This window comes from Chanodichthys erythropterus, chromosome 24 (assembly GCF_024489055.1).
Source record: "Chanodichthys erythropterus isolate Z2021 chromosome 24, ASM2448905v1, whole genome shotgun sequence".
NCBI lineage: Eukaryota > Metazoa > Chordata > Actinopteri > Cypriniformes > Xenocyprididae > Chanodichthys > Chanodichthys erythropterus.
Window position 1 is genome coordinate 11594001 of NC_090244.1, and position 136389 is coordinate 11730389.

Below are 136389 nucleotides of genomic sequence, written 5' to 3' on the forward strand. Positions count from 1 at the left end.
GTGGCTGCATGCTAGCATACGCATAAAAAAACGAAGTATACCCAGGGCTTTAGAATATAGCACACAAGACATATGGACCACTTTTATTACGGTTTTCTCCTTGGAGCTTGACAGCAGTCCCCTTTCACTTTTATTATACGAATATCTCTTTTTGTGTTTCACAGATTAAAGTCATATTGGTTTGGTGCAGCATGAGTGTGAGTAAATGATGACAGAATTCGAATATGTTGCTCTCTCATTTGTAAATTAATTTATAAAAATACGAATTTATAAAAAGGATAATAAATTGAATTTAAATTTTAAAATGAATTTAGATGCATACATTTTATATCAATTTCTAAAACGTATAAATATTTTACATTAATGAGCATATTTCTGCTTGTTTGGTTTATGTTCTGTGGAAAACCCTTAAACAAAGGCTTTTTTCACCAGCTCTTGCTGCTCACTTCAGATTCTCCGTGACTTCAGTCAAGTGAAGTTACTACCTCCGTTTTTTTTTTTTTTTTTTAATATACTGCACTTCTTGCCCTCATGAACCTGTTGAGAGCCTCTGAAAGGGACCTGAGGAGTGCTACTGGTCCCTGAAAATAGTGCTGACTGTCGGGCCAAAAGGGGGGGAGTCTGCTTTTATTCAGTGCCTAAGATAACAGCATACAGAATGATAGACTTCTCTGAATTGTTTGTTCCTCTCGCCCATTGTTCTTCCCTCCATTCAGTGAGTCTCTTAGCCGCACTTGAGGGGGGCCATCACAGGTAGGAAGGCAACTGAGCTTATTCCCAGCACATGCTTGATTGCCTCCTTATAGACTCTCACTCTCAAGGCTCTGAAAGGCCTTGGCGGCCTGGTGAATAAACTACTGCTCGCTTCCATAAACTTTTTCTCCTCCCGAATTTTCCGAGGATGTGAGCAGAGGAGCTCAGAGCCAGGCTCGGGGGAAGCGTCTGAAAAGGGAGTCTGTTTGAGAATCAAAGCCCACCGGGTCCACCCTCTCTGCACACGCACAAAGGATGAGGGTGCAACAGACCCTGCCCACCAAAGAGCAAACTTCTTGTTTGCACCACTGCAGGTACGGCCTGTTAAACTACGTAGCGGAACTACTTTTTCTTTGACATAGTCATGAACAAAATATCTAAACGTGCTTGATTTCTTGTGACATTGGTTCTAAGCCTTGTGCTTCTTTTGGGAATCTGATAGTGAATGGAGATCTCATTTTAAATTCATTTGGCTCAGACTAGACTTATACATATAAGAAGCTGTACAGTGAGTGATTGTTTGTCGAAATCAGTCTGTCTTGACTGTTTTGTCTCCTTCCTGTGGATTGTTCTTCTCTTGTTAATGAGGAGAGACTGACAGTGGAACATGCTGGGCTTTGGTAGAAGATCTTAAACAACTTTAAAGACATGTTAACTATTACCACCAACGTCAAAGGGTTTTAAGCTAACAAGACAATGCGGATGCCGACCGACGCGCTTTTACAGATCGCATGAAAGGGATTGAGTCATGTCATGCCAAAGAGTTAGACAAAGAAATCACATCAAATCTTATGTAAAAAGAACAACACGTGCATAATAGCAGTTTTGGACCCTAAACTGATTGATTTGATCAGAGATCAAACCATTTTTTGACTAAGAACATTGAAATCGAAAAATATTGTTGCCCTTCAGACTTGGCGCCTTTGACACTATCTGGACTTAACTGAACTTTGATGCCGGCCACATTTTTAAAGTGACCTGACTTAATCTACTTGGTCACATAATGAATGAAAGACTGAAAGCAGTAGCTTGGTCACTTTTAAAAATCGATAAGCTGACTAATAACGTTTGAGGACATTTTTAATGTCTCCACATATATTGCTTTGTGACACTTGCATGTTATCCACCTGTTTAAGGAATGTTGTAAAGATGTCCATCAGAAAATTTTAAGTGGGTTTGATTGACATTGTCTTTATGAGGGAATAGACTCTGCTTAAACATTGTCTTTATGTGCTCTGTGTTTAGCTGTTGGACTGTGACCCCTCCATCTGTTCAGGCTAATCTGGCCATTATTTGGACACTAGCTTCTTTCTCATGCAGGATACACTCAGTGTGTCCTCCATCAGTGAAGAATTTGATCTGAGCCCTAGTTTAACACTGTATGCATTTTGTAAGCAGATTTGTAAATCAATTGAACTGACTTTGTATATACTTATTACTAGCTTGATATTTATTAAATGTAGAGAACTTGTACTTGTTTCTGATTTGTCAATGACATTGTGCGTTCAAGTCACTTAGAATAATCACCACTGTACTGTAGGGGTGTAATGGTACATGTATTCACTCCAAACTGTCACGGATGTCATGGTTCGGTGCATACAGTTAGACGACGTATACAGCCAGTCACAGGCGATCCACACTCCAATCCAGAAGGGGGCGCACGGTAATGCAATGCTGTTTGCTAACTGCCACAACAGGAAGAAGAGCAGAAGAAGACAATCTATGCACCAACCCAAAACAAGTGTTCAGATGGCACGCAAGAGCTTGCTAGTAGCCTATACGCTGAGTTTCTATTATTTTTTTATGACATGCTTTACAAGCTTCACGGAAAGGAAAGCGAGACGGCAGAAACGGTATCCTGTTTGTTTGCTTTATTTTACAATGTTTTGTTTTTTATTGTGAGTTTACAAAAATAAAAATAGACTCTTTACAGTGCTGAATGATGTATTACTCTTATCTGTATGACCATAAATGACGGAGTATTTTAGGTTGTTTCCACTGTTATAATGTGACAAAATCCTTTGGCATTGTGCCGATTTGTGGCGTGGAAGTCTCACTGCTACAGTCCAGTGATGAAATATGAATGTCTTAGAAATGGGAAGCATCAGGTGAAGTAGGCTCTTTTTCTCTTTCTTTCTCATCTTTCCGCGATTTCTTGAAAAAGAGTAGTACTGAACTTTGTGCATCCACCATTGTTACCGCATGTTAATGAACTCTCACGTGCAAAGAAAATGACACACAACACGTTAAAGGGTTAGTTCACCCAAAAATGAAAATTATCCCATGATTTACTCACCCTTAAGGCTTCCTAGGTGTATATGACGAACACAACCAGAGATATATTTAAAAATATCCTTAGTCCTCCAAGGTTTATAATGGTTGTGAATGGTAGCCCCAGTAAAAATGCATCCATCCATAAAAAAAAGTATCCATACAACTCCACTGGGTTAATAAAGGCCTTCTGAAGCGAATCGATGCTTTGTGTATGACAAGTATCCTTATTGAAAGTAAAATAATAAGCTTCCGGTGCGACAGACATACACATTTGCCGTACGTCCAAAAAGCGTGAACTTCCGTGACGTAGTACACAATGCCATGACGTTCTACACTGCGCCATGATGTACAATGCGTAGTACGTCATGTCATTGTGCAGAACGTCATAAGAAGATATATCACCACCAGCTACTGTAATTCCTTAAAGGTCCCATTTTTCGTGGTTTTTTGAAGCTTTGATTGTGTTCATAGTTTGCAATATAACGTGTTCATGTTTCACGTGTAAAAAAACACAGTATTTTTCACATAATTTACATATCTGTATACCGCTGTTTCCACTGTCATAAAAACGGGCTGATGACTTCCTTGTTCTATGAAGTCCCTCCTTCAGAAATACGCAACGAGTTCTGATTGTGCCAGCAGTTCCTGTGTTGTGATTCGACAGCAGCTTAGCTTACAGGTTATGGTCCATAAACAACGCCTTCTCCAGACAAAGAGGGAACTGCTCCATCTTTCAAGAATAATCTTTGTACGAATCCGGCATTAAACTGATTGAGATTGAGGAAGCTGTCCTCAGCAAAATGTGCTGCACATAGTTTTACGTGTGGATTATAATTTTCGGGAACCGAGTTAAACATAAATTGTAACCATTGATCTCTAAGTACAGCGTCCCTGGGAAGGCCAAACAAAGGTGATTGGACTGCGGGATGAAAATAACAGCGTTTCGATGACATGGCGACAAACACACTCTACAAACGCAACTCTTGCTCTTCTCCGTGGGAGCGCAACAAGACCACGCCCCCTTTTTTGTGTATTCCTGTGGGCGGAGGTTAGTCAAAAAACTGTTTTAGTGACGTCATTAAAGAAGGAAGTAGAGGGATGTAGTCCAAACTGGCTGTTCGATGTAGGTAACTTCTGTTAAATAAAATATCTCGCTTGGCATTGAACTTTGAGCTTTAAAATTTTACAGATTTTATTTATACTCTAACAACAACATTACACACTAACTAACGTTTGAAACATGGGATCATGAAGAACGGGACCTTTAATTTTATAATTAAATTCAGATAATATAATTGGTAGTCCCAACTCTAAATCTGAAAGAGCCATGATCTAAGAAAAATAACCAGTAATTGCACACGTCAGTTCTATATGAGGCCATTTTTTTTGTGTTGCTTGGCATACAATAACAGCAAGATATACAGTATCTCTCAAAAGTGAGTACACCCCTCACATTTTTGTAAAAATTTTATATCTTTTCATGTGAAAACACTGAAGAAATGACACGTTGCTACAATGTAAAGTAGTAAGTGTACCGCTGGCCACAAAAGTGATTACCCAATTAGCCATTTTCTCTCCTTGGTGTCATGTGACTCGTTAGTGTTACAAGGTCTCAGGTGTTAATGGGGAGCAGTTGTGTTAAATTTGGTGTTATCGCTCTCACTCCCTCATACTGGTCACTGAAAGTTCAACATGGCACCTCATGGCAAAGAACTCTCTGATGATCTGAAAAAAAATTGTTGCTCTACATAAAGATGGCGTAGGCTATAAGAAGATTGCCAAGACCCTGAAACTGAGCTTGTGTCTCAAATGTACTCACTTCTGTGAGATGTATAATATATATATATATATATATATATATATATATATATATATATATATATATATATATATAATATAATTTAATGGCCTCAAGTGGTTTATTGCTTTAATTGGACACAAGCACTCACACTTTAATGAAATATCTCCTTGTGAAGGCACTTCCAACATGATTCATCGCTAAATGACACCGAAGGCCACACCGGCCATGGTGTACAATGACTGACAGCCTGAAGAGTGACATCATGAACCTGGACACCCCAAGCAGTGGCCAAATCCCCTCAAGATCACAGGTTCTCTCTGCTTTAAAGCCACTGTTTATAATCTGACTTATCACTGAGTCACTCAGGGCTGATGCAGAAGATTAGAAAAAATCTCAAAGAAATATGAGAGAGCAGCTTTTTGTGCCTTTTGTTGTCGGCCTTGACCCCATGTGTCTTCCCAGCCGAGAGAAACTATAAGCTTAGATCAAGGAGAACATTAAAGGGAGAGAGAGAGAGAGAGAATAAGAAGTAAATGTATTCATAAAATCAGTAGGCTTCTGGGAATGGGATTTATGTAGCGCAAGCTGTTACCTTTCATATGGGAACCTGTTTAAGTTGTCTAAGTGAGAGAGACACTGATGACATTTTGACAGAAATGTTTTTGTGTAGTTGCTGAATGTAAGCATAATGCAAAAAGAGAAGTTTCTTAAGGAATTCTTTTCTGTCCCATCTAGAGCGACGCTTAATGGATAGCGGATCCCTCCACATGCACTCCCCCGAGCCCCATCTCATTCAAGTGAAGTTGTCCATTAATTAATCTCTGTTTTTCTCTCCAAACACTTCTTCTGTGATTTCTCTCTCCTTTCATGGTCGTTTTACACACACACTCGTGAGCAGCACTATGGGAAAGAAAGCCCTATAGTCAGCCACAAGTATCTTAATTAAGGCAGAGAATCGCAAGCAGGCTCAGCTTATTTGGGATTCCTTTCTTGCATGCCGAAAGAAGCCAGGGAGAAGTGTGAAGTTGCACTTTAAGTTCAGCTTGTTTGCCGCTGCCAGTATAAGGTCTTAATAGATACAATGACTTGGAGAGGTTTTCAAATTAAAACTGGCAAGACCCCTCCACTGCCCATGCCATTCACTCTCATTATTTCCAATATGAGGAGCTGAAAGGGAGAAGAATACAGCATCTTCAAAGTCCCCCCTTCAAATAACCCTTGTTGGTAATTAACAGTGTGGATAGGTATCGTCTTAGTTTGTCATGGAGAGCCGAGGTGAGTGAAGGTTCTGGGTGTCTGAGTCTCTCAATTCAATCTCTGTGAATTAAATACTGTTTCATTTCTCAAAGAAGCTTTAATTCCAGCCTTTCTAGAAATGTGATGATTGTTGCGGAATTAATGAGCAGGAAGACGGACAACACTGCCTCTGAATATGCTCAGAGGAGAATCGTATTGCTCTTGAAAGAGGTTGCTCTTTCATAGCTGATGAGATCTGAAATCATCGGTTATGTTTTATTTTGGTATATTTTCAAGTATTTTCTCTGAAAATTACAACAGATACAGAGTTATAAAATTATTGAATGTCATGGATTATATCATTTGGAAATCTTGGAAGAGTTTGACGAGAAATGTATGAGTTCATACTGAATTTTTAATTCCTATTTATTTTAATATATTATTTTTTAAATTTTATTTACTCATTTAATCGCATTGTTGTGTCTGAGAAATAATTAAGATATTAAAGACATTTCTGTTTTTTTCTTCTTTCTTCTATGTTGAAACCGTTTGTATTCATACTATGCTGGTCAAAAAATTGAAATAATTAAAATTGTTTAATGTTTTTAAAAGAAGTCGCTTATGCTGCATTTATTTGATCAAAATACGCCAAAAACAGGCAAAAAAAATTGCAATAACTAAAAAAAAAAAAAATTTATATACTTTAAAATGTAATTTATTCCTGTGATGGAAAGCTGAATTTTCAGCTTCACTACTTCAATCTTCAGTGTCACATGATCCTTCAGACATCCTTCTAATATGTTGATTTCTTTTTAAAAAAACATTAAAAAAATGTATTTATTCCAAACTTTTGACTAGTAGTGTATATAATTAATTTTTATAATTATTTGGGTAACGCTTTATTTTAGGATCTTTTAACTAGTTGCTTAATAGCATGCATATTACTAGAATATTGACTGCTTATTAGTACGTATTAAGCACATATTAATGCCTTATTCTGCATGACTATGTTCTACATTCTTAACCCTATCCAATATAGCTTAACAACTAATTACTAACTATTAATAAGCAGTAAAATAGGAGTTTTTTTGAGGGAAAAGTCTTAGTTAATAGTGAATATGTGTTCTCTGTACTAAAGTGTTACCATTATTTGTAATATATAATTATTTTTCTTATATATTTATTATATATATATTTCTCACTTGTTTCAATCCTGTTTAATTTTGCGTGCACTTTCTATATTTTACTGTTTCTCTCAAAACAGTCCAATAGTCTTGTGGCCAAGTCTTGGCTCAATGTCTATTAAGAATACTGTTCTCTTTGAGAAAAGATCCTCATTTTCACTCATCTTTTCAAACTGGCCCTTTTGTTCAAATCAAGAGATGGGAGAAACCATCAGTATGTAAATTGCATGCTCATATGAGACTTGCTTATGTCGCTCTATCTATTGAGCCACTCTATCCATTCCCAGATTTATCCCTAAAAAAAGAGAAACAATTATTTGGATGACAAAAGAGTGGGGGGTAACGACTCGTAACGCACGCAAGAGAAATCACATTTGTGGGGGAATTACAGAATAATTACACATATGCCCGGATTGCCAGCATTCATGGGCTCTGACAATATTTTAAGGATTAGAGATGTTAGTGGCGCGGCCCTCTGCCAGAGAAGGAGCTTGCGGATGCATTCAAATGCAAAAGCATACCGTTAGGAGGGGGTAATGCCGTCTGTCTGTACCGCTCGGTACACTTTTGTGAAGGGCGTCCCATCCAACAGATTCAGCCACTTGATGCCCAGATCTGCTCTCAGAGAAGAAGTAGTTAACAAAGACAGACAGCCTCTTTAGGATAAAAGTAATTATCTTGAAGCTGATAAAAGTACTGCTTGACTGAAGCCTCCTGAAAACTATAACAGATAGCATATTTTTGTCTTGAACGTAATCCGAAAAGTTGAATGCATGACATGGAACAGTTTGATTTGGAGTGGGGGGAAAAAAAATGTTGAAAAGATGGCGTGGATTTCCAAGATCAATGGAAAGTCCGAAAAAGTAGATTCTTTTAAAAGGAATATTCCAGGTTCAACACAAGTTAAAGGGTTAGTTCACCCAAAAATGAAAATTCTGTCATTTATTACTCACCCACACAACCTTCGTTCATCTTCAGAACACAAATTAAGATCTTTTTCATAAAATCCAATGGCTCAGTGAGGAATGCATTGACAGCAAGATAATTAACACTTTCAGATGCCCAGAAATCTACTAAAGACATATTTAAAACAGTTCATGTCAGTGGTTCAACCTTAATGTTATGAAGCGTCAAGAATACTTTTTGTGCGCCAAAAATAAAATAAAAAAACGACTTTATTCAACAATATCTAGTGATGGGCGATTTCAAAACACTGCTTCATGAAGCTTCGAAGCTTTACAAATCTTTTGTTACGAATCAGTGGTTCTGAGCGCGTATCAAACTGACAAAGTCATGTGAACTATTGAAATTTCAAAACACCTATGACATAACAAAGCCTTGTTTACTGAAATCATGTGACTTTTATGCTCCGAAGCTATTTCAGCTTATTTGACTGCATTTGTGGCATAATATTAATCACCACAGAAAAATAATCTTGATTTGATGCTCAGTGATGCACTCACAATGGAAGTGAATGAGGCCAATTTATGGGGGATTTAAAAGCAGAAATGTGCTTATTTTATAAAAGCACCTAAATTATTATTTTCTGTTAACATGTATGCATTATTTGAGCTGTAAAGCGGTTTAAATAATTTTTTAATTGATTTTAAGAGTTTTAGTGTTGGTGGCGTTAAAGGTGCCCTAGAATCAAAAATTGAATTTACCTTGGCATAGTTAAATAACAAGACTGTTACGTAACAGTCGGGATCATTAATATGTACGCCCCCAATATTTGCATATGCCAGCCCATGATCAAGGCATTACACAAGGGCAGCCAGTATTAACGTCTGGATGTGCACAGCTGAATCATCAGACTAGGTAAGCAAGCAAGAACAACAGCGAAAAATGGCAGATGGAGCAATAATAACTGACATGATCCATGATAACATGATATTTTTAGTGATATTTGTAAATTGTCTTTATAAATGTTTCGTTAGCATGTTGCTAATGTACTGTTAAATGTGGTTAAAGTTACCATCGTTTCTTACTGTATTCACGGAGACAAGAGCCGTCGCTATTTTCATTTTTAAACACTTGCAGTCTGTATAATTCATAAACACAACTTCATTTTTCGCTCGGGGGCGGGGGAGCACGAGAATTTAAAGGGGTCGCACGCTGAATCTGCACATATTTAATGATGCCCCAAAATAGGCAGTTAAAAAAAAAATAATTAAAAAAATCTATGGGATATTTTGAGCTGAAACTTCACAGACACATTCAGGGGACACCTTAGACTTATATTACATCTTTTGAAAACACGTTCTACGGTACCTTTAAGTTACAGTTTAAGCTACAGAGTTATACAAATATGGATATAAATTTAAACAGAAAAGGTTAGTAAGTGATTTTATCACACTAACATTATGTTAAGTAGCATATTGTGTAGGTCTTGTGGCTATACGATTGAAATGATGAGTATTTTAATGTTTATGGACTGGCTCCATACACTTTCATTGTAAGTGCTTCATTGTAACCCAGATTTTTGCTCTTCTTTTTTTTAAAGAAAAGGAGTTCACAAATGCTTAACTTGTATTAACACCTCAAGGCTGATAATAATAACTATTTGTACACCAAAAAATAGTTTATTTTTAAACAAGATATGAGTTTTTAAAGCTGTAAGCAGCAGTATCTTGTCTGTACGGTCCATGAAATTTCCTCATTGTTGATGTTTAGACATGGAAATGTAAGTCATTCATGGGAACTAAAACCATGAAAAATGGATGAAATTACAGTCTGTTCGGGTGAAAGGGCCAGAGCAGGCGAAGCACAAAGGCAGATATTCTGGTGTTAAAAGTCTGCTGGCTCTCTAACAGGTGAAGGCCTCCAGTGTGTGGCGACGGCACGTGAATGTGACCGGACAACAGGCGTCCTGCTGGGGAACCACAAAGAGGGAGCAAACACCATAACCACCAAGACACTGAGCGCATCAAGTGCCGGCTTTCACTCTCGCCTAACCTTTGGACTTCTTCAAGTGTTACAGATATGGCACATTTTGGCAAACCAGTAGCAGCCAATGGGAGATGAATGACCAGTGAACGCTTTCATTTGCAGAGACCCCTTTTCAACCGGGGCTAATATGCGGAGAGCAGGCGTTGCTTGGGAATAGTCGCAAGTTCCTCTTTGCTTTTTATCTCTCTGTGTGTGCATGTGTGTGTGACGGCAACCCTTGAGAAATCTGATTTGGGGCCCTGACTGAAAGGAAGGCAGGTTGAGCGTGTGTTTTAATCTTAGAGAAGGTATGGTGAACATGACACGGCTCTCAAACTGAGAGCAAAACACACAAGTGATTTCTTTCTGAAGAGGACTGTATTTTTTTTGTCTTATTTGTTGTCTGTACTTTCGTCTCGGATCTGTACTTGGACAATGAGCTTGTGGTTTAAACAGTCTAAATGACGTTTTGTTTTGTTTTGTTTTGTTCAGATCTAACTACTTTTTAAAAGAATTTCAGCCTCCTTTTACATTTATTAATTCAAAACCCATATAAAATATTTAAATAAATTATAATTCAGCAATTGAAAACATGTTCATTACAGGACATGTATTCAAGAAGTTAAAAAAACATGACATTAGGAATGAAATTGCAAAAGGTATGTCAGTATATCTACAGTAATGCTATTTAAAAAACATAACTTGACTGTACCATTAAACTTCATGTTACTTTTTCTCTGAAGTTGCAAATAACACGCTCTTGTCTGCTAACAGAGTGTCTAACATAGACATGTCTCTGCTGGCGGCCTGAGCTTGGCATCACAGACAGCTGCACAAAAAGTCTTTCCACACCAACTCAAAACATCAGTGGGGAGGGGAAGAGACTTTCTGGCCTCTTAGAGGCAGCCTCTTGAAGTCGGGTCCGACAGTCAACTTGGGGTGTTGATTAGTAACCCCCTGCCAGAGGACGAGCTCGCGTGCCTGCACCATTCGCCACCTCCGGTCGAGGTCTCCAGCATACCACCCTTTTGAGACCAAGTCAAACTGCGGCCTAAAATGCTGTGGAGAATAATAGTCCCCTGTGCAGCGGTAGACATCCAGCAGACTCCCATTCAGGCCCTCGACCTCCATGAAAACGGCAAAATCAGAAACGAACCGTTCGATCTCTGCATCCCCTTCGACTGCAGGAGAATGGTGGGCTTCCATTTTCACAACTCCCCCCACAGATTCTTTTGTTCTCACTGTGGCCCTAATAGTCTTTAGATTTCGCTTTGACCCAGCGAGGGTTATAGACTGCTGAAAGAGTCCCTTTTGTCCCTAGTCTTGAGAATAAGGAAAAAGGGAGAAATAGTCTATAAAATTCCAAAATAAAATCCAAAAAAGAACAAAATTCATTAATATGAAGGCACCAAAAAGGTTCTGTATGATTATTAGCATCCTTGAGTTTGCTAATGAATACGCATTTCCTACAAGTTATCGGCTTAATGGCTGTCCTCGGCATATAAAAATATACAGGAGGAACTATGTTTTATTCAAAATCAGATTTATTATCTGGATAAGAAAGGGTCCCATAAAAATGTTAGGATGGCCATTGAGAGTCCCCTGGCCCTTTGTGAGAGGAACCCCTCCTCATCTGAAGAAGGAATGATTTCATGACTGACTGAGAATGAAGAACAGCCTCAGTTCTCAAGTGACTATTTTCCTGACTCTCTCTCACTCTCTCTCTAAGCAGTAACACCTACATTGTATGCAGAGAGACAGAAAGCATTGAATGGCCTCAAAAAGAAACCCCATTCACTTCAAGGCAGCTGGGCAGGCCAAGTGTTCAGCCGGCCTCTTTACTCATGGATGGGTTTTTGTGCAAATCTTGAGGAGAGGCCTCCAGTGCTCCTTCTTTAAGGAAAAGAAAGACAATAAATTTGTCTTGTGAGCATTACTACTGCTCAGTTATTCCACATAGCATTACACTGTAGCCAATATACAGTTTTATACTTTTCCTGAACAGTTTTGCGCCCTTTTTGATTGATTTGATCTGCATTTTCAGCAATGCATTGCCAGGGGCTTGAATAAGTGCCAGTCTTGAAAGAGGGTCTTTAGAATGTATAGGGGGTCAAAGGTCTCGCAGGAATGTATAGATCCTTACAGCCATCAGTCTTGACCATCAGTGGACAGCAGAAAATAACACTGAGTCTAGAGTGGCTGTTCACTTTATGAAGTCCCCTCAGAAAAGAAGAATTGAAGTTCCTCTTTGGCCTTTTTTCCTGTTCTTTTCTTTCTCTACCTCCACTTTTAAAGCATTGTGCTTCTCTTGGCTTCTGTCTTCTTTCACCTATGGAATCTTTTTTCCGCTTCAATTACAAAAGGTAATTGTGAGATAAAGTTTATAATAAGAAATATATATTAAATAAGTCATACATTGAGATATAAAGTCAATGTTCGGGATTTAAAAAGCAAAACTGCAAAATATAACGTCACAATATGAGATATAAAGATGCAATTATTAGAAACTAAGTTATTGGGAACTATAAAGTCAAAATTGGAAGATTTATGCCTGGTTTCACAGACTGGGCTAAGATTAAGCCAGGATTAGGCTTTAGTTCAATTAGAGCATTAAAGTAGCTTTTCTAAATGTGCCTTAGAAAAAAAACAACAACGCCGTAACCACCATAGACACTGACCAATAATTAGAAATGCACGGTAAAAAAAAATCCCAGTAAAATTTACGGTAAAAAAATGTCAGCTGTGGTTGCCAGAACTTTACCATAATAAATACAGTAGCAACATAAAAAAAAATCTGTTAAATTTACGGTAAAATAACGTATTTCATTAACTGATATAATGTTAATTTACCAACCTAATGAAGTACTAATATCTGTTTTGTACCTTTATAATACACTGACAGTCACCAAACACAGTGGTGATAAGAGTCACATGATGAATCAAAGTTCATCACAAGCAGATTTTCCACAAGCTGAGAAGGACAACACTGACATATAGAAGGTGCACACAGTGTCATTCACACACACACTAAACAACATCATGGTAACATGCATGAAATTTTAAAAATGCAATAATCATTAATTTAACAACATTAGATGTAACATAAAACCCTAATGTACATAACTGATTAGAAAAAAATGAGAAAAACTAAGAAGAAACAGAGTTATTTCAACGAAAATATATCAAATGTGAAGTGTCACGCAGGGAATTGTGGGAATGTCAATTTATGTTTTTTCACTGTAAATTTTTACAATGAATTGTTATTTTTCACTTCCAAAAACTGTGAATTTAACAGTATTTTACCGTACATTAAATGTACCGTTAAATCTATTACAGTTATTCACCGTATATAGTACGGAAACTTTCTGTAAACCAATTGACAGTTTTTCACCGCAGCATTTTTACAGTCTTTTACTGTTAAAATCACGGTCATTTTTTACAGTGTGGCATTACAATATTTGACATTCTTGCACTGCTGTACTCCATTACACAGTGCTCTGTGTGTTGTTAGGATGATAAAAAGTTTTAAAGTTCAATTTTTAGTCTGGTCTGCCTCAGCGGTCTAACTTAAAATGATTGAGATGGCCAATCAAAAGTAGGCGGGGTTTAGTGTTTACAGAAGCAGAGCGTGAATTCCAGTGCGAAGCGTCAGTTTAACATTAAAAAAAGAGATAAATAGCGAAACATTTGGTACATGTCAGCTGTTTTATGATTTTTAAACGACCGACAGCAACATCCAGTGATTCAAACTACTCTTTTTTTTAACTGAAACATATGCATTTACATGATTTAATTCCTAACTGAGTGTGAAGAAATGTTTTGCATTTTCAACATATTAGGCATACAAAAAAGTACATGTGTGCACATTTTAATGCAAATGAATGTGAATATTATTTGCAAATAGTTCAAATGATTATTTCATAACTAGAATTAGACCTAGAATTTCCTTCACTGTTCCTTCACTGCTTCTTTATGTTTTATAAAAAAATGGGTCCCCCTCAATGTTCAAGACATGGTTTATGGCCTTGGAAAAAAAATCATTAGTGGTGTGCACCTTGAGACAAAACAATGGCAATAACTTTCAGTTCAAACATGCATTTTAGTATCGAATAGGCTTAAAGGGTTAGTTCACCCAAAAATGAAAACAATGTTATTAATTACTCACCTTCATGTCGTTCTACACCCGTAAGACCTTCGTTCATCTTCGGAACACAAATTAAGATATATTTTATTAAATCCAATGGCTCAGCGAGGCCTGCGTAGAGAGCAATGGTACTTCCTCTCTCAAGATCCATACTAAAAACATATTTAAATCAGTTCATGTGAATTCAGTGGTTCTATCTTAATATTATAAAGCGACAAGAATATTTTTGTGCACCAAAAAAACCAAGAACGACTTTTTAACAGTATCTAGTGATGGCCGATTTCAAAACACTGCTTCAGAGCGTTATGAATCTTTTGAGTCGAATCAGTGATTCAGATCGCGTATCACACCGCCAAACTGCTGAAATCTCATGCCTTTGGCGCTCCAATCCAATTATTTGAATGTAAAGCTCAGAAGCTTCAAGAAGCAGTGTTATGCATTCAGCCATCACTAGATATTGTTAAAAAGTCATTATGTTTTTTTTTTTTTTTTGGCACACAAAAAATATTTTCATCACTTTATAATATTAAGGTAGAACCACTGTACTCACATGAAGTTTTTAGTACCTTTATGGATCTTGAGAGAGGAGGAACCATTGCTGTCTAGCAGGCCTTGCTGAGCCATCGGATTCAATCCAAAATATCTTAATTTTTGTTCTGAAGATGAACGAAGATCTTAGGGGTGTAGAATGACATGAGGGTGATTAATTAATGAGATTATTTTCATTTTTGGGTGAACTAACCCTTTAAGCCTTGACTGTGAAACTGAAAGATAAAGTCCCAATTACAAGAAATAAAATTGCAATTGCTAGATATACAGTCAGAATTGGAAGATAAAAAATATACACTTTGAGATAATATTGCAAGTCGCAATTGTGAGTTATAAAGATTGCAATAGGTAGATAAAAAGTCAAATTGTGATGTAAATTGCAATTACGAGAAAAAAAGTCATAATTATAAGACATAAAGTTATATTTAAAGACTGGTATTAAATGATCAACTCAGATTAGTGTCATTTTATAGTGACTGTTGATTGTACAAACCAGTTCCTGTTTCCTCTTGTACACTCAACCAGGATGCCAGCAACAGGAGTGATTTGAGTCAAGTATGCACCTGTTGCTGCCACATTCTCTCTCCATAAAGAATTATTTCTTGCCCTGCCCTGCACACATCTCCACACTTTCTAAAGAAGTGGCTTTAACTTTGATGTGTGCCAAAAACACGGCTTTTAGGGTACAGAAACAGCTTGTTAGCCTGAGCTTTCTTTGGGCCCAAGAGGTGGGAGGCCAATATCACGCACCTCTTCAGGAAGTGTGCACTGAAAGCATAGAGCAGTGGGGATTCCGGCTGGATTCCATGGGACCAGCAGGCTCCGCCGCTGGCATTATCTTCTCTGGGCAGGAGATCCCAGGCCAGTGCACCCCCACTGGTACTTCCCCATGCCTTTCAACCCCACGGCCTGCAGCACACAGAGAGGAGATTAGGATTAATCTCAGGTCCGACATGCTGATATTAACACCACCTCTCCCACCCTTCGCACTCCGCTGGAAGAAGGAATACCGTTGCATCTGTTTTTGGAAGTTGAGGGTGGTGAACACATGAAAGTCTGGGACATGGATTATGCCATGTTCTAGAAAATGGAGAGAGGTTCAAAGGTCTGGATTTTTCCAGGAATGCGGATGGGGAATCATTCTTACACCAGCCAAAGTGGTGCCTAGTTCTGAACACTTAAAGGGTTAGTTCACCCAAAAATGAAAATTCTGTCATTAATTACTCACCCTCATGTCATTCCAATCTCAGAAGACTTTAGTTTATCTTTGGAACACAAATGAAGATCTTTTTGATGAAATCTGAGAGATGTCTGTCTCTCAATTGACTGCCTTTGCAACAAACACTTTGACGCTTTAAAAAGTTCATAAAGAGATCGGAAAACTAATCCATATGAATCAAGGTGTTTAGTCTAAATTTTCTAAAGAGACTTGATCGCTTTTATGATGAACAGATGAGTAAAAGCCTAAATTAAATCTTTTCATTATAAAAAGCGATCTAGTCTCTTGAGAACATTTGGCTAAACCGCTCAAACTCTTTTGCAAAAGCAGGCAAAGGAGAGATAGACATCTCTCAGATTTCATCAAAAAGATCTTCATTTGTGTTACGAAGATGAACAAAAGTCTTCTGAGTTTGGAATGACATGATGGTGAGTAATTAATGACATCATTTTCATTTTGGGTGAACTAACCCTTTAAATTTGGGGTTGGTTTTTAAAGCACTATGATCCAGTAACTTGCATGTGTTCTTCAAGACTTCTTTGTCCCACCTGTTAAATCTATATGAAGTTTTAAGTATTCTTACTCTCAAAGTGACCAAACCTCTTCTTTCTCTCTGTATTTAGATCTTAGAAGCCTGTATCATTTTACTTGCCACTTGCTTGAGGATTGAAATATCAATGCATTTACTTTGTCGTCATCCATTATTTATAATATGTCTTTACCTTTTTGTGATACCTGCAGGTACTACACAAAATAAAGCTTCTTCAGTGGTTCTTCGGAGCAACTTAAGATGGGGACACACTTAACGATTGTAAGGCCGATTTATGAATGTAATTTGATACTTACGACTGATCAGTCGGTGTTCACAGTTGGTGTTTAAATTCCCTAAACAGTCTTTGAATGTTTTAGCTAGTCTTTCCCTGGCCATTTGAATTTTGAGTTCCTAAATTTGGCCGTATTCTTTGGAGATTATAATTGTTAAATTATAGTTTGTTATGTTGGTTTTTGGGTTATTTAAAGAGGACAACAATTTTTTTTTAGTGGAACCAAAAATGGTTCTACTTTGGCAATAGATTCCATTTTGTTTCTTGGTTTTGGTTCTATTTCTAGGAGTGTTTTTGTTCATAAAAAGATGGGGATTATTTAAAATGATTCTTACATTTTCATGTCTTAGAAAAGTAAATTCAAATGTAATCCAGGGAATATAATTACAGTTCAAATGAGGGCTCAACAAAAGAGAGATTAAAAAACCTGAAACCTACAACGAAATTCCATTCAAAATCGCCACCGTGTGAGAGTGCACGTCATTTAATGCGAATTACACCACTGTAGCACATATGCTTTGTTGTCCGATTCGACATATTGCTCCAGCAGTGGGAAAAAAGCTAAATGTCATAGTCTTAGTTCTTCTCACCCATACCCCTGTTTGCTTATCCCTGTGAGAAAACCCACTCCTTCACAATATACACGTTTATTTCGCACATTTGAGTACATTTTCCCCCTTTTAAGGCCTGGCCAGGGAGAAGCGCAGGAAAAGGACCCACACACACACAGCCAGGCATTGAAAAGGCAAAAGTTCTTTGCTGTTATGCAAATATAGCAATCTGTAAATGGTTGAGTGAGAGTTATATTTGAATTAAATGAGGCTTTGCCTTTTCATAACACTGAATTGCAAGCCAAAGTCTCAATACAGAATCCCCACGCCAAGGCCATGCATATTATGCATTTGACGAAATGTGAACTGACACAAATACCGTGGCTCACTTTCAATCCGATTACTCGGCTAAACCACATCAATACCAGCCAGCCAACGGGCGCTGGCGTCCCCCATTCAAGTGGCCAGCGAACAACCCCGCGCTCCTCCTCAGTACACAAGCGCCTCGGCTACGTCTGCTTTGCCCCATGTTCAACTTATCAGGCGTACTCAATAGGACCCTTTCGACAAGGTTCTCTCTGAGTTCAGGTCTAAAACAAAGCTAAAGATTGTGCTGATGGGCTCAAACTCTCAACACCACCCTATACAAGCGTTTAGCGTTAAATAGGGAGTCCTCCCTCCAAGCACTGAATTTTTTTTGTCCCATTTTAAGCTCATTTAGTGGCTTTTACTATTATGAGCATGCATCAGCAAGAAAATGGCACAGGTTAGCATGACCAAGGGTCATTTTATTTGCAGCATTGATTGCTTGTTAGCAACAAGCCCTTAATTCAAAGTGGTCTTGACAACCACGAGGATTGTTCCTTTTTTCAGCCTGCATAGCAACGCTTGGGCTTCACCAGAAACACAATTTAACTAGGGCCATTTACAAGCTTTATTTCAAAACAACCTGCCAGGTGCTGAGGACTCTGAAGAGATTTGCCGTAACTGTGAAACTTTATGAGATTAAAATGAGAAGAAAATACATTTGCTACACTGATGTAGCCTGAGCTCCCATGACCAATTTAAATCTAATGAACAGATTCTGTGAGATTTTTTTTCATCTCAAAAGCTTGTTGTTTTCTTTTAAATGCACATGGTGAATTATATTGATATATGTTATTGTAATGCATTTAAACAAAGTCTTATATTTAAGAGAACAGAGGAAGACGATAAATATGTTATCCATAGGAAATTGATTTTTTAATTTTGTTTCAAAATTATCTAAGCGAATCAACATGACAAAACCACCCATTATTTTAAACATTTTCATCATGCTTGTGTCAAAGCATTTAATGCCAACAATTTGCAATATGTTCTAAAATTAAAAATATTTTCCTTTCCCTTAAACAAAGTTTGAAAATAATTTTCTATCAGTTTTTTATATCAAGTTGTGTGTGTATGTGTGTGTGTGTATTAGTAATTTTGATGTGGTTCAGCATTGCAAGTTTTCTTACAATGTCTATCAAAGAAAGATCATTTATACACCCCAAGTATTTGAGATGGTAATATCTTTAAGAGCATTTGGATGAAGAGATAAAGTTTCCTAGTGCTCACATTCAAATTGTTAATAGAAAGTCAAACTTTTGATTGCAATTTCATTTTCATGTCATGTAAAGCTTTTATATAGCCAACCCACTCAAAACTCAGGTTATAAGTTAAAGTAATTGACGACAACAAGGCAGTTTAACAGCGACTTAACTTTAACTTTTTTTCCACATTGCAATCGTCAACATCTCTCATGCATCAGCATCAGATATACATGTAGCCTATGCAGAGCACTTACAGGCAGGGTGCGAATTACACAGTGTTTTAGGGGGTCAGAGCACTCTTAATGACGCTGTAGCGTCCCAGTAAACATTTAGATGTTTAATGACAGTTGAAAAGACGTCCTTCCGACACGTTCCGTCATGGCTAAAAAAATAGCTCCAAAATTAAATTTGAACGGACATCTCATACATAAATTAGCCTAATTTATTAATTAAGTAATTATTCAAAATGGAACTACACGTATAGCTAAAAGTCAAGGTAACAATTATACATGCAACCCCAGAGAATTGTACAAACGTATCTGAATGCATTTTCAGGAAATATTTTTACCGATTTACCGCGACTGTTTTTGGCCAGGGACACGACGTTGCCGTCGGACCAGTGTTTGCTGGGGTACATCACTTTATTTTATTAGGGATACCAGAAATGGATCAAACCAAAGAAAACTCTACTGGGAGTCTATGTTGCTACAGTAACGAACATGAGCTTTCGTGCGCATCTGATTGACATAAATTGCACGTTCTTATTTCAGTGTTGTTTTTAACGTTATGTATATTTGAGCTAACAATTTGCTTCGTACGTTCAGTTTAACAACATTAAGTTAAAGAGGATAAACCTCAACTGAACGTATGTATGGTTTATAATATTAATAATTATTTAACCCAAAACACGCTTCAAAACCAAATCAAGCCCAATACCTAATGACCTTCAAGTGAATGGACAAAAGTTATTCCTGTTGCTGATTTGTGAGGCTGCAAAGACATGTTGCGCTAAAGCCGTCTAACCGACAGAACAGGTGTCTGAGACTTGTGTTTTGCTCCGGCGTTATGTTTAATGCAGAGTTAATATCAATTTAATGCTTGTCAATGCTTTTCTGTATTTTGGCTCTTGGTTAATCTCCTCAGTGTTCTGCCGTTCTCGGGTCTACAGAAACAGATGCTGGGCCAGTCTTAAAGGGGTTTGCATGAAGCGAAGGGACGGATTAAGGTGTTAAAACCAGACGCAAGCAGTGTTAAAATGTAACGTAAAGATAATAAATTAAATAAAAATGTAATCATATTTTTCATTAGGTTATTATTACTCAGTAAAAAAATACATTTACGATAATGAAAATGGCAGATTGGGTTTGGGGTCCAGAAATACAATGACAATTATATAGGCAAAACTGGATGAGATTTTTGTGACTTATACTGTTCCTAACTGTCCTATATTTCATTTAATTATAATATTAATATACTAAACTATTTTAGTAATTATATTTTCGTTTATTTCCACCAACAAATAATTTCAACAATACAGTACTGCTAACAGAAAGTAGAAACATGTTTTTAGTTTTATAAGTTTAGTTTTGTTAAAATTACAGTTTTTTTAAGTCTTGCAATCATTGCATTGCCATTTCATTTAAGTTGCTAAGAATCCAATAATGAAAGATTCTGATTGTAAAATGAAACCAAATCATTTTTGATTTATACTGTTGTGCTCACCAAATGTAAGGAGAAATGTATGATCTCAGCACAATCTATTATCCAAAAGCGCGCGCGTTAATGTGTGTCTGGAGGAGGGAAGGCACATTTATGTGGATATAATATCTTAGAAATGTGTCTTTAATGGGTTTAATTCAGCGCCCGACCAGCTGCACTCCCTTTATTTGGTAAAGAGAAAACAATCGTGCCATGGCTTGGAAAGCAAGCAGAAATTAGTTTCGGTCACCGAGGCTAAGCTATATTTCCTGCAAACCATCTGCTTGATAGGTACAATAGAGGGATTTTCAAGTGCAAGCAAAAGAATAAAGTGCTTTGAACGTGCAGAAGTCCTCTTGGGTTTTCTGAAGGTGATGAGGTGTCTTAATACGACTGCCCCGGGCGGTGCTAAAAACAACTGATGCAAATCTAACGGTCGTAGGCCATTATTTGGTAAAAATAGGAATAATTACATGCTAATGACTTATGGTCCTGTTATTTGCGTGTTGATAGATTTTAATAGGCTAGGCCTACTTGTTTAAGCAGCAGAAAAGGCTGTCAACAAAATAGCATTTAGTTAAGAAAATGTCACTAATGTGATTCAAGACAGTGATTGATAGATTAAAATTTTAATAATTAATATAATAAAGCTACAACTATTATAAGTCCAACATAAAAACATAAATAGAAAACTTGCAAAGCCAGGGATACGGGGCCGTAATGGGGGAATTACAGTTGTCCCAAAATTACTTGCGCTATGCCACTCGATGCTCCCCCACAAAGACTTATCTTCTTTTACTAAGATGGTTGCTAAGACTTCTTAAGATGGACTAAGAAGGCTGTCGAGCTGATCCCGTTTGAAAAAGTTCTGAAATATTGTCTAAAGACCCAGTATTACAATCCATTTGTGCGAAAGAGCAACGCCTGGCGCATAATTTCATGGAGATTTACTCGCCGTGTCATCGCTCAGGGCTCACGCGGACTATATCTTCCCCTCGTCTTTTTTCCCTGTCCAAATCAAAGCGCACGAGTTGACTCCACGGAGATAAATGTGAAGGTAGCTGCAAGAAAATGAATGGTTAGTGGGACAAATCCTGACAGAGAAGCGGTCAAACGCCATTAGTCACAGGTCTTAGCCCACAGGCCTCGGGATTCACCTCTTTTGGTGCATCTGACAGAAGAGAGCGTCTGTCCCAATAAAAGACTCCTAGAAGAAATCCTTTTGTTCGCACTTTTTTTCGTTTTATAATATATTTTATCGGTAGGCGTTGGCCATTTCCCCCCCGCGGTTCAGCAGCAAAACTTGAAAGGTTGTGCTTTTCCATAGCACATTAAACCTTATCCACGTGTGGCGCAGCATGTTCTCTGACCCAACTCCTCACACAATGAAATTCATCTTTTTTTACTCTCTGTATCTCAATGGAAGAAAATGTCAGTGAGTGTGACCTATATGAAGCCTAATTCAGTCAACTATGGGTGAAAGTAATGTTATCTATCTATCTATCTATGAGCAGAAAAGAGGGATTGTACGTTGACCTTTTTGTAGGCCTATTTCATTATTATTATTATTTACAAACATTGGACAGTATAAATTAGGTCCAAAACTAGGCTACATTTTAAAATGTTTTTATCATTTTTTTTATATAACATATTTTTTTATCATTCCTATTTGAGTTTTCAGGGTTTTATTTGAAGAAGACAATCAATTAAAGTGGTTGAATAAAACTAATAGGGTGAATTCAGGTTGGATGGGACACTTTTCCCCAGTCATCTCAATGACAAAAAGTGTCCCAATTGAATTCACCCTACATGTACCAAGTTATAACTTAGGTACTATTTTACTTCTAAGTTTTCAATTAAACTGATTAAAAAAGTTTTTTTATTATACATTTTTTCCCAGAGCTTGGGTTTCCTTTATTGTTTGTCTCAAGATATAATGCCAAATAATAATTTCATTGCGTTTCGAATGGGCAAAGCTGTTTATTTATTTATTTATTTATTTTTTATTATTGCAATCTTTGTAACAGCATGACTATGAAAATGACTATGACTAACTATAGTCTTTTTACTCGTAAAGGGCCGTTGTCTGCGGTTTGCTAATAGTGTCTAATCCAATCCGAATTTCCTCTGTCCAATCAGGGCGCGACGCCCTTAGAGTAAACGGAACTCACGTGGAGAATTTGGCTGAACTTCATTGTTAGAGCTGTCAACCATGAAAAGGCTTCTCCAGCGGTCCACTATAAAACCCCTGGAAGAGAGAGAGACGGACAAGAGCTCCTTCATTCTGCCCTCTTGGACTCTAATCAACGCAAGCCTCTGCATTGAGAGTAGTAGCACGTGAATTCTTCGCTGTCATTTTCTTAAAAAACGGTGCAATGATGTTGCCAAGTGTTATTGCGCCACCTGCTATGTATCCGAACTTTCTGCGGCCCTCGGCGGCTCTTTCCTTGCCTCCCTCTTTACATTCGGCGTTCACCACGCACTCGAGTTTCCTGGTGGACGACCTGTTGCGGATCAGCAGACCTGCCAACTTCATGCACAGGAGCATCCCGTCCCCAAGTGCATCTCCTCCGGCCACAGGAGCCACAACTCTGAACAACTCCTCCGCAGTCCACATCGCCATGTCTACGTCTTTGCCAAAAAGATCAAGCTCTCCACAAACATCAATTTCCAACGATCCAAATTACTTGAAGTTTGGAGTGAATGCGATTCTCGCGTCAACAACACGAAACGGTAGGTTTCTCTTATGTTTATAAATTATGTAATTGATAAAACGTCTTAAATATTTGTTTAAAATACGCAAATTAAGAAATTAGCGATGACATTCATGTTATAAACGCACTCAACTTGTACAAGTACACTTCATTAATTGATGTCCACTTTATTTTGTGTCATAGCTTCACCACCACCTTCAGTGCAAGGGATGAATGTGAAAACATTTCCGTTCCCATGTTTTGACGGCTCATTCCACCCATTCATCAGAGCATCATATTTCCCAGGTGGGTCAACTAGCCTATACACTATTCCTAAAAATCGCTGCGTCACTTCTTAATTCGGTCAAACTGATGGGCTTTCAGAATCTGCTTCCAATGCTGGAATTTGTAGGACATTGTGGAATCAGTCTCGCTAATTTGATGCCCTATTTAGCAAACGCAGTGACTGCTGACATTTTGCACCGCTTCCCCTAATCCACAAATTAGCCGGAATTGTCATGGTCCCAATTTAAGGCGGGTCCACTCTCACAAGCAAACTGTTGGCTTCTCTTCATCGCTGCCTTTTCCCACCGAGCCAGTGTACTTAGTTACTGATTGGCAACAATGCTTTCAGCACCATGACCAATTGGTCAGCTCCCTCTGGGCAGCCACACACAGACCCGTCGTTGACTTAAGCATGCTGCTGATAGGCATTTACCAGTCATGGACTAATTCCCCTATTAGCTTCTATTCAGTGTTTCAATATTCTCACAAGACCACATAGCGTGTGGGGAGTCTTCACGGGACGTCCAAGCAAAAGTTTTGGTCTCATGTAGCAGCATGAAAATTGCTTAACAGGGTGTAGTAGTCTTAATTAGGCTACTGTGTTTTCAAGTAGTAGCAAACTTGATTGTAGGCTAGTTACTCAAAATGTACTCTAAACAATTTAATGATCACAACTATTGTATTTGTATGTTGGTTAACGCTAAATCTTTTACGTATACCTCAGAGAAAATCAATAAAAGTGGGTCTATTTTGCGTTAAGCTTCATGTCCATCACTCCAGTGAATGCGGGCTACAAATAGCCTTGTGGATCGTGCACTCATTCAGACCGACGATAATAGACTGATTCTTTTCACCGCGGTGTGAATACGTCAACAAAACAACTTGAGCAGTATGAATGGCTTTTCGTGTCCATTTAATGAAAATATTTGGGGGCAAACATAGTCCCCCGCCATCAGTATTCTCAAAATGTCCCTGGCATGCCGTTGTGTTTAGTTTTTAAGTGTAAATCTCTTTTGTGGCCGTAATATATGGCTTTAGTGGCCTGTCCTAAGCCTTTTTCAGTCAGTTCATTACTACACAATTACCGTCCACGCTTCATTAGCACCTCTATCTTTCACTGGAGCGCTCTGAATGACTGCTCGCCCTTGTTACCATACCAATGCTTTTGGGAACCAAGCAATGTGCTAATTAGCTTCCTCGTTGCGTATCACTCATACGGACTGGTTTAAAAAAACATTAAAGCCCAACTTTCATTCCAAGCCCAATGACTACTTCCTGTTCTTTGAAAAGACCAATATTTGCTCATTTTAAGGGAAACGTTGATAAGGTAGACTTTTAAAATAATCTGTTTGGTTTCTTCTTACAGCATCTTCCTCAGCAGTGCCCATTCCCGGGACTTTCGCATGGCCACTCACGGCTCGAGGGAAGCCAAGAAGAGGAATGCTTCGACGGGCAGTCTTCTCTGACGTGCAGCGCAAAGCATTGGAAAAGATGTTTCAGAAACAGAAATACATCAGCAAACCAGACAGAAAGAAATTGGCGACGAAACTTGGCCTCAAAGACTCTCAGGTAAGCTGAAGTTGTCCACAAACATAGTTTTGTATCGCACCTTATGTCTGAGGTAAACTGTTGTGCTAATGTTTTGCTAACTCTTTGTTGTCAGGTAAAAATTTGGTTCCAAAACCGAAGAATGAAATGGCGCAATTCCAAAGAAAGAGAGCTTCTGTCGTCAGGAGGTTGCAGGGAACAAACATTGCCGACGAAATTGAACCCCAATCCTGACCTTAGTGACGTTGGGAAAAAGTTTGAAAATGACGCGGCTCTGAGAGAAAGCCCGCGCGCGCCTATATTTCAGGCGGGCAGAGATCACGAGCTCAACGCAGATTTCCATTTCAATTCGCCTTCCATTTCCAGCAAGCACTCAGACTTCTCAGAATCAGAGGACGAGGAAATAACCGTTTCATAATCATTAAACAGACTATGTAATTTCCAATGAGTTATGTTCATGCACAAAACTGGAGAAAAACTTTGTCTTGTTTGACACAGTAGCTGTGTGAACTTTATTGATAGCAAAGCTTTCAGTCGAAGAGAGAATGTTGTAACCGCTGCGTTTTTGGCAGCTTGTATAGCGTTTTGTATGAATATTTTGTATGGAATTTTTATACTAAGATTATTATAATCTTTCTTAATGATTTGGGATACTTTGTCTATAATCTTAAAAATACGTAGATGGCACATTTCTAACTTAAAAATCTTATATTATTTTGTATACTGATGTTTTTTTGTAAAAATGTATATATATGTGAAAAAAAGTATTTTTACAAATTAAAAATCCAAAGCAAAATACCATAATTTTCATTTTTGTCTCCCTTGAAATTAAAATTGTATGTTCTTTACATGGCCATACATACAATAATTGTATTTGATTGTTTGCCTAATTGATTTTGCCTCTTAATTTACAAGCAATATTTGTAATTGAGTGTCTGTTTTAACAAACTCCTTAAGTTTAAAAAAAAAGGGAAAAAAAGTGATGACAAAATTAATTTCCCAGTAGTTATGGTTTATTATCAGACCTGCCAGTAATATCAATTAAACAATTTGATGACTTGTGTTTTTTTTAAGTTGGGGAAGGAGTAAACAAGTGTTGACTGTTTGCAACTGAATAAATGACAGAAACTGATATTTGGACAGGAAAATGATCACATTTATTCCAAAAAGGGCAACATGAGATCACTACACTGAAAAACATCATTAAACATTAACAACTTTAAAACTCTTAAAAACTACGAGGAAAATATTTACAAAAATACAGTACAACAGAAAATATACACAAATAAAATCAAAACTCACTTACTTCTAAAATTACCTGCAATTTATGGAAAATTAGATGCTATTTGCCTCTTATTATTTTAATTTAACTCATTTCAATAGGCTATATTCACACAAATGTTTTCACATATAGATGTGTTTAAAGTGAAAAAAAAAATCTTGGCAGTACTTGAAACAAAGCAAGATTATTTGGCGGTATATAACACAGAAAAACACAAACAAGAAAAGAAATACTGTATAAGGTCTATTAAAACATTCTGAAAACAACACCAACATTTTCTAGGTAAACAAAATTAAATCTTTTAAATAAAGCAACTCCCAGTAATCCATTTGGACCTCATGCTAATGTTTGCCACATTAATACTGCTGAGGGGGCCACTAGACACGCTAACCCCCAATTCAAACTAAAGCACATCCCACGGATCCATGTGCCAGACCTTTTCTAATGTATGTATAACTACCCCCAAGATCTTCAGTACATACAGACCTCAATGATACACACAATAGAGTTTCTTTCTCCCTTCAACAAGTAATTTAGGAAAACATACTCACTGAACAAAGAGGACTCACATTTTATTCAGTTTTCCTCACAGAATTATTTGGGAAGAGTTTGGGAATAAGAAGTTATAAAATTGAGGTCGGTTTTGGCTTTATTGTAAGTCTTCCTAATATCAACAAACAGGGTTGCATTGTATAATGCCACTACATTGTCACTTGATGGATGTCTGTGATGGGGTTTTTTTTAATTCAGAATTTTTATCATCAGAACTTGACTAAAGTTTTACCAGAAAGTTAAATATTCTTTGAATGTTACAATATTGCATAGAGATTATTGTACTAAGAGGCACAAATTATTCTCCTGGCACAAAATGATAAAACTTACAGCATTCACTTTGATATTTTCAATACTTTTTCAAAAAAATCTCTTTATGATAAGAACAAGTTACCAAAACACTCTTTTGTTGCCAAAAAGCAACCACAATATAGTTCACATTACACTATATTTCTCTGTTAGGTCCCACAGATAGTGCACCATTTGAAGGCTATAATGTCCTTGCATTATTTGTGTAGAAATCTAAGACATAAGCAAACCCATCTCAACCCTTTACACAAAAGTCGTAAGGCAATTTTATCAAGTTGAGCACCAAAGAAGTTCAATAGTCAAGCAACATGAGATCCTTTTAGTATAATATGAATGAAAATAAACGTGACTTGGCTGAACAGCCTTATACCGCCATCTACAGTCCATTTGTAGAAATGATGCTCTCTGAAGCGCTTGAGCATGTTTTTCTCCTATTTCAGGTGATGATCAGTGTGTCTTACTGAGCAATTATGATTTTTTAGGGTTTCCAGCACCCTGTTTTGAAGGTTACCAGCACCCTGTAGTTTCATAGAAAAGCCGGATCTGATATTCAAAAGTCTCCGTTTCGTAATTTAACATTTTAAAGTATTTTCACAGTGTAGATTCTAACGAAGAGTCCAGCATATCATCTTGGTGACTGTTGCTGGTGGAATCACTATCGTAGCTCTCCGTTCCTGTGCAGTGGGCCGTCTCCTTCAACCTCATTAACATATTCATCTGTGGTGATAGGAACAGCTTAGTAGTATAGTATATATGCATACATACATCAGAGATATTTGAGTTCTATAATGAATAAATACAGATAACACTTACCAGTGGGTCTTCTTCTGATTTTCCCTGAGCAGGTTGCTTGCCTGGGCTGCCCTGCTGAGATATATTGTACCCGTCGAACCCCACATCCTCCGGCCGAAGTCGCAGCAGGGAATGCCATTCATGTTGCTGTGGACTTGCCACCCAAGGGAAGCTCTCCATCACCCACTTCGCCGGGTCCTCCCATGCTGCCTTACGGCCATACATCTGCATAACACATGGGCAGGTGTTCGTTTACTTGCTTTAGCATCCTAGTACTGCAACAGATACAACACTTGATGGAAGATGCCCTTACCTGTAGCCCCTCTCTCACAGCCTCTAGCATGTAAGGGATGATGGAGTAGTTCCACAGATCAGTGAACCACACTCTTGAGCCTTCTACATCCATTGGGCAGGACAGAAAGAGCCGGGGTCCTGTGGTGATTTTATTTATATAAACCATCGTTAGAACCCAGCTATCAGAATTTTGTTATAAGAACGTTCTCTAAATATTCAGTGTTGGTTCTGGGAGCGTAAAAAACGTCCAGTTTTCTTGATATTCCAGGACAGTTTTTATAAGGTATAATGTTCCTCAAACGTTCTTTCAACCTAATTTTGATCTAAAATTCAACATTCTAGGAACGTTGATCTGTAACATTCCAAGAACATGAAAATGTCCAGTTTTCTTAATGTTAGTAGAATGTTATTTAAAGGTTAGTATGATGTTCCATAGACGTTCTTTCAACTTAATTTTAATGTAAAATTCAACGTTGATTTGTAACATTCCAAGAACACAAATTTTCCAGTTTCCTTAATGTTAGTATAATGTTATTTAAAGGTTAGTATGATGTTCCTGAAATGTTCTTTCAATCATTCAATCAACTGCTGTGAACAAACACTGAAAGAAAGAGAAATAAAAACACAAACTACAACTTTCTTCATCCACAGCCTTAGATGAACTGAAGATAAAAGACATTAAATCTCTGAAGATCTGATTAAACAACTCCACAAACAGCATTAGCAGCTTCACTTATTACTAACCAGACTGACTTTATTTCTGTCACACATCTACAGAAGTTCTTATTGAGAATTAACAGAAGTTTAGATGTTTCGTTTGAGGTCTCCATCATGGAGGTTGGTGGTTGCTTTAGTTGAGCTCTTGACCCCTGAGTATTGTAAAGTTGCTTCCTTATCAGCAATCGCATGTGTTTTCAGAAAACATTTCTGCGTTGGTAAAGACGTTCAACATGTCTGTTTTAATAACAGACAAATGACTGCAATAAAGTGGTTTAAACAACTGCTTTTTTTCTGTAATTGCTAATTTAAAAAATTGAAATACTGTATCAAAATCAACCAATGTGAAAAATATAAATTGCAACACTGTCATTGTTAACGTTTTAAAACATTGTTTTGTCTCATTCATACATTGAGACATAAACATTCGGCATATGAAACACAACAATGGTGATGTATGCTTCATGCCAGCATACAAAACACATTCATGGTTCCCAGCATGCATTGCGACATGAATAAATTATGCAGCAATTTTTTTTTTTAAATTGTCACCATTGTTGAGGTTTGTATGATGAGTTCTGATATCTAAGTGTGTCAGTTTTAACTTCTAAATTTTGGACAATCCAATATAAATCAGTTTAGTGTTAAAACTTGTTTATATCACATATGAGTATTATTACCTTTTCACAAAAACACTACAATACCACAATTAAAGAAATCTACAATAAAGCAATTGATTAAACCACTTTATTGCAGTCATTTGTCTGTTATTAAAACAAACATGTTGATCTACTTTATCAACGCAGAAATGTTTTCTGAAAACACATGCGATTGCTGCTAAGGAAGCAACTTTACAATATTCAGGGGTCAAGAGCTCAACTAAAGCAACCACCAACCTCCATGATGGAGACCTCAAACGAAACATCTAAACTTCTGTTAATTCTCAATAAGAACTTCTGTAGATGTGTGACAGAAATAAAGTCAGTCTGGTTAGTAATAAGTGAAGCTGCTAATGCTGTTTGTGGAGTTGTTTAATCAGATCTTCAGAGATTTAATGTCTTTTATCTTCAGTTCGTCTAAGGCTGCAGATGAAGAAAGTTGTAATTTGTGTTCTTATTTCTCTTTCTTTCAGTGTTTGTTCACAGCAGGTGATTGAATGATTGAAAGAATGTTTCAGGAACATCATACTAACCTTTAAATAACATTCTACTAACATTAAGAAAACTGGACAATTTATGTTCTTGGAATGTTACAAATCAACGTTCCTACAATGTTGAATTTTACATTAAAATTAAGTTGAAAGAACGTTTGAGGAACATTATACCTTATAAAAACGTTCCTGGAATGTCAAGAAAACTGGACGAGAACCAACACTGAATATTTAGAGAACGTTCTTATAACAAAATTCTGTTAGCTGGGAAGGAGTTGAGAATTTCTCAGGTAGGCATCTGGGTGATTGTGACTGTGATTGGCTGTGGCCTCACTCACCAATTGTGACATCAGAAGAACTATGTGTTTCCAGAAAGCGGTTGAGATGATGCCAAACACACGGGATCCACTCAATAATCTTAACTAGCTCGCCGTTCCTCACACGACTGCTGATCTCGGTTTCTAGAAGCTTCCGCCGCAGGAATCGACCCAGAAAACCTTTTACTGGTTCAGTATGATTGGCACATAAAACCCATCTGAAATAAGAGACCAAGTACAAGACCAGTTCCACCTTTATCCATGCATAATAAGCTCAAGCTTAATAAGCTTTGAGAAATGCTTGCGGGCCCTCTTGTGGTCACTTGAGATATATACAGCTAACTCCAGTTGTATATGCCAGTGAATATCAACCTTTTTTGAGTAATGGACAACCTCAGGGATGACCAAACCATCTTTGTGATGACCAAATGCAATAAATTAAATATAGGACAAGTCAACTAACGTAGTATTAATTTATAATCATATCGGCAGTTATATTATACATATATTATCTTCTTTTATGGGAACATTTCAAATGTCAAAATATACAAAAATTCATATTCAGATAAGTGATATAAGGACCCCTGGCATTATGTCAAGGACCACTAGGGGTCCATGGACCCCTGGTTGAGAAACACTGGTATATGCTATACAATATAATAAAAAAGTTTAATTCTATTTAATTCTAAATCTATGAAAAAAAAGAAGGTTATTTTCATGATTTTACTATGTGTTTATATAATTGTATGTATATATGTAGCTAATAAAGAAAAATAATAGCAAATTATTAAATAATGCTAATAATGCTAATAGAGCATCACACTGTAATCTGAATGGGATGATACCTGAAATTATGATGAAGCTGCAGATTTGCGGTGGGTGATGGGGCTTGATTCATGGTTCCAATGATGTACGGACTGTGAGAAAATAATGCAATTAAATATAAATGAAATATATCGTGAAACATGAAAATATCTGCATTTTCACAGTTAGAATCATTTATTGATATAAACTGTTGTGTGAGTTGCTCACCACTGGTGGTTCTTGCAGCTGAGCAGGCCGTTGAAAATCTCGGCCAGTGAACCGACATGGTGAAGGTTATCTAGTATGAGCACTGCAGGCAGGTCCACAGCCGGTTCACTGTTCTTACACTGGTCTGCCAGGTTGGACAAGTACTGCTTCAGCTCCTGTATAATACACATTGTGCCTTTTTACAAGAACCTTCAAATTTACCACACGCTGAAAGCAAAACCATGTTTTTTTTCAATTTTCAATTCAATCAAATTACTTAAAGGAATAGTTCACCTTAAAATGAAAATTACCCAAAGCTTTACTCACCCTCAAGCCATGCTACGTGTATATGACTTTCTTCTTTCTGATGAACACAGTCTGAGTTATATTAATAAATATCCTGACGCATTCAAGCTTTATTATGGCAGTGAGCGATACCAACGAGCATGTCAGAAAGAAGAAAGTCCTATACACCTAGGATTGCTTGAGGGTGAGTAAATATTGGGGTAACTTTCATTTAAAAGTGAACTAATCCTTTAAAACAGCTTCCCACAATCACCCACTGTTGACAATAAACATTGAGTAGCATATAAACCTGACTGCATTCCATATTTTTTATTAAAGCAGCTTCACTGACCTTAGTAGTTTTGTTATCAACATTGAAGGTGGCGATTGCTTGATGCTCCAGATGTTTTCCCTCTTTTCGGACCATGTACTCAGCCAGTCTGCTGGCTAGAAAACTCTTCCCTGTTCCAGAAGGCCCTGAAAAGATGATTCGTCTGTGCTCCTCAAGCTGAGAGATGTATCGCTGCAGAACCGGCTTTGGAATGAGCGTCTCGAACGCCAAACTGTCCTGACTGTTGTCAGACAAGTCTGTAGAGGGAGAGAGAAGGTTTGGATCATGAGGAACTCTTTTGTCAATGTATGCAGTGGTGTAGTTTCTTACAAAAGGGCAATAATTGTACCTTTCAGCTTGACTGAGATGGTATCGCTTTCTCCCACAAGATAACCGCAGGGCAGGAGTTCTGGTATATCTGCATCGCTGGCGCGATGGATGTCTCCAATGCTGTACTCCATCACACAGTCAGTGTTCAAACCCAACTGTGTGACAGGATCCACGTAGATGATATATTCCTGTTGGAGTGACAGAAATGTGATTGTGTTGTAAAGAAGTTTTTTCAGCTCAAATGTCACTAAATTCTAAAATAAGGAGTTTTTGTACCTTAAAAAGGCGCCTGACTACCCCATCTAGTACGTCCCATTTGGTTTTTCCACTGACACCAATGCAGCCCAGCAAGAACTGAGAAGGTCTACACTCCTGCCAAAAGCAACACAAAGAACTGCTTGAAGCGACACTGATGAGATCACTGGGTTATTTTTGCTGAAATGTCTTGACTTGTACCTCTTTCCACTCTGGATCTTTCTCCAGACTGACCACAACCTTCACATGTTGTCCCTCTTTCCAGGAACTTCCATCTCCACTGTCTTCTAGCAACATATCTAAAAGCCAACAGAGAATTTCAACAGCTTATAATGCCAGGTTTCTTTGAAAAATACCATACTTTTTGAAGTTGAAAAGTCTTTAATACCTAAGCTTGTGGATTCTGTGAGGCTAAGTTGAGAGGAAAGGCCTACAGATGAAGGGGAGATGGACATCTGAGAAGGAGCTCTGCTACCGCTTCCCCTGCTCTCCATCTTTAATCGGTCATTTTCCACTTTCAGCCTTTCTATCTCAATCTATTAGCATAAAATTACATTTGTGACACCTTCACAAAATTAAGTAACATTATATCAAAACATATTGAATGTATAATCAAGAATATGTATGTATGAGCGCATTAAAAAAATTAGTTTAAGCAGATGCTCACTTGCATGCGGTTCATGGATTCTCGCAGCTGGTCCAGTTGGTGGGCAGAGCTTAAAGCCTCCAATCTGATGTCTGTAAGTTTCATTTCTTTATCGCGCAGTTCACTGCGCAGCTGCATGACTGTTTCAGCGTCGCTGTCCGTACACTCAGAGATCCTGCGACAAACACGTACGTAATATCAAACACAAAAAAGAAAATAAACAAGACTACTTTGAAATGCATTAGTAAAAAACAAAAACAAACAAAAAAATAGTAAAAGCAAAACATAAACAAAAATCAAAGCAAAATATAAAACAAAAATACAAACAAATAAAAACAAAACAAATGAAGACCAAGCAATATATAAACAAAATACAAACAAAACAAAACAAAACAAAACATAATAATTTAAGATTAGTTTATTGTTTTGTTTTGGAAAAATCACAAATCATCAGAAAATGATTAACTGTGAAAGTGAATTTTCCATTAATGAACTGTGGAAGTAGTGAATGAATACGTCCATTCAGTAATAGCAGCAATACTTAATTATTTATGAATCAGGGCACACAGTGTTTTAAAACTGTTAATTGCTCAGGACGAACAAGTCCTGAAAGGCTAATCTAGGAGTCATTGGTTGAACATCTGTTCTTGGCATTGTGTTCTTGGAACTGATCATCAGAGATTGAGAAATATTGGTATGATTTGTGCCATTCTCTTTTACCGTGCCAGTGAGGCAGACCTCATGGTCTTGCGGCTACAGCCCCAGACAGGCCCGTGTGCAGGCAGGGAGGACAGTTGAGGACTATGAACATACACATATATCAACCATGAGAGAAACTCTGAGGGTTTTCCATTTATAAAGTGTTATATCCGACAGTGCCATCACATTAAGAGTTACTCAGTAGCGACATAAATTCTGGTTGTGTGTAACTTTTTAGTTTATAAAATGGGTGGTATTTTCCAAAAACACCACCTAGTCCTAGACTAAATCACATTGTAAATGGTGCTTGACTATTATAAATCCTTCCTCCGTCCAAAACGAGGCTTAAGAAACTTCCAGAAATGTGCTACCATAATTATTATGGAAAAATAAGAAATAATAATACATTGATTATTTATTACAAATACTTTATATAATAATAAAATATAACAAACAACATAAATATTATTATTTATAATAATAATATAGTAATAAATTATTAATATAAAAATAAGAAATAATTAAGTAATTTAAAAAATAAATATTATTTATAACAATACTAAATACTAATAATACTAATAATAATAAGCAGTAATAAATAATAATAATTAATAATTGTATTAATGTAGAATTAATATTAAAATATTTAATTTTATTTTAATGTACACTCACTCTGAGATTAAATAAAAAATAGAATACAGAATTATGGGTTTAGTTTGGGTTTATTGTAAAACTATTCTTATTAACATATTTTATTATTAATGGTGCTTGCCAAAGGCAAAGCTCCATTCTTATTCTTCTGCATACTTATTATTCTTCTTCTTCTTCTTCTGGACACAATTTCTGCGCGCTACTCCTCCCGCAGTTTTTGTCATAGACCCATGAATGAGGTGTCAAATCGACCGGCTCATTGAGGACAGGTGTGCTATGACTTTTATAAGCGATCGGGTGTACGATGTTCGTCCGGCGGGCGAAAAAGTAGCGAAAAAAATCCCATAGACTTTGCATTGGGACAAACTTTGATGAGTAATAGCTCCTAACGAGAATTTCATAGAAACATGTGGGTTACCACGTTTGAAGAGCCTGATAGGCTCTCTCAGACCATACCTCCAAATGGGGTGTAAGTTGTACCCCTGGGGCGCAAGAGCTGCCCAAAGTTGCCCCATAGACATACTATGGTGAAGCCGTGCCCATGAACCAGGAAGTACTGTGTTTTTCCTACTATGGGAAATTACATAGGGATTTTGTATTGAACATAACTCTGGATCACAATGTCATAGAGACAAGGGGGTGGGCCCATTTTACTCAGGCAACCAATCAGTCTCTCAGGATCATTGTGAAGCTATCAAGCCACGCCCTAGCAACCATATAGAGCACCATAGCAACAAGTTCCATTGACTTCCATTGAAAAAGATCAAATGAATATCTTTGGATAGAAGTGTCGTACAAACAAGAGGGTGGGCTCATTTGACTGGAGGCAGCAAACCGCCAATCACAAATCACCTTAAAAGACATCAGAGCCACGCCTTAGCAACCATTTAAAGCACCCTAGCAACCCAAAGCATAGGCAGATATCTTCAAATCTGAATATCATAGAGGCATGGGGATTGGTTTATATCATTTATACTGGCAAGCAGCCTTTGGTTTATCATTACCAGCAGCTGCCAAGCCACTCCCTAGCAACCAAACAGAGTACCCTAGCAACCGTTTTGCAAGATCTATATCTCTGCATCAGAACATCATAAAGACATGGGGGTTGGTTTATATTGTCAAGCAGCCTTTGGAGTATCATCATTGGTAGCTGCCAAGCCACTCCTTAGCAACCAAACAGAGTACCCTAGCAACCGTTTAGCAAGATCTATATCTCTGCATCAGAGCATCATAGAGACATGGCGGTTGGCTCTTTTGACTCATGCTAGCAAACTGAACTTCCAACATGCTACACATGCTAGCAGTGAATAGCTACATGCTAATAGTGATTAGCTTAGGGTTTAAACATGACACAAACTAGTAAAAATGTGTTACATCATGCTGGTAACATGCTAATTGTGTTAGCAAGATCATGCTAGTAGCATGTTAATCATGTTAGCATCATGCTTAGCAAACATGCTAATTATGTTAAGCATTTGTTAAAAACATGCTAAGCAACATGGTAATCATGCTAAGATCATGCCTAGATTATGCTAATCATGTTAGCATGTTGCTGCATTATGCTAACATGATTAGCATCTTTCTAAAAACATGCTAGCAGCATGCTAAGGGTGTTAAGCATTATGCTAGAACAAATGCTAATCATGTTAAGATGTTGCTAGCATAATGCTAACATGATTAGCATCTTTCTAAAAACATGCTAAGCAGCATGCTAAGGGTGTTAAGCATAATGCTAAGAACATGCTAATCATGTTAGCATCTTGATAAAAACATCCTAGCAGGACGGTAATTATGTTAGCATCATGCTAATCAAGAGTGCCGAGTTTTGCCACTGCAAGCACCATTCACATTTTCTTCAGGAAATGTACATTCTAGTATTGTAATTACTATTCACCTGAACAAAACTTTGGCGCGTAACTCGTCCCGCAGTTTTTGTCGTAGACCCACGAATGAGGTGTCAAATCGACCGGCTTATTGAGGAGAGGTGTGCTATGACTTTTCTAAGCGATTAGGTGTACGATGTTCGCACAGCGTACGAAAAAACGGCTGAAAAAACTTCCATAGACTTAACATGGGGGCCAAATCTGAGAGATCATATCTTTGGTTTAGATGGTCATAGAGACTTGGGGCTGGGCTCTTTTGACTCGGCCTATCAAGCCGCCAATAAGTAGTGACTTTATGGCCACGCCCTAGCAACCAATTACAGCACCCTAGCAACCGGTGCCGAATTTTGCCACTGCAAGCACCATTCACATTTTCTTCAGGAAATGTACATTCTAGTATTGTAATTACTATTCACCTGAACAAAACTTTGGCGCGTAACTCGTCCCGCACCGTTTGTAGTAGACCCACGAATGAGGTGTCAAATCGACCGGCTTATTGAGGAGAGGTGTGCTATGACTTTTCTAAGCGATCGGGTGTACGATGTTCGCACAGCGTACAAAAAAAACGGCTGAAAAAACTCCCATAGACTTAACATGGGGTCCAAATCTGTGAGATCATATCTTTGGATCAGAAGTTCGTAGAGACTTGGGGCTGGGCTCTTTTGATTCGGCCAGCCAATAAGTAGTGACACAGCAACTTCATAGCCACGCCCTAGCAACCAATTACAGCACCCTAGCAACCGAGTCCGGTGGTTTGCCACTGCAAGCACCATTCACATTTTCTTCAGGAAATGTACATTCTAGTATTGTAATTACTATTCACCTAGACAAAACTTTGGCGCGTAACTCGTCCCGCATCGTTTGTCACAGACCCACGAATGAGGGGTCAAATCGACCGGCTTATTGAGGAGAGGTGTGCTATGACTTTTCTAAGCGATCGAGTGTACGATGTTCGCACAGCGTGCGAAAAAACGGCTGAAAAAACTCCCATAGGCTTAACATGGGGGCCAAATCTGTGAGATCATATCTTTGGTTTAGAAGGTCATAGAGACTTGGGGCTGGGCTCTTTTGACTCTGCCTATCAAGCAGCCAATAACTATTGACTTCATAGCCTCGCCCTAGCAACCAATTACAGCACCCTAGCAACCGGGTGCCGAATTTTGCCACTGCAAGCACCATTCACATTTTCTTCAGGAAATGTACATTCTAGTATTGTAATTACTATTCACCTGAACAAAACTTTGGCGCGTAACTCGTCCCGCACCGTTTGACGTAGACCCACAAATGAGGTGTCAAATCGACCGGCTTATTGAGGAGAGGTGTGCTATGACTTTTCTAAGTGATCGGGTGTACGCTGTTCGCACAGCATACGAAAAATCGTCTGAAAAATGTCCCATAGACTTAACATGGGGACCAAATCTGTGAGATCATATCTTTGGATCAGAAGGTCGTAGAGACTTGGGGCTGGGCTCTTTTGATTCGGCCAGCCAATAAGTAGTGACACAGCAACTTCATAGCCACGCCCTAGCAACCAATTACAGCACCCTAGCAACCGAGTCCGGTGTTTTGCCACTGCAAGCACCATTCACATTTTCTTCAGGAAATGTACATTCTAGTTATTTTTATTATTTAAAAAAAATAATAAAATAAAATAAATGTATAATAATGCGGAGCCCCGCACATGACATGCAAGAAAAAAAATGTGATCATGCACACGATTTACTAATTCATTCTCTTGATTTACGATTTAGCCTACTATTTTTTCCCTCCATGTCATGTCCGGGGCTACATATAATAATAATAATAAATAATCATTATTATTATTGTGAGGATCTTACAGGGAGTTGGAGTGGGAGTTGCGTATCATGGGAGAAGAGGCAGTCGAGCCGCTATAGGGAAGTTTGGGTGAAGATGGCAGAGAAGAGTCCGTCATTTCTTCAATGTCCGAGTGAGAGGACGCCGATTTGGGAGACTTTTTCTTTCCGAACGCTTGTTTAAAGGAGCTCCGCAGCTGTGGAAGAAACAAATCTGTTACTATGATACTTTCATCACAAAGTCTATTAGCAGTTACAATCCTTTTTTTATTGTAAGTTTATCTTTATGAACTATCCCTTTAAAATGTTTAATTAATATAAAAAGTTATATTAAAGATATTCTGATGGAGATATTTATCCCATCTTACCTCATACACCTGTACCATGACATGAAAGCACAGGGGAAATCGGACAAAAAGCATATTTAAACACCTTATCAAAAATGTTAATCACTCTAACAGCTGCTAGAGTTTAATATAATCTAAAAATGTGTTTTGGATCCAGTCTACAACACATTCTGAAGGAGGGGAGATCACCTACACGACAAAAAATCAAATAAATCCAGTGGTAAAAACACTGGTACCATCTCTAAAACCACACAACATCATCATCAATACTACAACAACAAGGTTAGAATCACATACATAGTTATCAGGTGCTTTTCCTCCACCAGATGATACAGCCTGAATACAAGAGGACAAATGAATTTATGACACTGATGACTTATATTTATTCTAAACTTCCAACAAAAGCAAACACCTAAGTAATATCAACCCACAATTCTACGCCCATTCACACCAAGAATGATCTAGCATTGATCTAACGCTAAATAGCCTGTTTAGTCTTGGAAAGAAGCATCTATTAGATACTTTAGAAGTAATGTATGCATTGGATGGACAGGCTGGAACACTTACCCAGTTATTCTTCTTCTTCTTCTTGTTCTTAGCGTCGAGTTCCAGGTTGCTGCCGATGCTGGAGTGGCTGGTGGCGCTGGTCATGCTGGAGACGCTGTCTGAGGAAGGCTGTCTGTGGATCCGCAACTCCCGCTGGGACTGAGGCGACCCGCTGACAGAGTCTAGAGAAACTGTGCGAGAGAAAGAATAATAAAAATGAGGCATACAGGCAATAAATATGATACTGTTTATTTGATTGCACTAAAGACATTGAGAGCTCACCCTTGCGGTTTGTTAATGTTGGGTCTGGTGTGTTAATGACTCCATTGATGGTGGCTTGAGTCGCCGAGTTCTGCTTCTGAAGGAGCTCAATGGTCTTCCTCAAGTCATTCAGCTCTGTGTCCTGCAGATAAAACGATATTAAATGATAAAGTAATTTTTAGACACCAAATAAGAAGCCATTTAGACCCTTTATGATGCTGTTTTCCTCATGAGACATTCACACATTGTAAATTTTTCAGGTTAGAGTATCTTCGTGAGGACTTCAGATATTCTTATGCTCACATAAAAAACACCACACACCTTCTGTTCCGCTGTCGTCGTCAGGCTCTGCAGCCGGATGGTCATGTTTCCTAAACTCTGCTCAAAAGCTGCCACAAGGTGAGCCTGGGGACACACACAATTTCATTTATAAAGTAAATCAGTTTTATTTTAATAAGCAAAATGCCATAAATGGACAAAGACTCAAAGCAGCTGTAGAGTTAAACCAGATGTTGAGCAGTCAACTAAAGTACGATCACATTTCTAGAAAAATGTGGGTTGCAGCTTGTCAGTAATGCATCTAAAAGTGCCAAATATGTCTGTGAGACTAGGTTTTGTGATAAAGACACGCTGTGGCATGAACTCGGGTTGTTAAGCTGTGGAAAGCTACATTCATCTCTATTGCCAATTTAAAGACCCTAACCTAATGTAAACAAACCAGGAATATAAACACAGAAATATCTTTTAAAAATGTATTGATAATATATTTTCAATAACAAATAAATACAATTTAATAATAATTAAATATAATATATATATTTGTCATTTTATTATTTTCGATATATATGTGTGTGTGTGTGGGTCAATGAGGTGATGTGTAATTTTTTTTGTCCAAAGGCCTTAATAACAATAAAAAACTAAAATATGACATCCAAAGTATGTAAGGTAGTACAACTAGATCTCTTTTATTGAATCCAAAAGGTTTGAATTATATTTTTCTACATATAAATGTATTTTAAAGATTTTGAAGCGTCAAAAGGTCATTCGGTTTAACCGTCCAAAGGCCAATACAGCCATTTCATTTGTGATTAAAATATCTTAAAATGTAATAAATGTATATATTTTTTATTCTGGCATGATTTTATAACATCATATATCAACATAGTGCAACATGGTATTAAAATTATGTGTAGAAATCGTTGCTTTGTTATGAGAAAGAATGTCTGGAAAAATGAATTTCATTGATGTCATTCGGAGTAACCAATAGAAATTGACCATTTTGGATCAAGTCATGCAGTCAATATCATGTGACAGGATGTGACATCATTCAGATACCTGCAAAGGCTATATATCAGCCTGTTAGCATTGTTTGAAAATATCGTCATTCGGTATAACCAAAAGTGTAATTCAGTAAAACCGAAATCTTGGTTAAACAATGACTTTTTTGTAAATCTTGTAATAAATGAAAAAAGCAGTGTAAATTGATTATAAAAACCACATAATCTCATTGATAACACTTAATAAAACTTCAAAATTAATTATATCTCAATTATGTTTTTTACACTTTTATAAACCTTATTCGTCAATGACCCGTGTACACGGAATATTAAATACTACTACTAATAATAATATTTACATTTACTTATTTTTAAACCCTTTATATTAATAATACTTATTTACTATTACTATTTAATATTTTTAATAATATAATTACAATAATTAAATTATTTATATATTATATTTAAAAATAATATAATATAATATATTCAAGATAATACTACGTAGTGAGATAAGACTGTGATATTAAACAATATACAAAACACACCCACAACTGCTATTTAATTAAACGTTTGTGGTATGTATATGGAAAGCACATACACAACAGTCATCAATATGAGTCATACAACCTGTTACACAACAACAAAAGATCTCAAGAGCCAAAATCATCAATCAAAACTTTCGAAATAAACCGCCTCAAGGTAACATTATACAAAACAAACAGCTCAAAAAAATACAAACAGAGCAGTCAAACCACGGTCTTCAGCCCACCTCACTGAATTCTCGTTTCCTCCATTTACTCCTGCTACTGTGGCTCTTGCTGTGTCTTAGGCGCTTTGGTTTAGTCCTCTCACAGACCCTCCTCAAAGATGGGTAATGATTCAGAGGCTGCCAAATGACTGCTCGAGTGGGGTTAGCTTTGCCTTTCAACATCTCTGGGGTGATACACTGCGTGTGAACTGAGACACAGAGGACGACGTGTACCTTAGATTTCTGCTCAGTTGTAGCCGCCGAAAATGAGCAAACATTGCTCGTACACAAGACAACAAGCGTATCAACATGCAACATGAGCTGATAATCAAGGGACTGGTGATTTGGATGACTTCCATCGGAGGGAGTCACAGGTTTGTGTTTGGGCATGTGCTGTTTCAAACATCAGATAACCTTCAATAAATCTTCCTCAAAGGGAATTTTTTTCATCCAAGCAGAGTAGCAGTTGGTTCATTTCTCTGTGTAAAACTTTACCAAACAGCCAGAAGTGCAAAAGCCTCCAGTTTTGTTTGCGAAGCCTGTATGAGATCTGACAGATGGATAGGGGTTGTAGGATGTGACGATTCATTAGGTTGTGTAGGCCAAATGTGGGCTGTCATATTTGATGTTATTAAGCAGATAATTCCACTTAAAGGCATATGACACACATCCGATTGCACACAATCTTACTCAATACACTGCAAAACACTAGAACAAAGGTTAAATCACTCTTTTACCAGCTGTTAAAGGTGTAAAAAAGTCAAGACTACACTATGGCACAAAATCCAACATGAACTGGTTCTGTAACTACTAACCACATCTTTGATAACACCACAATTCCCTGAAGCCAAAAACCATTTAAAAATTGCCAGTTGAACCAGTATGTGTACATATACACAGATGAGCCAAAACATTGTGACAACCTGACTAAGATACTGTTGGTCCTCCACGTGCTGCCAAAAAAGAACAGACCCGTCGAGGCATGGACTCTACAAGACTCCTGAAGGTGTGCTGTGGTATCTGGCACCAAGATGTTAGCAGCAGATCCTTCAAGTCCTGTAAGTTGGGAGGTGGAGCCGCCGTGGATCGAACTTGTTGGTCCACCACATCCCACAGATGATCAATTGGATTTTGATCTGGGGAATTTGGAGGCCAGGGCAACACCTTGAACTCTTCATCATGTTCCTCAAACCATTCCTGAACAATGTGTGTAGTGTGGCAGGGTGCATTATCCTGCTGAAAGGACCACTTCAACCAGGGAACACCATTACCATGAAGGGGTGTACCTGGTCTGCAACAATGTTTAGGTAGGTAGCACGTGTCAAATTTATATCCACATGAATGGCAGGACCCAGGGTTTTCCAGCAGAACATTGCCCAGAGCATCACTTCCCCAGGTAAACGGCGCATAAGTACAGACGTCCATGTGATTTAAAAGAAAATGGGACTTGTTGGACTAGGCAAACTTCTTCCTATGCTCCAAGGTCCCATTCTGATTCTCGCGTGCCCATTGTTAGTGCTTTTTGACGGTCATCATTAATGGTCATCATAGGCACTCTGATTGGTCTGTGGCAACGCAGCCCCATATGCATCAGGATGTGTTGTGAAAATTTTGTGTGACTGTGTGCAAAAAAAGTAACACAAGTTACTTTGTTTTCCCATTTACTGACTGCCAACTCTCCTGTCCTCATGTTGAGAGAAATAAGGAGTAAGTGCAGAGATGTTGTGTGCGCTGTGTGAACATGATGGTTATTCTAGACTATTTCTAGACTAAATGTGAGCATACATTTACTCATTTATTTCTTCTCCTGTATCCTATTCTTCTGTATTCCAGAATGGCAGCACAGCTAAAAGGCTTATTTGAGCTGCGCCCTCTACTGTCCAGGCGTAAATATGAATTTCCTTCAGCCTGAGGCTTATTCATTTCACTTTTGGTGTTAAAGAGTGTGGCGACCAGGGCGGGCGAGAGCCGTGAGGGAACGGCGCGAGTGTTAATGCCCATCCCCTGGGAGGCGCACCGGCTTTGAGTCCCTCACGGAGGAGCTCCGGGAGCATAAAAGGAGGAGCGACTATAGTAAAGGACGAGAGAGGACCAGGCCTGGACTTTATTTTATGTTTTATTATGTTCTGCCGGCATTACTTTTGTTTTGTTTTTTGTTTATTTTATATATTTTGTTTATTTGTATATTAAAGTTTTGTTTGAATGTTTGCCGGTTCCCGCCTCCTACTTCCCACATTTACGAACTGTGTTACATTGGTGCCGAAACCCGGGAGGAAGGAGTCGCCGCCGTCCACCGAGGGCCGGAGCCTGCTGCCGTCCGCCATGAAGGGGAGGAGCAGTGGATGGGGGACTCGCTGCCGGCTGCCCTCAGCCGGAGGAGCCATCGCCGGCCGCCAGGAGGCGGTCGAGGATCGGGCCGTCCACCGTGTGTCCAGTGCCACCGCATGGCACCGCGAGGAAGAGCCTCTTGGCAGGCTGAGGACCGAGCGGCAGTGTGTCTGGGAACCGGACCCAGATTTTTTTTTTCCTCTTTCTTTTTCCTCTCTCCCCTCTCTCGTCCTGTCGCTCCCCTTGCTTCGGTCTCCTTTCTCTCGTCTCGTCTGTCCTTACCCCCAGGTGCTGCGGCCGCCGAGACAGAAGTAGAGCGCAGTCTCGGGAGTACCCCCCGGCCTGTGAGGGGCGATGGGGGTATGTGGCGACCAGGGCGGGCGAGAGCCGTGAGGGAACGGCGCGAGGCCGGTGGCGCGAGTGTTAATGCGCATTACCTGGGAGGCGCACCGGCCTTGAGTCCCTCACGGAGGAGCTCCGGAAGCATAAAAGGAGGAGTGACTAAAGTGAAGGACGAGAGAGGACCAGGCCTGGACTTTATTTTATGTTTTATTATGTTTTATTATGTTCTGCCGGCATTACTTTCGTTTTGTTCTTTGTTTATTTTGGTATTAAAGTTTTGTTTGAATGTTCGCCGGTTCCCGCCTCCTTCTTCCCACATTTACGAACTGTGTTACAAAGAGCCTAAAAACAAACAAACAGCCCAGCTCAGATGAGAAAAAAGTAATGCAAAAGTGTACGCATTACTTTTCATCAACAGTAACTAAGTAATGCAAATTAGTTACTTTTTTAGGGAGTAACGCAATATTGTAATGCATTACTTTTAGGGATGCACCGATACCAATACCAGTATCGGTATCGGCCCGATACCAAGCTCATGTACTTGTAAAAATACCCCCAATACCAAAGACCGATACCTTGCGTAACATAACTGACAGAATTTTCTGTGCACAGAGGCACCGGCGGCAGCAGCAGAAGCAATGTCAGCCTCAGGGGTGTGGAAATACTTCAAAATTAAAGGGTCATGAAACCCCAAAACACTTTTTTTGAGATGTAAACAGATATCTATAGGCTGCACATCATTGAAAACACTAAAGGTACTCAATGTTATTCATAAGTGAAAAATAGTTATTTTTGCATTTTTCAGAGTGATTTCTGTCTTCCTGTTTGAAAAGTACTTTCGAACATGCTGACGTAGATTCTCGACATATATATTCATGACATAAAGCTCATTCAATCCAATCACTGCGCTGTAGTATACATAAGATTATAATTGCAGTATTATGCATGAGGAAGTGTCGCTTCTCTCGCCATCACCAAAAAAAATTAAAAAAATTAAAAAATTAATAAATGTATAAGCATCGGTATGGGCATTGGCGAGTACTAGAAAAAAAGTATTGGTTCTCATACTCAGCCCTTAAAAAATGGTATCAGTGCATCCCTAATTACTTTTAAAAGTAACTTTCCCCAACACTGGACACAGCAGACCTTCTGTTGGCTTGGACTAGAGGATAGCCTTCATTGACCTCAGACCACTGTTGGTAAATTGTCACCACTGCTGACCGGGATCTGTCTTTATATCTGACATTGTGACTTTTTAAATTTGTTTTCAGTTTTTTGGTAATATTTTTTTTAATACTTTATCTCACATTCTACTTGCAAATATGTTTGATGCTCAAAATCTATGCTATGCAGATGATGGTTGAAAGAAATAAGCGTTTCTATGAGTATTGAAGGTGTATTGTGGCTAATTATGCCAAAACAACTGTCTAGTGTACTCACATTGGCACTGAGCTGTGTTGTGAGAGCCGAGACCTTCTCCTGTGACGAGTCCAATTCTCTCCGTAGCTTACGGATCTAAACACACATTAAAGTCAGTTATTCAAACACAAGTCATGTTGCTAGAAGCTGATTTCTGAAGCTAATGTGGAACCAGTTTGTGGTTTCTCATATAATAATGTGCTAAGGAGAGACTGGCCCTTGATCAGCATGAAAGAGAAACTTTGGTTTCAGACATAAAACACAGAGATTAAAGAGTAGATATCAAGGACAGTTACCACAAAGACCATCATGACAAACACAGAAATTTTCAAGGGTTTAAAAAGAGTTACATCAAAGTGTGTTTAAAATTACAAGTCAGCTGAGAAAAACAGTGTTTTGGGCAGTCTACAGGCTCCCATGTGCAACACACTCAATAATTTATATTATATGAAATGAGGGATGCTGTTCTTACCTCCGTCTGAGCCTTTTCTTCAGGCTAGAGATGGAAAAAGAAGATGATATGAAGATTAATGGTTTGAAAAAGTTTTTGAGCATCCATGTAAAGAGAAGATAGTTCACCCAAAAATGAAAATTCTGTCGGCATTTATGTTGTTCCTAACCTGTATGAGTTTCTTTTTTTCTGTTGAACACAAAGGAAGATATGCTGAAGAATATGGGTAACTAGACAGTTGATGGTAGCCATTGACTTCCATAGTATTTTTTTTCCTACTATGGAAGTCAGTGGCTTCCTTCAACTGTTTGGTTATACCGACATTCTTCAAATTGTCTTCTTTTGTGTTCATCAGAAGAAAGAAACAGATACAAGTTTGGAACGACATGAAGGCGAGTAATTGATGACAGAATCTTCATTTTTGGGTGAACTATCCCTTTAAGAGAAAGAGATGTTGAAATGTGCCACTTGCACTTATGACCTTTATCTGATAAACATGATAAACTTTTGTTTATTCTCATATTCGTAATTTAATTTTGCATTTTTTTTTATTATTATTTCTTACTACTTATCTTGTAATTTTGACATTCATGACCATAAACCATACTTATTATAACAGTAAAAATTGTACACACTTCTTCAAGTTTTGTATAGCTAACTTACAAAACCTAACGAACAAAAACAAACTAACAAAGCTATGAAATAACCATTAAACTTCAGCAAACTTTTTGACTCACCGTAGAGTAAACTGATGATGTGCTAGAGACCAGAGACAAAGATGAGCCATGAACTACAGAGAGAAGAAAAATACAGTCAAAATAACTCCAAGTATCACAGAGGCATGTGAGTCATTGCCAAACTAGCATGAAAAAGTAGCAGGATAAGCTAGCACATGCTGAAACACCATGACGTGCTTATCACCTTAGCAAACAAAAGCTTTATAGCCCGTATATTTCTGATAAGGCATACATGCATATTTTTCCTAATGTGATGCCAAACTAAAAACCTAGAAAGAACAAAAAGGCAATAAAAGCTTGAAAAAACAAATGTACTGTGAAATCATTATTTGTGAATTTGTGAATGAAAGGGTATTCAACATGACGTTATGATTTTGTATGTTCCTCTCGTATTTTCAAAATGAAAAAATAACGATTACACTATTTTAAGGTGTCTTGTGTCTCGTGTAATTATACATTTAAGTACTGAGCAATATTACAAAACTACATGTACTTACTATAGGTTTAGGATTAGGATTTGGTTTGTTTTAGGGTTAGTTGCATGTAATTATGCATAATTTATAGTTATTACAATAGTAACTACATGTAACATATATAACAATGACACTGTAAAATAAAGTGTTATCAAAATAACTATGTCAAGCGGTACTTAAACTAATCTGCTTTTGAAGTTGCAAAAAGGGATCAGTTTTATGAATAATCTCAAGGAACACAAGATTTCTTCACGCTCCAGAGAAGCAGCTTAAGGGGAATTTTTAACTGTGGACAAAAAGCCTCAGTGAACTTTGTGAACATTAGATTTTTTCATGATTCTGAGTCTTTCTACTGGGTTTTTCAGGCAAAACCATCTCTGGGGTTCACAGAGAATGGTCCAAAACAGAGAAATTATCCAGTGAGTGGCAGTTCTGTGGGTGAAAATGTCTTGTTGATGTCAGAGGAGAATGGCCAGACTGGTTCGAGCTGATAGAAAGGCAACAGTAACTCAAATAACCACTCGTTACAACCGAGGTCTGTAGAAGAGCATCTCTGAACACACAACACATCAAACCTTGAAGCAGATGGGCTACAGCAGAAAAAAAACACACCAGGTGACACTCCTGTCAGCTAAGAACACCAAACTGAGGCTACAATTCACGCAGACTCACCAAATTTGGACAATAGAAGAGAGAAAAAACGTTGCCTGGTCTGATGAGTCTCAATTTCTGCTGTGACATTCAGATGGTAGGGTCAGAATTTGGTGAAAACATTATTTTCTTGGTACATTTTGGGCCCCTTAGTACCAACTGAGCATCGTTTAAACACCACAGCCTACCTGAGTATTGTTGCAGACAATGTCCATCCATTTATGACCACAGATTATAATAATTTTAGTATATATTTAATAATAAATAATACATTTACATTACTTTTATTAAGTATATATGAGAGTAATTCTATTTATATTCTTTTTTTGATTGCTGAATTGACTACCATGGTATTCTTTGAAATACCTCGGAGTACCATGTATGTACATCTCAAAACATATATATATATATATATATATATATATATGTGTGTGTGTGTGTGTGTGTGTGTGTGTGTGTATCTAGATATACACATTTATTTAATGGTAAATCCTCTCTGAGCCAATAAAAAACAGACTTGGGGCAAAAATAACCCTGAAAATGGCATTATATTGAGTCATGCATCATTGTGAACAGCAACTATGTTCTTTTTTACAAGCCTAAACACCACTTCTCATTGAAATCAACACCATCACTACCTTAGAAAGACATGAATCATAAATACAGAAAGCAAAAGAGAGCCTTGGGACAAGTGGTGTTGAGCCAAGGCAGGCGAGTTAATCATCAAATCAACATTAACTGTGGGGTAAAGGCTGCCAGGCCAACAAAGCTGCTCTTTGTTTGTTTATGCTTTGGCGCAAGTGAGGACACACGTTACAGCCTGACGTTGTCTAAAGCCTTAACATTAATGACAATCTATCATTTAGCTATTAGGTAACAGAACAATGCAGGTCTATTTGCTCTTTTCCATAAACATGACATTATGAATTGAGTTGTAATGGTAAATTTTGATGGCAGACAGAAATGATGACAGTTTTAATCTTATCTTATATACACAGCAAATTACACGCACACAAAAAAGGTCAAACTCCACTACAACCAAACTCAATACAAGTATCATTCCGAATTCTCACCTTCTTCCAGGCCCTCACGGAACGATCCGGAGCTGCTCATAGTGCGGCTCTTTTCCTCCAGGCTCATTGAGGAATTCCTCAAGCGTGGGTCGCTGTAGGGGTCATACGGGCCGTCGTGATTTCCCTGACCATTGGTCCCGCGCAAAGTTGCCATTTGCAAAGCTGTGGTGGGACTGCCTGGAGTGTCAATACAGGGATCAAGGTTAAAAAAGCACTACGGTTAAACTTAATGACATGAATGTGCATTCAAAGTTCACAGAAAGGGGGAGACTAGTAGTTATTTTAGTTGTTAAAGCATATGCAGACCAAAAAGTGAAATTATAATTCATTAAAAGTGAGGATTCTAACATAAACTTTTTCTTTTGTTGCTGGTAAACTGCAAGTTATGATACCAAGCTGCTAGAATTAGGTAATAATAACATTAAAATAATATTATGTATTAAAATTCTGTGTGATACTGATAAATCGATAATTATTTTTATGTTATGGCAGATTACCAATAAATGGCTGTTTTTAAAATTCTATACTATTTTGACTAAATAAATGAAAATAAAATACTAAAAACAAATATCAGTGTTTAAATGCTAGTGAATTTAGGCATCACAACACTATAATGTACAGCGTGAAAAATGGATATTAATTTTGAGATTTAGATCACGGCAAATGTAATCTACATGTAAAAACAGGGGAAAATAACATTTTTAAATAAAATTAACACAATTAAATAAACAATATCAACTGATACCATTTAAAATCCAAATAAATCCAATACCTGATACTAAAAAAAAAACTAATATTGTCCAATAACTGATATATAGTGCATCCCTAGTATAAAACACAGAAGTTTAGCAGATTAGACACAGGTTACGCAAATTTGCTTGTGTTTACCCAGTGTGCTAAAGTTGAAGCGTGTGCCGGAGGGCGAGCTGAGCGAGGAGGCAGGGGTGTAGGGGGTCGAATCTGAAAGCCCAACAGCCGAGGGGGAACACAGCCAATCACGGGCCTCCTCATGACCTCTGACCTGAGGCACATGGGCATACCTGCAGGTTTAAAACGAGTGTACATGAGTCCATGGAAGAGAATGTTGTTGTTTTTTCTTTCACATGAAAGTTCTCATGAAAACAGCTCCAAGAAAAACACCACAACGCCAGGAAAATCACAGCTATCCAATTTATGGTGGGTAACAGAAAACCCAAGTCCACAGCTATGAACTCCCATATTTATTTGCATACTATTATATTTAACCAGCAGGTACATATGAAATAAATACCATATCATGTACTAAACAAATCAAAACTCAGTTAACACAAACTACACTGGCTTACTACTAATATACAGGTATACTATTGACATAATCAGGGCTTCTGTCTTGGGAGCCACTGGCTCATAAAATTAAACATTTTGGAGATAAAATACAGATTTAGTTTGAGAGAATTAAAATATAATTTATTATATTAAAAAAATCTATTGTGAACATGTATCTTTAATTACAAGTAATGGACCACTATCCATTTTGAATCAGACATAAAAATGTGGTGGTTAAGTAAAAAAATAAAAAAATTAAACTAATTGTGTTTTCAACTAAAAACGTTTATGCGTTGCGGCCGTACATTCGCATGACAATGGCGTTTTGGGGGCCTGAAAATCCAAACTTTTGAAAACGGGATTTAAAGTGCTAGTTTTTAACAACGATATCATTGTCGTCTCTGTGTAAACTACAAAAATGCGAATTCGTAAAACGGTGATGCCACGCGCATGAGTATTATGTGTTCAGTCTATAGGTGCACAGTGTTTCTTTACAAAAACATCGCCAACTACTGGCCTGGCAGCATAATACAGCATTTAGTCATTTTCGCCGATCCGTGTGAACAGGGATTGTTTTGACAATGGTGTCGAAAAAAAAAAGTAGGCGAAAAATGCCTACAGGAAAAACTTTTCCATTTTTAGTACATCGTTGTTGTGTAAACAAGTTTGAGACTGATTTGTGAATCTTTTTGACCGAGTCATTTAAAAGAACCAGTTCAAAAGAGTCACTTGTTTGTGAATTGATGCTCACACTTGTTTGTTGCATGTAGGAAACTGATGTAATTAACTGTAAAAACATCACAGGTAAATTTTAAATTATTGTTGCAAGACAAAAACACGAAGCATAAGTGATCATTTGACCACACATAACTTTACCTGTCCTGTTTCCGTGGCAGTGTGTTGCGGGTAAATTTAGGGCTAGCAGAGGGGGAGGACTGAGGGCTAGAGGAGTGTACAGGGGCAGACAAAACAAAAAGAGGCAGATAAAAGTGAAAGAAAAGGGAGAGGAGATAAAGAAATGATTAAAGAGGAGTACATGTAAAAGAAGATAGATCATCAGTAGAGATAGAAACCCTATTTTTTCACAAAAAGCTGGAAGCAGCATGGTTGAACAATTAATTTCTTACCTCTCTGAGAGGCCAGTTCTAGCACTGTTGGTCCTATTAAGACATAAATCTTCCTTTCCCAAGGAAGCACCTATGGAGCCACTATTGGTTTGGTTGGAGCTTTGAGACAGGAAGCCTAATCCATCCCTGCCTCCCCAAGGAGAAAAAGCCGATCCTGGGCTGGAGGCCACAGAGGAAAGTGTCTGCTCTCCATGACCTCCAGAGGGCACCGTCAGATTGTCATTGTAAACTAGACTGCTGCCTCCGCTGGCGACAGATGGCATCTCCAGAGAACCATTCTGCTGGATGGACTTGGCATGGGGATTGGAGATGATGGTGGAGTTCTTCATGTTCTCCATGGTGGTGACCGGAGCTTGCTTATTGCAAGATTTGCTACCAAAAAGTCTGGTTGCAAAAGGGGAGAGGGATTTAACTATGAATCAGAATCACTTGCACGTAGCAAATGAACACAGCCATGAAGTTCTTTTTATTGAGTCAGTAAAAAAGATTTTTGAAACTATCTCAAACTCTCTAGTAAGTTAGCAATTTGAATAAGATTTAATCAGTCAGAGAATCGTTCATAGTGCGACAAGCGATTTCCAAGCAAACGACTGTTGTGAACCATTTCTTTTAAACACGTCAGTCAAAAAGATTCTTGAAACTGTCTCAAAATCGTGGATTAGCAATTTGAATCAGACTCAACCATTAAGAGAATCGTTCATAGCATTGCAACAGATAACTTATGATTTTTTTTAATGCGTCAGTCTAACATTTACAAACTTGCTTGTGAGTTAGTGGTTTAAATTAGATTCACATCTATTAGTGAGTTCACAATTGACTCCCTCACTGAATCGTGAGTCAGTTTTCAGATATGGCAGATTCAAAGTGAACTGGGAACCGTTACTGTGATGTATTATTTTAGGTTTGTATGAATCACTCTATTTACAGACTGGTTGTTAATATGAAAACACGTAATTAAAGATACATTTTCAAAACGGAGTTCTGTTGTAATAAATGGTATTGAAATATTATACAAAAATGTTATTGGCTATGCATGTCAGTAACAAGTAAGTTCATTTTATTAGTCTTTTGTTGTGGGTGTCAAATCCTGCTACTGGAGGGCCACTATCCTTCAAAGTTTAGCCTCAGTCCTAATGAAACCAAGGTCTTGAAGATCAGTAAAAATTTCCAAGCAAGTGTGTTGGGGCAGGTCTGCAGGACACTGGCCCTCCAGGAGCAAGATTGGACACCCCTGTTCTTCACAAAAGAAAATATGAGATAAGGAAAGTCTGGCATCTCTGATTTTTCTCATTACTTCATGGACGGACTGTTCAGATAACATCAGTCTATCTGTAGTCTGGTTCTACTAACTAGGAGAGCAATCAGTCAGAGCTAGAAAGCTAATCAGCTAGAACAAACACTAGCTTCTTGGTCTGTGCCATGTCTCAGAGAAACATCAAGAAACCGTAAGAAAATGCACTTGTGGTGGCCAGAAGACGCCTTTCAAGCCTCAGAATCTCAACCAACATCAAATCGCTCAGATAAACAATGAGTTCTGTGAACGCTGTCCAGCACCCAAGGAGGATAATATTCTGGAACTCACACAACACAGCTGAGAACTGCTGTGTAAATATTTGAGGGACCTAAAATGGTGCTTTCATCCACATCAAATAGAAATCATGCTTTGCAAAATAGATTTTTCATCAACAGTCTTTCAAGTCTTCATAATCAAAACTCTGTAAATGTCGAGAACTTACCTACGAAGGGTTGGCGAGGACATTTCTGAATACTTTCCTCCTGTTTGCCTTCCAGCTTGGCACTGAGTTGGCATCCCCGTCTGGGTAGTTATACTAGTCTTAAGTACCTGGCTCTCCACATCAGAAAAAATACCCTTCTCTCGGTCCGTCTGGTTAGTAGTTGGGGACTTGACTAAGTTGCGACTTTTAGCGTTGGGAAGTGTGGCAGTACCTTTATTGCAAAAACTAGCATCAAGGCTCGAGTTGTTGGTGCGGTTAGCACAGCGAGTGGTGCCGGTACGACTAGGTCTCGGTAAACTGCGATACTGAAGAGTCGTCCGAGCACTTGGAGGAAGGTATCCATCATCAAGAGCTGTCTGCCGACACACAATTCGACTCCCAGAAAACCCGACCGATTTAGGTATCCTGCCCACTGTAGCAGAGCCGCTAGTTACCACAGCACCACTCGCGGTTATTGTCGCCATTGCGCCCGGAGCTTTCTTAAAGCCAAAAGTACTGGTTGGGGTGCGTGTGGTTGAATTGAGGGGAGGTTTCTTGGTGTCGTCGACGCCTGTGGAATGGGTGCCATTGGAGCGTCCTTTCTCCGATACCTTGGCGTCGTCTGTCTTACCTGTGGGATGATCAACGACATGGACTGTCAAGCAGAAAATGAAATCACATTTCCAACAGTTTTGAATACAGTAGCACAGTCCATGTCAGGACTCGTCTCAACATAAGCCTTAGCAAAGGTGCACCACAAAAAAGACAATGTAGGTGTTATAGTGCGCTGTGATCTGTGATCAGATCAGAGATTTCTTTGGCTTTCATCCCTCAGGAAACCACATGAAAACAGAGATGTGGTTCAGTCAGTGTTGTTTTAGTTAACTAAAACTATTTAAAAAATTGTTAATTGAAATATTGCCTTCTAACTGAAATAAAATAAGTGTAAGATGATGTACTAAAATTGCTAAAACTAAACTGAAAGAAAAATAAATGTAAATTATATATATATATATATATATATATATATATATATATATATATATATATATATATATATAAAATTTACCTTCAATTGATTTTTCTTTCAGTTTAGTATATATTTATATACAGTCAAACCAAAAATTATTCTGACTCTAGATATAATTTTTTATTTATTTTTTTAAAAGTGGGAAATGAAAATTCTGTCATCATTTATTCACCCTCATGTCGTTCCAAACCTGTATGACTTCTTCTGTATGGTTTCTTTTTTTTTTTGTCCATACATATACAAACATGTTTTTGGAGCCGACTGATTTTTACTGAATGGACAAAACTGTTGTTCATTAATGTTCATTAAAATATAATATATGTTTCACATACATATAGGTTAGAAAGCTAATTGCGACATCCATGCAACATCACAGACTAAACTATTACCATGTGTCTTGAGTGAGCTGCAGCTTGTAGGTGTTGTTGTCTTCGTCCGTGGGGAGGTGACACCCACCTGGGCGGTCATTCCCCGCCTCCAAGAGCCCGTCTGGGAGATAGTAGGAGTCTTGCGACCTATCAAGTTCCGTTCTGATTCATCTGAGAAATCTGAGGACCTGTGGTTCCATTTGGTTGTGGTCTCCATTTTGATGCCACCGTCAGAGCTGCCTTCTGAACATTTAAGGTCGTTGTTGGACCAGTTGGGGTTTTGTTTTACAGCAGAGTGCTTCTCTGCATCCGTCTGGAGCTGAGAGAGAGAAAACTAAACCATTAGCCGCAAAGAAATGTTCTGGTCTGTAAAATGTATATCAATGGTATGTACATACATGCATACATATATATATATATATATATATACACTCAAAGATCTAAGACTTTTTCTAAATGAAATGAACATTCAATTGACGGGCAACAGCTCCGGTGGACATTCCTGCAGTCAACATGCCAATTGCACGCTCCTTCAAAACTTGCGACATCTGTGGCATTGTGCTGTGTGATGAAACTGCACATTTTAGAATGCGCCACAATGTCTAAATGTGATTTAAGTGACTTTTGAACATGGCATGGTTGTTTGTGTCACATGGACTGGTCTGAGTATTTCAGAAACTGATGATCTACTGGGATTTTCACGTACAACCATCTCTAGGGTTTACAGAGAATGGTCAGAGAGAAAAAAAACACTTAATAAAAAGTAAAGGATTTAAAAGACAATATGTGGGTCCCTGCCAACGGGACCATCATATTTGATAAGAAAATTACTTTTTTGCATGATAAAGTAAATAAAGTCTCTGGACTGATATATTAAATAATGTCTGTAATGACTGAGATGGAATAACACTGCCAGCTAATTTACGTCTTATTTACTCAGCAACACCATCAACAGTCATGATAAAATCTGATTATATGAGACATAAGAGCCAACTAGTCCATTACATGACCTTCCACAATGTAGCCAAGATGACATCACCCCCTTTTAGAAAGTCCGTTGTTCAGCTGCTACTGAAAATCCTCATAAAAAAATTATTGCCAGGGAAAGAATGTTAATAGTCTGCAGTTGTTATCAGGCCAATTCCAAAACATTGTTATCTCAACGCCGATACAATAAATCCTTCCTCCACTCCAGCCCGAAGAATGAGGGGAGACTATATAGGGAAAAAGTACAAGGGTGTGGAAGTGAAAGGTGGCAGATATTTGGCTTCAGATGCACTTTTGAGTCACGGCTCTAAACTCTTTGAATTTGAAATCATGATACTAGCACGGTTATTATAGTTAACTAACACATTGAAAAACATTACTTGAAATAAACATCAACTGAAATAAAAAAACATATTTCAGCTAGTTGCCAAAGCAACATTTCTTGTTTTCATTTAGGCCATTGAGCTGTGTGTCATCTGAAGGTTTTAGATCCAGTCATTGGTCTCTACCAGAGCTGCTCCCATTAGCGACTCAAATGCTCCGCTCCTGCTGTCAGCTAATGAAGATTTGACAGATGAACTCGCGGCTCAATTGGACTCGTCATGTCAAAAGTGATAAGACTTTTCAGTTTTTTTGGACGTCGCCATCTTTGACATTACTTTGGTCGCTGTCACTATGATTACTGGTAAGAGAATATGGGTTTGACTCCTGTTGCACGTTCATACAGACAGTTTTTTAGACACTACTGTAAGTTGCTGTGTGAACAAGACATTTCGAGACTTACACTAATGAGTAAATGTGGCTGTCAATCCCAAAAACTGATAGTGTGGATGATGCCTTAGTTTAATTTGATATAATTGAAAATTTAAATAAAAATAATTATTTTAAACAATAACTAAGTAAGAACAATAACTATTAAAAAGTGACAAAACACACAACAAAATTACTTAAACTTTAATTAAAATGAAAAACGAAACAAAAAGACTAATTCAAAAAAATAAAATAAATAAATAACACTGGGTACGGTACTGAAAACTACATCTGGGCCTTTTTTCTTCTTCTTTTTTGCAGCACCAAGATCAAAAACAAATGGAGAAACATGTGCGTTTTCATCTTTGGAGATGGATATGGAAGACTGTAGATAAATAAGGTCAACCAACACCAATGCACAAACCGATAAGCCACAGGTGTGGACAAACTTATTGGCACACAACCCAGGGTGTCACGTCTGGATTTACAGAGCTCATCTTGTTGGAACAGGCTAGACAGACACAGTATCTTAGCTTCACTGTACTGGTCCATTTGTTCAGCATATGTTAACCTGCTTGGAGCTTGTAAAGATGATCAATCACTGGGGCAGAGTTGAGTCAGTCTGCTGACTCACGCTCACAAAGACTGCACACAGCGGGTACAGCCCAATTCTGATAAGGGCCCACCAATGTTTCATTGAATCAAAAGGGACAATGAAGCAACAGAACCGCTCCCAAAGCAGTGTTGTAAATGTGCAGGCCTGTTTTTGATTGCATGTAATGATAAACAGAGATGTTGAATACAATTAAGGGACTTTTTAACAGCTCAACAAGACTACTAGATTTCCCTGTATATCTATGTATGGTTGACTTCAAAGTCAGGCACTTTTTTTAAGCCCCATTGGTTGATTTTTATTCAAATAAATAGATTTCACAGTTTTATATAAAGGTTTATAAAGGTTTACATTGCATGCATTATTTACATTAACTACAAAGTACAAAATTGTACAACATTTTGTGAAAATCTCTATGAATTATTTTTTTTTAAATAAATTATAAATGAAATATAGATTAATTAAATTATTAATTAAAGCTACACTTTTCTCAGTTACCTTTGTTCTTTGATTAACATTAACAACAGACACCAAAGCAACTAGTTTATTAGGATGCTGTGACTTTAAGACTTTCCACTGCCGAACATGAGGCGGATCTGATGCGCATCTAATTTTCTCACAACTCTTTAATGTCTATTAAGATGTTATTTAACTCTTTAAAAACTGCTCTTATGAGGATACTCGACAAAATGGACATTTTGGCATAATTGGCCCTTCGCAAAGACCCGCCCCCCTTAGTTACTGTTGCTGTGTCCGACAAGCCGTGGTGCTGTCACGCCACACGCAGTGAAAAATACATCGCGGAACAAAGAGGATACTGACAACACGTCGACAGACAAGACAGAGCAGGTTACTTATATTAAACAAAGTCCCAGCTTTCAAACTGTGTAGTTATTAACTAAATTCAAACAATAAAAAACGTTTTGTGGCTCTTTAATGTTTCGTGACCATGGTCGTGACGGATTGCTAGTGCGTCAGCTCAAGAGGCTTGTAAACCGATCATCTCTTCCTACTAGTCCATTTATAGCGTCAAATAAACATGAGTGAACATGAGAATTCAATGTTGTTTCAAACGCGGAAATACGTCAATATACACAATTTTTCAAGTTTAACTCCACCGAGGTTAATCTTTTAACTATTGGCTGCTTTGTCGGACAAAATGGCGGATGCGGCGTTCTGATTGGTTAGATCGCTTGTCAATCAAACTCCCGGCGAAGGGTCAATTCTGTGTGTTATTGTTTGTTCAAGCGCAAAAGAACTCGATACTGGCGCGCTCGTCGTTCTGTGCACACGAGTCGCGCTAATTTTGACAGCACTCTCTCTCTCTCTCTCTCTCTCTCTCTATATATATATATATATATATATATATATATATATATTAGGGCTGTCAAGTGATTAAAATTTGTTATCGAATTATTTACGATGTGGCAATTAATTCATATAATTAAATCGCACATCAAATTCAAATTTGGCTGAGAAATTACCCCCAAAAGATAATTTCCAAGTCATTATTGCGTAAAGCATCAAATAAGCATTACAAAAAGTAGATTCAGAAAGAAATATTTTATTTGATTCAACATAGAATTTATTACACAAACTTTTGTGTTTACATGTATGTACTTACATCTTTTCTCGCACTTTATGACCACTAACTGAAGCGTCGTGCTGGAATTCTCGCTTAGCAGCTTCCGTGAACATAAAACCTGCCTGGTTTGATTTTAATTGTCAACTCAAATATTTTAACATTGACGACCGGTGAAAGACCGCTGACAGCTCAGATGAGAACTGAGAAGGTTTTTATATTGGTGCCATGCAATATCCTTGCAGCACTATATTAGGAATTTATTAACAACCTTTATCATCAACTGTATGAAATGTCAGATGACTTACGTAGGTCTGGGGGTGGGGCAAGTGTATTAAAAATGCAAAAAATTTTAAAGAATTATTTTTTCCCGTAATTAATTAATCTAATTAACACGTTAAATCGACAGCCCTAATATATATAACATTTTTTTACAGTGCCTTTATCAGTTATATTGATTACTAAATAGATTTTATATTAAAATAATATTAAATAGATTTATATTTACTATTGTTCCGGACTATAATATATTTTATATATTAATATATATCTTAATTTATGAAAATCCATCATAAAATATATATTATACATGGGCCTTTATATATTATAAATTAATTTTGTGAAAATTCATTATTTAGAAATATTTTATTATAAATACTATATAATTTTAATATAATATCATCTGTCTTTCTATTCATAAATCTATAACGATAGATAGAACGATAGATAGATATAGACATTATAATGTTTTTAAGTGCTCTGTTGTTTCCCATGTGAAGTTCTACAGATGTTTCTGATTCTGTAGACCACGAGGCTCTGAAGTTGCCTTTGGTATCAATGACTGACCTGTTCATCTACGTCTCTGTGTGGGACAGATGGGGTGTTGACGTAGGAGCTAAGGGACGAGCTGGTGTTGAGGTCATCTGTGTCCAAGGTGTCACTGATCCCGCTGCTGACTGAGCTGCTGTCGTCCCAACTAAGAAAAAAGAGGAAAGAGAGAGGAACAATTTATTCTTTAAATTTCTGAGGAACATGATATCAACATAGTGAAAGGAAGACCGCGAGTAATAAAACAGAATGCATGGATTCAGAATGATCAGCATAATATGGAAAAGAGTAAAGAGTAGGGAAAGAAGGAAAGGTAAGCAAAAACAACATCTGTGGAGAGCCATGAAGTCTGCACCGGGACAGTGAGAGCATAAAAACCTACATTCCCATCATGCTTGAGACATTAGGCGCGTCTTTCTGCTCCTCAAAACTTGTTTTAATTAGCTCTGCGCCTCAAATTCTCAGTACGCTCTGCTTTGCTATCCCCCCACGAAATCCATTAGGATGCTCAGCAGGACTCAACCAGAATCATATGGACCAAAGACACTACTGGATAAAGGGAAAACCCAGCTGTGAGATGAGTTGTTTGATTGCAGTAGATTGATTGCACGTTTTATTGTCAAATCGTGAAAACTAACAGTAACAGTATTAACAATTGTGCAATTGTAGCTCATATCAGGCTAAAAAAGTGTCAAAATCTTAAATATTGCAAAAAAGCTTTCTTATTTTTATGTATTTATTAATTTGTTTTATAAAATTTGACAACAGAGTCATCAATTTTGATCATTTATTTTGAACCAGAATCAACATTCTCCTCCGTTAGCTCAAATCACGCAAAAAGGGTTCTCATTTATATCTGACAATAACAGAATCATAGATAATTTATTTCAAATGAGGCTAAATGATGTGGGTAAAGCTAATATCACACTATTATAAGACTTCAAAAGAGAGAGAAAATGACATTTGCTGATATAAATGTATTGTGGGTGTGTAAACAGGAAGTCCCACCATGCTAGTTGCTAAATCCAAACACAGACTGCCCAAACTCCCACAAGCCACCAGTTTAGGCCACTCCAGCCTCAAGCGGTGCTAAAAGAACTAGCTTTATCAACACTGTGTGGCAACGAAACATCTTATCAACACCTAAGATACCACCTAATCCTTCTCATTTCTCAGAATCATTCAGGCAAACAAACCAGCCCATCAGCTCATTCACAGACATGAATCAAGAGAGGCGTGTGCTCAAACATCCACTACAGTCCTGCGATAGAGCTGAATAGATACTTGTTTTGATATGAGCAAAGTCCCCATAGCTCACGTCTGTCATAACTGACTCCACATAACTGGCGTGGAAGGATGTCTGTGGTTCCTGTTTTAATGAGCTGTGAGAAAGTTGGTCCCGTTGGAGCTATTTGTCACTAAAAGGTCTCACACACACACTGCGCTAATGTGTTTGTCTGCTTGCACGTCTCTGCTTAAATGATCTGCTTCATTCATCATTCGCCATATGCTGTCAGATGCTATAGAAGGCGAATGCAAACAAACACCAAAAAGCCCCCAAAATGGAAAGAAAACAGACATGAATGAGTCACTTCTTCCTTTTTAAAGACGCCATGAAATCCAAATCAACGTTTTGTGGATTTTAGTGCATTTTGTTTATCTGAAGCCATCTACATGCTAGTGTTCTGCTAAAAGTGGGCAAAAAATACACTTTTAAAAGTCTTTCGCTGCGTCCGAAATCATGTACTTAGTAGGTACAACATTTGAATTTACTTTGCGACCGTAAAAAAAAAACAACACTCCATATAGTATGAATATGGGTAGTATGAATGAAATTTGGACGTACTAGATCCACCATGTTGTTACTATCACGTGACCTACCAGCGTCAGTTGTGTCGCTTCACTTTCAAGTAAATAAATAAATCTTAAAAAATAAATAAATTAAAATACATTTTCGTGTACTGTTTTTTTGAATACTATGTATTTGGACATGCTACTCTTTTGGCATACTGTTTTACGCATACTATATATTAGGGAAGTACTCGATTTTGGACGCAACGATTGTCTTCTAAGGAAATACAGCAAAAATATTAAAATGTACTTATTATATTAAACAGTATTAATATTAATTTTGAATATACATTACATGTTAGTTTATTATTAATAATATTAAAATTAATAAAGAATAATTTTCTTTTAGATACTTAAATAGAATGAAAACAACTATATTAATATTAAATGTTAATTTTATTAGTCATTAAATATTAATTTACTGCAAATAATAATATATTCATATTTTAATTATTAATAATATGTCAATATAATATTAATATTTTTATTCTAACCTAGAGAATATTATTAAAAAAATAATAAATATTGAATGAGAACCTGCCACCTTTTTAGTAAATGTAAAAAAGTGGGAAATCTATATTAAAAAAGTAAATATGAAAGTAAATAAGTAAAAAGGCTATAAATAGTGTACATATAAAGTTATACTAAAAAGTACAACTCTATGAATTCATGCTTTAAATATGTTGTATTGAATAAATTAGGTCATCCCGACAAACTCCTTTACAATTTAGTCACATTTTTTAAGTTACACCACAGAATAGTTCATCATACAACTTCCTTGTTGACCAGCAGGTCAACCTCTCTGATCTTCACAACATCAAAACACAGTTCTGCAAAGGTTCCACACAATACTTCTTACATGAAAGCGAAAGAAAGAGAGGGTGTGGGTGGCAAAGAGGGTAGAGGTGGGTCAGAAAGTGGTACTTTTATACACATTCAAAGAATTCCTCTCTTTCTTTCTTTCCAATATATTCCAAAAACATTCCTCCCCATGCTTTGCCCAAGTGCAAACCAGCCCAAAATAGAAGGGGAGTGTGCAAAATATTGCTTCTAAACTCTTTAGAAAGAGGCATGGTATTCAAACAAAGGAATGTTCTGAAATGCCAGAGAGAAATTAAACATTTTGAATAAATTAAAAGCACAAAACACAGTTCATTTAAGAACTGTTGCTAAAAAGCAGGGTTGCCACAAGGGTTGTTTGTTTTTACAACAAACCTGGCCAAATGCTACTTAAAACTAGCAAAATCACATTTCAGGGGGAGCCCCTCGCCATTCCTCTGTTAAAATTTGCATTCCAGGGCCTAAATATTAATATAATAACATGTTATTTGGGGTTGCTTCAACCCGCGGACATGAAAAACAACCTGCGGCAACAGTGTTAAAGTAGCCCAATTCCGCGGGAAAACCACAGACTTGGCAACACTGCTAAAGAGTGACTACATCCACTCAGAGGAAAATATTATGGCTCATCTTTCATATTCTCAATTAAAATAAGACAATTGTTGACAAACAATACAAGTACAGAGACAATGATGTGAATAACATCACAGATAATTTGGTATTGGAAGAAAGTTGAAATCTGACATTTGATTGCAAAATCTGGTATTGTAAATCAAAGCACAAATTGTTGAGGTTGCTTTTAAAACACTCTATGTAAGATTTGTGAGACATAAGAGAATTTACAACATTAAGCCTCATGAGACCATGAACATTTGATAAATGTAGTCCATACATCTCATGCACTGCTTACCAGGTTTCTAGAGCCAATAAACCAACCAACCTGAATGATTCGTTCACAAATGACTTAGTTCTTGAGTTCAAATCGCTGACTCATGTGATCACAGCTTACTGGAGATGAAGACTGTATATGAATAAAGACTTAAATTTGGTCTGTTTCTTACCTTAAGTTATAGAATTGTTTCAGAGTACTTAGAATATAGCAAATGGGTTATGTAGACTACTTTTATGATTCTTTAGGATACTTTTAAGCTTGACATGACTGTAAAAGTCTCCATTTGTGCTTCATTAAAACCCAATTGCAGTCTAGGAGAAACAACTGAGATATTAAAGATGCAAATCATACAGTCAAATCTCCACGAAACATAAACAGACACCCATCTGAGATGCTTTGAATAAAAACGACTTTTTCCACCCACAATCTCTCACCACCAACACCAACAACATTCACTAATAATATTAAACTAATATTATGAATGGGCAAATTTAATTAATTAGCAGTGACAGAAGACGCAGGTGCGACACGACCGTGCGCAAACCGCTCCAAAACAACCTGTCATCTATCCCACCATAGTCAAACATGCACATGCAGAAACACCGGCACCCGTCCCCTCCCCCTCTAGGACATTAGATTAGTGTCAAGACCCAAAGAAGTAAAAGCATATGGTGGGGGGGGGTTGATCCACAGGGCAGGAAATTGGGTTTTTTTCTAAAGACCTGTTATTAGAAGAGCAGTGTGGAGTTGTGAGCTACAGCTTGACTGCACACACCGCCCTGTCCTGTTTGCTTTGGGTGGCCTATCAATTAGTTCTGCAAGGATACCCATCTCTACAGCAACCCCAGCCCTGTTGCCAGGCATTGTGGGAGATCAGGAAAGGTACTTTAACCAGGAACAGCAAGAAAAAAGTGTATGGGTCATTGCCAAGCTTGTTGCTTTGAGAAAAATGTTCATGTTTAATTGTTGTGGTGGTGGCGACTATGGTTTTTTAGCTTTCCAAATGTTGGAAAATTATTCAACAAATTACACTACAGTTCAAAAGTGTAAGATTTTGTTTTAAATGTTTGTGAAAGAAGACTCTTATGCTCACCAAGGCTGCGTTTATTTGATTAAAATTACAGTAAAAATAGTAATATTGTGAGATATTATTACAATTTAAAATATCTATTTTTTATTTTAACATATTGTAACATAAAATTTATTCCTTTGATGAAAAGCTGAATTTTCAGCATCCATAACTCCAGTTTTCAGTGTCATTTCTTATTATTATCAATGTTGAAAATGGTTGTGCTGCTTTATATTTTTGGGGACACCTTGATATGTTTTTCCAGGATTTTTTGATGAATAGAAATTTAAAATCAAAGATAATTGATTTGAAATAGAAATATTTTGTAACATTATAAATGACTTAACTGTCATTTTTTATCAAGATGATGCATCCTTGCTGAATAAAAAAATATGTCCTAAATTTTGAACTTGTCAATACCTAAAAAAAGGGACGTTTCTTGACACACATATACCAAACCTAAGCACAATCACAGTCCTCACCTTTCATACGGTTACAAAATAAATAAAGCACATAAATCACATTGGAAATTGTGGCTTAATTTGTGATTTCTGAGTACGCTGTATAAAATTAAACAAGATGACGATCATTATCAAACACATAAAAATCCAATTCTTAATCAGTATCTTTGTCAAAAGAAATAAAAAAACAAAATATTTTGTATATTAAAAATGCATTAAATGCATATTTAATTTTATTCTAATACTTTAAAAAAAAAAATCAATCTAAGATCAGTAAAGTGGTATAACCACACACCTTTCTCTTTCACACTCAGGCACTCACACAAAAACAGTCCCACGTGGCAAAGCAACTTTCCACCCCATAAATCCTCAAACAAAGAAAATTCCTCCTCTCTACCTCAGAGTGTCTGAGCCGGGCTGCAGAATTCCCTGGCAAGAGCCTGATCCCAGGACAGCCGGCGAAAGGCCGCTAAAGTTTGGCTGAATGGCAGGCAGCTTCATGAGTAAACCTCCACTGCACTCCTTCCCTCACTCTGCCTCTCACTGCTCTGAGAGAGAGAGACCGATTCTCCCTGCACACACACACACACACACAAACCCAGCAGCCAACCACAAGCTGAGGGGAGCGGCTTTACCAACTGAAGGAATGGTAATCTGATCACAAAGCAGTCTTTAAGCCCGGCAGGACTTCAAAAGAAGATGGGTGTTGACTCTATAAACTGGTCTCAGAACAGAGCTGGATTAAAAAGAATGTCAAGATGTTAATTAAGTTGAATTATTCATATTCATTTAGAGCAAATTGGGTTTTCAAGTGGTCAAAAACCTGCTAATATCAACTGTTTATTGTTCATATATCAAGAACATCTCTTAAATTACCAAATGAATACTCACAATTCAACCTAAATTTGTCTCAGATTTTTCTTCTTAGTCAAAAAAACCCAAATAACAGACAGAAGTGATGTGTTAACTGATGTGTTTTAATGGCCAATGCTGATACCAATATCTAGAAGAGACCACTTAATATAATATGTAAAAATATGGATTTTGAAAAATGTCCATACATTGCTGTTTTGGACCCCATTGACTTTCATTGTAGAGTTTCTACTCCACAGAAGAAAGTCATACAGGTTTGGAACAATGTGAGGATGAAAAAAAATTGGGAGATCCAGGAGGATAACAGTTTTATTTATATTTTATTATACCTTTTATTTGTATATTTTCAGTTTTTTGTAAGTTTCATCCTTTTGTCATTTGTATTAATTTCTTTTTAAACTATAGTTCTTTCACTTATTTTTATTTAAGTTTTAGTCATTTTAGTACTTCAACTTATTTCAGTTAGTTGCCACGTTTTTCATCTAATATTTATGTTTATATTTTATGTCAGCTTTATTTCAATGATCAAAACTGATTGTTAATAGTTTTAGTTAACAATAACAACCGGTGGAGAAATAAACAAATGTGTTTTCAAAAGTTTCTCTCAAGTCTCGAGTCAGATCTGGACATCTGCGTTGCGTCGTAAATGCCAGGTGACCTTACAGGTTTGAGGCAAGGCAGGTTCCTACACGAAATGTGTTTGTGTGTACGTCAAAAGTGTGTGAAGGAGTAATCTTCTTAAGCACACCAACTTTAGTGATAAGTTAAGGCTTAAGTGTGTTTTTACAGCTTGGAAGCATAGTCCACCGTGATACGAGTGTGGGAATCCATTTTAAGTTTACAGTTCTGTCTGTCCGTCTGGGGTTTAGCGTGTGGCTAGCTTGTGGCTAAAAGGTGCAAAGTCAATAATTGACTAACCTAAAGACTTCACCAAACCTGGCCAATTAGTTCATTCCACAATGCTTCGCGTTCTCATGCCCTGTTGTTCACTAAAGTTTTTTAAGGGTCACATCCCATATTTAAAGGTCAAGCTGCCTTAATCCTTGGCGGAAGATCCTGCTAACCGACAAAGAGACATAAGATGCAATTTTGTTGTGTTTACCAAAACAGCAAACAACATTTTTGGCCTCAAACATTGGCACAAAATTTTGTGGGCAAACGAGACCATATATATGTAGCATTTGAGCTGTTTTTGTATATACAAATCCATAAAAACACAAGGAGCTGCTAATCTTGCTAGCGTTAAAACCATTAAAAATGCAAATAAAGATCTTTGGGAATGTATAGGCTATATATAGCCCGACAGGAGTTTCTGTCTTCATAGAGCAGTTTTGAGTGTGTGACTTTGTATAATAACACAGAGGCAGACAGAAAGAGAGAGAGAGAGATTCCAGCCTTCGTGCCCAAACCTTTGCCACCAGACGTTTGTAATGACAGAGCTGCTAGTGAGCATGAGGAATTCTGAGTAGTTCCTTTCTACATCCTGTTCATAATCTCTCTTCTCTCCAACATGAATTAAACATAAACTGTAAAAAAGATTTGTTGGTTTAACTTGAAAAAAGTGAGTTGCCTTAAAATTTTTAGTTCATTTGAAATAAAAATTTTGAGTTAATACAAAGAAGGCGATTGGTTAAATCAACAGAAACTCAAAATATTATGTTATCTGAACTACATTAATTATCTAAGTTGATTTGACAAAAGAAATAATGTTGTGATAACAAAATCACGAAAATATTTTTTACAGTATACAGATATAACAAGACAACAACTTTCAGCTCTCAAACGTCAGTTGGTGTGACTCTGGGCTGATTTCCAGGGAACCGCAATGGATGTTTTGAATATGGAAATTTTTTTTAAACGTGCAAAGGCAAAACACCTTCCAACAACAATGTATGATAAAAATATGTCATAAAAACCAATCACAATTCAGTATACATCAACGCCTTCATCGCAAATATGCAGCAACATGATGCAGCAATGACCAAACGAGATCGAAGTCTATTTGAAAATACAGTAAAACAGTAATATTGTTAATTTTATTACAAAAATAAAATGACTGTTTTCTATTTTAATATGTTATAAAACTTCCTGCGATGGCAAAACAGAATTATTTCAGCCTTGATACTTCAGAAATCATTCTAATATCATGATTTGGTGCTCGAGGACATTATCATCAATGTTAATCAATGTGGTGCTTAACATTTTTTGGAACCAATTTTTTAAGGATTATTGGATGAATAGCAGAAAGCTCAAGAACAGTTATTTGAAATTGAAATATTTTGTAACATTTTAAATAGCTTTACTGTCTCTGAGTTTAAATAGGAATCATATGCTATTTGTATAAATGGTATATTGCATAAGCAATGGTGGGTATAGAGTTATAGTGAAAATAGGCTTTGCCAATAAGACTCAATATTTGAATTTAAAATTAACTGCAGAAAAAAAGTGAGTAAAATAAGAAAAACTAGTAGTACAGTTCCCACCTCACAAATGCTGCAAAAATCATTTACATAAGATAAAGATAGAGAAGAGCTTTATTGTAGCTAATAAGGGTCTATAGGGGCAAGGAGGACACTGAAAATGCATGACTATTTCTCTATTGTTGTTCTCTTTCCTTCCTGTGCTTCCATCCCTCTATTTCGCTTCTATGTGTTCTTTTGTTGCAAATATGCATGTCACACTGAAACAACACAAATATTCTCTTGTTCTCGTTCTGTCTCTCACTTCCACTCACAGAATACACACAGCGACAGCACATGATGGTAGACAAAAGCTGTCAATTTTGCATTGTTTTCTCTAAACTTTAACTCTCATATGAAATATCTGTACAAAATAAGATTGCTCATACTAGAGCTTAAGCTACAAGTTAATCATTTATAATTAAACTACAGTTAATCTTGGAGGATAGACAGACAGATGTGGTAATATTGATACTTTTAAATCCATTTATATGGCTAATTCTCCTTCTCTTTCTCTCTCTCACTTGCACGGTGGGGGATGGGGATCCCGTGTGTTGATGGATATCCTCCTCCCTCTGTCTTTCAGTTTGTTTCTTTTCTTTTCTCTGTCCCTCCATCTCCTACTTCCTGTTCTCCTGCCAAATTTACATGTGAATAGGCTGCTGGGTGTGATGGCTGTGCCGAGTGATTAAGATCATTGTCTCAAGCATCCAATTAGCACTTTTAAAGGTGCGATTCCTCCACGCCAAAACAATCGCATTGTTCACGTAAAAACTTTTACACGTGGAGTTCAGAATAATAGTCAGAAAAAAATGTTTTTTAAAAAATGGATCAGTTCATTGAAACTTTAGAAAAAAATCTAAAAAAAAAAAAAGTTTTTGTTGAGTATCATTTTTGATATATCAGGCTTTTATGTATCATATAGTGTGGTATAGTGAGAATATGGAGTTCATACTTTTATTCATTTTTACTCAGTACTCAATTTTAATCAGAGGCCCAAACTAAACAGAAAATATGCAATTTGGTGCAGTTGCCGATATTTATTTGTTTGTATTTATTTATTTGTAAATCTATACTTTATAAGTCAGATGAAATTCTGATAGCTTGTAATGTAAATCAATGAGATCTTTATAACAGTATAGCAGACTACTTACATAAAATGCATAAAAGTATCAGTTGCCACTCTGTATCTCCCAATAATATGCAAGTAAGATGATATTTAAAGGGGCTCTATGTAGGAATGACACCCAGTGGTCGAAATAAGTACTGCAGTCCAAATTCAAAATATTGTTTTCCTTCAAAGACGCGGGTGGCCAAGGACACGCAACAAGAGGGAGCACAATTGACAATGAAAGCTGAGGAGACTGTAAGCTGATGAGCTGATTTATCTGTGTTTTAATATGCTGTCATTCATAGAGATTTTTAGATGGATGCAGAGGCTTTTTAGGTCAGGTAGAATCTGCGACTGACAAACAATCTGACCCAGTTTGTTTGCTGGTTTCCATGGCTGCAATACGCAGCGTTTTCCGCCAACTGGCAACCTGTGATGTCGAAATACTATTGGATAAACTGGCAGCACACGGTTTCGCACAGACCAAAACAAAGACAGACATTCCGACACGGAACGCACTTTTCAAAGTAGAATATCTGGCTGTAGCATTGTTTTTCTAAGAAACAAGTAGGCGAACTTAGCATGTTTCCTAAATATCTGCAAACATATTGGGGTATTTTTATGCTTTATTAATCTTACATATAGCCCCTTTAAATGATTAGTTCCATGTAGTTTTTATTGTGGGGAGAAAACATATAATGCAATGTAATACACTAATGATTGAGAGATGTACAAATAAACTTTCCTGAAAAGCTTCAAAAATTTTAACATGGTTTTTCTAAAAATTATTTATGCATAATCAAATAAATCTAATGATCATGTAACGACAGCCAATCAGAATCCATCCTGCTTTACAGAGTTCAAGCGATTAAAGCGACAGACGACAAAACTGTACCAGACTGAACATAAACAAAATGATATCGTAGGGCTAGACGTTATGACCTAAAATTAAAATCTCAATTAACTGAACATTTTACCTCGATTTCAATTAATGAACAATTATTTTGTTTTGTTAGCTTTTTGCTTTGTTTTTCATATTTTTTCCTCATAGTTCACTGAAAAGGTTTGTACTATAAACATGCTTGACTATTAAAGGTGGGACATTTTTTCCTAATGCAACATATCAGCTCACTTTCAACAGTTATTTCATCTATGGTTCCTAACATTTCTTACAGATTTCTGCTCGTTGTAAATCAGATACAGATAAATTGGCACAGTAAAATTTAATTTATTTGAATGCATTATTGAGAGAGTGATTGCGTGTGTGAATGAGTCATACCGTCTCTATTAACTGTGAAGTGTGGGTTGTAATATATATATATATATAGACATCAAATTGACGTAAATTTTTTAACATCAAAGTGGCGTCAATTTTTTGACATCAAAGTGACGTCAATATTTTGACATCAAATTGACGTCAGTTTTTGGACATCAAATTGACGTCAGTTTTTGGACATCAAATTGACGTCAATATTTTGGCATCAAAGTGGCGTCAATTTTTTGACACCAAAGTTACGTCAATATTTTGACATCAAATTGACCTCAGTTTTAGGACATCAAATTGATGTCAATATTTTGACATCAAATTGACGTCAGTTTTTGGACATCAAATTGACGTCAGTTTTTGACATCAAATTGACGTCAGTTTTTGACATCAAATTGACGTCAGTTTTTGGACATCAAATTGACAGTTTTTTGATATTCAAATTGACGTCAGTTTTTGACATCAAATTGACATCAGTTTTTGACATCAAATTGACGTCAGTTTTTGACATCAAATTGACGTCAGTTTTTGGACATCAAATTGACGTCAGTTTTTGACATCAAATTGACATCAGTTTTTGGACATCAAATTGACGTCAGTTTTTGACATCAAATTGACATCAGTTTTTGACATCAAATTGACGTCAGTTTTTGACATCAAATTGACGTCAGTTTTTGGACATCAAATTGACAGTTTTTTGATATTCAAATTGACGTCAGTTTTTTTTACATCAAATTGACGTCAGTTTTTTTGACATCAAATTGACGTCAGTTTTTTTTACATCAAAGTGACGTCAATATTTTGACATCAAATTGACGTCAGTTTTTGACATCAAATTGACGTCAGTTTCTTGACATCAAATTGACGTCAATATTTTGACACACTGATGTCCAATTTATGTCGAAAAAACCCCATCAAATTGACATCAATTTTTTGACGACAATTTGATGTCCACACACTGGTCCAATGATGTCAAAAAAATAAATAAAATAACGGCAAATTGACGTGAAAAACTTGACATCCATTTGACGTCCACACACTGATGTCCAATTGATGATGAAAAAAAATATCAAATTGACGTCAAAAAACAGGTCAAAAATGCAAATTAAAACTGATATTCTTTTGACCACCAAAATAATGACAAAAAAAGCAATGCAATGAAAGAAAAATACAAAGTTCTGTCATGAAACTCTAAATGGGCAGGCTAATAGGTGTTTGAGTTTGCCTACATGTTGCTTCCATTGCGCTGACTGGATGGGGTGGAATCACGTGACTACACACGCGGTAGAATGTTTTTAAGGGGAAAGTTTTAACAGGATTAAAAAAACTGTAATAAACGACATGGGAAAATTATGTCGGTTTGAGGTTTTGAATTTCGGTTTCGATAAATTTTTGATTAATCGTCCAGCCCTATGATATCGTGCGTTGGTGTGGATGCTAATATAGTTATTGTTCTTGGTGTGAACAGGCCTTTATAAGTGTTCTCAGTTAAGAATGAGCAATTTCTGAGCAATTCAGAACAAAAAGTCAAACAATAATGCTTGGTCAACAGATCCCATACCATAACTCCTGAATGGTACCATCCAGCAAAGTACATTTCCATCAGATGGGAAACCACTAAGCATTGGCTGCCAATCGTATGTTGTATGCACAGACTGTGATAAAGGAAGTAGCTGTTTCCTCAGATGTCAGATAAGAGCTCTCTCTCTTGTCCCATCCATTTAACTGTTTGGAGAGGGGTCTGCTCTGATGTGATTGCTAAGCCCCCCTCAGAGCTCATTCTCACCCGTCCTAAACCACAGAGGAAGCAGTTCTCTCTCCATATCGCTTTCTCCATCAATACCAGACGTGTCAAGGGGAAAACAGACGGATGTTCTTTTGCATCTTTGATTCAACCCGAAACAACAAATCAATCAATGTCTTGCGTTTAAAACATTAGTGTTGAATTTTCCCAAAAGATAGAGTTTCCAAAAGTTCTGCCTGAACATGCCAATAAAAAATAATTGCACGGGTGGCGACTTAAGCAGCTTAAAAGCAAAGAATGCTTCACATGCTGTCATTGAGCTTGTCCTGAGGGCTTAAGGTGAAAGAACCAGACTTACACTCTTTGCAGTTTTGGCGATGGATGGGGTTAATGACTTAAGCGTAACAGATGACAATAGGTTGTGACTCCCTTTGTGCAAGAATTCTGCAGGCAAACTTAAATGACTGTCTGGGTTTCACTCATGTTACCAACTTACCAATAATAGACCAGCAAGTTTCAGCGGATATTTACCAATGTAAATGTGAAAAATTATCAAATTAGGCCAGTCATACATAATGTGTTAACACATGCGATTAATTTATGTTGCTTAAAGGGTTAGTTCAGCCAAAAATGAAAATTCTGTCATTAATTACTCACCTTCATATCGTTCCAAACCTGACCTTCGTTCATCTTCAAAACACAAATTAAGATATTTTTGAGGAAATCCGAGAGGTATATGACAGCAATATAGCCACCACTTTCAAGGTCCAGAAAGGTACTAAAGACATTAAAATAGTCGACGTGACTACAGTGCTTTAACTTTAATTTTATGAAGTGACGAGAATACTTTTTGTGCGCAAAAACAAAAGTATCTTTATTCAACAATATCTTCTCTTCTGTGTCATTCCCATACGTTGTTTACGTCCAGTGCTTCCAGGTTCTACATCAGAACATCACTCATTATTGGCTGGCTCCTGCATCAGCATCATACGCATGCGTCGTGCTGCTCACGTGAACAGCTTTGGCCAATAATGAGCCGGACGTAAACACCGAAGCCTTCACTGTGCTTACTGCATCACCTGTGTAAGGATAATGACAGGGAAGAGAAGAGATTGTTGAATAAAGTTGTTATTTTTGTTTTGTTTTTGCGCACAAAAAGTATTCTCGTCGCTTCATAAAATTAAGGTTGAAACACTGCAGTCACGTCGATGGTTTTAACAATGTCTTCAGTACCTTTCTGGGTAGCGTTTCCCAAAAGCATCGTTAGCCTAAGTTGATCGTAGCTCCATTGCCATCAACTTAGGCTTACGATGCTTTTGGGAAACGCAGCCCTGGACCTTGAAAGTAGTGGTTATATTGCTGTCATATACCTCTTGGATTTCATCAAAAAATATCTTATTTTGTGTTCTGAAGATGAACGAATGTGTGAAAACATAGGGGTGAGTAATTAATGACAGAATTTAAATTTTTGGGTGAACTAACACTTTAAGTATTATATTATTATAGGCATATTATAGTTCTTTTTGTGAACAATTTAGCCATGAATTTATTTATTTATTTATTTTTTACTTTTTAATGTTTAATCAAAATGATATAACAGAATAATTCAGTGAAAATGACAGACTTTGCGCTGGTGTCATATGAGAAGATCAATACACATCTCAAAAAACAGTCACCAACCGATGCATAGAACCACGTCTTACATTTTTTTTCTTTTTTGATAATCTGTTAGACTCGGATCACCTCAACTTTAAGAGGTTTTATCGTTTATTTGACCCAAAATGAAAAAAAATAAAATAAAAAAAAATAATGAAAAACAAAAATAAATAATTAACAAAAAATAATCTATTAAAAATAATAAAATAATAATTATACACAATAAAAAAATGAGAATGAAGCAAAATACAAAAACAAAACCCTTCAAAACAAAATAAAATAAACATTAAAAGTTCCCTGCAAAACAAAATAAAAAACTCAGAACAACAACAACAACAACAACAACAAAAAAGTAGTAAAACAAAAATCTGACCTAACAAAAAGCTCTATTAAGTTTATTTAAAGCATTAACACTTAATCAGAAGTGTTCAAGACCAAAATAAATTGCAGGTATAGTTGCTGGACACACAACTATAAATGCACACAAACTCACACACAAAAACAAAGAGACTTCAGCTGTCATCCTCAATAGCACACTTACTTCACTGCCTCGTACAAGCTTTAGACCAGTCTGTCATGTCCAATGTGTTCAGTTCTCTCCGTTCCATTTCTATCTGGCACTCTACAGGCACAGCACAGAACACAGGGACTCACATCAGATCCCTGAGAACCAGTCACACCAACGCTATCAAAGATCCTAATCAGTCTCAGCCATAACACTATCGTCACTGCACTGCTACTGCCGATTCTGCGTGTGCGGTGAGGGGCAGAGGGTGCGAGAGAAGCCCTCCTTTTTTTCAGCCCTCCCATGAACTTAATGACTGTACCTGCTGGGCTTGCTTGTTGGCAAGAAGGCAATTTGCCAGCTGCATCTTTCTCCTGATGAGAGCACATTTGTGTAGGCGGAAGGTTTAGTATCCCCAAAGACTTCCGGTCAAATCCAATAGGCAGAAACATTCATTTATCAACAGCCAAACAACACTGGCAGACACAAACAAAACGCAAAACTGCTTTCTAGAGAAATATCAGCATTAGACAATTATTTTGACACCTAAAAACAATGAGAGGAAAAAGAAAGAAGCACATTCAATTTAAATGGAAATGCCTTTGGAAAAAGTATTCTAAGGTTGCAATGCAAGTCATAAATCACATATTGCTTAAAGGGAACATATCATTTTACTGCTCTTATGTAGACATACTCACACGCAAAACTCCCTTCTGGGTGATGTATTGAATAATATAGTTACGACGATTAGTTTTGCAAGTAGCAAAATGTATATTAAATGAATAATATAAAAATTAAGTATATTATAAAATAAAATAATAACACAATACAAACAATATCATAAACAATAATAATAAAATGTTCAATAAATTTAATATAAGTAATATAAAAATCTGATATTTTGAATTTACTTGTTAAACAATGTTTTTTTCTATTATATTATAAAAATGATCAAATAAAAGAAATCAGATCAAATACATAAATATCAAGATATATTTATAATATAGTCAAAAATCTTAAATGCATATTCAAATATATTATATTATTTTTTCTGCTATATTTCCCAGCCCTAGTTTGAGGTCAAAACCATGACACCATTAACATATGACCCTGTTTGCAGATTGTCTATTCTGTATTCAGTAACTTAGCCCACCCCGAAGAATGAAAGTGTCAAGTAGACAGAGGTTATACAATCACAACATATAGGTCATTTACATACAGAAGTCTTAAAGGTACAGTAGCGAAAACTGATCTGACAGAAAGCTTGATCCAGTTCAGAGCATGTAGCACACCAATGCCACTCATATGCATTAAAAAGAAAGGACAGAAACCCACTGACCCACAAATGTGTGTGCAATATGGCACATTTCCTCTGTGTGTGGGTGTGGATTTGACCAGGTCTCTCCTTTCAGTCCAGACGTGGTCCCCAAGCCCCTTTCTCCAGGGTGAGACGCCCCGATCACGTTTCAGAGCAGTGTTTGAACTGCCATGGCCAAATTACACAGTCAAACACAATGTAGCAGTCATCGTGGACCTGAAAAACGGACATCCCTCCACCGGCAGGAAACTACACTGGGATTCAGACACCACATGCTTTAGATGACTGTCATTTCTGAGGGTGTGTCTGTATGTCTATGAAAAAAAGTACAGGGAGGTCCTATACCTTTATCACAAAAAACTCAGGTGCAACATGCATAAAATATGTATACATGCAAGTAGATCAAGAAAGAGACTTCAAAAGGGGACAAGTTATGAGAAACATAAAGCTACATTAATAACAGTTAAATGTATACCAGTTATTTTTGTCTAAATACACTAAAAACTAAAATCAATCATTTTAAAAGTGATTTTAGGTATCTCAACATTGTAATGTACAGTAAGAAAAAATTATATTCATTTAGGTATTTGCTAATGATTGCATTTAACAGTGTTATTAAATTATTGGTGCTTTAAAGATTAATTTTAATGGGTGTTAGATGATGTAAAAATAGGGGAATAAAGTTATATTTAAAAAAAATTATATGTAATATATATATATATTTGTGTGTGCTAATATATAATATGTATATATTTGTGTGTGCTTTGGATGTGAGCATGAAACTTGCAGAAATTAGTAAAATTATATGCAAACCCGCAATCTTGCGCCAAAATTCAGGCCTTGTAACAGCAACACTATTCAACCTTTCTCTCTCTCTCTCTCTCTCTCTCTCTCTCTCTATATATATATATATAGAGAGAGAAAGATTGCGATTGCGGGCATGCATATCATTGTAACACAGTCCGTAAACGGAAAGAAGAAGGTGGGAACCGGTGAACATTCAACAAAACTTTAATATATAAATAAACAAATAACAAAACGAAAGTAAAGCCGGCAGACGTCCGCGAGGGTACAAACATAATAAAACATAAAATAATATTCAGGCCTGGTCCTCTCTCGTCCTTCACTGCCGTCGCTCCTCCTTTTATGCTCCCGGAGCTCCTCCGTGAGAGACTCAAGGCCGGTGCGCCTCCCAGGTGATGCTCGTTAACTCTCGCGCCACCGGCCTCGGTTCCCTCACGGCTCTCGCCCGCCCTGGTCGCCACAATCATTTTACTCATTTCCGCAAGTTTCACGCTCACACCCAAAGCACACACAAATAAAGACACCTCTCAAACAGCTTGTGAGAACCAAATTGAGTTATTTTTCATGGCTTATTGTGCTTAAACAGTCAAATACATAAACTGCGGAAGAAAGTGGAAAAACAAATATATTGAGTGAGCAAACCTTTAAGTGAGATAATTTCAATGGTAACTAATAAATGTTTATATGTGAATAAAAGCCTAAATTAATCATATAAAGCAAACCTATGTCTCTTCAGAAGATTTGGGTTAAATTCGCTTGATTCAAATTGACTACTGTTACTATGTGTCATGTACTTTTTGAGCTTGAAAATATTGAATACCTAGACTTTAATTGGATGGACAAATTCTGAGATAATATTAAAAATATCTGTATGGCAGTTTTTCCCTGTGGTATCGAAAATGGTATCGAATATCAATATGTTTCAAGGCATCGTTTTGAAATTAGAAATTCCAGTATTGTGACAACAATTCACTTACACGAATGTGCCCTTATTATACTAATCATAGCAAGATATCAATGAAATATAATTTATTATCTGCAAGACAAATATAGTCAAAGCAAAACAAGAAGAATCATCAGCTGTAAAGGATTACTACACCATCAAAGCGATGGTTTGGCTTGTGATCTGATCACAAGGAGGTTCACTGAATTTACAGTACAGTGCAAATGAATCAAACTAATCTTCTACAGCATCCCCATCATCCAACTCCAAAACCAACATGACTCCCTTCACAATGGAATTTAAGCATCTCTCAGAGGGATGCATCACTAAAGTTCGCACCGCCTCCTCTTTCTTCACTGACCGGGTCTTTGTTTTGGCAGATTTGATGACAAAGCAAGTCAAAATAACGAGAGCAAAAAGATTTAATGCCTTTTTTTTTTTTTTTTACACCAGCTGCTGTTGAAGAAAGAATTCCCAAATTATACATGACATCAAGCATTTCCAGTAAGAAAGAGGACAGAAAAGGAATTCCCACTGGATTCTCGCCATTCCTGCCCTCCAGCTATATTTCACGAGGTCTTAGATCATCCCTCTTTCACCTGTATCAATCTGGGCACCAAGATGATATCTTGACAGGTACTGGGCACAGAATCCTGCGAACACACCTGGTTGGGCTCAAGAAAATTTCCTTATTTGGAAAACCGTGGATCTTACAAAGCTTGTCTGTTGGTCATCAATCTGACTCATTTTCTGCCAAGATTTTGATCGACCGCCATTTCATCTGTGAGATGTTCTGCACTGACTTCATCAAGGAGAGGGGAAGTTTAGTCTTGAAGAGACAACTTTTCATTGCAGACAATGTCTGGTCCACTTTGCAGGACTTGAGTGTCTGACCAAAATATCAAATGACCAATCGGAGTTCATCCAAACATGACAATTCTGTCCACATTTACTCACACTCATGTCTATATAAACTTTCATCTACGGAAACGCAAAAAAATATATTTTGAAAGTCAAAGTACAATAGCGCCTGCCAACTTTTTAAACCGTCTTGGAACTACAAGTATTTTTTACGTTCATTTTTTCCCAAATGGTTTTAATAAAAGTCTTTTTTAAAGAGTTCTAAGCCATAACCCACCCAACCAGGTATGAGGTACATCACAACGTTATACAAACTTCGATTAGAAGCAAAAAAGTATTTGAAAATTGAAACAAAAATGACAAGACTGTACTTAAATGTACAAGACTGTGTAGTTAACAACTTCAATGAGGGAAAGAACTACAGTCCCATGAAGCACTGTAAATGACAATCAAATTAAAAATGGAGAAAAATAAAACATGATGATTTAAAAAATAAGTTGAAATAACATGGATTGATGGCTTCAACAAATACATATACCATTGATTATTGAACCTTGTAGCTCACATTAGGCAACTAACCCTAACCCAAACCAAACCAAACCCTAATCTAACCCGGTAACACTTTATTTTACAGTGTCCTTGTTACATATGTTACATGTACTTACCATAGTATTAACAGTAAATTATGCATAAGTACATGCTACTAACCCTCAACCAAACCCTTATCCTACCATAACCCTATATAGTTAGTAAATGTTGTTAATTAATATTACTCTGTACTTAAATACATAATTACACTGTAAGAGTGACACATTAAAACCTCTAACCCTATAGTAAGTACTTAAATGTGTAATTGCAGTGTAACAAAGCTACCTTAAAATAAAATGTAACCAACTTATCATTAAAAAACAATTCCCCTATGGAGAAAATTAATAGGATTTTAACTTCCAGAACCCAAACTACATTGGACCCCTCTGACTTTCATTGCATGGACAAAAGAAATGCATGCATTTTTCAAAATACCTTCTTTTTGTGTTCCACAGAATACATACATGTTTGGACAACAGCTGCTTCTGATGTTCACTAATAAAGACGCTTGTGTGAATACACTAGGAATAAGAAAAATTCAGTCTTTTTCTTTATTTCTGAGGCTTCTTTCAGATCCAATCCTTCCATCAATCATTCCATTTCTTGCGACATCTACTTACCTCCCCACCCACTGCATTTCACTTTCATTTCTTAACCCATTTCTTCCAAATCCTCTTATGTATTTGTTTTCTATCACTACATTTTTCATTTCCCCTTTCAAGATGACATTTCAGACATCTTTCTATTCTTAACTAATGAGTAACCAGACATATTTAATAATAAATATGCCGTCCACTGTCAGCTCAGAATGTGTTTAGTAAAAACACAGACGGTTTTACAGAGAGTGTTGTTGTGCTTGAGGAGACACAGTGCAAATGGCGAGGGATGTGGGACGTTAAACAGCCGCAGGGCTTGCAGGACTGCACAAAGGCACACCGAATGTGAGAACACAAGCACACACGCATAAAGAAGTGTATGTATGTCTAAACTGATCCATTAGTGGTTGCCTTTGGCGCTCATGAAGACAATGACTACTCTTTTCCTTTGTGAGGAAACAAAAGCAACTCTGTTGCCCATCTGAACTGATCTAGTTTGACTACCGAACATCCTGTGGCAAGCTATACTCAGGACTACTGATCATAAGAAACAGAAAACATGAAAAATGAGAGTCTACAGGGTGAGTTAGTGCAGGTAATGCAAAGGTGAAAGGTTAAGTCCTACCTATCAGTGTCATCTTGACTCTTGGGATTAAAGTGCTGAACAGTCCCTCTCACAGTGTTCATTCCATCCGAGACCCGGTTAACCCTCCGGGAGTACAGGTTGAGACCTCCGTCAGTCATGTAGCTGCAGACACACACAAACGCAAGTTTAACACACAAGACCCAAACAAGACGCAATTACTAATGCGGTGTCTTATCTGTTAATGGCGCATGAACAGGCTGTCTTGTGAAACACTGCAGTTAAATATGTAGCAAGACGCATTAACAAAAAGATATTTTACATGATGATGCCCGCCGTCTGATGATCTATACTTATCCAGCGCCTTTGACAGCATGTTGTGTCTGCACATTCACATTCATAACAAATGAATTCAGTTATCTCTACAAACAGAGTAAAGACAAACATTTGTCAATGTCTAAAGATATCAGCCACAGGAAAAACCAGTTTTACTACATTTAGTGGAAAGGCATAGGTAGAGAAGTGCTATAATGTTAGAAGGTTTTGCCACTGATTGTACGGAAAGGATATAGACAAACTGTATTATCTATCTATATATTATATATATATATAAATGATATATATGGGTCATTGACGAATAAGGTTTTTAAAAGTGTAAAAACTAATGGAGATGTAATTAATTATTAATTTTGAAGTTTTTTTAAGTGTTAACAATGAGATTGTGTTTTTTTATAATCATTTAACACTGCTTTTGTAATTTTTTTACAAAATGGACAAAATGTGTGACAATCAAAACAATGCTAACAGACTGATATCTAGCTAACTAGATAGCAAAAGGACAATCAAACTTTTTATATTTAGTACAAGTTTTTAAAATATTACAACATTTTCCATGTTTTATAGTGGTTGTATTGAATGACCTGATGTTTCAAGACATGGGTATGAGCATGTGAAAACATGAATTTTTTAAATTGTTAGAGTTAGTTACTTTGCTTCACAACCACGTGGTCCTTTGCAGGTGTCTAAATGATGTCACATCTTGTCACATGATATTGAATGCATGACTTGATCCAAAATGGTCCCTTTACATTGGTTACTTCGAATGACATCAATGAAATTAATTTTTCATTTTATTTTTTAAAAATATGTCAATATAGCTTTTATTAAGTTTTAGTTTATTTAGTTTTATGTACTTAAACTAAAGGTTAAAGCTGCCTCGACAACTAGCTGAAATATATTTTATTTTATTTCAGTTAATCTTTATTTTATTTCAGGTACTTTTTTATGGCTTTGGTTTTTTTGTTAATAACCATGAATGAGATGATTGGAGTCTCAAGCCCCCATAAATATGGTCTAGATATGGAAGATACCATAGTGAATTCCTCAAAGTCAAGACATTTTGTTAAAAGTGTTTAAGAATATAAAATATTTATATGAGTAAAAAATTAAGAAACAAAATAAATATAATATATACAATTTTAAATTTACAAACCCATACAAACATTTTATATTTAAAAAAATATATAAAATATAAACCAATTATGCCCAAACATCTTTGATAAGTTATAGATGAAGCCTCACATAATATAACTTAATCAATATGAACTTTACAAAGTTCTTTAGCTAGTTAAAATGAATTTAAGCTCAAAAACAGTTCAAATTAGCCCAAAGCAGCTATAAACTAAACCTAGTGTCTCTTTCAGTTTAACACCAACAAAACCATAACCAGCATGCAACTCAAAATTTTCACTCACCTCACTAAAGGTCACAAGCCAGGACTGCGACTATTAAGAAAGTCTGGTTGGTTTCACATGACCATGTCTGTTGACTATTAAGGTGTGTGCTCATGTGTTTTTGTTCTTACTGTAAGTACCCATCTAATATCCCTAAGGTCACACTACATTGAGAAGTGAAAATAAGACAGACTGTGGGTTGGACTGCAGGCAGAAGTGGACAGGTGAGCTATGTGGGACAGTGTGTTTTAACCTGAGGCACAAGGTGGATGGCTGTTTACTCTCTTGAGCCATTTAAGTGGATGTTCAACAGGTTCTCAAAGGACAGTCATTTGCCCTCTGGCGACAAGCAATATGAACCAAACACTTAAAACTACAACAGGGAGGAGCAGAGCTGATAATAGGCTGATCCAATACCAGATAAGCTTGATGTTTCAGGGTAATATGATTTCCACTGTACAACATCTAATGCATGACTGAACTACTACAACACAGTAATACTGAATAACACCTTGTTAAACTTGTTTGTTTGTTTGTTTGTTTTTTTAAAAGACAAAATGTTTTTATATTAGCAAATGTTATATATATTTCAATCATGACAACTCTCGGAATGAAGTAAAACAGCATTTATTAATATACATGGAATGTACATAGGTTTGGTCTTGGCGGACTAGATCTGCTGCTGGATGAGTGAGAATACCTCTAAAATTCACATGAAAACACTGAAGTGAATTTAGGTTGCTGCAAGGAAACATAGGGAGAACGCACCGAGCAGATCTAGGCAGGTGGTGCTGGGGAAGGTGGAGGACAAATCCCATGATGCACTGCAATGAACTGATCCTGATCCGATTTTACAAAAAAATGTGAATGATTGGATGACCAATTGGCTTTAAGTGAACCAATCAGCTGCTCTGAAGAGTTTCATGAATGAACTAATATATATATATATATATATATATATATATATATATATATATATATATATATATATATATATATATACACACACACAGGGTAAGATTTGTGAAAAAACCAGAGGGGGGGATGTTATGAATTTTTTTGTTGTTGTTGTTGTTGTTAAAAACCACAGTAGAACTATATACTATTTTTGGCAGCTGTTACAGAAATATTTTTACAAAAAAAAAATCAGATTTAACCTTGAGATTTTAAGTATTAGGCAGTTTAGATATTTGCAACACTACAATGACACTAATAATTATTAATTTCTGTTAGAAATGCAAAATCAATTGGTAGTTATGAATGAAATAACGAGATACAAACCTTCTTCAATCGCGTTTGGTCCCATTTATATTTTGATCACAGTGCATACACATACAAACTTTAAGTCCAAAAGTGCCCACATTTGTAGAAATACACGTTTACCTCAGATTTCATCAGATAGAATATAAGCTCGGTTGTACGCAGGGTTTCAAAATTATCGAGGTCAGAAAATGTAGTTTGCTGGGGGGGTAAGGGGGCAAATTTAGATTTCCCTTGTGTACATGTGTGCATTTTTAAGATGTTTTAAGGCCAACAAATTGGATAACAGCTTTAAAACCATGTCAACAAATACATGCACAGTTTTGAGGCAGCTTTAATCGCATGTTTGGTAATTTCATGACTTAGCTTACAACAGAACAACGACGGTCATTGTTCGTAGTTTCCTTTGCTCTTTATTTAAGCTATAATAAAGTAATTGTTAAGCGCGCGCCGGCGCATTTGCGCATGCAATTCTTGAGTGTGCGCCACGAGCACGGTATTACGGCTGATTGGACAGTCATGTTCATTTTTCTGAGTTTTACCGACATAGCCTGACAACATCTCATCTGACCGCAGTTCACTGTTGTTCAACTGAAGCTCCCTCGTCATCATCTACCTTATTCGCGCTCGTTTGACTTGCGGCTGGCGCTGAGACGAAGTCGGAATGCGCGTCTGAAAGGTGTCCCTTTTGTTGTGGTCGTAAAGAGACAGTTCTATATAAATGCAGCGTTTTATTTAGCGATGTTTTAAAACAAATATTTTTATTTTAGGTATTTTATATGCTTTGTTGGAGGTTTGTGGAGTAGCATCACCCAGGGGGGATATTTTTTTATTTTTTTAATTCAGCAGAGGCAGGGATACATAGACCAGAAGGGGGGAAATCCCCCCCATCCCCCCCGTACAAATCGTACCCTGTATATATATATTATATATATATATATATATATATATATATATATATATATATATATATATTCAAAGAAGAATGTGTATGTTTTTCAACATTTTTTATTTAAAGTAAATTAATTGTCCTGGTAAAAAAATAATATAGATTTTGACCATGAATTATGTGGTGGTATATAAACTATTTCACAATTTTTGTTATTAGATTTAATAGAACAATTACATGTTTCATCCTGTTAACGATATTATAATTAATAATACACATTACAATAACATTAACGCTAACATTAATTTCACAATTAGCAATACATATTTATTTTTAGTTCATATTAGCTCAGGTCCATTAAATAATATTAACAGATACAACTTTTGATTTTAATAATGTATTAAAGGTTGAATGTAACATTTTTATTGTTAGTTCTTGTTAACTATTACAAGTAATGAATGTTAAAAAAATGGAACCTTAATGTAAAAGTGTTATCATATAATCTAATAAATGTTTACATAAAGTAATATATAGTTAAGCATATTTATAATATAAAAATAAGCATTTTAACAGTATCAGACTGCTGATTATAATGAGCGTGAGTTAGTTTTGGTTGTTAAGTTTGCAGATGGTGAAGACACAGCATCTTAACAGACACACATCCTTTACCTTGATCTCTCATTTCCTGCTGTGAAGCAATCACACTCTGATTCAGGTGACTGCGTTTCATCATCAGGGCGGCTGACTAACCTGCTGACTAACCTGCTGAGCAGGTGGGACAGTTCAAAACAGCACACGCCAAACTAATGATTTATGTTTTTCAGTTGAGGTAATTAAACAATAAATGAATCATCAGATGATCAAAAAGATCAGAAGGCAGGAAATATGAATTTCACAATCCTGTGGTTGATCAATCTTAATTTTCAAAGCATCTAGCCACAAAACTATGCTTTAGTAGATTTGTGTGAGCATTTAACATTGATTAAACTGATTAAAAGTAGTTTTATTTTGCTGATTAAAAGTAATTTTATTTTAGTATGTATGTCTACTCTGTAGTCTGCGGCAATTGTCTTGGCATGGTACATGAATTTGGTAAATAAACAATACCATGGTATACATCAAGGTACCGCCATCTGATACCATCACTGAACTGTGCTAGCATTAGGCTTTTTGTAGAGATTATCTATTGTAAATAGTGTCTGTTTATATGTTATGACTGGACAATATTTCCTATTATATACCTCCTTGAAAGGTGCATTACTGGGCACATTTGGGATCAACGTCTTCTGTTTAACATTGGTTACTGAGAAACAGAGGTTTGTTAAGATTATTTCAACTAGTTAAACACTCTGTCCCATGGAGGTTATTCATTTGCCCTGACCTAGTAACCCACTGCAAGTCATTCAACAGCAGTCTCGACAGACTGACAGATAGAAAGACAATGTATAATCAAATAATAACCTGGCGTTATGGTTGAAAACCCGTATTTAAAGAACAAAAACATTTGTTACTATTATCATCTTTCATCAAAATGTAATAACTTTCTCTAAAATGTGTCCGTTGACATACTGAATAAGCCTTGGTTGGGAAAAATAAATAAAAATGGGCAGGAAAAACAAAACAAAAAAACATTTTAATCAAATCCCAATGGATAAAATGGATAAAATCAGTTCCCATTCTTTGTTTTTCTACAAAATTCAGTTTTACTCAGTTAAAAGTTATTAAAAATAGAATACTATAAAAATAAAACCTCAATAAATCTCGATGGAAAAAAATCAGTACTTGTCCAAGTTCTAACAAAATATTCTGTAAATGTTTATAAAATTAAATTAAATTAAATTTATAAAAAATATACAAGCATCCACAATTAAATCAAATCTCAGTGGATAAAATCAATTCTCTCCCTACATAATCTCTCACAAAACCTTGTTTAAATGCCTTTTATGTTGTCTTTATCTGATTATTCGAACTTGTAACTAAGATGGTTCTAAGATAAGCTAGTAAAAAGACACTAATCCAAACCAATGCATCAGGTTTTAGAAACAGAATTTGCTGTAAGTACCCAATGTTGACTGCGTTTCAAAATCCATCCATATATGGTCTCAGTAATTGGGCTTAAAAGCTTTCCAACTATGATCAAATGTCTCACAAAGATTTTCTTGTGGTGACAGAATCACTCTACTGGAATTCAGCACTGAGCAGAAGGAATATGAGAATCCAATAAAAGGTGTCTGTCTGATTCCTGTTTGAACAAGACTAGGGAAAGATTATGCACGACATTTCTGCATCTGCTGTGTTTGTGCATTTAGACGCATTTCCAAATTTAGATGTAACCTCATATATCTTCCATGGGGTCAAAAGGTTGCAGATTTTTCCATGAAAAGCCAGCTAAATGCATCTCTGCGAGGTAAATTCAAGTACTCTCTTTCACTCTGTGGCCCAAATATTCATATATTCATCCTCTCTCAGGATTCAACCATGAATATTTCCCATGACCCTTGACTCCTGTCCTCTTACCACAGGCTACATGTTGCGTTTTCATGTCCTACTGACAGACAGCGAAATTAACAGCTGATAACAGACATATGAACAAAACAACTGCTAACATGAAAGAGCTATTGAGGCTTCTAAAATGTTATCGTACAGCAGTGGGACTCTAATGCACATTTATGTCAGTAGCTACTTAAAGCCGCATACAGAAGCGGGTGAGTTTGGGATGTGATTGCATGGTCCAAAACAAAACCGAGAGCCAAAAAACAAAGCCATTTAAACATACTGTAATTTGCATGTTGCCACAAACCACAGCAGTATACCGGGGACTTTGAGCATGCAGACAAAAACTGGCAGAGCTCCTAGTGAACGACACGATGAAAGAGTGAAGTGAATAAAGAAAGCTGGATCGGCGTTACATGATTACATGCTAAAAAGTTGTGGTTAGCCGCTCATGGGACACAGTAGGAATTCAGTGGTGGGTGCGTCGAGCCACTGCGCACTTGCACTAACACTGCATCTCTTGAAATATAGTGCTAAATGGACATTATAACTTGTTAAAAAGATCAATTGCACATTTTTTGTAACTTACTTATTGTAATGTATCATTAAAATTTTGCCTATTCAAAAAAGTTGATTTATTGATTGAAAATTGATTGATTCTAATTTTTGTTTTTTTTTTGGAAGTAACTTGCTCAAAATAAAAGTAAAAAAGGACTAACTAAAGAGCGCCACCCAGAGGGAGCAGCAAAGAGATTCTTACATTCTTACCTGTATGATACCTGTATCACATCTTACAGTAATTTTGTGTGTGTTTGTGTGTGTGTAATATATATATATATATATATATATATATATATATATATATATATATATATATATATATATATATATATATATATATATATATATATATATATATATATATATATATGAGCTGAATAGAAACATAAAACTAAAATTACAAAGAGAACTGAAAATATGAATATATAAAAATAATAGCTAATTAAAAACATTACTTACTAACACCAATTAGGGCTGCACAATTTGGAGAAAAAAATCTAATTGCAATTTTTCAAATGTGATTTATAAAACAAATGAAAAAGAAATATAAACAATAACAGGTTTGTTTTGCTTGTTTGTAGGGCTGCACAATTTGGCTCAAATTTTTGTGTTAATATATTAATTTGACTACTACTATATAATAATATCATTATTTCTAAATAAAAATATTAAACTAAATATTAATGTTGTAATAATTTTCATAATTAAAAATAAAAATAGTATTTTTTAATAAATATAAATATAATAATTAATAATATTATTTTTATTATATAAATTATATAATTTTAATGATATAAAATAATAATAATATTTTTATTTTACAGAAAACTTGTATGAAAAAATGCTTGTTTCCTGTTAACATGCAAGCAGCATGTGACTATAAATAATTAGAAAAGTCTTAAGTAGTAAAGCAGTAAAATATATTATGATAAAAATTTGTGACAATTTCCTTATTTCTGTCAGGAGGTATGCAAAATCAAAAAAATGGAGTCCATGTATTTAAAGGCGCTTTAAGTGATCCTGGGTGGAGTAACTTCCTGTTGATGTTCGAAGTATTGTCAAATAAAACAGAGGCTAGCTAGACCCTCCCCTCCGTGCTTCCTGAAACAGTCATGAACGCGCATTTAAAATCATTCTTGTCGGTTATTGGCTGGAGCGTGTTTATTATGTTTCGTGGTCCAGGCTGCACCAGTTTGTTTTTATTGCCATTTTCAGAGCTTGTGGTGACTACAGGGACCGCATTTTTTTACAGTGTGTTCAGGAGAGAGGCAGCTAGCGGATAGTGAGGAGATGTTTGCTGTATGTGACAAAAAATGTTTTGGCCTAAAAACGCGTGACATCACTTAGAGCACCTTTAATATGAAATATGAGCCTCTTATGCACCCACTGTGAAAAAAAACCTGTAAACTGGAGAAAAACATATTGATTATGTTTCCCTCAAAGTTCTTTAAAGAGAAGAATTATTTTTCCTATTTTAACCCTAAATAAGATTGAGTGAGCTTTACTTGGGGCTAAACACATCTGTTTCATACTGGATGCCAGAGGGCGCTCTTGAGCAGATACTCCAAATATGTCTCACAGAAGTACGAAAATATAACGCACGCCGTTCTTGGAAATCCTCTATGGACATCATATCTCTTTGACTGAATAAAAAGATCATATGAACGCTTTGATTGATTAAACATGAATATAATAAACAGACGACTACGACAATACATTGTTAATCTGTGTTCTTCAAGCCATCTTGGGTATTTCCATGATAATAAAGTATATTTATAATGCAATGTTATATCAAAATGCTATTTAAAACACTTGACTGACATTATGAAGTGAATTTGGAGTAAAAACATGTAATTAAATGTCTTTTGTTGGACAAGAGGTTCATACTCATTTCATATGTTTGGAAATTTTGTATGTATGACGCATGTTGCTTTTTCAAATGCACATCATTTACTACTGATCACAAAGCTGCTCTTCACTAACACGCTGTGTACATATTTCTATAATTAATACCCTATAATTAAACCTACCCTATCTTTAAAGCTGATGTGTCATCTATCAATAGTTATGCACATGAAACATATGAAAACTCATTTGAAAACTTTTGCAAACACACCATCAAACCACACTCACCCACTGGGGACACCATCAACCCTCATGCTCTTGCCCAGGATGTCTCCATCACTCATGTACCCTGGCGTTTCCATGGCGACGCCCTCCAGCTCCTCCACCTTCTCTGAGAGTTCAAGGCCGCAGACGACTCCGTTGTGCGTGCAGGTCTGATGCATGTGTGTGTGCCGCCCACAGCCACTGCCGTGGTGTACGAACGCGTTTCCTGGAGAGGGGGCATCACCAGCCTGTAGGCGAGGACTGGATGAGCCCAGTCGCCATGGCAGTGCAGAAGCAGGGCGGGAACTGAGGGTTAGCAAGGCCCTCCCATTGATCTCTGTGGTTACTGTGCTGTCAAAGGTCGTCTCGAGCATGCTGTCAGGTGAAAAAACATGAGAAGTTAATGTCATAAACAACCAACTAAAAGTCTCATGGGATATTTGTCAATTTGATATAGAAAATACATAACTGGAAATGTAAACATATGGCTATATATCAAATTTTAAAAAGTTGTAGATCTTTATTTGATCTTTAGTTTGTCTCCATTTACTTTCATTCCATGGAAATGAACAACAGGTTAATTAAAAAAAAAAAAAAATGTTGATTTTCAAATTTACAAAAAGTTTTGAATTAAAGTTTAGTTCACCAAAAATTCTGTCATTAATTACTCACCCTCATAACTTTGTTCATCTTTGGAACACAAATTAAGATATTTTTGATAAAATCCGAGAGGTATAAGACTCCTCCATAGACAGCAATTTAACAACTACTTTCAAAGTCCAGAAAGGTACAAAAGACTTTGTTAAAATAGTCCACGTGACTGCAGTGGTTCAACCTTAATTTTATGAAGTGTTAAGAATACTTTTTGTGTACTTTAACAATAACAAAACTGCAAGCAACATGTCTGACACCATATTTTAGCATGGACATACTGCAAATTCTGCAACTCCATTTATGTTTCACTAAAGAAAAGTAAACAATATGGGTTTGGAATGACATGAAGTGGAGTAAATGATGACGTTTTTCAATTTTGGGCATCTATACATCTATACAGAAGTTTGAAAGAAAGTGTGCAAACAGCAAGCAAAAAGCAGCATTGAGTTTCTGGCAAATTCTGCATTCTGTCAGGACAGGGTTTCATTGGGATATTAAAACAAGCTTTTTATCCAGTATTAGCAGGCAGTAGGTGGCCCCCAGCCGATTTCATGGCCAGCTTTTGTACTCTGGAAGGCCGAGACGCGTATCAAACTGATCACGGCAAAGACAAAAACCCAGCACCCCCCAAATGAGCTCCTAATGCCAATCAAACTGTCTTCCTCAAAGCCATTTAGAGTTTAACAGTTCGCAAACCCCCAGAGATAAAAGGGTTCACACACCCGGGAACAATGGGGTGCTTTCTGAACTGTGCTGTGATCTCTGTGCCCAGTCATTATTAATGTCATGTTGTACTTCAACCCTTCTGAATTGAAGTCATTTAGAGTCTGAACATGAACTGACACCACAGAAAGTGCAGTAAGAAGCAGCTACCACTAGTGGGAACTCTTTGGGTTGATCGCTAGTTCGCCACAAAAAATAATTTAAACTCAACCCACATTCCTTTTCTCTAAAAAAAGCAAAAATTACGAAAGTTACAAAAGTTACGAACAGAAGTGAATAGGGCCTATTTTGGAACATTTAAAAGCAAAAATATGAATCTTATAAGTCTACAAAAGCACTTAAAATAATTTTCCTGTTAAAACTTTTGTGAATTATGGATTGGTCCTATTCACTTCAATTGTACGTTCCTCACTGTAACCCTTTACTTTTTTTTTTTGCTTTTTTTTTTTTAAAGTCCCAGAATATTCCTTGAAGAGAAGTAATATTTTAGATGAGTAAAACTAACTTTGGCCACTTCCAGCAGTTAGAAACATACACAAAATATATGAGAAAAAATAAAAAACAAATCACACTGTTTTTACCTGTGACTGATGTGCGTCGTCCCCCTCAAACTGGACATGGTTTCTTCTAGGTTTTGCCTCAGATCAGCAATGTTTTTCACAGTACGTAGCCTCTTGGCTTCAGAGTCCTCACCTGAGGAAACCAGACTCATCACCATCACCACAGTCTGCAAACAGCTACTACCATAACTCTAAGACATGTCCGAACACACACATTCACACACCTAAAATGCTTCAGAAATGTAGCTAAAACCATAAGAAGCATGGCATAATGTAAATGAAGCAACTCCAAACTCTGTATTAGCATCACAGAACTAACTCTGCCCCTTTTGCTTGTGAAGTTAATTCACCCAGCATTCCATAAAAGAGCTTTTTGTTTTCTTGCACCAATGTTAACGTATGCAACGTTAGCCAACCGCTGCTTAAAAATAAACACGCAGTGTATGCCGTAGGTGAGGGGATTTGGCCGCTCAGATTAACGGCTGTTTACTGATCATGAGGGGTCCACAAGGGGCTCAGAAGGTACACAACAGACTCACACATACACAAACACAGTCACACATGATGTAAAACGTGTAAACGAGTGCCGTGGTAAAGTACATTCCTAGAGGCTGTATAAACCACAAACAACCTCTTTCAGAACTGCTCACTGAGGCTAATGCTAAATCTTTGTTTTCTACTTGCCTTTTGGGTAAAAAAAAAAAAAAAAGACTTGCTTTCTTTCAAACTGCTTTAAATATAGAATAGTTTAAAACAGCATTTAGTTTTGTTTATTTGCAAAGATATTTGATGGGATGAAAGTTCATAATGCAAAGCAAGTAGGCTATGCTTTGCATTTTCAACGCAAGGGGTGCTAGTGGACATTAGCGTAAACGTTTATATTCAGTCTATATTAATTAAACTGCTGTCATGCCAGATTTCTGCCAAGCAGAGTCATTATCATTAAAGGTGCCGTAGAACGTCTTTTTAAAAGATGTAATATAAGTCTAAGGTGTCCCCTGAATGTGTGTGAAGTTTTAGCTCAAAATACCCCATAGATTTTTTTTTTTATTCATTTTTTAAACTGCCTATTTTTGGGGCATCATTAAATATGCGCCGATTCAGCATGCGGCCCCTTTAAATTCTCGTGCTCCCCCTCCCCCGGAGCTCGCGCTTGCCTTAAACACCATAAACAAAGTTCACACAGCTAATATAACCCTCAAAATGGATCTTTACAAAGTGTTCGTCATGCAGCATGTCTAATCACGTAAGTATAGTATTTATTTGGATGTTTACATTTGATTCTGAGTATGATAGTGCTCCGTGGCTAAAGCTAATTATTATTGCTCCATCTGCCATTTTTCGCTATTGTTCTTGCTTGCTTACCTAGTCTGATGATTCTGCTGTGCACAGATCCAGATGTTAATACTGGCTGCCCTTGTGTAACGCCTTGAACATGAGCTGGCATATGCAAATATACGGGGCGTACATATTAATGATCCCGACTGCTACGTAACAGTTGGTGTTATGTTGAGATTCGCCTGTTCTTCGGAGGTCTTTTAAACAAATGAGATTTATATAAGAAGGAGGAAACAATGGTGTTTGAAACTAACTGTATGTCATTTCCATGTACTGAACTCTTGTTATTTAACTATGCCAAGATAAATTCAATTTTTAATTCTAGGGGCACCTTTAAAGGTCCCGTTCTTCGTGATCCCATGTTTCAAAGTTTAGTTAGTGTGTAATGTTGTTGTTAGAGTATAAATAAAATCTGTAAAATTTTAAAGCTCAAAGTTCAATGCCAAGCGAGATATTTTATTTAACAGAAGTCGCCTACATCGAACGGCCAGTTTGGACTACATCCCTCTACTTCCTTCTTTAATGACGTCACTAAAACAGTTTTTTGACTAACCTCCGCCTACAGGAATACACAAAAAAGGGGGCGTGGTCTTGTTGCGCTCCCACGGAGAAGAGCAAGAGTTGCGTTTGTAGAGTGTGTTTGTCGCCATGTCGTCGAAACACTGTTATTTTCATCCCGCAGTCCAATCACCTTTGTTTGGCCTTCCCAGGGACGCTGTACTTAGAGATCAATGGTTACAATTTATGTTTAACTCGGTTCCCGAAAATTATAATTGTGGTATCCTTACTGCAATAGTTAATGTTGGACTGCAGTGCACATAATGGCCACAAGAGGGGACTATGTTTATGTATATGGCTGTTTTCCGTATGAGGTACTCTTCTGAGTGAGTGCTAACGTTGTACATTTTCTGTCGCTGCTGTGGAGATGAAAGAGTTCAGTCTCTCAGGAATTATTGTCTTTTGTGTTCATTCGGCACAACACCACAATAATCCACATGTAAAACTATGTGCTGCAGTTAATGCACATGATGATAACTGCCAAAAGAGGCACTACAGCGCCTATTAACAAAGTTTTCTCTTTCAGGCCAACAAAGGCAGACTTCTAAGAAAAAAATGACTGAAGAAAAATTATGTTTTTGGTAAGTAAAAAACTTTCCAGAGATGTGACTTAACAGTTAGTACACATGCTCTTTATCAATAAAAAGTGACTCAAAAAAAGCAGCCATCGATATGGATCGGTGTGTTAAAGGGGACCTATTATGCCCCTTTCACAAGATGTAATATAAGTCTCTGGTGTCGCCAAAATGTGTCTATGAAGTTTCAGCTCAAAATACCCCACAGATCATTTATTATAGCCTGTCAAATTTGCCCCTATTTGGGTGTGAGCAAAAACACGCTGATTTTGTGTGTCCCTTTAAATGCAAATGAGCTGCTGCTCACACCCCCCCTTTCCAGAAGAGGGCGGAGCTTTAACATCTCAAGCTTCGGTTGCTCAACAACAACAAAGCTGGACAATCTCACACAGCCAAAATGAGGATTGTCAGTAACGGTTTTCAGCCTTACATTGTTCAAACCGGAGTCGGACACTGATAGAGAGACTCAGGAAGAAGTTACAACTTTTAGAATGCAACTGGACGTTTCTGAATAGTTAGTGGATAAATTTATGTAGTTGCTGTGGAGTTGATTCAACTCATCAACTAGCATGTGCCGTCATGTTAATCTTTTTTTGAATCAGTCCGGCGTAAAATGATGGCATGGTAACACTACAACAACTCTTCCTCTTCTCTAAAGCAGCACAACATGGCCTCACCTCCTTTGTTGCGTGTTCTCGGGGGCAGGGTTTATGTAAACTTTAGGGATAGTGATGTCACTAACCTGGGAAGAAGCTTGTTGTAGTCCCTACCAGCCATTTGTTATAGTCCTTAAATAGAGAATTCTTTCAAAAAAATTATCCCCCTTTGCATTGAAATTTGAGCATTAATTTAACTTTGCAGATGTTGTTTATGCTCTAACAGCAACATTGCACACTAACTAAAGTTAACAAAGTGAAATCATAATCATCCACACCTTTAAATACCTCCTAGGTAGCTTTTTAAAACAGATATACACACATCTACTCACTTTCATGCTTCTCAAACATATCCAACATGGTTAGAAGGATCTCCTCATTAACACGAGCAATCCCATCCCACACACATGAGTGTTGGCTCAAATGCAACTGATATACACAGCTAAATGTGTTGAGCTCCCCTTCATTCAAAACACTTGGTTGAGTGTGTTCAGCCGACCATTTAGATGATGTTGAAGGTCCTCCAGAACTGTCTACACCCCAGAACCTGTCCTTTCTCCTGAGACTGGAGCAGTCGTCTAAGGTGTCCTCATTTGAACCATCTCTTATTCCTCCAGTTCGGAGAGGAGATGCCAACTGACAATGACATTCTGCTTGGTCCATTGAGAAGAAGATTAATTTAGGTCTTCTTCCAGTGGTATAGGTCTTTGTCTTAGTTGCAGAAGAAGACTTCACAGAGCTACTAATGTTCTGCACTTTTTCTGGTGGCAACGTGTCCCTGACTCTCCAACGCACCTATTAAGATGGATAAATGGTCTGTCTGACACATTCAGAGTTGTTTTCCCAGAGAATGTGCCGATTGATTCGTGAAAGAAGCTCTTGTGATGGCGGTCCTGCCTTTTCCTTTCCTCCATGGAAAAGAGAGGGGAAATTAGAATACAGCTCTCATGTCTACACCAGCCCAGGGAACTTCCCCTGTGGAGAAGAGTTTTTCTCTCTACACAAAATTCTGACAGACTGAGAAAGGACACGCACACACACACTCTAATACACTCAGACACACACATGCTGGTAGGCCTTGGCAACTCCTTGACATTCATAGCCTTTTACATGCAGATGAGTGCTGTTTTGTTTTCTTGTTCACCCTCAGACTGGTCTGACATTGGCCTCAAAGTTCGGAAAACACTGCTCACTTATTCATAAATAATCAGTGTTGTTTTATACAAAGACACAGTAGATGACCTTGTCCTAACTAGACATTAGAGTTGGGGAGTAACTAACCAAAAGTGGCAACACTACTAAAATGTTTAGTAGAGTGATATTAGACTGTTTTGAAACAGTTTTTCCCAGTAACAAGCAATATTTCCAACATACAGCATTGCAACACGGTAAAACAACAGAATTGTTTTTACCTCACATGGTTTCCTGAGCAAGCTGAATAAACAAACATGCTAATCTAAATTGCGATGTCTGATTAATTTCAGAGGACTGTTAAATGATTTGCAAAAAATATTCACTATGAAACTCTAAAATGATTTGCTATGAAGTGCTATGAATCACCAAAAAAGATTTGCTATGAATCAACAAAAGATTTGCTATGAGTAACTAAAATGATTTGCTATAATTCTGCTAAATGTGTAATGGTGCAACTCACTAAAATGATTCACTATGAATCAGTGAAATTATTCACTGTGGATTAGAGATGCATGATTAACCGAAATTAAACCGCACACAGTTTGGCAGAGGTTGCAATTGTTTTATGCGCAGCTTCTCAGCTAAGCACTCCTCTGTGATCAGTAATAAATGCTGATCCATCTGAAAGCCAGGGGGCGCTCTTGCACAGAAAGTCCAAATATGCCCAGCAGAAGTACGATATAATGCACGTCATTACAGGAAATCCCTATGGGCGTCATACAATCGCTGTAGTTGAATAAACAGAAGATTGAAACACTTTGATTGATTAAACATGCCTAATAATATATGGTTTATCTGAATTCTTCAAGCCTTCTTGGGTATTTTCATGATAATAAAATATATTTATAATGCAATGCTAATTGACATAGCCTTGATCACTGTATAGAATACTATGAAATAATATGATGCCTTATTCTGTGTAAGAAGCCGCATTCTCTCACAGAAGAAGTTAAAACACTCAACTGATGTTATGAAGTGAGTTTGGAGTAAAAACATGTTATTAAATGTTGTCTTTTGATTCATAAAAGCTTCTCATGTTTGGAAAGATGTTTGAAGCATGTTGCTTTTTCAAATGCACGTTATAAGTGACTCAAACACTTATTGACAAGCTGCAAGTTGCAATTTCATAATCAAACTCAGCCAAATTGTTTTAAGCTCGATTTCATGTTAATTGTGATTTATCGTACAGCCCTACTGTGAATCACTTCAATGAATGAGTAGCAGTCTCTGCGAGGCATTTGATGTAATTTTCGTAGCAAAATTATTTGCTTAAACATAGTTGTTAAGTCATGTTTTTGACTCAGTTACAGAATTTTGCATGTTTTCTAGTTATTTCAATTGCAGTTTCAAAGTAGCTTCCCCAACACTGCTATTTGCAACTCAAGTTTATTTTTTTCTGTACTCACTCTCAGTGTTGTGAATCATTACGCTCATAATGTTTACCTGTCAGGTTCTCAAGAGAAGTATGGATGGATTTGCTGCATAGGCCTGTTCGTTCTCTCCTTTCCTCCACTCCTGCCACTAGCCCAGTCTTATCAATTTCAGTGTGAGATCTACATAGAGACAAGACAACATGCTAATTCAGAGCCAAACAGAGTCTTATTGGAGTATGTATGATAATGCATTACAGTACCACAAAAGGTGTTACCTGTACATGAATGGGGCGACAGTGGCCATGTTGGGATGGTTGTATTGTTGCTGGAGCTGTGGAAGTTGCACACTGACCGTATTGCTGGTTGTTGAGTGGGTCTGTGCACCAAGAGTGAGATCTTGGGAACTTTTTCCATCTGAAAATGCTAAGCTAGATGTAGAGCTGTAGTTTCTGTTGTCTTTCTGCCCTTTATGCACAGACAGACCTCCTATTTTTCCGCTTCGTAACCGTTCTCCCTCCGCACCACAAGGGGGCGACGCTACAGACTTATTTGTAGCTGAACCCTTTCCTCCTTGGCTTGGTTTGGGAATTCCAGTCATGGCTGATTTGGCATTGTCTTTCTTTACTTTGTTTCCTTTGGGAACAGCCTTCTTAGACTCTAATACAACAAGTCCGTCAGTTTTGGTGTCTCCTTTAAGGTGTTCGGGTTCTCTAACAGGAAGCTGTTTGAGCTTTTCTTTCTCTTTAGGCTTTGACTTCTCTTTAACTTTTTCAGATGCTTTTGCCGAGGTTATTTTCGGCGCCAAAGCCCTTCCGAGCGTCAACTGAGCAATGCCTTTTAGCGCTAGCTTGGGACTTGAGCTACCAGAACTGCTGGGGGTGACAGGCCGCTGGTTTCCAGAGTGGATGGGGCAAATCTGGCCTTCTTCTGGTTCAACAGCATCTACATCGTCTGTACTGACAACCTTGGTGGCTCTGGAACCTGTTTTGCTGTTAAAGAGCTTGAGCTTTTCCAGCATGGACTTCTGGGCAATCACCTTAGGGGGAACCTCAAGAGAATCTGGAGCTGGTTGTTTAACCGTGACCAGGGAGGATGTAGCAGTGTGTTTAGCGCTGAGCGACTTGCTTCTCCAGGGTTTAGAGGTGGTAGTTGTGGTGCTGGAGCAGCTGGGTGGAGGAATGGAAGAGCTGATTGGTCCATGATCAACCATTGTAGGTGATGGGGTTGTTTTCTCTGTAAATTCAAGAAGAAATATAACTTTTTATAAGCTCTTCTTCACAAACGCTTCTGTACTGTGCAAAAAGATGCCGAAAATTCCTAAATACTAAAAAAAAAAAAAAAAAAAAAAAAAAATTATATATATTTATGCATTGCTTGGAGTCGCTTTTTTTTTTACATTCAACTACTGTAACAGGCAATTTGCCAAATAGGGCGGATAAATAGTCACTCTGGCACAGAGAAAGTGGGTCAAATCTTTCAAACGCTAGCAAGTGCAGTTAAGCTGTTGCACACAGACATTAGCAAGTGTGACGCCCATGGGAGTTTGAAAATATGAGAGAGTACTACATGAAGTGCTGAGAAAAGGAAGCATGAACTATGAAAAGAAACATTTGAAGAATGTGAAGTAATGTATTAATATTTATTTTTGAGATCCAGGGTCTTTTCTCTATTAGCAAAGGAGACTGACTGTAGAGCATTTCATGATATTTGAGATACAAGTGAAGAAAATGAATATAAACATATTCAATATAAAATATATAATATATATAAATAAAAATAAAAATATACACAAACCATTTCCAAGGCACATTTTAAAATGTGCTTTCTGTCATATAACTAATGTAAAAAATAAATAAAAATGGACAAATTACTTTTATTATTACATTCAATACATTATATATAAATAGCATATATAATTAGCCTGAATTGCATGAAAATTCAATATGTAATGAAACCAAACTCATGCAAATAAGTCTAAGTAAACATGAAACGTTTCATTGTACCCGTTCTGATCAGTCACTCTCTTTCATTATTTCCCCATTTCCCTATTTTTATTTCACTGTGCTGCTAAACTGGTGGTTGCCCTTGTACGCACTATTTATTTACTAGCCTGTTGCGATGAAAACTTTAGCGGTATTTAGCTGTGCTTACCTTACAGGCAATCTGAGCAAAATTCTTAACGGTCATCTTCCTCGCATGTCTACCTAGCTGTTTGAAGTCACTGTATATAAAGTTCTGTCATCATTGACTTTTCTTTCTCTGCTTCTTCTTGCACTGGCTTTGCCACAAGTACACTAATTAGAGTTGAATCCGTGAGCAGTAAACGCCTCATCACCAACATATCCAGCAGTGTGAAGCTGAGAGTCCACACAAACACGAATCAATGCATGCATGCACACAGACATGTACATCACATCATGTATGGGCAAATTTGGTTTTATGGATATGGCTTGAATACAAAAATTCCAACAAATATTCCACAAAAAAAATCACTCAACTATGTGACGTTACAGGGGAAACAACCATGCTAAATAACTGAATGCTAAAGTGTGTTAACCAATGCCGCCATAATGAAACAACAGCGTGCCAAAAATGCGTCAACATGCAATTACAGAATCATAAAAATTTGAACATTATGAGCAGTTACCGAACTCAGAGATTAAACAAGGGAACATCAAGGGAGGATGGTTTGGATCAGACATTGTGAGCAAGAAAATAGTTCAAATAAAAATAATAAATGAAAATGATGAAAAATTTGGTTCCAAATATATTGTAGCCCTTGAAATGACAATTCATGTACAATAATAGCTGGTTCAAAAAATGACTATCAAATTGTCTTTATGGTCAAAAAGGCCCATAAATTACCATAAAAGCATGAATTACAAGTAAATTTACTTGTGCACTTTTTCCAAGCTTTCTGAAGCCATACGAAAACTTAGAACAGACCTAAATTCTCTTCATTATCCACTTAAAAAATGTCCATATAACTCAAATGTATACACACCAACAAAAAAAAAAAAATCAAGAAATTCAAAGTGCATAGTATGTGTACAGTGCAACAGCAAAGAGCTTGTTTACATTTTATACAAGTCAAGTTGTGAAACCGAACAGAACCACATGTACAGTAGGTGCCAAAAAAAACCTAAACCGACTGCCTCGACCTGACTGCATTTACCTACTACACTGCAAGGATCCATTCAGAATTACTAAACACAGCAACATGACAAAACCAAACACTATCCTGAATGTCTGTGGAAACAACGTGAATGCGTACTGAAATGCGTCTGTGCATAAATACAATGTTCAATCAGTGCGTCAAGAGTGGCCATAAAGTTACACGGCATGAATATAATGGACTCACATGTGCTTACTGTACGATTCCTGTATGTCAATCGTCTTTACCTTGATTGCAATCCTCATACAATCCTCAGACGCTGGTTTGCTTTATTCAGCCGAGCAACGTAGTTTGTGCATCATCTGTCTATACAGCGGTGTTTTTTGTTCAGTCTGTATTTCAAACAGCGCGGTGTGTGAGGGCTCGCGCTCTTCAGAAACAATCACAAACGCGTTAATGTGTTAATGTTGACAGCCCTAATATTATATATATATAATATTTTTATATATATATATATATATATATATATATATATATATATAATATAATATTTATATAATATTTTTTTTATACCCAGAGCTTATTTTTTTTATAGGGTTAGTTCACCCAAAAATGAAAATTCTGTCATTAATTACTCACCCTTGTGTCGTTTCAAACCCGCAAGACCTTCGCTCATCTTTGGAACACAAATTAAGATATTTTTGATGAAATCCGAGGGATTATATTCCCTCTTCCAAAAAAAACCCCAACAAAATTACCACATTCAAGGTCCAGAAAAGTAGTAAAGACATTGTTAAAATCGTCAATGTGACTACAGTGGTTTAACCTTAAAGGGATAGTTCACCCAAAAATGAAAATTTGATGTTTATCTGCTTACCCCCAGTGCATCCAAGATGTAGGTGACGTTTTTTCTTCAGGCGATCACAAATGATGATTTTTAACTGCAACCGCTGCCCTCTGTCATTCAAATAATTGCAGTAGATGGGAACTTCATCTATAAGAGTGCATAAACCTTGCTTAGACAAATCCAAATGAAACCCTGCTGCTCGTGACGACACATTGATGTCCTGAGACATGAAACGATCGGTTTGTGCGAGAAACCGAACAGTATTTATATAATTTTTTACCTCTAATACACCACTATGTCCAACTCCGTTCAGCTTCCGGTGAGTGAGGTCTGATCGCGCTCTGACAACGGAAGTGATGTCTTGCGCTCATTGAAGTATATGGGCGAGACATCACTTCCGTCATCACAACGCGTTTTTTGACCTCACTAGCAGGAAGCTGAACGGAGTTGGACATAGTGGTGTATTAGAGGTAAAAAATTATATAAATACTTTTCGGTTTCTCTCACAAACTGATCGTTTCGTGTCTTAGGACATTAATGTGTCGTCACGAGCCGCAGGGTTTAATTTTGATTTGTCGAAGCAAGGTTTATGCACTCTTATAGATGAAGTTCCCATCTACTGCTATTATTTGAATGACAGAGGGCAGCGACAAGAATATTCTTGTCGCTTCATTACATTAAAGTTGAACCACTGTAGTCACGCTGACTATTTTAATGATGTCTTTAGTACTTTTCTGGACCTTAAATGATGTAATTTCGTTGCTTTCTATGGGGGATAAAAAACCTCAGATTTCATTGAAAATATCTTAATTTATGTTCCAAAGATGAACAAAGGTTTGGAACTACATGATGGTGAGTAATTAATGATAGAAATTTCATTTTTGGGTAAACTAACCCTTTAACCCTTTGACGCGTACGATCACACCGGTGTGATCAGTCTTGGCTGGCCCCAGGAGTGTACGATCACACCGGTGTGATTAGAACGTTCAGTGCATTACGCGATCAACTGCCAAATTCAAATGTGCGTGCGCGCTTTAACTGGCGCTAAACCAGAGACGGACACACGCAGCGCTTTTCATATATCACATATATGCAGTGTTTTCAACCAAATAATGTTCATTTCAGGTTTCAGACATTTAAATACACATGAGTACTAACAAAACAATATATTTAGAGTTTGTAAAATACACAATGATGTCTATAGAAGCGGAAATAACAACCCTTTCCATTATAACTTGACAACACGTTTAATTCATATCAGATACGCATTGTGAAAGTAACTTAAAAGCTTACTCTATTCTTCCCCAGTTCACTGGCACACTTACTTTCATGTATTTCGGGAGAAGTGGATAAATTCACGGGTTGTAAATCCAACAGATCCGATTCTCTGCGCGGTGCAAACTAACATGGCGGCGCCCATCGCTCATATGGCTCAACTAACGCGATCATTATAAAGGTGTTTAAACAGCAAAACACACCCACTTGCACATATTTGGCAATCAGAATATTAGATATTTCATGCTATAGTTAACAAATTTGTGAATATTTTAAATAAAAAAGGAAAAATTAAATGAAAGCAGATCATCATTCATACAGTGCTGCGTTGTGTCACGTAACAAGCAATGACGCGTCACCATGGAAACCATAAAGTGATACGTTCTAAATAACGGTCGCCTTAAAAAACTCACGCTGGGGGGTCAGACAGAATATTTGAAACTTACGTGCGAAAGGGTTAAAGTCTACTATTTGTTGAATAGAAAAGAGCAGCCTGGACATTCTTCTAAGTAGCTTCTTTTTTTCTATTTTAATTTCTGAAAAAAAAAAAAAAAAAAAAATACAAATAAAAATAAAAATACCAGTTTAAGTTTCTGAAAATAATAATAATATTGATTTTTTAATAATATACATTAAAAATAAGTTTTATTTTCTGAAAAAAAAAAAAAAAAGTTTTAAATACCAATAACAATTTGAGCAAGGAAAAGTAAGATAAATCTGTAAAAAACACAGGTAATTCTAGTAAAAAAAAGTTATGCAAGAATAAAGCCTGCCGCTTCCATGGGTGGTGTGGCCCTGTGGTTAAAGATCTGGGTAAAAGGTTATAGGTTTGAATACCTCAAGGAGGGATTATTATGCACTAAGCAAGACACTTTTTTAGGATGATTTTCCTTGTAGTAAATATACATGCTTGAAAAGCAGTTTTTGCTAAATGACTCCTTACATACTCTTACATAACACACAAGATTGTGTAAATAAATGTGATTAACTCACCTCTTTCATGAGCACAGACAGAGATTGGCGGCTTTAATCGGTCACACTGGTTGAAGCTTTGGCTGCGTCTGTTCGAGGTTCGAGGTTTACTCTCTCCACTCGTTCCAGCCGCCCTCACAGAGGGGCTCTGAAGCCTGACAAAGAGTTCAGTCAGAACAAACTCAACCTTTCTCTTTAAACAATAACTATTTATGCTGCAATGACCCAAGACTGGAGTGCCAATTATATAAATAAACCTCAGTGACCTTTTTATATTAAAGTCCATATCTGATCATATGATCGAGAACAAAATGACTATTGAAGGGGATTCACGTGTTTTTGGCCCTGAGGAAACAAGACAGGCTTGTGTAGAATCACAAGATCACCAGTAGATGGTGCTGTTGTGTAGTAATTTACTAGGAGGACAAGGAGATGTAAATCAGACACACTGTGATGTTTTATAGAGTGGACGTAGAAATGTGGAAAGCTGACCTAGAGTTCTTTTTCTGAGCAACTGAGAGTCTCACAGCTTTTTTCTGATTGGAGCCTTTTGATGGATGACTTCAAGATCAAGAGGAAAACAAAAGAGAAAGAAAGAAAAGGGGATGAATAGAAGAGTTAGAGAAATAGCAAGTGCTGTTATTGTTAACTAAAACTAAAATGACTCATGTTTTTGAATACACTAACTGAATACACTAAAACTAAAATATTAAAATAAAAAATAAAAAAGCTAAGATTAACAGAAATAGATAGATAAATAAATAAAACTAAATGTAAAAACAATTACAAAAATACATAAAATTACTTAAACATGAAATATGAAAAAATATATAAAAATGAAATCTCATTCAAAATATTATTTTAGTATATAAATAATACTAACAAAACACTGGAAATAACAGAGAACTTGTAAGTTAAAAATGGAAATGAAAGGTTAATCATTGGAAATATTAAGGGTATAAAAAGTTAGAGGAGGAAGAAAAAGAAGTCCAGTGTGACAAGAATCGTATACTTCCCGCCATCCAAATTATTTAAAGATTAAAAATTGATTATTAATTTGTCAATCCAGCTGCTATGCTGTATCCAGTAGATGAGTTGGAGAATAATACCTGGACTGCAGGTCTGTCTGTGTTTTCTGTGCACATGGGGAGGAGGTGTAGTGCTGCTGGATAGGAGAAGGACAGGGAGAGCTACAGGGAGAAGTGTGAGGAGGCAGGGCAGGACTGGCGCATCGGTGGGCCTGGTTGTTCTGGAGCATCTGAACATTGCTGGAGGCCTGTTTCAAAGTCTGCTGCTGCTGCCTGAAGCGCGACAGAATGAAGAAAAGGCCTAAAATGGCTTTCAGATTGCCATTGCGGATCTCTGTGGTTTGGCAGAAAAAGAAAAGAATCTTGTTGGCATCTTGTTTCAAATATTAATGAGCATTAGTTAAGAGTCCGTTCACCTTCGGCACAAAGTCCCTTTATGTTGACTCCTTTAGCAGCCAGGAAGCTCAGACAGGCATCAATGTTCTCAATCTGTTTGAGAGAGAAACACAGACATGCATCAAGAGCTTGCTGTCGGAAATCAAGCCTAATAATCCACTACCCTCGGAAAATGTGACCCCACCATGGCCGGTTTGCACACCACACTCAGGTGTAGAGGAAATATACCCAAACAGATGGTGCTCAATAGGGTAGAGTTGTGGTTTACAACCCTGTGGGTCCGTCCTGTGGTGTTCCTGTGACATTACAATGTATATCCTGACCACAGGCGAGACGACAGACTACAGCAGGCTGGTTAATGCCAGGATTTTAAGGTCAACAAGACCTGCCATTGTCATCCCTGAGGTTGTTTCTTAAAGGGACAGTCTAACCAAAAATTCTGTCATAATATACTCACCCTCATTTGCAGTCATGTATATTTGACTTAAACTGTAGATATTCAGCAAATAGGAACTTAAAGGGTTAGTTCACCCAAAAATGAAAATGATCCCATGATTTACTCACCCTCAAGCCATAGGTGTATATGACTATCTTCTTTTAGATGAACACAATCAGAGATATGCTTAAAAAATATCCTGCTCTTCCAAGCTTTATAATGGTAGTGAATGGGGGGGTCTGATTTTGAAGCCAAAAAAAGTGCATCCATCCATTGTAAAAGTACTCCACATGGCTCCGGAGGGTTAATAAAGGCCTTCTGAAAGGAATAACTAGATAACTATAATAACTAGATGGCCATACACATCTATTTGTAGGGCTGGGACAATACATCGAATCTCGATTCATGATATGAAGAATTTAAAGTGATTCTGATATTTTCCGATATATCGCAATTTTCTTTCGAATCAATTCTGAGCTTAGTTTTTAAACAGCAGATGGCACTACTATATGTGCTTTAGAAACACTCGTACTCTGCTTGCTTCCAGTTCCTTTACACACACCACTTAAACCTAAAATAATCATTCATAAAGTTCGAAAACGTTGAAGCGAATTACAAATCTCGCATTATAAAAGCATTCGGAGCGGAGGTGCAAGTATATTTAACCACTTACATGACTCAGCCGAACGCACGAGCGCTGTCAAGCAGTCTGCTTTATGTGCGTTTGAGAGTGTGCGGTTAAAAACTAGCCTAGAGCGCCATCTGCTGTTAAAACCAAGCTCAGAATTGATCAAAGGGTTAGTTCACCCAAAAATGAAAATTCTGTCATTTATTACTCACCCTCATGCCGTTCCACACCCGTAAGACCTTCATTAATCTTCGGAACACATATTAAGATATTTTAGTTCAAATCTGATGGCTCCGTGAGGCCTCCATAGGTAGTAATGTCACTTCCTCTGTCAAGATCCATAAAGGTACTAAAAATACATCTAAATCAGTTCATGTGAGTACAGTGGCTCAATATTAATATTATAAAGTGCATTTAACCTGCAGTTCAGAGCGCCAAAGTCACTTCAGCCGTTCCGATTCATGATTCGATACACTGATTCATTATGCTTCGATGCTTCCTGAAGCAGTGTTTTGAAATCGGTCATCACTAAATAAGTCGTTATTTTGTTTTTTTGGTGCACCAAAAATATTCTCGTCGCTTTATAATATTAATATTGAACCACTGTACTCACATGAACTGATTTAAATATGTTTTTAGTATCTTTATGGATCTTGACAGAGGAAATGACATTACTCCCTATGAAGGCCTCACTGAGCCATCGGATTTGAACTAATATATCTTAATTTGTGTTCCGAAGATTAATGAAGGTCTTACGGGTGTGGAACGGAATTTTCATTTTTGGGTGAACTAACCCTTTAAAGAGAGAAAATATCAGGATCGATCCAGATTCATTGTATCGTTTGAGAATCAATGTATCGTCCCAGCCCTATAGATTTGCAGTGGAAAAGTAACCCCTGAACCGACGCACAACGTATTGATGAACGCGGAAATGCAGAGGATAGAGCAAAACAAAACACCGGTCACGAATTACAAGTCTATCTTCTAAATAAGAGAAAAGGAGCTTGAGTTTGTTGCAAAGCTCTATTTGTTTGAACCGTAAGAGGCGTCTAAGCTTACGCTATTCCATGTCATACATCGCGTCACGGGTTACAAGTTGGCTTGTGCAGTATGCGTAGTGTCGTCTGCTGGAAGCTACTTATTTTAGGTTATAAAGTTTTAAATATGTATATTTTTCTTAAAAAACAAAAACAAAAAAACATTGCTTCATTCCAGAAGGCCTTTATTATCCCCTTGGAGCCGTATGGATTATTTTTATGATGGATGGATGCATTTTTTGGGGGCTTCAAAATCGGGCCCCCCTTTCACTGCAATTATAAAGATTGGAAGAGCCAGGATATTTTTAAACATATCTCCGGTTGTATTCGGCTTGAGGATGAGTAAATCACTGGGTAATTTTCATTTCTGAGTGAACCATCCCTTTAAATTTCAGTGTGTTCCTCAAACAAAGCCTTGTAATATAGAGCACATTCTGTATGGACTACCTTTATGGTGCTAATTGAAATAAAGCTGATTAAAATAAAGCTAAAATTATAAAATAAAATATAAATATTACATTAAAAAATTTGAAATGTCGTCTTAGCAACTAACTGAAATAAAATAAGTTGAAGTACTACAACTATAACTAATTGAACGGGATACATTTTTTTAAAACGTTTCGGCAATCATATTCGGATATCCGGGTCTTAACAAAGGCTATTATCTAACACGGATGTCTTTAATAATCTTTAACTGTGCAATAGTACAAAACTCTCTTGATAACAATTACAAAAGAACAATAAAAAATATTGCATATTTTGTTGCCCTTTGGAACTTGGAAGATTTCATTTTGAGCAGGTGCTTTTTACTATCATCACTGTCACCATCAGAGGTCATTTCTACCATATTCTCAAAACTATGGTTTTCAATATCTTCAAAAACAATATTTTGATCACTGACAGCTTCTTCACCAGATTTACCATCAAGTGACAGTGATATCTGATTGTGAGTTCAACAGATTGTGGTACAAGCAGTACAGAAATAAAAAATTGAGTACCATTTGTGAGCGACTCTCTGGGAATCCGTTGATATCTGCAATCTTCTCGTTTGCTGAATGGAAAAAAGAAAACGGAGGCACTGAATTAAAGTAACACCTAAATGGTTTTATGAACACATCATCCACTTGGTGTGGTCTTCAGGTTTTTGTATTTGTAATAGGAACGAGAATAGGAATGCGTATCCTCCTCTGGTATATATTTATTACATTTTGGCTTAATAAAATGTTCACAACTCAGTTTGTAGCCTCATAAACCATCGACAAATTGGCCCTTTTCAGAATCTGATCTCATAAAACAGCTTCAGAACATAACAAAGGTGGTGAGTTTTCTTGATACTTATGTGTGTCCATTTCTTTCCCAGTCCACCTCCTCTACCTACTTATTATGGTTAGATTTACTGGTATGGTGGAGCAAAATTGTAGGTTTTATGTATTAGTTTTTTTCTGAAGGAAGAAGAGGGGTTTGTTGAAGTATGGAAAATGATTTTTTTAATATCTTTAATCTTACCTACAACCTGAATGATTTCTGCCAACAAAACGCCATCGGCAACATCCTGTTGGAGGTCTTTAATCAGGCGTGTGTGTCCGGACTTGGCTAGGTAGTGGTTGGCCCAATCTGTATAAATCTATTCATCCAAAGAAAAATAGAGAGAGACCGAATCAGGAAAAGGCACTTAACATCTAACTCTGGGTTTAGAGCTTACATGGATGAAAGACAAACGCCACATTGTGGTCCATCAGTTACCATTTAAACATCAGAGAGTAGACAGGGAGATTTCCAAGAAAATTAATATAAGCAAACTGACAAAAGGGTCTGGAATATCAGGTTGTACATCAAATTTTTTTTATAAAAAATAAAAAAAAATAAAAAAAAAAATAATATATATATATATATATATATATATATATATATATATATATATATATATATATATATATATATATATATATATATATATCTTGAAACATTAACACAAAAAGTGATAAACAATTTAAACAGTAGTATGCTATCTTTGGGAACATTTGATTATTTACCATTTTTAATCTAACTATTTTTTGCATTAAAAATAGCAAAAATGTGTAAATAATAATAATAATAATAGTATTGTATTTATTTGAATAAATATTTTTAAATCTTTAAAATATAAACATTTTTATATAAACAATGGCAGTCTGATGAAAAATGTTATTGTTAAATATATATTTTTTATAAAAAATACATTAAAATGTATATTTATATAATGTATAAAAAGATAATATATATACACAAAATATAAATGAAAAAAATGGCAGTCTGAATAAATTTCATAATATTTGTTGTCGTTATTTGAATATATTTAAAAAAAAAAAAAAAAAAAAAAAGTGGTTATTACTACTTCCGGATCATTCACCACTCTCAAAAATGATAGATGAAGTTAGGCACATTGCATTGTGTGATACAGTATCCAATGTTGTGTGCTGTAGTTGTATAATACAGAATTAATTGTGTATTTTATGCATACAAAACATTTGAATACTTTGTATGGTATACATACAGCAAAATTAGCATGTGTAATATGGTACTATGCCATTCCAAACATAACTGATGCCTTTTTTATTTTCTTCATAATCATCACGCAACTACAAATGTGAGCATTGGGAGGCAGCACAGTATCAATAGGACCCTAGTCTCTGACTACCACTAGTACAGAGGTCAGAAATAAAGGGCTGTAGGTGTTTTGTTGCTGGTGTAGTTATGTCTAAATGGGTCTAAATGGGACATAAGAACTGGTGTGACTGCATATCATGCAGATCAGGGTCAAGCATGGACCATTTCAAACTGGAGCCACTGCTGGTTTTAATACAGAGACTCCTTGTGAGTTCTGCAGGGGGCTGTTTGTATTTCTGCCCACAGAGCCTGGAGAACCGCTCCACCCCTTCACTGTAAACAAAACCTCTAGGCTGCGGTGGACAGCATGTGGGAATAATAATCTTGAATAATAAAAACATAGGGGAAGAGGTATGCGTAACCAGGTTCCATGTTAACATGAAAATGCATTACATGGTTAACGCAATAACATTAGAACAAATCAGCATTTAGCCAGCATGTTCTGTTTGGTGTCCAAAAGACCCCACAGTCATTTTAATAAATTGAACATATTGGTTAATACTTTATCTATTCTTATGAGAACTGTTCATAAATGACAATCTCAACCAAAAAAAGAAGGGTTAAAGGGCTAGTTCACCCAAAAATTAATTACTCACCCTCATGTCGTTCCACATCCGTAAGACCTTCATTCATCTTCGGAACACAAATTAAGATATTTTTTCATTCGGAGCGTGTATCAACCTGCCAAAGTCACATGATTTCAGTAAATGAGGCTTCATTACGTCATAAGTGTTTCAAAATTTCAGCGGTTCACCACAGGGGGGCGTGACTTTGGCAGTTTGATACGCACTCCGAACCATTGATTCGAAACAAAAGATTCGTAAAGCTTTGAAGCTTCGCAAAGCAGTGTTTTGACATCGCCCATCACTAGATATTGTTGAATAAAGTCTTTTTTTTTTTTTTTTTCCAGCGCACAAAAAGTATTCTCGTCGCTTCATAACATTAAGGTTGAACCACTGTAGTCACATGAACTGGGCATAACTGAAAGTGTTAATTGTCTTGCTGGCAATGGAGGCTCCACTGAGCCATTGGATTTTATGAAAAATATCTTAATTTGTGTTCCGAAGATGAATGAAGGTCTTACAGTGTGGAACGACATGAGGGTGAGTGATTAATGACAGAATTTTTTATTTTTGGGAGAACCAACCCTTTAAGATTCAAGAGTAATCAAGAGTGTTTTGATGGTCAATCGACTAAAAACTAAAGACTAAAATTTTAAAAGGTATTTTACAATAACACTGCTAAAAACAAGACACTTCCAAAAAACTAAAAGTAAAGTACCATGGTATTACCATGGTTTTGTTGGACTTTTACCATGCTAATGCCATTTATCACAGTATCACAGACTTGGAATACCATGTAAATACCAAATTTAAATATGAATACCGAATTAAGGTACTATTTGGCATTTGGATAGCATCACCAAACTGGAACCGCCAAAAAAAAAAAAAAAAAAAAAAAACAGAGCAAAGCTGCTACATTGAATTTCTCCATTTAAGGTTCCATTCAAGTTTTTAAAGATCAGCTCAATAAAACACAAGCAATTCAATTTGTGCAGGACAATTTAGAGAGCAAAAAGTGCTCCCTAAACTTGTGTAATGGACTTTCCATTCCTTGTCTTTTTTGGTAATTCCCATAATTTCCAAACACAAGACTAAAAGCAGATATTTAACGAACTAGTAATGGCAATCGTCACGTTGTTTTACAAGGCAGTCAACCATGTCTGAAATGGCAACCTAATCCTCACACCAACGCTGTCCCAAAACACATTCAGTGACATCTGCGTTAATGAGAAGCATTTTCCAGCTTCCTAGCCAGAACAAAGAAGGACAGAGGTGAAGTCTGAGGGCATAGAAATATATTAGTACGAGTGTTTGCTAAAGGGTGCCCACTACTGGCCTCTGGGATTGGTGTGTGTAGCGTCCCATCCATATGGCCAAATGCCCACCTGCAGTGCGGCTCACCGCCACTAATGGAGCACTGTAGTAAAACCTCCATGACCGTGTCTATGTGTGCGTGTGTGCTGTAATTACAGGCCAACTGGCTGAGCTTTTCATTCTGCCCCGCCACATGAAGAACTTGGCTCTTCGCTGTCTTCAAAGCTCTACTGAACGTATGAAGCTATATAAGCACATGTACGCATACACACATAGACATAAACTTACACACTGCTGCCGCTGACCAAAGGAAGAACATTGCGACTTTTCATAGGCAATTTGCTTTGACCAGGTCAGCAGGATCTATTCTTACAAAGCATAATATTTTTAACATGTAAATGTATAAACACATGAGCTTTCAGCGGGAAGCTCTACAAACAGCAGTCACAATGGTGGTAATGTGGTCAAAGAGAAACGGTTTCGAAGACATGAATACAATTTACACACATATTGTGGCGTAGTGTTATTCCTACACCATCCCTACAGTTGCTGTAGGTCAAGTCATGGTGGGTACATCGCATAGACAAGCTTTACTCTGCAAAATGTTTTTGTTTGTCATGCTGAAGTTCAAACTTTGCAGATACAAATACATGGGTTTTTCTGTTCATTAATATTCCAAAAAACACAATTAGCACCTTGGATGGAAGCCTGTTTCCACCATAGAGTAAAAAATAAATGATAGGTTTTTGTATAAAGTTATATTGTGAGATTTAAAAACAAAATATCATTTTGAGATATAAAGTAACACTGTGAGAGAGATTAAAAGTCACAATTGTGAAATATATAGTTGCAACTACAAGAAACAAAGTCGTAGTTGTGAGATATAAAGTCGCAATTGTGAGAAACATTCAAAAATGTCAGATATAAAACAGCAAGAAACAGTTGTAATTGTGACATTTAAAGCTACATTGCGAGATGTTAAGTTGCAAATATAAGAAACATTCCCAATTGTGAGATAAAAAGTTACAAGAAAGTTGTAGTTGCGAGATAAAAAGTAGCAATTAAAAAAAACAAAGTTGTAATTGTGAGATATAAACTCACATTGTGAGATATAAAGTTGCAAGTATGAGAAACAGTCGAAAATGTCAAATATAAACCAGTAATTACAAGAATCAGTCATAACTGTGAGATTTAAAGTAACATTGTGAGATATAAAGTTGCAAAAATAAGAGTCTCAATTATGAGATAAAAAGTTACAAGAAAGTTGTAGTTGCAAGATAAAAAGTAGCAATTACAAGAAACAAAGTTGTAATTGTGAGATTTAAAGTCACATTGCGAGATATAAAGTTACAAATACAAGAAAGTCTCAATTATGAGATAAAAAGTTACAAGAAAGTTGTAGTTGCAAGATAAAAAGTAGCAATTACAAGAAACAAAGTTGTAATTTTGAGATTTAAAGTCACACTGCGAGATATAAAGTTACAAAAATAAGAAAGTCTCAATTATGAGATAAAAAGTTATGAGAAAATTGTAGTTGCAAGATAAAAAGTAGCAATTACAAGAAACAAAGTTGTAATTGTGAGTTTTAAAGTCACATTGCGAGATATAAAGTTACAAAAATAAGAAAGTCTCAATTATGAGATAAAAAGTTATGAGAAAATTGTAGTTGCAAGATAAAAAGTAGCAATTACAAGAAACAAAGTTGTAATTGTGAGTTTTAAAGTCACATTGCGAGATATAAAGTTACAAAAATAAGAAAGTCTCAATTATGAGATAAAAAGTTACGATAAAATTGTAGTTGCAAGATAAAAAGTAGCAATTACAAGAAACAAAGTTGTAATTGTGAGATATAGTCACATTGCGAGATATCAAGTTGCAATTGCGAGAAGCAAGTCACACTGCAAAATATAAAGTCGCAAGTATAAGAAACAGTCACATTTTTTCGATAAAAAGTTACGAGAAAGTTATAGGTATGTACGAGAAAGAGTCATTTTAACATATAAAGTAGCCATTACAAGACACAAAAAAGTGAAAATTCACAATGCAAGATCATAACTCAAGTATGAGAAACAAAGTCGCAATTGTGAGATATAAAGTTGCCATTATGAGAAACAAAGTTGTAATTGTCATAATTACAAGAAAAACCTGTTGTAGTCAATTATATTTTTGATGAAACAATCAAAAGCACTATAAAAATGAAATGAGCAACAACTTATTGACCTAGTGGTCAATGCACAAATTATTTACTACTTTTTCTTTAAACCAAGTATAAAACTGTCTGAGGGTGGAATCAAACTATCCCTACAGGAAGATAATCTATTAGAACAAGAATCAATGCAACCACAAAGCCACATACAAATTAAGCATCAGTGTTCCAACCTGAGGGTCTCCTGATGTTTCTTTGGCAGTCTGGTACTTTTTCTGTAAAGCTGCAGTGCCTTGAATTTGCTGTCTGGAGATGGGAGACTTCAGGGGGATGAGGCTGGGCTGCATGGGCTTCAGAGGTCCATTCTGGTGGGTCGCTACCCTAGATGGAATGGGTAGAGCGGTACCATGCATGGGTTTGGGCAATCCTGACTTCATCTTGGAGGCGACTAGAATAGCAGGCATTTTCTTATCCTTTTACATTCAACCACGCACACGCTGGCAAAAAGTTGTCTGGTTGCAGAGGCACAAGTCTCGGAGCAACCGCACACGCTGACTTAACAGCTGGAGCAATGCAGTGGGAAGTGTGTCCACAAACTACATTCATGCAGCACTGGAAAGCTTGGCAGCACACAGACGTCTTGCTAAACCTTCTAATAATGTGATTTTCCCATGACAATCAGCCAAATCCTTCCCCGTCATCAGCATCTTCAGTGTTTTTCTTGTCCAATGAAGCTCTACTCCATATTTGAGTTGAGATCTGGACTCCGCCCGCCACCTGCTCCTAGTTCCACAGCAGCGAGGAGTCGCCCAATATAGCCCAGCGCAGCCGCTGATGAGAAGCGGACACTCTCTGGCAGGCAGAAATCACAGATAAGTGGGAAGGCAGGATGCAATTTGTTGTCAGAGCAGAAGAAACCTACAGTTTGAACATGGAAGTGTAACCAGCCTCCAGATGCAGTGGCAGCAAGGCATGACTCTCAAGCTTGAGAAGGATTAACAAGCCATTAGCAAGACAGCAGATGTGTCTTATGGGAAAACTAGACGCTAACACCCCTGGGTGACAGCCTAATCAACCATAATATCACCCTTCTTGCCAATGCACCAGAGAAACGGACAATTAGCAAGCAAAGAAGTAAAGTCTTGCTTTAGCTTACAGCTTTTAAAACTTTTAAAACCCTTAAATATGACTTTTTTCAAAATATTAAAGGCAACTGCATAATTTAATAATCAACACATTAAAATAATTGTGATTAATGTCATGATTTCCAAAGCAGAATTTTTAAAGTGTAAAAAATATATTAAAATAAATAAATATTATAATATATACACATACATTTTTTGTAATATTTAAATAAAATTTTAAAAATGTTTAAAAATAACTATAACTGTTATAAACAATAAATATAAAATATATAAAAATAATTAGAATTATTAGTGTATATATATATATATATATATATATATATATTATAATTAAATAAAAATTACAAATGTTTATATAACAAAAATATATATTTAAAATGTAAAAATTATTAGAATAATAATTTGAATTTTAATGTTTATATTTAACATATATATTTTAAATATAAAGATATATAAAAATAAATAATTATTAGAGTAATTATTCAAATATTTAAATAGAATAATAAAACGTTTTCCCAATTTGAAAACCCCTCTCACTCTAATTCTGTTCCAAGAAAATCCAAATGGATACTTTTTAATAATCTGGCTTTGCGATCATAACTAACTACAAGTACAACTAAATGAGGCAAAATGGTAAGGAGAATTGTTTGTTCTTGTTGTCATCTCAACAAAGCAATTTACCCACTGCCAAAAACATCTATTAGGTATTATTAAAATCAGTAAAAGACCCAAACTGCCTCGAAGCCTAAGTATTTTTACTTGCAGTTAAAATGTTGTATGCGGTTTTACCATGATTGAAATGTTAAGTCTCATTCGCCCGTTTTTTCGGAAGTCGCTGAATTCCCATGCCCGGTTGCGTTTCTAACAGCCTGCTGAGAGAGGGAGTGTTTGGTTATTCACGCAGCCCGAGCCGAGGCTTTGGGAGGATGAAATTCTGTTGGAGCAGCAGTTTTGAGTGTCTGCAGATTGAACCCAATAATCCCTGTGGGGACGAGTGAAACCCACCGCCTCTCTGCAGCCGGGCACTGATGCATTGTTTCCTCAGAGAGAACCACTGTTCACCGACTCCAACACTATGTTGAATGTGCAAAACTGGAGATGATGCCAGTCCAGCATGGATCTCAAAAACCGAAATATTAACTACTACTGAACAGATGTGTTAGCCAATGTTTACTTATAAACAGAGCAATGAAAATGGGTGATATCTCAAGCTCATCTCAACAGGTGCAAAAGATCCAAATTCTGTGACTACTGCACTAAACCCTCCTCTTGTCTTCCATTGGTTGAACAACAAACAGATATTTTTGCACCAATGTTGGCGTGTTGGACTTGGATTCTCATTATACTCATTTCAGATCATTAAAACAGCACTGGGAATCAAGCAGAGGACACAGTAATAAACCTACTGCAGGAATGGTGGGTGGTAGGTGCAGGTTGCTAGGTTGAGGCTTTGGTAAACACACATGTGCAACCACAACACACAGCATGGGATCAATTTTACAGACCCATGTTGTTAAACCGGATTTGATCATTGAACCCACAAGAATACTCCTTGAAGGCAAACTGCTTTTGGACGGCAACATCTATAGCAGTAGCACATGACCAATCTATTTCACCCACATTTCATTTTTTAAAATCCTTCAAGTCCTTAAATGGGCTATATGTAGAATTATTAGCATGGTGGCCGTTAAGTGAACTGCAGCCATCAAAGGAAAATTAACAGTTTTTCCATCTACATAGTAATAAATAGATTTGGGCTAGCAAGTAAAAGGGATGGATGGATGGATTTTTCCTGAGATATTGGGTAAAAAGATGGATGGATGATGAATTGTTTCTTAGATATTGGGTAAAAAGATGGATGGATGATTGATGGATGAATGAATTTTTTCTTATATATTGAGTAAAAAGATGGATGGATGGATGGATGGATGGATGGATGGATGGATGGATGGATTTTTTTCTTAGATATTGAATGGATGGATGGATTTATTTTTTCTTAGATATTGGATGGATGGATGGATGGATGGATGGATTTTTTCTAAGATATTGGGTAAAAAGATGGATGGATGATGGATGGATGGAAGATGATTTTTTTCTTAGATACTGGGTAAAAAGATGGATGGATGATGGTTGGATGGATGGATGGATGGATGAATTTTTTCTTAGATACTGGGTAAAAAGATGGATGATGGATGGATGGATGGATGAATTTTTTCTTAGATATTGGGTAAAAAAGATTGCTGGATGATGGATGGATGGATAGATGATTTTTTTCTTAGATATTGGGTAAAGAGTTGGAAGGATTGATGGATGAAGAATGGATGGATGGATGGATGGATTTTTCTTAGATATTGGGTAAAAAGATGGAGGAATGGATGGATGATGAATGGATGGATGGATGGATGGATTTTTCTTAGATATTGGGTAAAAAGATGGATGGATGGATGGACTAACTGAAAATAAAATAGAAACTAATTTCAAAACAATATTGTAACAAGACTTCTGTAACAAGCTAACAAAATTTCTTTTACTTTATCCACCATCTTAGCTTCACACAATGCAATCTCTATGAAAGATATATACACTGCTTTAAAATATGGCCAAAATTGAAGCTTTAATGCTGTTTCTATAGGCAGCTTGCTAGGTTATGGAACAGCAAATTATCATATTTCCTCTTTAAGACCAGAGAAAGTCTGTGCACACCACAGGGGGTCATCTGACACTGACTGTCCAGTTCATTAACAACTCTTTCACCAAAGTTAGCCTTTAAACAGAGCCCAAGAGAATCAGCTTAATCCATATGGTCACTTGTTGTGAGTGGACATCTGCCCACTTCACACTCAATATGTTTCTGTGGACAGAGTGTGCCAGGTTACTTCTTAGGACACAGTTACATTAAACAGTAAGGACAGGTCAGCATCACGCTGGTCTCGGGATGGACAATGAACCTGCTGAACCTACGGTGTCTAGCATTATCCTGTTACCAGTGTAACAGTGTATAACTTTACGAAAGTAGCAAGTTATCACCATGCTACACTTTTAAAAATAAAGGTTCCTTAAAATGCATCGATTAGTGGTTCAACGAATAATATAACTCATTATGTTTTTGAGTCACGGGTCGGATCAGTTTTTGGATTAGCAAAAAAAAAAAAAAAAAAAAAAGAACAAAAACAATTACAAGCATCGATAAATACAATATAACAAAGTAAGGTCTAACTGTGGTATTCAGGTACAGAAATGTAATAATTAGGCCTAAATGTAAAATTCCACTGTAGTGTTCACTGTATAAATTAAATCTAGATTAATCTTTGTTAAAGCTGTGTTTTGTTGATTGATTATCATTAATGATACAGTCAGCAGGAGGTATTTATAGGCTGCTGTCACTTTAAGACCTAATGCACAGATCCAATATAATGATGCACATCCGAGTTCTTTCTCAACTGCTTACATTCACTTAAGACATAACCGACTGTGTTTACAAGAATACTTGCCGAGACAGGTATTTTGACAATTTTGTGTGTATGTATCCGTTCAACCACAAGGAATTGTGAAAGAGGAAACGTGCATCAGGTGTGTGCGGCTGTGTGCACATAACAGCGTGCAAGCACTGAATTGAGTTCTCTTTTGCTTCTTCTTGCATTGGAATATTTTCAAATTGCTTGCATATGTAAATTGGTGTGACAAAACACATGTAAATGATAAACTTTCGATTTATAATGGTTAAACTTTGCAATCCGCAAATCACATGCGTGCCGAACCATGGGGGTCAACAATACGTTCAACCCCAAATATCGACGTTTTACCTTTAGCATCAATAGAAACTTTCCATTGCACAAAATATTGTTTACAGTGGAAAAAGGTTATTTAGATTTTTCAAATGTTCTCTTAAGAACTGATTGATTCAAAGGTTCTTCTATGGCATCACTCACGAAAACCCACTTTTGGAACAATTTGAACCAGAGGGCATCAATGGACCATATCAGACAAAAGTGTGTGCAGGATGTGAAACAGACACACCACTTCAGCAAATCTCCACAGTGCTGCTGCCGGACAGTCACAGGACAATCAGCTACACTCTTGCTGACCGAAACACAATCACGTCCGGAACCAAAACTATGCAGGCACTTTGAGGTACATCTTCATGCATACGTGGACACACTTGCTCCCATTCCTGTTGGTAATTCAGATAATACAGTATATTCAGGCATATTCTTCAATACTGTCCAACATTAAACCGAGCACATGGCCAAATGTCAGCTGCACATCGACAGTGGCAAGCTTCTGCTGAACAGGATGCAGACCCAGAGATAGCGATACACTATCAGGAGAATGACTGATGCCAAAAGCAGTCCGTAGTGCTTTTTAAAAACTACTCAGAGACGTGCCTCTTCAGAAACATTAGGTCTCTTATTTCAAAAGATTATAATTATCAGTGTTTTTGCCACATATTGCTATGCATTCATTGTCTATTGAAAAACATTTTACTCTCCTGAAATTAAAGTAGATATTTTAAAGACAGGTGGCACTTCATAAATCAATCATTCAACCAAACTTAATAATGAATTTTTAAGATGTGCCCATAGTGGTCATCAGCAAAAGATGGTTAAACCTAGAGTTTGACCTAGTAAACTCAGGGTCATTATGGAGGTCTGTTCCACCCCATGCATTTCCTTTCACAAGCTCGGCGAGAGGCAGCAGACGGACTCTTGGCACTGCAGTTTATTCCACTTTTCCAAGCCAATGATTAGATTACAGTTTGCATGCCAATTCAGCAAACAATCTTGTTACAGGCTTATATGCTGGGTGCAGGGACAGAAAGATCACACCTGTGATCTGAGGGATCACAGCTAAATACACTGCCATTCATGTCAAATGTAAACAGTGGTGATACAATGTTCATGTAAATATCCTTTTAAGCATAAATATTCTTTAAAGGTATATTTCAATCAAAAATTAAATGTGGGTAAGTATTAAATGAGTAAATGATCCTTTTAACTTTGCGTTGCCATTCAGCAAGAGACTCTCAAAATGATTTGACTTTCATTTCATAAATGTTCTTTTCCACAAAACAGAGACGAAGGAGACAATGGAGAAAAAGGACAAAGGAGGAGTCTCTACAGTAACAAGGTGTTTCCAAAGTAAATGAACGTGTTGTTTTGCTAAGAATCAAACACAGAAGGTCACACCAAACACCACCTGCTTTTGAATCCTCTTACCACGACCACACATCTCCAGCTCAGTCTGCAGTCAGCAATGATAAGCAACATTCACAAACTGCTGATAGCATAAGAGCTTTAGTGACATATCACACAAGATTAGAATCTTAGCCTAATGCTTATTAGCCTGTTAGCATGTACACCCATGCCACATTTGCAGCTGGAGGTTTAATCTGTGAAAACATTGCTTGCTTGTTGTGATGAAAAGCTTTAAAATGAACTGGAGCTTATGAACACTAGAGATCAACCTTGAAAAACAATATTCATTATGAATATTTTTTTACATTTTTAAGTTTTTTAAAGGTGCAATGTGTAAATTTTAGGAGGACCTATTGACAGAGATGCAATATAATATACATAACTATGTTTTCAGTGGTGTATAAAGACCTTACATAATGAACCGTTATGTTTTTATTACCTTAGAATGAGCCATTTCTATCTACATACACCGTGGGTCGGCATTTTGCGCCGGCATGTTTCTACAGTAGCCCTAAACGGACAAACTGCTCTACAGAGCATGTTTGCTTGAGTAGCTACTCTCTGCTGTCTCAGAAGATGACATTTTTGTCCTGTGTTGGCCACCGTAGATTCTCTATACTGCAATTCGCAACTTCACTGCTAGATGCCGCTAAAATTTACACACTGCACCTTTAATTAATAGTGTTATTTTATTATAATAAATCAATTATTACTATTGTAGATGCATTACTATGGCAAAAATACATTAGTAATAGAAGTATTATTATAGCTATCATTATAACTACTAATTATAATTAAAATGATTATAAATATTTTTATTCAATAATATTATTTCTAATTATAAATAACTATTTATTAATTGTTATTAATAATTATAAATAACTATTTATTAATATTTTATATAATAAATTAGCATTACTTTATTATCAAAACTATTTTTAAATAATTGTTAATCATTATAACTATTTATTTTATATAATAAATTAGTATGACTTTATTACTATTAATAGTAGTAGTAGTAGTAGTAGTAATTAATAATTACTAATAATTACTATGAGTAATAGTAATAATATTAAAGAATTAATAATATGTTATTTATATAATTATAAACAACTATTATTAAATTAAATCATTTAATAAATAAAATTATTATTATTATTATATTTTTAAAAACAATTGTTTAAAATTGTTTATAAAAATCATTATATTATATAACAGCTATTTATTATGTAAATGATAAATTATTATTAAATTATTATCTGATATTAATTTACAAAAAAATAAAAAGGTGTGAATATAAGTAAAAAAAAGCAAACAAACCAATTATCATGTGATCATAAAAATGTAATCAAAAGATGTTAAATTTTATAAAATGTACTAATTTACAAAAATAAAATGAATATAATATTTAATAAAAAAATATAAATGATTTATTAATTAACAAATAAAATTCCACAAGTTTAATATATTGATCATACTGCCTCTTACATGCATTTTTAACATACGCATATATATATATATATATATATATATATATATATATATATATATATATATATATATATATATATATATATATATATATATATATATATATATATATATATATATATATATATATATATAAAACATAAAAATATTTAACAAAAGTCTGACTCTACAAGACCAAGTTACTCCTAGCTGGGGTCAAACCTGCTTGCGTTACCAGCTTAGAGACCACCACACTGTAAAAAATGATTTGTTATCACAACATTTTTTCTTTTAATGTAGTTCAGATAGCATAATATTTTGAATTTCTGTTGATTAAGCCAATCGCCTTCATTGTATTAACTCAAATTAATTTCAATGAACAGGTAACTTACTTTAAGTTAAACCAACAATTCTTTTTTTACAGTGTAAGCTATCACCATTCACAGTATGCATTATTCATCAATACATGTACACTGTGCCATCTGAAAGAGAATGGGAGATGTTACTCAACTGAAATCAATCTTTATGGTTTATCGCACTTCTACAAATCCTTGAATGGCGTTCCTTCCTAAGCTACGAGGTCAAAGCCATCGGCAGTGCTGCTTGAACGGAGAGAACATGGAGAGGAGGTATAAATAGAAGGAGATAGAAAAGAGAATCACAGTAGCACGTGACAAGAGACATGGCTGGCCTAGAGGAAGCAAACGTGTGAAACAGGAACACATACAGAACAATGCCTCTGATAAGACAAGAGGTGTCTGAGGAACCTGGAATTGCGCTCTTCTCGCTCCCATCGGAGAGATAAGGCACGAGCAAACTGCAATGAGATAAATAGTTTAGCTTCTTCAAGTGGAGGGAACAATGCTGAAAGCTTAAACATTCTCAGGAACGTCTAGAAATGAATATACCACTTCTCCAAATCGTCTCATTTAGGTGGCTTGAAAAGGTTTGAATTAGAGGAAAGGAAGAACACATGTTAAATCAATTGCCAACAGAGCCAGATAGAAATAAAAACAAACCATCCGATTAATGTCATATTTGGGGCTGTTCAATTGTAGACTCCTTCGATGCCAAATCCTCATGGCTTTGATATTTGGTTAAACACACACCCGTTTCTAGACTCTGCAGTCTAACTTAACGCTGATTGCAGGAAACACAGAAAAACCCCAAAACACGTCAACCTATGTGTGATGTCACTCATGCCCAAAAACTTCTGAGCTCATGGCAAAATGAACCAGAATATACCAGCCTACATGCAACCACTGGGACAAATTAAGTCAGGAACTACTTTATGAAGTACGTTTACAAGCTTTTAGTGAGTTAGCGGTGCAGATTAATGCATAAATGTGGCAATTATTCCAGAATATTCAGCAAGAAGTAAAAAAACATTGACTTTTACATTGAAATATTCTCTTCTTGAACATGTATGGGATATTTTTTGTGGATATACTGTAAGTTCGAGCAATAAAAAGTAATATTTAATTATTACAATAAATATTTTAAATGTTACGTAAGTAAATATGTGAAAAATCGATCAATCAATCAATCAGATATAGCCTATATCTGACTGATTGATTGTTTTTTCACATATTTACTTATGTAACATTTAAAATCACTCCCTCCTTTAAAATCTATGAGACCTTTTGGGACATTTTAAAATTCAGGAAGAAATTGTAGATTTGCACACTTAAAAAATATGAAGAAATTAAAGTTTCAATATTATATAAGTAAATATCAGAAAAATAAATAAATAAATATCCACCTTAGTAAGCACATTTAATTTTGGAAAACTAAAGAGGTCATCTTGTCTTGAAACTGCCATGTAATGAAGTGGTAATTTTCAATGTTTAACGAGTTAGCAGGCTAATGACCCCAATGACCAATTATTTTAGCCTTTGATCTTTTTATCTATATGAACCCAAAACCCTAAGTGTAAGCTTGAAAGCATTTTCAGATTTTTGTAGTGCAAAAAAAAAAAAAAAAAAAAAAAGACAATCTGATGCTTGAGTGAAATGGTATTTAAAATCAGTCATAGAGAACAATTATTATCTTGGAAGTGACTTTGCAATTTGCAGCAGTGCTGCCACCTACTGTTAGATTGACCCCTTCACAGCAAAGACCAGTAACATGCTTTTGCTGAAATACTTCAAAACTTGCAAGACTGCAAAACTTTCTTCTGCTCACATGAAGACTTCAATATGTCACGTTTGCAAGGGAATATACTTGAATTTTCAGTGAAGCAAAAAACTTGCAGTACAAATTCAAAGGCTGTAAATATATAAAACAAACACTGATATGTGTTTACAACTCAATGTGAAACTAGTCAATTGAATTCCATCTGGGGGTCTTTGAAAGGCTTGTGTTGAGCAGCCCCTTACTCTGATTGTGAGGCGTTTCTGAGACTTCATCTATTATTTAGAGAAGCAAAGCCATGGATGGGGGAGGTTTGCCCTTTGAAAACGCATCACTGCCACGAGGTGGTCTTCACACCCTCTGTCCCACTCACTTACTTATTAAAAAGCCACATTCTAGTTTCTCCACAAGGAAAGATGGAGGATAAAAGAGGGGTAAAATTCAGCAACACTTCTCATGCTACATTTTACCACCCAAACCCCATATGATTCAAAGACTTGTCGACAGATAGATAGATAGATAGATAGATGATAGATAGATAGATAGATGATAGATAGATAGACAGACAGACAGACAGACAGACAGACAGACAGACAGACAGACAGACAGACAGATAGATAGATAGATAGATAGATAGATAGATAGATAGATAGATAGATAGATAGATAGATAGATAGATAGATAGATAGATAGATAGATAGATGTTTCTTGAGCAGCAAATCAGCACTACAGAATGATTTCTGAAGGATCATTGTGACACTGAGGACTGGAATAATGATACTGAAAATTCAGCTTTGCATCACAGGAATAAATTACATTTTAAAATAGATTAAAATATCAAACAGTTATTTTGTAACTGTAATTATATTTTAAAATATTACTGTTTTACATTAGCCCTAACCCCAAGCCCCATACTTTTTTGAACAGTTGTCCATATTAGTTGGGTCGTTTGAAAACATATTCTTATTTGATATTTTATTACATTTAGGGTGAATTCAGGTAAACCAGGCCACTTTTGATATGATCAAAGTATAGCCACATTCACCTGAATTCACCCTATATTTATCTTACATACATCTGATCTTATCCACTGTGCTTCAATAGCATACAAAATAACTGGGATAGGAGACAATAGCAAAACCAAAGACAGAGTTAAAAGGAAAGAAAACTCAGCTGCCTGAGTCTATCAGAACACCAGTCATCTCCCATCAAATCACTGGGGCCATTTACAGTGCACTGTGCCACTGAGCTTCCAGCTCACAGGAAGGACAAAAAGAAGTAGAACAGAAATAGGCAGGAGAACAGGATCTGCTAAGAAAGACTTGGAATTTCCTTATCACAAAACGACAAAACGATAACGACTCTTAAATTCCAATGGATTCCAGACAGACATAACATGTCTCTCATAAGAATGATAATGGAAAAAAAATGTTTCCAGAAAAGGTGCAACGATTCACTGATAAGTAGAGCATAGTGTGTATCTCATTCTGCTTTGTTAAACCAGAATAAGTTGGCAAAACTCAAAAATTGAGGCTGTCTCAAAATTTTTAAGTCAAGAAATTTAAAGTTTAAGTTAGCAGAACTGGCAGATTTTTATTTTGTACTCATACATTTTAACTTGAAATGTTTGAGTACACTTAACTTAAAATTGTCATTAGTGTAAACTTAGCTTAACTATAACAAGCTAATTCAGAAAATACTAACTTGCTAACATGTTAACAATAGCATGGTTTAACACACGCTGAATAAGTACAGCAATATAAAGCATTTAACATACTTGCTTTCAAACCAAGCCACCTGCACCACTTGTCATCATGATGCTAACTCTCCAAAAACCAACATTAACAGAAACTCTTCTAAATTAGCATAACAAAACATTAATCACGACTAAATCTCCCACTTAACATTAATCTTGCACAAAAAAAAAAAAAAAAAATTATATATATATATATATATATAAACACTTAATTTTAATTTTTTCCTCTCCCTTTCGAGTGCCATGGGCAAAGCAATAGAAACCCCAGCCCAGTTTCAGCTAAACTTAAATTTGTCTAAATTAAAAGAAATATGTTCATAAAAATCAAAACAATGAAAAAGTTCAGCTTACTTAAAATATATCAGTTCTGTGAACTTGAAAGAAAAAGAAAGTGCTAAATTTTCGTGAAAGTTAATTTGACTGAACTAATTTAATTTAAGTTTGTCCTACTCAAACCAATTAATTATTTTGACCATTAGGGTTTACAGTGCAGTTCATTTTTATGTATTATTGACTCTTTTTCAATGGAAGAACTCAACAGATTTTCACTTGTTCTTGTCAGTAGATCCTATTTCATTTTACAGATTATACACTAAAAAATGCTGGGTTGTCGACGCCGATAGCCTAGTGGTTAGTGCGCCGACATATGGCGCAAATTCTTTCATGCCGACCCGAGTTCGATTCCCATCTCGAGGCCTTTTACTGATCCTGCCCCCCTCTCTCAGCCCAATGCTTTCCTGACTGCTCTTTACTGTCCTCTCCAAAATAGGTTAGAAATTAAAAATCAGACACATAATTACTAGAGGCAAAAGTAATAATCAAAAGGTGAACATTTATTAATAAGCAATTTAATAAAATGGTTATTGTTTATTTATTATTCATTAAACTTATTAATAAATGTTAATGTATCAAACATATTAATAAATGTGCATTTCCAACATACTTAGGGTTCATTTTAAGCAAGCAATACAATCATTGTTAAACAACAGTTGAGTTAAATACTGCTGGGTTCATCCATTTTCAACCCAACTTGGGTTGTTTTTAACCCAGCATTTTCTAGACAGAGTATATTGTGAAGAGAACAATCAATACAATTCAATTTAAAAACAGGATGTAATATTTTTAATTCAAACATTGTTAAGATGAAATAAACAAATGATTTCCACAATGCAATAGTGGCTAGTCATTCACCTAATTTAACCCAAACTGCAACTAATGGTACTAGAGAAAGGAAAAAAAAGAAGAGTGAATTAGCATTAAATGAAAAGGTAAATGAAAATTGTCCTACAGAGAATGTTATCCAATGGCACAGCAAGAGAGGATGATATTCAAGCATTAATATTTAAACGAACAGTTCAGCCAAAAATGAAAATCGTCTCTTTTATAGTGTTTCTGCATCCTGAAGCATTTGAAGCTCCAGTGTCTGTAAAATTGTAAATGCATGGAAAAAGGAACCAGTGTCTTTTGTTTGCACAGAGAAAATAAATTCATACTGAATCTGAAACAACATTAGGGTGAGTATTACGGCATTGCAAACATTACAGCAACAGGATTTTCATTTTTGGATGAACTGTCCCTTTAAGTGTGTACATTTCAAATACCATCTGAAACAAACAGAAACTCTATTAAACTTTTGGGTTCAAATCCGACCGAAACTGTTCACCGACCCTCTATTGTGCTGAGAATTAATGATGAATGTAGTATCTTATTATGAAAGGGTGCACACGTGACCCTGAGACCCTGCTTTTAGCAAACTTACACACTCTCAGCCTTTTTGAGGCATCCTCATTTAAATTGAAAGGGCAAAGGATGCCCCATCTCTTTGATTTGTGGAGATGTGGCATGACACAGGAAGAGTTGGGACTTCACCATCAAATGGTGTCCTGGTGGCAGAGCCATTTTAGCCTACTCTACCAGTTCATGCTGTTAATGAATTATGCATCTATGACAGTCATAACATCTGTTTACAATGCAAAAAAAAAAAATATCTTTGTCTTGTCTTCCAATAAAAATGTCTAAACATTTTTGAACCAAGATAAGCAAAACTGTTACATAAAGGCTCTTTTTTGTTTGTTTATAATATATTCCATTGCCACAATTAGAAGAGATTTCTCTGCTCAGAAAGCTGCTGTACTGATAGCATTTTTGACCTTTACACTACAAGACCTAACTTACTGACCCAGAGAGTAACGCTGTGCTATAGGAAATTTTCTACTTCCCACTTCTTAAGCCGTAATTCTGGAATTTCGGTCACATGATTATTCATATATGTAGGCCTAAATGTGCGCTATTGTAACGAGAAGACAAGGCGTTATAGGAAAAACTAATAAAGAATACCAGCTCCCCTCCGACATGTTTATGGCACGCCCAACTCGGGTATCAAAATTACCTCCGAGTTTTTTAGTTAGTAAATACGACTTGAGAGGGCGTTAATGTCCAAACTCCTACTGGAAAACTCGTATTTAAGATAAATGCATAAATGCAGCTTTCTAAAGCAGATATTGGCAACGAACTTGATTTTGTGAGAAACAAAACCATAAAACTTGACAAAGGAACCTTGTCGCGCGAATAGTGAATTCCTCTTTACGTTAGGCCTACATCACTAAACGATGATTTAAAATGACACCTGCGCAATTTATGTTGATTTAGTAGGCTATAACTGTTCACCAACGTTAATATAAGTAACTTACATTTCAGAATATCGCCAGTTACTTGCTCTGTCAACAACTCCGTCGAAAAGTAATGCCTCGGCTGCTTTCCAAAACGTCACAGCAGAATGAATCAATCAGTGAACTAAATGATTCAATGATTCAAAAAACTCGAGGAGAATGATTCTCACTCATTAAAAACAGTCGCATTTGTTCCTGAATGTGTGTGTGAACATTCAGTCGACTTTGTTTTCATTTGTTTAAATGAAAATAATGTAATTTATTACTCACCCTCATGCCGTTCCACACCCGTAAGACCTTTCATCTTCAGAACACAAATTAAGTGTGTCTCTCAAGATCCATTAATGTATTAAAAACATATTTAAATCAGTTCATGGGAGTACAGTGGTTCAATATTAATATTATAAAGCGACAAGAATATTTTTTGGCAAAAAACAAACAAAATAACGACTTATTTAGTGATAGCTGATTTCAAAACACTGCTTCATGAAGCTTCGGAGCGTTATGAATCTTTTGTGATCCGAATCATGATTAGCCACAAAAGATTCATAACACTCCGAAGCTTAACGAAGCAGTGTTTTGAAATCGGCCATCACTATATAAGTCGTTATTTTGTTTTTGGCTCATCAAGAATATTCTCGCTGCTTTATAATATTAATATTTAACCGCTGTACTCACATGAACTGATTTAAACATGTTTTTATGACATTAATGGATCTTGAGAGAGGAAATGTAATTGCTGGCTATGCAGGCCTCACTGAGCCATCGGATTTCAACAAAAATATCTTAATTTGTGTTTCGAAGATTAACAAAGGTCTAACGGGTGTGGAACAGCATGAGGATGAGTCATATATGACATTATTTTCATTTTTGGGTGAACTAACCCTTTAACTCTTGAATGAATCAGTGTTTCTGAAAGAATCGATTGAATGAATGAATAAAAAAAGACTGCTGAACGCATTCGAGAGGCAGTTGTATGAATAATATTGTACATTTTGTGCGGTAATAATGCATTTTGTGTCAAACACCCTTCAAACTTACAATAGAATAAATATAAAATTTAAATTTCTGTAATTATTCAGACACTGGCTCAATGCACCTATTAGCTCACCAAGGTTACTTGTAAACATTTCAACTTTCAGTATTCAATGATTCATAGAGAAAATGTGTCAGAATTGAATATAAACACTGAACCACGTTCTATGTGTCTAAGTACAGGTGAACCAACAACTCCAACAAGTGAAAAAGTGTGCATCGAAAAAGTCAAAAGACTTGAAAGTAAACCACAAACTTCAAAATGTTGATCTTCTGCCCAGTGGAACCTGACTGGGTGAGTGCCTGGAACAGAAAGCTAAATCAGAACAGCTCACATGTGTATCTAACACACTCACGGCAAAGTTAAGCGAAAATAACTTTAGCTTTGCTAGTCAGTCAGGCCAGTAGAGCCTAATGTCTAGTGGCAAGCTCGTCTTCACTGAGAAGGAGGACTTTGGACAATTCTTCGTTCCTCACGGCCCCTATAAAGTGATTAGATTCCGTGTCAGTGGAACCAGTTAATGGTGATGACAGGGCTAACAGTGAATTAACACACAAGTCCACAGGCCGAGCTCAGCTCGGTCGTGAAAGAAAAGCATTCAGAGGGGGGTCATTGGGAAGGCTTCAACAATTTAATCTGGATTTATGTTGCAGACCTCAGTGGAAATTTTGCAGGAAAACCACACACACACACACACATAAACGGTTGCTGGAGAAGACCTGCATAAATAAAATCAACATCATTCAGAGAAATGGGGTATGCCAAGGGTTGGTGAGAACAACCTGTTCTTTGTTGAACTGTCAAGCCATGACACCCTTATTGTAATAATGAATGTGCAGCTGCACTGCAGGTGAACTGAGCAAACACTCGTTCTTTATTGGCCACAGAAGGAGGGAAAAATCTGATGTTGGATGTTTCATAGAAACGTTCTACAAGGAACAAGAACAAGCCAGTATGCAGTGACCCTAAAAAGTATTCTGACATAATACATTAAAAATGCACAAAACACTTGACTATACATCTTTTATGATGATCATGAGTTTAATTTCTGAATTAAAATTAATTTAGATCAATTCAGGGAGCATAAAGTAGTCCTAATATATATATATAGTATGATATAAATGATAGGCCACCGTATGCATGTAACTTTTAGGAAAACTACATAAACAGCTCAGCCCTTAAAGGAATAATTCACCCAAAAATTCTGTCATAATTTACTCACCCTCAAGAGGTTCCAGAGTTTCTTTCTTCTGAAAGATGATATTTTGAACAACATGAGTAACCAGACAGTTTATGGACCCCATTGACTTCCATTGTATTTTTTTCCTACTATGGAAGTCAATGGGTGATGTCAACCAACATTCTTTAAAATATCTTCTTTTGTGTTCAACAGAAGAAAGAAACTCATACAGGTTTGGAGCAACATGAGGGTGAATAAATGATGACAAAGTTTTCATTTCTGGGTGAACTATCCATTTTTGAGGCAACACATTCTTTGGCTAATCATAAGCTTAGTTCATCCAGACAATTAGCCTGGCATACGTCTGGGGGGATTTGAGGCTGATTCTTGATGATGTTGAAGTTCCTACGAGGGCCTCTAGGTCTGTCTAACACCCAGCAAATCATTAGATCTAATCACCCTCACATATCATGGCAAATTAACGTAAGGATTTGACAGTTAACATGGAATGTGGCTTCTTCAAAGCACGAACATGGATGGTGCCCCAGCTGTTCGAATATGGGTACTGGGGTACCAGTGTCAATAGAAACTCCCCATGCTCTGAAGAACACATGGATGATGTGCTGCTTGTACATTCACTTTAACTTATTCTAAGTACGTGTGTTTTGGAATATTCAGTAAACGAAGGCTCGGAAATTGCAATCCATGTGGAAACTACTTTAAGTACTTAATGTATTTGTTTATGAAAAGGGATAGTTCACCCAAAAATGACAATTCTGTCATCATTTACTATCCCTCATGTTGTTCTGTGAACACAAATGAAGATATTTTGAAAAATGTATTTTATGAAACAGCTCCTCAAAATATCATCTTTTGTGTTCTACTGAAGAAAGAGTGGAAAAGTCTTATAGGATTAGGTAAACTAATCCCTTTAAAATGTCTTAATTTTAAAAGTTATTTTTCCATTTCCAAGCATTCTTGAATGAGACAAATGTGGGAATGAAAACGGAGTTTGGTCTAAAATAAATAACCTACTTTTACAAAAATGCACCTTGCAAGTAAAATAGGAAAGGAGATTTCAGAGATGTGTTTGCAGCAAATGCAAAACATAGCTATGAATTTTTCGATAATGTGAATTAAATATGCTCAGCTTACTTTTTTCTGGTCTTCGAGAGCATGGGTGATAGTCTTCCTCTTCTGCTGAAGCTGTTGCTGGTGCAGCTGGTGATGAGGACAGAGATGTTGGCACGTCTCTGAACCTACCTCCATTATATCGGAAAACCCGGGGCTCCCGACCAAATCTACACTCCAAAACATGCAAGATATTCCGAGATCCTTCCTCGATCAAGATGTTCCCCTTATCAGACATTAATTTTGGTCATTAAAGCTAGGATCAAACGAGGGGCTTTGCTAACCTTCATTTGGCTGCTCCGCTGTTCAATGATTTGGTCCAGCACAACCAGAGTTGGAGATTCTGCACTGATCTTTGGTTCATGATCCCAAGTGAGCAGTAATGGAACTTGCTGGGGGGCCGAGGGTGGCTCAGTCCTAGAAGCTTCGTTTTTCTCCAGCGATGCACGAGTGAGCATCTCAAGTCACATTTCATATTAGCCATAGAGCTGTCATATTGGAGATCCTCTGCCACCTAGAGTCACGCATGGATTGAGAAGTGTGTGTGTCTTGGAGAGAGAGAGAGAAGTAAAAGTGTCAGAAACTGGTCTGAAGAACTTAACATCTCTAATGGCAACAACTTTTGAACATGAAGAGATCCAAAAGAAAGGAGGAGTTTTGACACACTTTAGGAACCTTTACATTTTCAAATTCAGTGCAAATGAGTAGAAATGCACTAAATGCAGTTCATTTGGATTAAATTCACTAATTGCACTGATTCAATTTCACTAAATGACTTTAATCAAATCGTTTGCTCCTAAATACACTTTGCAACACTGTCTAGACAGTTTTAGATTTACATTCCCTTGCAATATCTGAACTCAGGCAGCAATTTTATAACAGAAAACTAGAAAAAGTAGAAGCAGAAAGGTAATTACCTCAGTATGACACTCCATTTGGTTTTTCAAAAACGGTGCAACTCTTCTTTCGGGTATTGTAAGCGGAACCGGCTGGAAAAGTAGCAGTGTTGTTTATGACGTCATGGCCAGCCCAAAAGAACACCCCCCAACCCCACCCCGTAAAAGCGAGGTCTTTTAGCAGCATTTATCGTTGCCATGGGAACTTTGTTCGTGAAGAATTTGTACGCCATCTAGAGGAGACAATCCAAACTGACACACACATTCACACAAGAAAAATCGTGTCTGGTTTTAATTCACACTTTTTATTCCAGAGAATATTTCTCAGGGGAGATTTTGTATCAACTTTATTGCTCAGAACAAAAGATACAGCTTAATGGACCCTGCCATTAAACAGATAACGACTGGCTTTTCAGCGAAAGTTAAAGGGTTAGTTCACCCAAAAATGAAAATTCTGTCATTTATTACTTACCCTCATGACCTTCGTTAATCTTCAGAACACAAATTAAGATATTTTAGATGAAATCCGATGGCTCAGTGAGGCCTGCATAGGGAGCAATGACATTTCCTATCTCAAGATCCATAAAGGTACTAAAAACATATTTAAATCATTTCATGTGAGTACAGTGGTTCAATATTAATATTATAAAGCGTCGAGAATATTTTTTGTGCACAAAAAAACAAAATAACGACTTAGTGATGGCCGATTTCAAAACACTGCTTCATGAAGCTTCGGATTGTTATGAATCTTTTGTGTCGAATCATGGTTCGGAGCGCCAAAGTCACGTGATTTCAGCAGTTTGACGGTTTGACACGGACTCTGAATTATGATTCGACACAAAAGATTCATAATGCTTCGAAGCTTCATGAAGCAGTGTTTTGAAAAAGGCCATCACTATAAAAAGTCGTTATTTTGTTTTGTTTTTGTCGCACCAAAAATATTCTCGACGCTTTATAATATTAAAATTGAACCACTGTACTCACATGAACTGATTTAGATGTGTTTTTTTAGTTCCTTTATGGATCTTGAGAGAGGAAATGTCATTGCTGGCTATGCAGGCCTCACCGAGCCATCGTATTTCAACTAAAATATCTTAATTTGTGTTCCCAAGAATAATGAAGGTCTTACGGGTGTGGAACAGCATGAGGGTGAGTAATAAATGACATTATTTTCATTTTTGGGTGAATTAAACCTTTAACACACACACACACACACAGAGAGAGAGAGAGAGAGAGAGTGTTTTGAATCACAAAACATTTCAGCAAAAAATTTAACAGATTAAATTGTTGGACAGAAATTTTACTGAATTTAGCTATATTTAAATGCAGTTGAACACCTGGTTTGTAAAATAACCTTGTCCTGAGAACACTTTTTGGTTAGTTACCTTCATCATAGAATTGTATGATATTTCACTTGTTACCCAGGTAACTAAATATGATGTTATTTCAATTTTAGTTTGGACTCAAAATTTGAGTTTGACTCAAACCCCTAATATAACTAATCTAGCGATAGCTCCATTAAGAACATTCCCTATATACACCGATCAGGCATAATTTGATTCATCAGACCAGGCCACATTCTTCCATTGCTCCGTGGTCCAGTTCTGATGCTGACGTGCTGGCACTTTCGGCGGTGGATGGGGTCAGCATGGGCACCCTGACTGGTCAGCAGCTATGCAGCCCCATACGCAACAAACTGATGAACTGTGTGTTCTGACACCTTTCTATCAGAACCAGCATTATCTTCTTTTGAGCTACAGTAGCTCGTCTGTTGGATCGGACAACACAGGCCAGCCTTCGCTCCCCACGTGCATCAATGAGCCTTGGCCGCCCGTGACCCTTTCGCCGGTTCACCACTGTTCCTTCCTTAGACCACTTTTGATAGATACTGACCACTGCAGACCAGGAACACCCCACAAGAGCTGCAGTTTTGGAGATGCTCTGACCCAGTCATCTAGCCATCGTCTGGCCCTTGTCAAACTCAATCAAATCCTTACGCTTGCCCATTTTTCCTGATTCTAACATAAACTTTGAGGACAAAATGTTCACTTGCTGCCTAATATATCCCACCCACTAACAGGTGCCATGATGAAGAGATAATCAGTGTTATTCACTTCACCTGTTAGTGGTCATAATGTTATGCCTGATAGGTGTATATATCTTATTTATTTTTGTTTCATTTTTTGTGAATGAATTGTGTTGTACTCATGATATGACAGCAAGAGGCGCCAGAGAGCTAAAACAGACATCATAGAACACCAATACGTCGGAAAACACAAACACACACACACACACACACACACACACACACACACACACACACACACACAAACCTAACCATCACAGGAAACTGTGCACATTTTTATTTTCTCAAAAAAACCCATTCTGTATGATTTATAAGCCTTTTGAAAAGTGGGGACATAGGGAATGTCCTCATATGTCACCGCTTTTTGTAATACCTATGTCATACCCATGTCATTATACACATTTGTGTCCTGATATGTCACAAAAACACACACACACACAAAAACAAAACAATAATTTGTAAAAAAAAAAAAAAAAAAAAAAAAAAAAATTTTCCATTAAGAAATGAAAGATAATTTGTTACTGGATACAAATCTCTTTAATAAATAATGCTATCACAGTTATCTCATTCAGAGGCTGCTAATTAGACAGAGATCTGAGTAAACTTTATTTTTAATTAGGCTCAGCAACAGCCGCTTTCAGGGCTGTTAATGGGATTTGGGTCATCGTCACTCTGATTAAGGGTTTAATTTGTGGATTACAGTATGAAGACAGAGAGGAGGTGTCATGTTTACTTATAGCTTTCTGAAGATCCATCAGCTGTGATCTTGAACATGACTCCTCTATTCAGATCTGCTTATAATCTGCAGAATTAGTCTGACTGTGTGATCAGATGGCCTAAAATCCCACATAATAAATATTCACATCCTTGTCCTTACTTTCAGGCCTAAAATTACATTTAACATTAAATATTCATAATTATGTATGTTTTCATTTTGTCTGTTTTATTCCATGGCCCTGTTGCATAAACTGCTAAGACTAGTCTTGCAAGTTCATCACATTTTTTTTTTTTTTAAGACTGTTGACTGTTTTAAGTCAGTTACATAAAAATGTAGATTGGTCTAATTTGAAACCAAAAAGTAAGACTGATTGCCCCTTGATTTATCGATAGTTGGTCATAGTTCTTAAGCAGTTTTAACATAATGGCTATGTTTATGTAACTGGCCCCAGAAATTAAATAAACTCCCATTTTTATAAAAAGGGAACACTCAAAATACTCATAAAATAGCTTTATACAAAGCATCTAAATAGGCTACTGTACGTGAGCCTTGACCAGATGTTATTGTTTTAATTTGTTTCATGCTAATTTATACTGATTCGCCCAGTGATGTGATATTGCTTCTATGGAACTGCTGAATAATTTTTTTTTTACTCATATAAGTTACAATATTGGATTTACTTTGTCTTTTTTGTACAGTCAAAATAAACTGTTCCCCGCAACAGTGTTTTGTTTCTGAATGAATCGAGTAATCTTTTGCATGAATAATCTGAGTGAATAACAGCTATTTGAGTAAATAAATGATTACAAAAAAATAAAAATAATTGATTTATGATTATAATAAAGGATTTGAGTGAATCATTAAGGGGCCGTTCGGGCCGTTCACACAGAACGCGTCTTTGTGTCAAAAAACGCGAGACGCAGCAGTGGTTTTAAAAAAAGCGCAGCTTAGAACGCGAGAGTCTCGAGACGCGCCTTGAGACGTGATGCAATAAAGACAATAACAGAAATAATAGAAAAGGGCAAACTGCAGAATTTACAGATACAAGTTTCGACATGGAAAAAAAGAAAATAAGATAATAATGAGCGCTTCCTCCGCCATGTTGCCATTATGTAAAACAGTTGTCATGCCAACTCGCAACACTTGCCCCGCCTCCAAGTTCTTCTGATTGGTCCACTGTTTTGGAACTGACATTGATGAGCGGCGCTGCGTGTAAAAGTTGAAATTCTTTTAACTTGACACGGCCAAAGTCCTTTTAAGACAAGTCATTTCACTCGGCGGCCATCTTTGAAACGCCTCTCGGGCATCCTGGACATCATGCCCTATCTCTTTGAATGGGGAAACATCAAATTCTCCAAAACTAACCTTACAATTAGCTACATTTCATATCTGAAATCACCAATGAAATCTGACAACAGCTGTCTTATAAATGTTTTATCCATCATGACAAAAAACTGAATTTTTTAGGCTGGATCAAGCTAATGCGCATGCGCAGACCTAAATGCGCGTCTCTTCTGCCATGTTTTAGAGGCGCACGTCTGAATGTTTCTATAGAAAACGGTGCTTCTTAACGGCTACTGCAGTGACGCGATGACTTTACCAGTCGGCGATTGACACGGCGTCTTATGCCGCGTTCCAGGCAACCCATAACCCGTGTTTTTCCAACCTTCTACCCGTGAAAGTGCACTGGAACAGCAGTCAAAGCCGTGACTTCCCACCTGTGAACTCGTACTAGATCGATGTACTCCCAGTTACGAGTTCTGACGTCACATAACCCGCGAAAACAACAATGGCAGCCCCATATGGATGCAGTGTTTATGCAAGTGCACGGTAAAATAACGTAAAATAAAAGATATAACAGCTTCTCTTGCCTTACGCACCGTTTTCCTCCTCTGTTTCCCTCATAGAAGCAAGGAGTAAGCATCTTTGGCATAGAAATA

At 36.6% G+C, this 136389-nt stretch overlaps 2 protein-coding genes across 2 annotated transcripts; one reads left to right on the forward strand and one right to left on the reverse strand.

The window, feature by feature from the left end:
* Positions 1-23107: 23107 nt before the first annotated feature.
* Positions 23108-25796, forward strand: dbx1b (developing brain homeobox 1b). Its single transcript, XM_067380457.1, has 4 exons — positions 23108-23465; positions 23630-23731; positions 25077-25279; positions 25374-25796. The coding sequence occupies exons 1-4, from the start codon at positions 23108-23110 to the stop codon at positions 25674-25676; spliced, it is 966 nt and encodes a 321-aa protein (XP_067236558.1). The 3' UTR covers positions 25677-25796.
* Positions 25797-26291: 495 nt separating this feature from the next.
* On the reverse strand, positions 26292-113498 carry nav2b (neuron navigator 2b). Its single transcript, XM_067380675.1, has 40 exons — positions 113268-113498; positions 107872-107989; positions 107364-107416; positions 104285-104357; positions 103950-104202; positions 103333-103401; positions 102862-102995; positions 96907-97864; positions 96702-96811; positions 90959-91070; positions 89025-89375; positions 79998-80120; positions 59556-59685; positions 54799-55096; positions 53401-54010; positions 51665-52048; positions 51414-51479; positions 50121-50272; positions 49233-49409; positions 47036-47088; positions 46320-46343; positions 45869-45943; positions 40052-40135; positions 39752-39872; positions 39491-39660; positions 39221-39259; positions 38601-38773; positions 34250-34330; positions 33551-33704; positions 33272-33419; positions 33085-33182; positions 32905-33000; positions 32648-32816; positions 32320-32555; positions 31704-31858; positions 31517-31588; positions 30693-30889; positions 28507-28625; positions 28215-28418; positions 26292-28118 (listed from the first exon to the last, which is right to left on the reverse strand). Exons 1-40 carry the CDS (start codon positions 113496-113498, stop codon positions 27993-27995), a joined length of 6996 nt encoding a protein of 2331 aa, XP_067236776.1. The 3' UTR covers positions 26292-27992.
* Positions 113499-136389: the final 22891 nt, after the last annotated feature.

Excerpts from the sequence above, each read along its gene's own strand:
- dbx1b (XM_067380457.1), top strand. The coding sequence starts at position 23,108 with ATGATGTTGCCAAGTGTTATTGCGCCACCTGCTATGTATCCGAACTTT. Across the intron at positions 23,466-23,629 it reads CGCGTCAACAACACGAAACG|CTTCACCACCACCTTCAGTG; the intron begins GTAGGTTTCTCT and ends TTTGTGTCATAG. Across the intron at positions 25,280-25,373 it reads TTGGCCTCAAAGACTCTCAG|GTAAAAATTTGGTTCCAAAA; the intron begins GTAAGCTGAAGT and ends CTTTGTTGTCAG.
- nav2b (XM_067380675.1), bottom strand. The coding sequence starts at position 113,498 with ATGCCTGCTATTCTAGTCGCCTCCAAGATGAAGTCAGGATTGCCCAAA. Across the intron at positions 102,996-103,332 it reads GCTCAGAAAAAGAACTCTAG|GCTTCAGAGCCCCTCTGTGA; the intron begins GTCAGCTTTCCA and ends ACTCTTTGTCAG. Across the intron at positions 55,097-59,555 it reads ACAGAGACGTAGATGAACAG|CTCCAGACGGATGCAGAGAA; the intron begins GTCAGTCATTGA and ends TCTCTCTCTCAG.